The sequence below is a fragment of the Sciurus carolinensis genome, chromosome 4, assembly GCF_902686445.1.
Source record: "Sciurus carolinensis chromosome 4, mSciCar1.2, whole genome shotgun sequence".
NCBI classification, from domain to species: domain Eukaryota; kingdom Metazoa; phylum Chordata; class Mammalia; order Rodentia; family Sciuridae; genus Sciurus; species Sciurus carolinensis.
This window is the reverse complement of record NC_062216.1, coordinates 54600646-54705851: the sequence shown is the minus strand read 5'-3', so window position 1 is coordinate 54705851 and position 105206 is coordinate 54600646. Positions and strand designations below refer to the sequence as shown.

The 105206-nt window shown below is 35.3% G+C and overlaps 1 protein-coding gene across 7 annotated transcripts; it reads right to left on the bottom strand.

Moving 5' to 3' along the window:
• Positions 1–473: 473 nt before the first annotated feature.
• Positions 474–104034, bottom strand: Nsd3 (nuclear receptor binding SET domain protein 3). 7 transcript variants are annotated; one of them, XM_047550458.1, is made up of 24 exons: positions 103540–104034; positions 71637–72355; positions 63018–63089; positions 62382–62544; positions 54081–54235; positions 51498–52013; positions 49393–49519; positions 44171–44271; positions 42028–42073; positions 38975–39105; positions 38475–38603; positions 37429–37555; positions 29129–29326; positions 28248–28421; positions 24255–24401; positions 20856–21039; positions 16082–16284; positions 15294–15406; positions 14388–14657; positions 8365–8481; positions 6374–6515; positions 4397–4503; positions 3318–3522; positions 474–2902 (listed from the first exon to the last, which is right to left on the bottom strand). In XM_047550458.1, the coding sequence occupies exons 2-24, from the start codon at positions 72309–72311 to the stop codon at positions 2661–2663; spliced, it is 4344 nt and encodes a 1447-aa protein (XP_047406414.1). In that variant the 5' UTR covers positions 72312–72355; positions 103540–104034; the 3' UTR covers positions 474–2660. The 7 variants fall into 7 exon arrangements, with proteins under 7 accessions (XP_047406414.1, XP_047406417.1, XP_047406416.1 ...); XM_047550461.1 differs by having other exon boundaries at positions 8398–8481; XM_047550460.1 differs by having other exon boundaries at positions 20856–21012.
• Between the last annotated feature and the right edge of the window lie 1172 nt (positions 104035–105206).

Below are 105206 nucleotides of genomic sequence, written 5' to 3'. Positions count from 1 at the left end.
ACAAAATGTGACACAGTGAAGAAGCTGCATAAAAATACTTAAATCTAAGGTATTTGCAATATATAGGATGTACCCTGGCTTACCATATAAAAGTCATCAGGTATTAAATAGCAGTAAGTCCAAAACAAAACAAGAAGATACAATTTTATGTTGGATATTGTTTCAATAAGAGTTGCATTTGGAATATTAAAAGAAATCCTTGTTAGTAAGTTTAAAAAACCATACATTTATATCTATATAAAATAAGATTTTAGTATGTTAAAACCTAAATTTTCTTATGTTTTAAAAGGACACCTAATTGCTCAAGAGCAAAGTCTAGTGTTCTCATAAGCTACATTTCATGTTACTTGTAGCAATTAGATTTGGTAACACGTACCTCTTTTGGGATCGTATATAATCAACAGAATTATTGGATTCCCAATAAGTCACCTCAGAATGATTTGCTTCTATCAGGCAAATGGCAGTTTAGGAGCTTAAGAATTTGTAGTGTTGTTGCTGTTTTTTTTTTTTTTTTTTTTTGTACAAGATAATCTAGTTTAATTGCACATATATATACAGAGAGTGGGGGGCAGGCACAAAACAACTTTTTCTTCTTTCCAGAAAAGAGCTCTAAATTGATAAGGAAATAGAACACACTCAATACAACTGAAGTAGAGCATCTATTCTCCCTACCTTCATAAGGTTAATTAGATACTTCTTGAGGGAAAATAAATTCTACCAGGTACCAGCAACTGCAAGCAGTCAAAATTCACAGAGAAAGTTAACAATCATTCAGGCTAACCCTAGACTTCTATTTAGTACAGTGTTACAACAATGTCTGACATTAATAATTATTTTATTCAAGGAATACTGGATTTTATATATGTATATATATATGTTTGTGTGTATGAATATATATATATATATTCACTACTAAACATTAAATGCAAGTGAGTTTTGTGGGCAGACAACTTGGTATACTTTTATCAATAAGACTCAAGCATTATAGTCAAACAATTTTGCTAACACTGACTTTCTTGGGAGCTTTCTCCAAGAATTTCCTAAGATGAAGTGTGTTTGTTTGGCTTTTACATACCCTGTAAAAATAGAAGTTCTTCCTCTTACACAATGAGGGCATTCTTTTTTTGGGGGGGTGGGGTGGGGTACCAGGAATTGAACCCAGGGGTGCTCAACCACTGAGTCATATCCCCAGCCCTTTTTATTTTTTATTTTGAGACAGTGTCTCACTAGATTCTTACAAATTTGCTAAGTTGGTGAGGCTGACTTTGAACCTGTGACCCTCCTGCCTCAGCCTCCCAAGCTGCTGGAATTTTAGGTATGTGACACCATATCCATCCAAGGGCAATCTTAAGTATTGGATAATACTAATTAGAGATTGTTTACATATAACTTGGGGATGCCCTTACTGCTTACCCCCCAAATTAGGAATACAATCAGAAAGATCTATTCAAAATACAATTTAAATCCATTTGTATAGCATTACTAGGAAACATGACTGAATGGTGCTGACAAAGAAATATTTGATTAGGAGAGTGAAATAGACAGAAAATATAGGGGGCTGGGGAGATAGCTCAGTCGGTAGAGTGCTTGCTTTGTAAGCACAAGGACCTGGGTTCGATCCCCAGCACCCAAAAAAAAAAAAAAAGAAAATATAAAATGTCCATAATTTTAAGTCAAACCAGGGTATACATTAAACTGGACATTAGATGGTGCTCATATGGTCCAGCTTTTGTTCTGTGCCTTTCATTTCCCTTTAGCTGCCTTTATCAGTGTGTCAAAATAACAGAAGTGACCATTCCACCTATGCATTCATATTCACATAAATGCACTCCACCAAAATGTTGTCATTGGATAACATTTCAAAATCAGTGAGCGCACCCTCTCCTTTTCTTCCTCCAAAATAAACAAATGAATAGACAAACAAACAAAATACACATTATATACCTTTCTAGATAGAGTTACCATATCACAAAGCCTACCTGGTTTAAGACCACAGAGATAAAATTCATCAAGGCATTTGTTTTCAAGAGGCCAGATTTAATACTTCCAGACAACCCTTCTCTAAAACTATGAAAAACATTCTGAAGGGAAAGAGAAGGTAGCCTACTTACTGCTCAGTAAAGAGGTATATGAAGGTGATCATTTCTACAGGGCTTCCTCAGATTCCTACTTAACATACACACACACACACACACACACACACACACACAGTAGACTATTTGAACTACACATCTTGAAGTTCCTAAAAATGAAAATAAATAAAGAAATGATGGCTACTTTTGCTTTATACAACCAAGAAACACATCTTAGACTTTAAATTGATCTTACTAACAAAACTTTCCTTTCTCTTTGTTCTTACTTTAAAAGCAAAGACATCTCTTTTCCTAGCTGCAAAGGCATTGAAGCACAATAAAAGGCAAGAAAACACCAAGGGAATTTAACCCTCCAGAGAAGAATCCCCAAACCAAAAAACCAAAGCAAAAACTAGACACCACCAACTGCTTCTGCCTGTGTACACTGGTTTCCCATTTTTGCTTTAATAAGGCAGTTCTGATGGCAAAGGCTGTATGCGCTGCAGCAGTCTCTTCTTTTTGAATGCATTATCTACTTGCTTTTTTCTTTTCATTTCATTTAAACAGAAAGGGGGGATCACCACCCATTTATTCTTTTACTTCTTCTCCATGATCTTGTGATTCCCATTTACATTTGATCTTGCTCCAGTATTCTGGTGACACAGGAGATAAAGGGTCATGTTCAGAGCAGCAGAGACGGCCTTCCAATGCAGAGGGAACCAGAGCCCCCTTTTCATGATCTTTACAAAACGAGTGCGGACAGAACTCACAGAAGGAAACGGCTGCACTGCTGCACTCATCACACTGATGCCACGGGCACTCCCACTTTCCTAACACAGGGTGTGGGAGGAAGGAGGAGAGTACCTGGGTTAGTGCCTGTCTTGATTACCCAGAAAAACCCAAGACCCCACCTTCCACTCTTAGTGGAGACTGAATTTGATTGAATACAACTCAAATTTCAGCCAAACATACATCTAATAGTGTTATTTTGTATGGATGTGAGCTAGTGGCCCAGACCCAATGCCACAGGTCCAACAACCCACCTGTGGTAATACTCAAAAGAAACTGATCTTTGCTGCCACACAGGGTATCCCAGTTCACTAGCATAATTTTACTTGCTATTGTTGTATGGTTTATTCAACGTCACTTACTTCATGGTTCTACTAAGGAGAGTAGAATGTATTCTGATATACACACTGTTGCCAAAGACCCAAGCAAAGAAAAGGCCTTGCAGGTCCAGCTTACCATATGGTGGTTGAGTCAGGTTAAGGCATAGGAGGTGGTATGCTTTGGGACAGTCTTTTTTGTCACACATGACCAGCTCTCCACCATCTCCACATTGAAAACAGTAATCTTCATGCATCTGCTTTGGTTCTGTTTTGATTTTTCGTCTCTTCTGCTTCAACTTGGCACTTTTTGCCTTCTCTTCAATTGTTGATGCACATGCCGTCTGGCAGGAAAGAAGATCACAGATATTGTAGTGATCACAGATAGTGTAGGAAGCATTATATAGCATTATATACACAAGCCCTCATGTGAATTTAAATTCATCTGTTGTACAATTCCTAAAAACACCAGAGGACTTGTCCTATAACAATAGTACAATAAAAATAAGACTTTGTTTTCATTGATTTTTGAATAGGTTATTCTGTTTTTTTAATTGTAAGGATCATGAGAAACCCAAGCAACTTTATTAACTAATACTTAGACAACTTGTGAATTCCTTCCTTCCTTCCTTCCTTTCCTTTCCTTTTCCTCCCTCCCTCCCTCCCTCCCTCCCTTCCTTCCTTCCTTCCTTCCTTCCTCTTTCCTTCCTTTTTTGGTATGTGTACTGGGGATTGAACCCAAGGGCACTCTACCACTGAGATATAGCTCCACTCCTTTTTTTAAATTTTATTTTGAGACAGGGTCTTGTGGAGTTGTCCAGGCTGGCCTTGAACTTGTGATCCTCCTGCCTGGGCCTCCTAAGTAGCTGGGATTACAGGAGTGCACAATAGTGGCTGTGTTAATTTTCCCATTGAGTTATAGTTTACATACCACAACATTCACTATTCATCGGTTTTAGTGTATAATTAATTTAAAATTTAGGATTGCTATAATTTCAAACAATCAGAAAAACAAATACAATTCAGAACTAACAGATCATACTAAAATAGGATTCACTGGAAAGTTGAAGTGTCTAAATTATTGGTAAACATTACTGAAGACCCACAAAGTAGAGGAGGTGTCCATTTGACAGCTCTTCCCTGAAATGGTTATAAGCAAACTTCTGCAGCCCCACTTTCATTTTCTCTTGGCTAGAGGTGCTCCCCTCTACAACTGACCTTTGGCCGCACTCCTAGAAAACCACTGCAGTTATCTGCCCCACAGTGGCACTCCGTTCTGCCATTGCCCAGACAATCCAAGTTATAATTAAATGTTAACTCCATCCCTAAAACATAAGAAAAATAATTATGCATATTCAAGTCATGAGGAAGAGAAAAACTGTCAGATACTCTCTCATACTGAAAGAAGCAGCAAAATTCTGACATGAAGACTTTTCCCTTCCCACATTCCACCATATTGGAGACAATGATGGATAAAAAGAAAAAAAGGGGGGGAAGACAGGAAAACATCTCCATCCATTAACAATTATGACAACACTAAATATCCTAAAAAGAAGTTATATTCTTTTTTATAAAAGTGGTTGAAAATAATGTAATAGGGACTAGGAATCTGTAATCTGTGATCAAGAAAAGAGCATCTAGTTTAGCCATCTTTTCTAAAAGCTTCATTCCAGTTTCTAAATGAACAATCTGATCATGGAATTGTGATGTTATTTCCCATAGGCAATGCTTTACATTATAAACAGAAAGAGGTTCAAAACAGAGGTTTACTACATACACCAAACATCCAGGGATTCAAACTAGGGCCTCTAAACTTCTTTCTAATTGGGCTTGACCAATCCACACAGTTCTTGAGACAGTTTAAATCTGTCTTAGTTATAGAATTTCTCTTCTCACCATTTTTTTTTTTTTTTTTTTAATTTCACAAAGAAGAACCTTAGTTTTGCTTTTAAGATGTTGGGTGGAAAAAGAAAAATGAAAGCAACAGCTCTGGCTTCCAAGGCTTTTTATGTCTAATTTGAAACAGGATGATCTTTCAAAGTAAAAAACAATAACAAAAACAAACTAATAAGAAACCAACTGGTATTAACACAAGCTAATTACCTTTTTTTTTTTTTTTCTTTTTTTTTTTGCGGTGCTGGGGATCGAACCCAGGGCCTTATGCTTGCAAGGCAAGCACTCTACCGAATGAGCTATCTCCCTAGCCCTGCTAATTACTTTTAATGTTTTAAAAGTACAATGTATGATGTAACTACAATGTAATTAAGCACCTAGTTACTTTATACAGACAGCAATCATTTAGAGAAGTAATGCACTAGCATTATGGACACACAGAATCCTTCCACATCCTCTCTTATATAAAGTCTTTTGCTAAGTTCTCTATTCAGGATTGTTGTGGTTTGGATGTGAGATTGTCCCTCAAAAGCTCACATGTGAGACAATGCAGGAAGGTTCACAGGAGAAATGATTGGGTTGTAAGCCTTAAACACAATCGGTTAATTAATCCCTGATGGGATTAACTGAAGTGGTGGGGTGTGGCTTGAGAAGGTGGGAATTGGGGCGTGGCTATGGGGTACATATTTTGTATCTGGAGAGTGGAGTCTCTGCTTCCTGATCACCATGATGTGAGCTGCTTCCCTTTGCCATCCTCTCCTGCCATGGTGTTCTGCCTTACCTCGAGCCCCAAGGAATGGAGCTCGCCTCCTATGAACTATGGCCTTTGAAACCATAAGCCCTCAAATAAACCTTTCCTCCTCTATAATTGTGCTTGTCAGATCATTTATTCACAGCAGCAAAAAAGCTGACTTAAACAAGGATATAGATTTTTTTTGGTAGCAGGGCTTGAACCCAGGGGCACTTAAACCACTGAGGGCCATATCCCCAGCCCTGTTTTGTATTTTATTTAGAGATAGGGTCTCGCTGAGTTGCTTATGGCCTCGCTAAGTTGCTGAGCTGGTTTTGAACTCATGATCCTCCTGCCTCAGCCTCCTGAGCCACTGGGATTACAGGCGTGCACCACTGCACCCAGCCAGGATATAGACTTTTACCTTTCGTTGACAGATAACAATTTCAAATGTAACACGTGAACCTATTTGAATGACTACTTGGGCATCAAGCCTTGAAGAACAATATCTTACTCTCAAAGGTAGACTTTCCTCCTAAAGAAGGGCTCAGGGAATCAAGTTACTTTCTTACCTGCAGGAATATCACAAAGGGCAAAAAGTCCAACTCGAACATCTCCATTCACTGTCCACTTCTGTGTTTCACAGTTTGGATTACAACTGTGGTTCATAAAACGAGAATAATTTCCTTTTGGGCCAGCATCAATTATACGATCCTTCAAGAAGAAAAGAAAAGAAAGGTATCTTTGACATAAAGCTAAATATAAGCCTATTTTAGAAACATCCAACTTAGGGGTCACAAGGCAACAGCATTTTGCTATCAGATGGTGTTTGACAACTGATAACTCTCAAAATATGACACTCTTTGTGCAGTTTACTAGTTCTCTAATTTATATGATGACTTTCAAGTCATGGTAAGATACATTGGAATTTAGTTTCTTTTTAAGTTTGCTTCTAAAAACAAGCAGACCACCAAATAATGCTACTTAGATTAGCAAGTCATACAGGTAGGTATTTTCTAATTAGACAACTTCAAGTTCAGATAACTACTCTAGTATTTTGCTGTCAGCCATTCTTGCTCAAAGCAAGAAGCAAAACTAGTGTAGAATAGATGAGTTTAAGAGTAAAAATGCATTAAGGATAAATGAGAAATCTCCCCAAATGAAGATTTGGAGATTTGTTTGATAAACAGGCTACTGTGTGAGCCCATTTTTCTAGCAGTTACCTATTTTGTTTTCACTTATACGATAAAGTTCAAAATATAGTAAAAAGCTGAACATCTAGACCCCTGAAATTGAACTGAAAATCTGGATAAATTCTGAGGACTGACACTCTCACATGTTGTCAAGTTGGCTGGAGGGGCCTCTGGTGGTGAGGAAAGGATTCAACGAGCCAGACTCCAGCATCATCAAAAATGGCATTTTAGCTTCTGTTTATGAGATATTTTTATGAAAGTTATGAAACTTTCAAACAATTATATATCAGTTAAAATACTTTTTAAATGATCTCTATCTTTTCATTTATAATATATATATTTTTAGTAGTGCTAGGGATCAAACTCAGGGCCTCACACATATTCAGTATGCCTTACCACTGAGTTGTATCTCAAGCCCTAATCATATTCTGATTTTTAATTTTAGAGATACCTTGGAACACAGGAAGCATGGGTACTAATCTTGGCTCTTAAATGGTAACAAGATATTCAATAATTACTTATGTTTGGACCTCAGTTTCTTGTCCTCTATAAGTCAGAGGACTGTTGAAAAAATTAGATGACAGGTAATATGTAGGTCTTACAATTCCATGTTATTAAACTTGCAGTTTTACTACCTTTTTTTTCCTTTTTTAATTTTTAAAAAAATTTAAATTTTATTTGTTCTAATTAGTTGTACAAGACAGTAGAATGCATTTATACATTTTGATAGATCATACATAAAAAAAATCATTTTTCTGATTATACACATATTGCAGGATCATATCAGTCATGCAATCATATATGTACATGAGGTTATAATGTCTGTTTTACTCTACTATCATTCCTACCCCCAGACCCCTTAACTACCATTTTTTCTTATGACAACAATCGTTTTCCTAACTCATTAAAAATTTAAATATACAGCAGTTTACACTTTTTTGTTAAATGAGAAATTTAATGGTGATTTATAATTCAGAATCACAGGGCTGATTCTTTCCTTCAGTGATAAAGAAACTGAGAGGTCCAGGACTTTCAAAGAGCTAGGACTAATATCCAGGGACTAAAATCCAGATCCAGATATGTTAAGCCTATTTCTGGTTATCTTTTCACTTTTAGTTTGGTCTCATATGACAGTGTAAGGCTTCAATAATGATTTGTTTTATATTCCAGAATCTTATATGACATGTGCAAGGCTTCAATAATGATTCATTTTGTATTCCAGAATAATTAGCACATTATAGTTTGCTGGCTACTGTAAATCATTATAACTTGCTTGGGAAAAATCAAAAGAAACTGAGTTCAACCTAAAACCATGAAACAAGAACAGAAAAATCCCTTTTTCTTACCCAAAAAAAAAAAAGCAATTTTACCTTTGTAACAGTTAACATATAAAAATTAGTTACACTGTTCTCGTGGGCTCGCCTGATTCGCAGTCTGCATTCTTCTTCATCAATTAATTCACCAACGTATTCATTTACAAATTCGCCCTGTAGAGAAGCATGTAAATATATAAACTAAAATCAGTGTATCATATTAGAAAACATTCCTTAACACATCTATACTCTAACATAATTAACTAAAAAGAATCCTGAAAATATAACTTCAACCCTGGAAATAAATGGTTGTAATTTATTTATAAGTACTTAGTGGCACTATTTTCTTGTACAAGTATTTCAAAAAGTGCCAATCTGTTTGCCTTTTCTTGCTGAGAATACTATTTCTGTAGTCCAAGTGATACCACATGGCATGTTGCTTGGGATCTAGGGATTAACCCCAGACTTTGAAGCTATATAATTATCATAGACTAGTTTGTAATTATTGCTACTAGTTTGTACTGTGAGGGGATGGGAATAAGAACTGGGAAAGATCTGAATCTGAAACAAATAAGCTCTGCTTTTGTTTTAAAATTTTTTTAATTTTTAAGTAATTATAGATATTTATAGGAAGTTATAAAAATAGTGCAGAGATCTTTGTACCCTTCACTCAGTTTCCTCCATCTTGCAGAACCATAACACAATATAAAACCAGAAAACTGACATTAGTACACAAACCTCAGGCTAATTCCTTTGAGATCCATCCAAGTTGTGTGCATCAACAGTTTGTTTTTTAATTGCTGACTAGTGTTCCTCAGAATGCATATACTAGTCTGTCTAATCATTCACTCACTGAGGAACATCTGAATTGTTTCCAAATTTTGGCTATTACAAATAAGACTCCTATGAATATTCTGGAAAAGTTTTCATGTGGATAGAGATTATCATTTTTCCAGGGAAAATGGTCAGGAGTGTGATTTGCTGTACCACATGATGAGTGTATGTTTATTTTTATCTATTTGGTACTGGGGATTGATCCCAGGGGTGCTTTATCACTGAGCCACATCCCCAGCCCTTTTTTATTTTTTGTTTTGAGACAGGGTCTCACTAAGTCACTTAGGCTAAGCCTTGCTAAGTTGCCAAGGCTGATCTCAAACTTGTGATCCTCTTGCTTCAGCCTCCAAAGTCACCTGGCTAGGACTTTTCAGTCTTACTAATACACTTTGGAGGAAAATAATTGTCTTACATTTATTAATGAATAATATTTACTGCTTGTATTTGATTATTATTTTATCATATTTTTGCCCCATTTCTCATGAGCCATGCTCAGAGCTTTTAGAACTGTTGATAGTAAGTATTTGTAATCTAAAGGGAAGTACTATGTCATATTTTATGACTTTGACAAATCATTAAGAATATGGAGGCCAATGGTCTTAACAATATTTGCTATTCCTCTATTGCTAAAAATAGTGATTACTTTTATATGAATGGAAAAGACATTATTGGGCTACAGTGGAGGAACCAGTATAAGCTTGCCTGCCTGCATCAGTCTTTCCCTTGGCAATCTGTTGTTGGTGAGATCAGTGAGGAACCCTAGCCCACTTCAAGGAGCTGCATACTTGTATGGCCTGATCAGTGGTCCTCACAAAAGCTGCCAGTTTTTACTCTGTCCCATTTTTATTTGTTGCACAATGATGACAAAGAATTAGATTAAAATTTTTTTTACCTATAACTAAAACCATAAACAGAAGTTAATTTTCTCTACTTTTTCCTTCTAGTTCTTTCTTATAAAGAACATAGGACAGTTCTGCACATTCACATATTCTGTATGTTAGCTTCAAATAGCTTTTTCAGATAATCTAATTTGGACTCTGGTATCAGCTGATGGACAATATTTTACATATTTTGTGGTATCACTGCCCTCAAGGGTAGAAGATTGCATTGCCATTTGGGTTGCACTGCCATGTAATGTTACAATTGTATATGTAACAATTTTATGGCAATTTTTCTTTAATGGAAACCTATAGAGCAGAATTTGAACCAAATTAGCTCCACTTCATCTTTTTCACATATGGGATTCAAGGTAAGGTTTCATTTGACTGTGCAGCTTCAAAAGCTTGAAAACCACTTATTACAGTTTATATTTATTATTCTATGGACATGATTGAGTACACAAAAATGAAAGTGCTGATATCACATATGAGGAGCATAAGTCTCAAAAATCTGATACCTTTGTGAATAAAAATGGAAATATTTCAGATGTTCTGAAAATGACAAAAATATTTAGTCTCAAAAAATTGCTTCTAGACTTAAAACCATTAACTGAATTCAGTTGTGAAAAAGAAATTAAACAAATTAAGGAACTTAAAAGAATGCTGAGGTTGGGGACGTAGCTCAGTTGGTAGAGTGCTTGCCTTACAAGCACAAGTCCCTGGGTTCAATCCCCAGCACCCTCCAAAAAAAAAAAAAAAAAAAAAAAAGAATGCTACAGATTTCTTTTTAAAGACTATAGGCAAAGGGTGGGAGCAGTGGTTCATGCCTATAATCCCAGCTACTTGGGAGGCTGAGGAGGAAGATCGCAGGTTCGAGGCCAACTTGGAAATTTTGCAAGATCCTGTCTCAAAAAATAAATAAATAAATAAAAAAGAGGGGGCTGGAATGTAGTAGAGTGCCCTGGGGTTCAATCCCAGTATTGGCAAAACAAAATGAAACACTGAAGCAAAAAAGATAGGCTGTAATTCAAGATCTAATACTTTTTAAAAAAATTCTGAAAAACTGGCTGGAAATATAGCTCAGTAGTAGAGCACAGACTTATTAGCATGTACAAGACCCTGGGTTGAAGGCTGGGGTTGTAGCTTGGTAGTAGAGTGCTTGACTAGCATGTGCAACAATGCACTGGGTTCAATTCTCAGCACCACATATAAATAAGTTAAAAAAAAGGTCCATTGACAACTAAAAAATATTTTTAAAAAAAGACCCTGGGTTCAATTCTCAGCACCCCCAAAAATTTTCCCAAAAAATAAACCACTATATAACAGGATTTTGTTTGATTTTGGCACACAGTTTTAGAAGTCTGTTATATATGAAAAGGGGAAGGACTGTGTACATTCAATTTCATATTTGGTTTCTTTATTGTTAATGTAACAAAAATCATTTACATGTTGCTATAGTCTTTATGATTATGCTTTTCAATGACTGAATATTTCTAGCTATTTTTAAAAGGCTAATTGTCTTACACTAATAATCCTTCATTTTTTTTTTTTTTTTTTTTGCAGTGCTGGGGATTGAACCCAGGGCCTTGTGCTTGCAAGGCAAGCACTTTACTGACTGAGCTATCTCCCTAGCCCCACTAATAATCCTTCAAATGCTAAAGGGCAGATCAATTCAGACTATATTTTATTTTCCCTTGATTATATTACTAACTTAAATTATTTTAGAATAAATGCAACTACTATTAAAAGATGGTAATAATATTAAAACAGATGAATTTCAAGATAGACCTATAAACTTCTCAGGAATCATAGAAAAACATTTGTATGTGTGATATGCATGGCATTAAAATATAATTTTTTATTATATTACTCCCCATATATATGTATGTATGTATATATATTAGTACTGGGAATTGAATCCAAGGGCACCTTACTGAGCTATAGCCTCAGTCCTTATTTTTTATTTAATTATTTTATTTTATTTTATTTTATTTTGGTACCAGAGATTAAGCCCAGGGGTGCTTAACCACAGAGTTCACAGCCCTTTTTATTCTGTATTTGGAGACAAGTTCTCACTAAGTTGCTCAGACTTTGAACTTGCAATTCTCCTCCCTCAGCCTCCCAAACTGCTCAGATTACAGGCATGCCCCATCAGGCATAGCTCATTATATAATAACTTTAAATGTGCTTGACCTTTTTGTTTTTGGTACTGGGCACTGTAGTTTACCAATAAACTACATCCCCAATCCTTTTTATTTTGAGACAGGGCCTCATTAAGTTGCCAAGCCTGGCCTTGGCAGTCCCCAAAAGCTCCTATTAATGTAGAAATGTTAGGAAGTGAAATGATTGGATGATGAGAACTGTAACCTAATCAATCCATCCTAGTTGGAAATGATTAATTGGGTGGTAACTGTAGTCAGATGGGGCATGGCTGGAAGAGGTGGATCACTGGGGGTATATCCTATAAGAATACATCTTCCCTGTGGCCCCGTCCCTGCTCCCTTCTTCTCTGCTTCCTGACCCCACATTGAGCTGAACAGCTTTCTTCTGTTAGGCCCTTCTGCCATGATGAATTGCCTCACCTTGAGCCCAGTGTTGGCCATCTATGGACTGAGACTCTGAAATCATGAACCTCAAATAAACTTCCCTCCTCTAAGTTGTTTTTGTCAGGTATTTTGGACACAGTGACCAAAAAACAGACTAAACAAAACCCAAGTGTGGCAGACTGACTCTCAAAGTGGCCATCCTAGACTAGCCAGGTACAGTGGCACATGCCTGTAGTCCCAGCAGCTTGGGAGGCTGAGACAGAAGGACTGCAAGTTCTAGGGCAGTCTTAGCAACTTAGCAAGGCCCTAAGCAACTTAATGAGACCCTGTATCAAAATAAAAAGGGCTGGGAATGTAGGTTAGTGGTAAGTACCCCTGGGTTCAATCCCCAGTACCAAAACCAGAAGCCAAAAACAACCCCAAATCCCTGCCTTCTGGTGTTCATGTCCTTGCACAAACCTCTCCCCCTGAATGTGAGCTTGACCTGTGATTTGCTTTTAACTAATACAATGTGGTATGGTGTGTAGGTGTTTTTGTGAGTTTACTACCTAAGACCTTAGTGTCTATCTGGTTCTAGTTTCCCCTCCACTAGCTGTAAAGAAAGCAAGAGCCTATGTTGGGAATCTCAGGTGGCTAGGAACTGTGGGCAAGAGCAGCTCCTGGCCAAAAGCAAGAAACAGTCTCCTCAAACAAACAAACAAACACACACCACCCTGAAGCTCTCAGACCTACAGCTACATAAAACAGTTTTGCCAACAGTCATGTGAACAAGGTGGATCCTTCCTTAGTTGAGGCACAAGATGAGAACCCAGCCCTGGGGGACTGGTGGACACCTTGATGCAACCCTGTGAGATTCTAAATAGAGGACCAAGCTAAGCATTGCCTGGACTCCTGACCTTCATAAACTGTGAGTTGCTAACTTTGTGGTGATATTGTTATGCAGCAATAGAAACTAAAGCATCAAGTCAAATCAACCTACTCCCTACTAAAATCCAAGTTTTTCATCCTATTGCCTACAAGGCCCCAAAGATTTAAACCCTGGCTATCCCTCTCACCTCATCTCTTACCTACCACTCCATTCCCTGTCACTCTTCTCCAGGCTTACTAGCTTGCCTTTTTCCCCTAGTACTGGGAATTTAACCCAGGGATGCTTTACCACTGAGCTACATCCCCAGCCCTTTTTATTTTATATTTTGAGACAAGGTCTCACTAAATTGTTGAGGACTGCATTGAACTTGTGATCCTCCTGCCTCAGCCTCCTGTAATCCCATTCTTGGGATTACAGGCATGTGCCACTACACCTGACTTATGATAAGACCTTTGAACTTGCTTTTCCTCTGGTCTAAAATGCTCTGTTACGAATATATCTACATGGCTTTTTACTTTATGCATTCAGGTTAAATGTCACCACCTCAGGCCTTCCAATCAATTGAAAATAGCAATCCCTGTCATCAGCCATTCTTTTTTTTTTTTTTTTGGTACTGGGGATTGAACCCTGGGGTACTTAACCACTGAACCATATCCCCAACCTTTGTAAAAAAAAAATTTTATCTTCAGACAGGGTCTCACTGAGTTGCTTAGGGCCTCACTAAGTTGCTGAGGCTGGCTTTGAACTTGCAATTCTCTTACCTCAGCCTCCCAAGTCACTGGGATTTCAGGCACGTGCCACCACACCTGGCAGCAATTCCCTCTTACACCTTTATTTTTCTTTGTAGTATTTAGTGGTCCTTAACATTATATACCTGTTTATTCTATTGAATTATCCCTAAGCGACACAATTCTAGTCTGTTTCACCCTAACCACTGCCTCTATCACATGCTACCTTCTTAATGCTCCTTTTGGTTCTGAGGCCCCAGCCTCTTCGCTCTGTTTTGATGATCTCTGCATCCGGATATAGCCTCTTTGTAAAGCACTGGTTCTGACAACGATCTCCAGCTGGGCAGACCTGGGGGTGACACTCGTACTGTAACATTCTGTTCAGACACTCTGATTCCAAGCCACATGGGTTTTCATCAGCAGGTTTGCAGTTACAGCGAGGAATCTCCGACAGGTCGGCAACCTGTATCTGTACCTTTCCTATTACTTTGTTAGCCTAGGAAACAAAATCACAAAAGAGGGGGGGGCCAAAGTAAGCAATGTATTAGCAATGTGAGCAGAAACATCCCCCCCACCCACAAAAAAATTCCATGCTATATAGGCCTCTACTAATGTATTGTGATATGACTCTAAGCAAAGCTCTTTACCTTAATTTTCCTATGAATAAGCTAAGAATAATAACTGTGCTTGGTCAACAAAAATATCCAAACCTGAAAAATGAATTTTCACTTAAATTTCCACTTATTTATCTTGTATATTTCTCCTTCTACTGGTTGATTTTTTTTTTAACTGAAAATGAGAAAATATGTTTATCTGTGGGCTCTTTGAAATAAAGAGGCTAAATACCTATATTCTCACTTGGTTGCAGGATAATCTGGTAGAACAAGAATGAGATTTCACATGAACTATGTTACTCCTAGATATGAGATGGCTTATCAAAGTTCTAATCCTCACAGTGCTGCAGCTAGGGGTCCCATCTGATACCTCCAACAAAAGTTCTGAGTTGGTTTTACAGAAGACTGGCTGATAATTAGCAGAATTTTCACAAGTTAAAAAGAGCCTGTAACTATTGAGAGAGTAATGGATTTCATTTTGTCTATCAAATACCAGTGTTTTCATGGGTAAGACTCACTTTGATGTGTTTGTAAGGAGGAGGTTTTCTTGAGTTTTTCTCAATCTCTAGTGCTTCTTTACTTTCTCTTTGTGCTTTCAATTCCTGGAAACGTTTTGCAGCTTCTTCCAGTGCTGACAATAAGACCAAACAAGTTACATAATTACTGAAATACAAACACACCCAGTCAGGGTAGTAGTTTTATACTACCTTCCAATGCTCTGTATTTGGCCTGAGATTTTCTTTCTGAAATCATTTTCTGGAAATTACCATTCACTACCAGCATAAGGTTATAATGAAATAGGATATAACTCACTAAACGCTATGGCTGTGTGCTCACAGCTGCCTCAGAGGCCTTACTTCAATGATATAGTGACCCTAATAGCAAGTGACCCTAGTAGCAGGTGCTTACTTTGTACTAAATTTAAATTCATTTTACTCTTACCTAGAAAGCCAAACTTCCTGGCAACTTCTTGCAAAAGCAGTTGTAAAGCTCTTCTTTCACAGGAAGTTTTTACTACTCTCGTGGCAAAGGAGCTTCACTTCATTAAGAAGGCTATTTGCAGTATAATCTTTGTTTACAGAAAGATTGCTGAAGAAATTCTTTTCACATATACAGTAAAGTCTACTATACATATTGAAATGCATTTCAAACCTGGTTCTAATATGACTGGAAATTTGTGGATGCAGTATCATTATGCCTAGTGAAAATTCTCTAATACTAGACATGCTATGTGCAAGTGAGGATATGTGGAGAAATCTACACTGGAGTCCTGGTTCTGAATCACTGTAAACATCATCCAACTTACCTTTTTTGAAGGTCTTGTTAATACTAGTCTGTCCCTCAGCAAAGCTTTTATCTCCTTCAACATAAGGGAACACTCTGCCCTGGTGTACCCAATAGTAGTCATGAGAACCAAAGAAGAACACAGGAAAGTCCCCCAAGTCATGTTTAAGGCCCTGGATGTTCAGTGGCACAGACCTGGGATTGCAGATCTCTGCTGGCCACCATCTGAAAACAAAAGCAATTTTAGATCAAGAAAATGAAATATCACACTATTATTTACAAGGCTGACAAAAATTAAAAAAAGGGGTTTGTATTTTGAAATTTTCATTCAGATTCTAAGACCACAAAAACTATCTTTAATCCATCTCAAACTGCACACCATTTGAAAACGTATTAATAAATCAACAAAATAGTGAATGTGGACTACACAAAGTTCACCCTAAACACTTTGTCTAGTTTCTGTCTTTAAAAATCAATATTTGATGGGCTGGGGAGATAGCTCAGCTTGTAGAGTGCTTGCCTTGCAAGCACAAGGTCCTGAGTTCAATCCCCAGTACCACAAAAAAGAAAAGAAAGAAAGAAAAAATCAATATTTGACATTTATAAAATATATATCATGGAAATGTTAAAAAGTTCAAAAATAAAATCAGAATGTTCCAATACTATTCCAATCCCAATTTTGATCCACAAAGGTCATGTTTTTCCCTACACTTGACATAATACTTTTTGAGATATAAAAATTCATTTCTAGTAATCTGGGGAATCTTTTTCAGAATAAACTACTTCCATAATACAGTATGGCTACTCACATGCAAATTAATATTTTCTGAATCTTGAATCATCCAGGGTAAACAGTTCTTAATCAATATAATAGGTTTTATATCCATTGGTATTTCAGAATCTAATTCCTCTTTGATCCAATCAACATGGGATTGGGGCAAAGTGAAAATATAATTTTTACATTATGATCACTGAATACTATAGCAATTGCTAAATAAAACCATCTGTAAGTATCACTGGACAGTTTCTAGCACCTGCATAAACCAGAAACTGAAGGGTGAAGCTAAAGGTCAGAAAATGGGGTCAGTCTCAGTGATTCCCGACATGGGCTTTTGTAGTCTATAATGTTCATCAATACAAAGAGTAAGTATACATAAACTTAAGTTTTCTTAGTCTCTTATTTTACATGTTCCTAATAAAACAATTTATTTAGTAAACCATTATATTATTTAGAAGATAAACAATGACATTGTTGCATTCCCAGATTTATGCTGTTGAACTTGAATAAGCATCATCTGAAAAGTACCCTGCTGTCCATCTATGAATTAAAAATACGGGTAAGAATCCATGCTCAAATTGTTAAAACACACTATAAAATGTGATCAGAATTTGGTTAATCCTCAAAGCAAACTAGGAAATGGTCACTCTACTTATTTCCAAACCATTTTAAGATTCTTAAATATGTACATGATTGCTGCATTCACTGGGGTTAGTTAGAAAGGGGCACACTGCCAGTGGTTGTTCCAGGTCATCAAAGTTCCCCAGGCAGCAACATGTCAGAGTCACTAGTTATTAAAAGTGAACAGTTTCATGTGGCCCCACTGGGACTGAGTGGAAAGAAATACATTAAGAGTTGGTTCATGGATAAAAGTCCTTCCAAAGCATACAAGAAGAATCTGACTTAGACATAAAACCTCACTGTACGGGGTTGGGGAGATAGCTCAGCTGGTAGAGTGCTTGCCTTGTAAGCACAAGGCCCTGGGTTCGATCCCCAGCACCCAAAAAAACCTCACTGTACTGTGACTGAATTCCTTAGATTGTGATTCCATACAATGTAATAAAGTTAAATTAAGTCAGAAGATATTTTCATATTCGTAACTTTAAAAATACTCTGATTCAATTGATGAATGGATAAAGAAACTGTGGCATATATATACAATGGAATATTACTCAGCCATAAAGAATGATAAAATTATGGCATTTGCAGGCAAATGGATGAAATTGGAGAATATCATGCTAAGTGAGATAAGCCAATTTCAAAAAACCAAAGGACGAATGATCTCGCTGATAAGCAGATGAAGACATATAATGGGGGGTGGGAGGGGTTTGCGTTAGGGTTAGGGTTAGGGTTAGGGTTAGGGACGGGGGCAAGAATGGAGGAAGGAAGGACTGTATAGAGGGAAAAGAGGGGTGGGTGGGGTGGGGTGGGGGGGAAGGGAAAAAAATGGCAGAATGAATCAAACAACATTGCCCTGTGTAAATTTATGATTACATGAATGATATGCCTTTACTCCATGTACAGAGAATCAAAATGTATTCCATTTGTTTACAATGAAAAAAAAAAAACAGTGTTTAAAACTTCAATAAAACTTTTAAAAATCTTAAAAAAAAATACTCTGATACTTATTGAAAGATCTGAAGTATTGAAAGATCTTACAGTATTTTGGGCATTCCTAATCTATTTCTCAAGTGTTTCTCTTCCCCACCTCAGAAGTAATTATGAAATACGTATATGTATATGTTATACATATATAATATGTATATATATATAATTATGAAAATGTGTTTCTTTCAAAAATCAAAGCATTTTAAAATATCATGTTATAGCCCCAAAATATGTACAAGTATTATATACAATTGTTAAATTTTTTTTTTTAATTAAAATGATGCAGAAATGTGTAAGAGAAAAGTAAAGGTGTCTCTCTCCCCTTGTAGTCTTAACCCTGAACCTATTAACATTAGATGTTACTTCTTTCCAAGTATTAAAAACACAGGTATCCACATCTACACTTTTCCATAATTATATAAATAAGGCCAGGCTCAGTGGCAAGTGACTAGTCCCAGCTACTTGGTAGGCTGAGGCAGGATGACTACTTGAGCCCAGGAGTTTGGAGGACAGCCTGGGCAACATATGGAGACCCTGTCTTAAGAAAGAAAAAGAATGTATAAAAATGCATGAACAAACTGCATATACTTAAAACGCTTTTTAAACTCAACTATATGTCACAGATATCTTCCCATGTTCCTATACAGATCTGCATTATCCTTTATTGCCTTCATGTTATCCTATAATATGGATACACTTTAATTTATTTGACAAATCCCTTATTAACTAAGCATTTAGGTTATTTCAAGTATTTACAATTAGAAATAACTACAATGAACATGCCATTAAATACATGTTTTGCTTGGTCTTCATTTTTTTCTTTAAATTCCTTGAAGTGGAAATGCTCCAGTTACAGTTTTGATACATGATACCAGACTGTCCTCCAAGAAGCAATCATTTCCCCATGCCCTCAAAGGTCACAAAATTATCAATCTTTTAAATCTTTGCCAATCTTTTAATTGAAAAAAAAAAAAAAACTATTTAGTGTGTATTTTAGTAAGTTTGAGCATTTTTCCTGTGATTATTTTCTATATGCTATTCTTCTGCAAACTGGTTTGTTCTCTTCTTTGCCTCTTTTTCTAATTCATTCTATAGAATGCAGAACCCAAAATTCACCTTTTCTTATAGAATGTAGAACCAAAAATATTTTCCTTCAGTTTGACATTGCCTTTTACAACTTTATGACATCTTTTCCTATATAGTATAAAATTATTTATATATTCAAACTATCAACTATCAAAAATATTTTTTAGGTTTCACTTTTTTTTTTTTTTTTTTTTTTTTGCGGTGCTGGGGATTGAACCCAGGGCTTTGTGCTTGTGAGGCAGGCACTCTACCAAGCGAGCCATATCCCCAGCCCTTTTTTAGGTTTCAGAAGTTTCTTGTCATGTATTTTTGGGGAAAAAAAGAGGGTAGGGGCCCTTTATGACTTAATGTCCCTGATCTCAGCTAGAAATGAAAATTGAAAATTAAATAAACAAGCAGCATATTTTAAACAGAGAAAACAATATAGCTCTTGCTAAAGCAAAATTAAAATATGGCTGAAATTGTAGCTTAGGATTCTAATTGAAAAGTACAACTCCACTGTGCTAAGCTGACTAGTATCTATTTTCTTTGAAAAATAATAAATATATGCCTCAAAATGTAGAATTAAAAAATTTTTTTTTAGTTATAGATGAACACAATACCTTTATTTATGTTTATGTGGTATTGAGGATCAAACCCAATGCCTCACATGTGCTAGGCAAGTGCTCTACCACTGAGCCACAACCTCAGCCCTCAATAGTAGAATTTTTAAAAAAGTATGCATATGCGTTTAGTGAAGACTATTTAAAGCCTTAAAGGAAAAGTTTTATTAAAATAATGATAATCACTATACTTCTTACTTCATTCCCTTTAGAACTAAAGGCTCTTATTGGAATAAGCTCTTTTTAAATTATAAAAATCACTCTAGACACAGTTTAGGGCTTCTAACCAGAACAAAATGGGTCAGATTTAGGGGCAAAGAAAGCTATTTTAGTCAGAATATAAACTTTTGATCTTATTAGAGGTCAGAAATCAATAAATATCTAATTAAGACACAAAGAAAACATCATCTCTACTGTCCATATAAGACCTTTTATTCCAAAATCTAGTGGTACATAGTTTATTAATATAAAATAACTTTCAGAATTTTGCTATTAGCAAGTCAACCAACAAATCTTAAAGAAAAACCAAAAACCAAAAGAACTCTAATAACAACATAACCTTCCCAAACCCCTAAAAATTCAGACTGAAAACCTGTTTCCTTTTTGTTTTTTTGGGAGGCAGTTCTATGCTGCTCTGCCCATCTCCTAGCTGCTCTGCATCCAAATAATGAATCTGGTCTGAGCACTGATGGAAACTTCCTCTTTGTCCTTGGAAAACTTGCCTGTAATTTCCCAATTTGACCCAAACAATCTGCTTGTAATGTAGTTTCTTGCCAGCTTTACAGTCATTACAATTCCAGCAGCCTTCTGGCATTTCTATGCTCAGGCATTCCGGGTGGAAGGAAGCTGGGCACGATTCACAGCAGAGCAATCTTCCACCTTGAAACAAATAAACAGTCTTAATAACTGAGAAAAGAGGAAACAGAAAAAGAAAGGAGAAAGTTATCTTTTAAGTGCATTAAATTTGATTCAAATTGGGAAATAACAAAGGGATTGAGTTATATCAATAGCGATGGATTAAAATAGGAAACCGTGAAAATATTTACTTTTTTAAGGGCTTCAGTGGTTAGAAGCTTAGAGTTCCATTAATGTATCTTGACTCTACTAATATGTGTGCTAAGGAATTAGTTTAGCAACAGCTAAAACTCTTTTATATATGATGAGAAAAATGCATAAAGTGTTTAGACTGAATAGATTCAGAAACAGGTTTTTCATATATAAGTAGCAATTTCCTTTTTTTCTTCAGAGCTAGGAAAGAAAGCAGTAGTCATCACTGTATTTTAATCCAGTGCCACACTTAACTAAATCCCTTTACAATAAAATTAACAAGAAATAAAATACCCAGTTGGTTGATCAGCACTTTTGCTTTCCATAAAAGAATACAAAATAGCAAAGGAATATGGATTCTCAAATTGGTGATCACAGTATCTTTCCTTAAGAGTAAAGATAAAGAAAATCACATGGGCTGCATAGCAGTGGTTTGCAACTTTTCATCACCCTTCCCTTCCTCATAAACCCATGTTTTCAAATATTGTATCAACCAAAACTTCATTTCAAAATGAACACTTTGCAATTTTCATTAAGCAAAGAGATATATAACTGCTAATAAAAGATTCTGATCCCAATAACAAAGCAAGTATTATTATATTAAATTGTTAAAATCATAACAAAACATAAACTCATGCAGCCTTATTTTACATATATACGTAATTATTAGATTTTCCAAAATAAATTTTAAAAAATTGTTTATTCAAATCTTTTGACTTAAAATTATTGAGAACCACTGTTTTATAGCCCAGAACTAATTATCAGCACCATATGCAAGGACATCCCACCAATTCCTTATTAAAATCCTTTTCTTTTAGATATATAAAAATGATTTTTTAATTGATACCAAAACAGGTGTAGCAAAAAACAAAAACAAAAAACAAAAAAACAAAACAAAACAAAAAAAAAAACAAAGAAGAGATTTGAGTTGGGGGATTAGATATTTTTAATATGCATTTTAACAAGTGAGTGAAAGGTTGCTAACCACTGAAGATGAATATAATAAAGACATTTACTGGAAAATATTTTTTCCATTGCAAAATCAGGTCTATAGCCCATGAGTATACTGAGATTGAAAGTCTCATAGGCAAAAGGTTAAGAGCCCTCTATATGACTTCATTTACATGCTCCAGCCTTTTGAGGGTTTTGCTGTCAGTTTTCCAGAAAATCTTGTCTTCCTGTACAAACTTTCAAACTTCTAACTGATTAACATGAAAACAAAAAGAAAATCCATATATAACCAGTGATGAATTAAATTACTATATTTCCTCTGCTTAAAAGCTTTTACTTAACTTTATTTCGTAAGGATTTTGCCTTTGATTGCAGATCTCAATATGGATTAATTGGTTCAATTCATCAGCCTAGAGATTAGCTTCCTGAATACTCTAAGCCTAGGTATGGAATTCTACAAGTTTAAAGTAAAATGAGATTATTCATTTTGCCATTGGAAAAGAATGACTGATAAGGGAGAATTGTCTTTGCAAATAGTTTTAGAGGAAATGTGATTATTAGCCTTGAAGTGAAAAAGTCAGGCCTGTCATTTTCAACTTTATGGAATAGTCCTATATTTTAAGTCTTATTTCAGAGGAAATACAGAGCCAGAATCATCAGTGAAAATCATCATAATAAAAATGTTAAAAATACACAGGGAAATAGAAAAAATTAAAATATGAACAATCTACCTTGGTGCTATGCAAGAAAACTCTTTAGGAAGCAAGAGAAATAAGATGTGATTCAAGCTATGCAGAGGGCTCAAAATAATTTCAATTCATGTCAAGGTTAATATTGAGTGCTGAAAACAAAGCAGCAATTGAATCAATCTACTTTTATGTAGGCACCAGCAGGGAAATGAAGCATTTCCTAACATGCCTCAGATGGACTAATTTTATTGCATTTTGGAGTATGTCAGACTATGTCCATCTTTGTTTGGGAAGCAGGCAGTATCACCAGTAAGGTGATAACTGACTTCAACAAAAAACAGACAAAAAGCCAACACTTTTTCAATACTTCTAATGGGTTCTAATTAACTTGCTTAGTTATTCTTTTAATTATGAGTTGCCATTTCAGATATCTGACAAACAGCAAAGATAAATCAAAAAGGCAACACAAAGAATTGGGGGAAGCCTATTTCAAATATATTTAGTATACATATACTTGGTATGATAGATATGAATGAATTTTTTAAAATAAATACTAAATGGCCCCCAGATCATAATGGGAATGTATACAGGAAAAGGCTTTCACTTTCCAAGTTCATTGACTTTTTCCCCCCTCTGGGATAAAAACTCCCCAAATAATACATTATTGTTCAATCATGATTTCCCTTTGTTGCAAGTAGGCTATGGAAAGCTAGACACAGATGAAGTTTTCTTCCATAGATGAAATTAACTGATATATAAATGTATACATACATAATACATTCATATGTATATTTACATATACATTTAGCTCTTGGTTTTCTGTGAATAAATTATCCATCAGCAACTTAGCTGGGCTATCTTTCAACATCCAGTATTTCAGGTATTCCCCCAACCCCAGTTTCCCACCAATGTGTCTTAAGGGAAGGGCAACTAGTTTTCATAGCATCTTAGCAAAATTTAAGAAATGAAATGATAGACTGTATTCTAAAGTCAAACTTTTAAGTATCTGCATATTGTTTTCCTTCTTTTAATAACCTATGTTGTTATTTAGTTGACAGTAACAAATTATACCATGTCTGTTCTCTTCTACTGGAAATGATATTTCTCTATGTATCAGATAATACACAAAGAGTTCTTAAAATATTCTTTTATACTGAACAAAATCCTAGTCTTTCTATTTTAATAATCTAACATATATGGAATGTGTGAAAACTTATTCAAGGAGAAAAGTAAAAGTTTGCAATAATGGAATTATTTTAAGCCCTTTTTAATAATTTTGCAGCCAATGAAGACACAGTCACAACCACCAAGGCAGAATTTACCAAAAGCAACAGATGGGGTGCTTGACAAGCATACATTTCCCCCCTTCATTTAGAGAGAGAAAAATAGGAAATGCAAAAATAAAAGCAAGAGATAAACTATTTTGATTATTACCTTTCTCACATTTCTTTTTGGAAGCTGACGAAGAAGGAATCATAGGTAATTTCATCAACTCAGCACGATTTGATTCATTCAGTAGGTAGTGGGACTTATAGGCATATGAACTGAACATGGGGTCTGAATGGTCCTGAACTATCAGCCCTATACAAAACAAACAGAAAGAGATGAAGTCCAATGAAACTACCCATGATTCCATGAGGGGAAAAAAAAAACAATACCTATTATTCAGCTATGCCTTAAAGTTGGGGCTAGGGAAGAATATGAAGGAAAAAAAAAAAAAAGAAAGAAAGAAAGAAAGAAAGAAGAAAGAAAAAGAAAACAGAAAGATCTAACAGAAAGCCTTTCTGTAGTTATTAAAGGGGACTGAGCTACTCAAAACCTTATCCTTATTACAGAAACCTCTATGCTGCAGAAGAAAAGTCCAAATAATTTGAAGATACACAAGGCATTTGACATCATATTAAAAACTCCCTAAGGAAAACAAAGCTACAGTCCTCTGACAACCCAGAGCACAAAATGACATATCAATTAGCTAGAAATAATAATCATTTACATAACATAAATCTTGATCTATCTTCAGTATGTCAAGCAGAACTTAAGATACACTTCAATTCTAGCTTTCTCTGCCAGATAATGAAATTGTTCTCTATCAATATGGTAAATGATTTTAAAAACACAAGATCACTATAACCCATCTATGATTCCCTCTTCTTGTCTCCCTCCCTGTCCCTTCCCCAGTTGTGTTCATAATGTAGTTATAAGCCACCATAAACCAGGGACAATGACAGCAGGGAAAACTGCTCTATCTTGGTTACCAGTCAATTTATAATGATCTAGGATTTCACAACACAAATCACAACAGCAATTTCATTTAGAAATCATTTTGAAGGGGGAGGAAAGAGTTTTGTTTTTAAAAGGGTTACCATTTACTTTCTCCTGTGAGTGTTATCTTCATTTGATGCCCTCCACTGAGATGGACTCAAGAAATGTCTCTTAACCAGACGATAGAATGGAACTTGAAATTGCTAATAACATAAAAATCTTCTAAGAAAAGTCATGTAATGTTGAAACAAATTTCACACATTTAATAGAGGAAGGTGGTATAGTGTAAAAAAGTCATTGGCTCTGAAATATGGAAGATCAGGAGAAATGCTGGTCTCTTTACTTAACTAACACTAGTGTAGTCTTGGGCAAATGATCTCACCTGGGCTTCAGTGTTCTTATCCACATAAAATGGGGAAATAACTTCTTAGGGCAATTGTGCAAAGTCTTTCAAATAATGTCTACTAGAATTTGATTTACACATGCAAAATGAATTGCTATTGTTTCTATTAAAATAAAAAGGGAACCCTAACCTGCAGCCCCCTTTTAAATTACCATTTCAAAGAAAGGCACAGATGGTTAAGTAACTTTCATAACCACTCTCTAGATGAATAGAAAAGGTAAATATAAACTACACTGAAAAATGTCCCAGTTCAAGTATCTGTGTGGGTGAATCTAACTATTCCTGTAAATTTCAAAAGTTGGATTTACACTTCTAGACAGTTTGGTCATTAAGAACTAACTTAAGCCAGGCATGGTGGCACATGTAATCCCAGCAACTTGGGAGGCTGCAAGAGGATTGCCAAGTTTGAGGCCAGTCTCAGCAACTTGGGCTGTAAGCAACTTTGTAAGACCCTGACTTAAAATAAAACGTAAAAAGAGCTGAAGATGTAGCTCAGTGGTAAAGCAACCCTGGGTTCAATCCCCAGTACCAAAAAACCAAATCAAAACAAAACAACAACTAACAATGATTTTAGATACCCAATAACCAAGAACTAAAAACAATCCTTTATAAGGAGTGAAAAATTCTGTATGAGGAAAGAAGCAAAATAAGCTAAGATTTCTAATACTAAATATAAATGATTAAAATATCTCTTTTTATGTATGGTCTTATTAAAGTTAAGTCTCTTTTAAAAAGGTGACTTCAATAAATACTTATAAAAGAACACATATTATTTACTTCTGAAAGACTTTTAAGCATTGTCTAATCCCAACATCTAACATATTTAGAATAAAATTTTTCCAAATGCTGGAAAGGAAAATGAAGATGATTTCTTTGATTACACAAAGTTTTCAAGTTAAAATTAAATAAACCTTTCTTAAATAGGTATTTTAAAATAGTAAATCAGAATATTGCCAAACTGATAAGATATAAATACAGATTTTATTTTTAAGATATGTTTTCCTGGGGCTGGGGATATAGCTCAGTGGGTAGAGTGCTTGCCTTGCAAGTATAAGGCCCTGGGTTCAATCTCCAGCACCGTAAAAAAAAAAAAAAAGATATGTTTTCCCCATCTACATTAGTCTTAAGCTTTTAATCAAGTATCTATTAAATTTAATACAACGGCTAGAGTTTCTATTAGTAGACCATTTTTTAACCTGTCCTAAATTGACATATTTGTCTTAGAGAATTCCCAATTATTGAATGAAATAGAGCAAAAGAAAATATTGGTTAATACACTGATGATACTGGATTCAAAATGTACCCCAAAGTAAGCAAGTTTATAATAGTTATAAACTTGAGGCTTAAATTGTTGGCTAAATTATATTTCCTTATTCTAAGAGCACCTTAGAATGCTAAAATAGAAAAGGTTTGAAAATTAATAAGAGACTATGTTATCACTACCACTCATCTGAAAATCTCTAAAGCTAGGCATTCGACTGATAATTCAATAATTCATTCCTATGTTCTTTGGGGAGGGAAGATGAGAAAGGAATTAGTGATGGCTTTTAATTTCTTATTGGTTTATTTAAATCCTTTCTGTCACCTGCAACAATGTGGCATGAAACAATCTCAGCCCTCCTCCTCCTCCATGTAGCAGTCAGGTTTCAGAGCAGCATATTGTTGTAACTGGCTAGTAAAGAAAAACAATGTTTCTACTCCAATGGAAGCTAGCCAGCCATGTGTACCACTAACCCAGATGGTTACTATACAAAGGACTACCATTTATTTAATCTTTTACTGTCTACTTACTCTAAGTTATATTTTTTTAATGAAAGAAACAAAAACAAGACAACTTGAGATCTGTTATACAACCTAAATCCTACTAAAAAAATACTTTTATAGTATTGTTGCCAAATTAACTCTCCTAAAGCAAACAGTCCTGATTTACCTCAGAGTCCTTTCAAATATTTCACACAAAGGGAAGTTCAGAACACTTCACGCTTATATTAAAAATATACCAAAACCAGTATTGAGGGCTATAATGCTTACTAATAACAAAAAAAAAGTTTATCATCCAAAGCTGGATACTGCATATCACATCTAAACCGAAGAAGTTCTATTTTATGTGTACTATGAGAACTCAAGCTCACTGATCAACCTTCCAACCCCCAGGACACAACATTGTTTTCAGTTGATCAATCTTTTGGCATACTTAATTATCAACAGCTGGCAAATAAGAAAGCCTGCATTGCTGGCTCTTGACTAAACCACCACATATGCTGCCTTGGCTGTGTCCCATGGGGCCTTCTCAATGCCAGACCAAAACATTATAAAATACAACATAAACAATCAAAAAATAAATGTACTAGTTTTGCCTTCCAAGTGAAATCTCAATCATTCAAAAGTCTGGATTGAAGAAGATGACACGGGAAGGAATAGAAAAATTATCTGTGGAAGGGAACAGATTAATCTTTTGATTAATATAAACATTAATCAAATAAAAACCTGAGAATTTATCTGTACTTCTAAATTATTTTTTCAAATGCAAATTTTAGCTTATTGAAGTGTTCATATTCTATCAATTTGAATGTCTAATATTGTAAAAGGGACTAGTTGCTAGAATGTTCATCTCTCTCAGGGACATAATAAGATAGCATTTGGAACTGGGTGGGAGATTGTACTAGATGGCCTAAGTTTTTTCCCAAGACTGAGACCCATTTTAACAGAGAAATATGCCAACAGATTAAAAAATAAATAAAAAAGAAAGAACTGATACTCACCTCTGGCACAAACGAAACAAAAGCCTACATTTATAGCAGAAGAAGAATTACTGCTTCGTTTGGAATGATTACTACAGATGAGAATGTAGGAGGACAAAAATATGCTTCCAGCAGCAATGCAAGCATCTCCAGAGTGGTAGGCAACTGGACATCTCAGACATTTCATCATGCGTCCTGTTTAAAGACAGATCAACAAAGAATCTGTACAATAAAGCATTGGCTGGATACAAAATTAGACTATTGGAATTAGGCTTTTTTGGTTCTCATGTGACATTAGTGATTGGAATAGTAAAATATTTTTCCTTCACTAGGCTTGCTCTCTCATTCCTATGCTATACGGGCCTTAAGTGCAAGCCTAATCATAATAAAGAGAGTGTTCAAAGAAAAAATTGTTAGTTCCAATGCTGGAGTGATAGTGAGATCCAATCTGGCAACTGTATAAGGGATTTTCAAGGGTAGTTTTGAACATACCGAATTTTCTTCTCATGATCTGAATTGGCAACTTAATTCTCACTTAACATGTTACTGATTGTGTTGAGGTGTCTTTTTATTTTTTTTGTTATTTTCAGTACTAGCGATTAAACCCAGGGGCACTTAACCATTAGCCACATTCCCAGTCCTGAGGGCCTTGGTAAGTTGCTGAGGCTGGCTTTAAATTCACGATCTCCCCACCTTAGCCTCCCGAGTCACTAGGATTACAGGTGTGTGCCACCAAGTCTGGCTGATTGTGTTGAGTTTTTAAGCCTAGAGATACACACAGGGACAATGCCCATTGTTGTTTGTTTGTTATCATGTTATAAATGTTTGTTATAATGTGCTTAATAGATTATTTGCCACTGCACTTTAAACAAAATCATTGTCTCCTTCTTTAGCAGTGTTACCTTTACTTGCTTTGTGGAGATCTTTCTCCATAGAGCAGGCAGAGCAGCAGTGCTGGGGGCAGCGGAATCCTTTTGATTCAAAGATGGCAGTGGGGAATTTGCGGACACAGGCTTCATGATAAAATTTCCCACAAGAACCAACAGAACAACGCTTCACATCTTTACCAGACACCTTACATGAAAAGCATGGGTGTTGCCCTGAAAGATTGATGAAGAACACAGATTAAAGAAAATATGATTAAAGCATATTCCTTTCAGATAGAAGCAGCAACAGACATCAAATAAGTGGTCCTAGAAGAGGATCTACTATAATATATAAGAAATTAACATATAAAAATAAGTATTTAAAATAAATGGCTAAATTAAAAGATAATTTCATAAATTTTGCTGAGATAATAATCAATTTGGAGATACAACACTAATTTAGATCTCCAAAACTAATTTCATAAAAAAACTCAAGTAGAATTTTTAAAATATCTGACAGCAGAGAGTGGCAAATCACACAAAATGAACAAAAATCATTACCCAATAATACACCAATGCCATTAGATAATCATGGACAATTTGTGTGTGTAAAACAGATACAAAATAAAAACTCATATTCCTAATAAAAAAAAGGCAGAAAATTACAGCTAGTATATTTTACTTAACCTGTAGAAAATCAAGTACAAAAAAAAATATTAAAATTACTCACAGAAAAGACAATTACTTTCAAAGTGAGCTGACTCTGAAAGAGAATAATGGAAGCCAAAAACTAACAGAATGCTATCTTTAAAAAGTTGAAAGAAAATAATTATCAAGCCAGAATTCTATACCTAGTAAAATTATTAAGAATGCAGTGAGATCCAAGTTCATTGAGAAGGATTAATAAAACTGGTTCTTTGAGAAAATTAAAACTATATCCCTGATATAAGTAACAAAAATTAAAGAGAAAAAGCATCAATGTTAAGTGATATCAGAAATAAAAAATGGAACATTAGTACAAATCCTATGAACAATAAAAAGATTTTTAAGAGGATTTGACTACATATTTGCTAATAAGTTTAAAAATTTAGATGAACAGACCAATTCCTAGAAAAACAGAACTTACTAGCACTGGCACAAAAATAAATAGAAAATATTAGTAGTTTATAAACTATTAAAAGAAATTGAAACTGTAATTAAATACCTTCCAACAAAGAAAATTTTAGGCCCAGATGGCTCCACTGGTGAATGTGCCAAACATTTAAAGGAAGAATAATGCCAATTATGATAGAAATGGAATAGAAAAAAAGGAACACATAGGAGAAAACAGATGTGGAAAAATATGCAACCAAAAATGGCTCAGGATTATGTTTTGTTCCATAAAGAGTTCACATATGGAGGAAATATATGCAACATACATTAGGAAAGATAACTGAACAAGACTTATGAAGAATCATAAATTAAAACAGAAACAAAAGCAGCCTAAGGTAGACAGAGTACAAATAGGCAATTTACGAACAGTGAAAAGACAAAGAGCCAAAAAACATTAAAAATGCTCAACTTCACTAGTAATTAGATAAATGCTAACTGAAATCAGTTATAAAATTAAAACAAACTAAAATGGTTAGAGAATACCAATTATGGATACAGGTGTGGGGAAACAGGCAGTCTTATATTCTGATGGTAGAAATTTCAGTTGGAAGGAACTACCTTAGAAAGCAACTGGGCAGTATCCATTAAAATAAAAGAACATTCACTTCCAGTGCCCTAGAAATTCTACTTCTTGATAAGTACTTAATGAAGATTTATATATGTACAATATGTTGACCAAATCACTACAATTGCAGAACTGAAATCAACTCACATGTTCATTCATAGAGGAAGAGTTAAGTAAATTATGATGCATGCAAGCTATGGAATACTATCAGCAATCAAACAGAATGCACCTGTATTTAATATAGAAAGAGTTCCTGCAGAACAATAGTATGATAAATTTTTATTGAATATTACCCAAATGTTATGCGCACACACACAAACATAAAAACATTTTCAGGGCTACAAAGTGATAACAGTAGTTGGATCTGGCAAGTGCTAGAAGTAAGTAGGGGCCTAAAATTAAGAGTGGTGATCAAGAGCTGGGGTGTAGCTCAGTGGTAGATCCTGTGCTTAGCATGCACTAGGTCCCTGAGTTTAATCCCCAACACCAAAACAAAACAAAATGACCATGATAGCAATCAACTAGACAGTGAATTACATTTTCATACAATATGTATTACTTAAATAATTGGAAATGAACTTATACTAAGAAATATAAATTGCAAGACAAATGGACAAGAGACATGAACAGAAAATTCACAGAAGAGTGAATAAAAATATAGAAAAAATGTTTAGTTATAAACAAAGAACTGAAAATTACAGTAACAAACTTGTTAAATGTTTATTAGACATTTGGACATCATCTTTTGGGAAGCGTTCAAGTCTTTAGCCCATTTTTCTCCTAATGCCTATAAAAACTGGAAGGGAAAAATACAAGGAATAGTTTTGCCTTTTTTTTTTTTTCTCCAGAAAACTGGTTGAATTGCAACATTGTTCTTTGATTTTGGAAATGCCTTATCTTTACAATTGGTTGAATTATAAAAATTCTTTAAAATCAGTACTTACGAATATGATATTCACATTTTTACTGCCTTTGTTGTAGATTTGTACAGTGTTTTTTTTCTTCTTATTGCTGTCCTGTTGTATGTATGTATCTTCAAATTACATTTTAACAGGTATATAGTTATGAAGGTAATAGTATTTTTTAAAAGTGGCTTTTAGGGCTGAGAGTATGACTTAGTGGTAGAGCACCTGTATAGCATGTATAAAGCCCTGGATTCCATCCCCAGCACCACACATATAAACACACACACACACACACATTAGAGAAAAGAAAAAAAGTAACTTTTAGAAATCTTAAAAAAAAAAAATGTATTTTAATGGCAGGAGGTTTAACTTTACAGCTTTGCATAATGCAGAAAGTACTCTAAATAGCCAGTTGCAGTTGTCCATGTTTGTAATCTCATTGAACTGGGCTGAGACAGGAGGATCTCAAGATTGAGGCTCCTGGGTTCAATCCCCGGTACCAAAAAAAAAAAAAAAAAAAAAGGAATAAACAGTAAGTAAAATTATCTGTACAAAGCTCTTTTTGTAGTCTCTATTATACATTTTATTCAACAAGACTACCAAAATGCTTCTTTTCTAAAAATCATATGTGGCTCAAATAATAGAAAGTGGTGGTCTAAATTAATTAGGAATCAATAAAAAAACCTAAGGAGGTAAACTTTTAAAAAGAACTTATTAGGCATAATACTTTTTTACATGTATTTTTGATAAACAAAGGAAAACTGCCTTAATGATCTTAAGTAATGGTTTGAAAAATCTAAGTTCTCACTCTTAATAAAGTGGAAATATATGAAATTGGTAACCAAACTAATTTCTTGTCATAACTAAGGGCACTTGTTTTTCATAATTGTGGTAAAATATGTATATGCACATAAAATTTAATACTTTAACCATTTTACATGTAGTTCAATGGCTTTAAAGTACATTTACATTGTTGTGTAACCAATACCTCTCTCTCCAGAACTTTTTCATCACCCAGTACTCAAACTCTGTATCCATTAAATAACTCCCTTTTCTTCCTCCCTGTGACCTTATTGCACTGTTTTGTTTCTAAGACTTTGACTATCTAGATACCTCACATAAATGGAATCATATGTGTCCTTTCCTGCTTCTATTATTTTACTCAGCATAATATCTTTGAAAAAATAAAATTTATCAATATTATATTGTTATATAACAATATCTTAAAGGTTCATCCATGCCACAGAATATATCAGAATTTAATTTTTTAAAGGTTTAATAATATTTCTTGTTAGGTTGGGTTCAATGTAGCTTGGTGGTAGAACTTTTGCCTAGCATGCATAAGGTCCTAGCTTCAATCCCCAAAACCATGAAGAAATATAACAGTAATAATAATATTCCACTGTAGGTATATATCACATTTTATCCATTCATCTGTCAACAAGCATTTGAGCTGTTTCTATTTTAACTAGTGAATCTGCTGCTATGAACATGGGTTTATACCTACCTGTTAGAGTCCCTGCTTCTTATGCTTTAGGGTATATACCAAGATGAAACTGCTTGACCATATGATTCTATTTTTAGTTTTTTGAGAAACTACTATACTGTTTTTGACAGTTGCTACATCTTTATGCATTCCCATCAATAATGTACAGGATTCCAATTTCTCCATATCCTGCCCAACACTTGTTTTCTCTTTTTATGACAAAAGCCATTCTAATGAGTCTGAAGTAGCATCTCATTGTGATTTTGATTTGCATTTCCCTGATTACTAATTATGCTGAATGTGTTTTCACATGCTTATTGGCCATTTGTATCTTTGGAGAAATGTCTGCTGTTTGCTTAAATTCTTTGCCCAATTTTGAATTGTTTCATATATCAGGTATATGATTTGCAAATATTTTCTCCCATTCTAGCTTGCCTCTCCACCCTGTTGGTAATGTCAGGTGGAATACAAAAGTTTTTAATTCTGATGAAGTTCAATTTGTCTATTTTTCTTTTGGCTGCCTATGCTATTGGTGTCATATCCATGAAATCACCACTTAATCCAATGACACAAAACTTTTTCTCTGTCCCGCACCCCCGCTTTTCTTTTAAGGTGCTGGGTGTTGAAGCCAGAGCTTCACACATGCTAGGCAAGCACCCTACCAACTGAGCTAGTTTCCTAGCTCCATCCTCTATGCTTTTTCTTAAGTGTTTCAGTTCTTACATTATCATCTTCAATTCATTGAGTTAATTTATGTTTATGATGTTGGGTAAAGGTTCAACAATATTTCCAGCATCACTTGTTGAACATACTGCCTTTTCCATACAGAATGGTCTTCTTACATTTGTCTAAAATCATCTGACTACATATGCAAGTGCTTATTTCTGGACTTTCTTATTCTGTTTCATTGGTCTATATTCATTCAGTCTGTTTCTATTACTGTAAACAGTATTGTGGTAAACTGAAATCAGGAAGGATAAGTCCTCCAATTTGTTCTACTGTTTTTAAAGCAAAATTTCTCTTAGATTTCAAAGTAAGTGTGTGCCAAATTTAGACCATATTTAACATTTTGTGTATGTGTGTATCGTACTGGGGAATGAACCCAGGACTTTGCCCCATGCTAGGCTCTATCACTGAGCCACATCCCCAACCCATTTATCAATTTTATTTTGAGGCACTATCTTGCTAAATTGCTGAGATTGCCTTAGCCTTGTAATCCTCCTGCTCTAACCTGAGGAGTAGCTGGGATTAAGGTCCTGTACCACCATAGTCAGCTTACATACAACTTCTCCACTCACTACTTTTTTATTTTTATTTTTTTATTTGTTCCAATTAGTTATACATGACAGTAGAATGCATTTTGACATGTCATACATAGATGGAGTATAACTTCTCTTTCTTCTGGTTACATACAACTTTTTTTTTTTTTTTTTTTTTGCGGTACTGGGGATTGAACTCAGGGCCTTGTGCTTGCAAGGCAAGCACTCTACCAGCTGAGCTATCTCTCCAGCCCCTATATACAACTTTTGTTGGCAGAATTCTATTGGATTTTAAAATTAGGAGAGAAGTTCTATGAGTATTTTAACACTGAGTTATGTGGTCCTTCCTATTAGTAGGGGTCAGGCAGTTTACAAAAGTATTGAACAGGGCCATATGATAAAAAAAAAAAAAAATCCTTCATACAATTTCAAGAAATTGAAAATATTTCTTAAGAATAATGGAAAATTACTGAACAATGTTAAATAAGAAAATAATTACAAATTTTTGATGGATAGCTTTAGCTAAAGGCTTCATGATTTGTATGACACTACCTTTTTTCCTTTTGATGTTCATAATGCTTACTCATTCAAACTAGCTTGGGCATTATCCTCCTACAATTATAGGATGGACATCAGAATACTGATTTCATGACTTGTACTCTCCTGTCCTAACTCAGAAGTATAAGGTCTTTTTATCATAAACATGATTCAATTGGTGGCACTAAATTTATTGTTATATTGTTTTATGATTTAAAAAATCATCCTAAAAATTGAGCTTACCCTCTGTGGGGGTAAAAGAAGTGACTGGAATAACCAGGTTTTAGAAAAAGGGAATGGTGGAGAATACAGGGAACCAGAAGTACATGCCCAATAATGTTAAAAAATGAAAACACATTCTGTTGGTCAAATGAAACAATGTGCAGATAATTTGACCATGAGGTTGCCAATTGGCAAATTGTTCAGAGGTTTTACTACATCTAAACATGAAGAATTATATATTTTTATAGGGAAAAATATGAAGCTTCTACACAGCTTCTGTAGCTTAATTTATATGTGTGTCTGTTATGGTTTGGATATGAGATGTCCCCCAAAAGATTCTGCATTAATGAAGGAATGTTCAGAGGTGAAATGATTAGACTGAGAGCTGTAACCAGTGTATTAAAATAGATTAATAATTTGAATGGGCTAATGAGGTGGAAATTGTAGGTAAGGAAAAAAGGGCTAGAGGAAGTAGGTCACTGGGGGGCATGCCTTTGGTTTATAATTTGTCTCTGGCACCTTACTCTCTTTCTGCTTCCTGGCTGCCATGAGCTAAGCAGTTTTCCTCTGATGCACCCTTCTGCTATGATGTGCTGCCTCATCTCAGATCCAGAGCAATGGAGTTGGTCATCCAGGGACTAAAACCTGTGAAACCATGAGCCTTTCAAATTAAATATTTCCTCTTCTAGGTTGTTGTTGTTAGGTATCTCAGTCACCGTGACAAAAGACTGACTAACGTAATGTGTGTATGTATGTGAGTATGTGTGTTAGGATATATGATATGCAATATACTTTCTACTTAGCCAAGGCAACAGAAGGCAACAGAAAAGAGCAAGAACTCTAGAGTCAAGCTGCTTGGGTTACATTCCAGCTTCATCATATGCTACCTTTGTAACTTTGCACAAGGTAATAAACTCTCTAATCTTCATTTTCCCTTTTCTACAAAATGGAAACAATAATAATAATGGTATTCACTTCAAAATATTACAAGGATCAATTGACATAGAATAAAATGTACCTGCATTTTAGTAAAGAGTTCAATAAAAAAATGACCAACTTTTTCTGTAAAGGATTTTAGAAGCATACATTCAAATGAAAAAGGTAAATATTTGTGATTATCCAAATAAAGGGGGAAAGGAGTAGGAAAATTATTAATAATCAAAGGAAAGATCAGCATATCACATAAATATGATATATAATTGGCTCTTAGTTCTCATAGTTAAAACAAACCAAAACCAAACACACACAAGCAAAAAAGCCACATGAACTTGATTCCTAGAGGCACCATCATACTATTTCCAGTAATTTTTTCTTGCTTGCATTACTTTTCTTTTTGTGTGAGTGTGGTATTGGGGTTTAAACCCAGGGACATGTACATGCCAGGCAAGCATTGTACCACTGAGCTACAGCTACATCTCCAGCCTTGCTAAGTTTCTCAGGCCAGCCTCAGTTTGCTGAGTAGCTGGGATACAGTTGTGTGCCACTGTGCCTGGATCCAAAGAGTTTTTTCATTTGTTTTAGATTAAACATTTATTTCCTGGTTTCTGTTAGTTTAAAAATAATGGCTACATGGGCTGGGCTTGTAGTTCAGTGGTACAGCACTTGCCTAGCATATGTGAGGTACTGGGTTCAATTCTCAGCACTGCATCTAAATAAAGTAAGTAAATAAAGGTCCATCAACAACTAAAAAAAATTTTTTTAAATGGCTACATAGAAAAGAAATATAAACAAGCATATTTCTTTCATATTATTCTAATACATATATATAAGGATAATAAATAAATAGTGAATTCCAAGTTTAAAAAAATTTTTCAACAGCTCCATTTTCCCACTAAAAATATAACTACCATGGTTATAGTTTTGGTTGACACTTTTTCTGATCTATTGAGGCGAAAGGACTATAACCCAATTCATTAAGCAAACACCAAAAAATGTACAATTCATCTAAAAAATAACTCAATTCTTATATTTTGTAGAACTCATCAGATTGAACACAAATTCACTTGATATTTTGACACATGTTAATGGTAAGAGGAAGTTTGACTATTCTTTTGATCTTGGAGAGCTGAATCACTGAATGGTGTCTTAATTTGTTAAAATAACATGGGAGGAAAAGAGGAGAGCCAGATAAAAGTGACAAAAGAAAAGGATGTCATGGGAGATGTTGCCACTGCATATTCCTCCCCAACCATCTTTTCATAGAAGCTTACCAGTTTTACATTCCATGCAGATGAACTTTCCATCAGGGATTGATGTCAATCCCAGGCACTCCAGGTGAAAGTGTCTGCAGCAATCTCCTTCACAAGGAATCAGAGAGTCACCAGAGCTTTCACAGATCTGTAATAGGGCAAACAGTAGTGGTTCTCAAACTTTAGCAGACATGTGAATCACCCAGAGGGCTTGTTAAACTCAGATCACTGGGTTCCTCTCTCTTCCAGAGATTCTGATTCCGTTATCTTAGGGTGAGGCCCAAGAATTTGCATTTCAACCACTGAACTAAACAGCTACTTCTAGACTCAATATGGTATAAAGTTTAAAAGCCATAATTGATCTGTTTTGATTCTTCCTTTGGGATCTGTATACTTTAAGTTTTTGACATAGGACAAAACAATATTTTTCAGAAAAGGTAAAAATGCATTTAAAAAGTTAATATGGGGCTGGGGTTGTGGCCCAGTGGTAGAGCGCTTGCCTAGCACATGTGAGGCACTGGGTTCAATTCTCAGCACCACACAAAAAATAAAGATATAAAAAAAAATTTAAAGAAAAAAAAAGTTAATATGAAGCTGGATATGGTGGCACAAGCCTGTAATCCCAGCAACTTGGGAGGCTAAGGCAGGAGGACCACAAGTTCAAAGCCAGTCTTAGCAAGGCTCTAAGCAACTTAGCAAGACCCCATCTCAAAAAAATAAAAAGGGCTGGTGATGTGACTCAGTGGTTAAGTGCCCTGGGTTCAATCCCCATTACAAAAAAAAAAAAAAAAAAAGTTCAGATGAACGCAAATATAAGAAAATGTTTTTGAAACCAGTCATCTGCCATTTATTTCTAATTAATGTTATAATGAAGATTGGCACTTGCATATGAACAGTAAGTATTCCAAATCAGGGAATAAAAGGGCCAGAAACAGATTTCAGATCTGTAGCTTTAAAGTAATATTATAATTTGGAAAAACACTGCCCTCTTTAACAGGAGATTAAGTATATTACTGGCAGAATATGATCACAACTGTTTAGAGCCAGAGGATCAGTCACCTGCCTACCTGACACACAGTGTCCTTCTTACTCATTCCAATGCCTCTTCTAGACAAACTTGAATCCATGGACTGCACGTCAGAAACATCTGCATCTGCAGTAGCTGAAGGGCTATCTACTTGTTTTCCAAAGCCTACCTATATGGAAAACATAACACATTTTTAAGAGAAAGAAAACAAAAATTCCCTTGACGTTAGAGGCAATGAAAATCCTAAGAATTGCTGAAAGAGATCTTGACATGATCTCTTTTTTCCTTTCTAAACCCCACACATACAGTATGTCTGTTGTTTTGGAAGAAACTGCAGTTAAAATTTAAAAAACAACTGTTTCTGTTACATAAGATAGCAGCAAAATTAAGACACTTATAAATTACAAAATAACCAAAGTGATTTTTTCCCCCATGTTTTTAAAATTCCCCAATTTCCCTAAATAAGTCAGGGAAAAACATTGTTACTTTGGCTGGCAAAACAAAAAAGAACTTTTTGCTTAGACCCTTGAGCATATTTACCTGCAGATCACTCAGTCCTCTAGAATCGGAGTCAGATGTGTCTCTGTATGCGGAACTAGTCACTTCTACATCAGTTGAGGCGCGACTCCTTTTCTTTAGAGGTTTACAGGAATCTGAAATCTCGCTGGCACCTTAATACAACACACTGAAATTAATCCTAAAACAGTACTTAAAGTTTGCTTTAATTTTTTTGTGGGAGAATAATTTCTTTCCCCAAACTCATCTTAGTGTGGGAAAAAAAGCAAAAAAAAAAAAAAAAAAAAAAAAAAAAAAGAAGCACAGCTCTCTTTGTAACACTGAAGTCACAAATCAAAACTTCATAAGCTTCTGACCTTCCTGGTAGTGAGTGATTTAATTTACAACCGCTCTCTTAAAACATTTAAATCAGTTCTCCTGCTCTACCACTATTTGCAGTCAACAGAGCCCAAATTCCAACCTACAAGTCAATTCTATCAAAACTGCAGGATAGCTGTTTGATTTGGAGCAATTCCAAGAACCATTCAATTTGGAGGGGGAAGACATAAAACCCAACACATTGTGTAGCTTACAAATATGGTCGCAGAGACATCTCCATCTTGTTTTTATTAGGGATGTGACAAATCTTTGATTTGTATTCGATTCGTACACGGATAGTGCCATTTTCCCCTGAATTTTGCCATTCAGTTGATTATTGCCCCCCAAATAAATTTTGGATGTTCATTATTGTTCATCTGAGACTTCCTTGGTGAAGTGGCATTTATTGTGACCATTATTAACAAGTGCTGCAGCACATCTACATATGTCATGCCATTTATGAGGCACATTGCTGAGGGTTGTAAATGGACAATCAGTGTTCAAGTGCAGCCAAATCACGAAGAGCTGGATGAGAGAGGCCTCTATGTGGAATTTGTACGGAAAGGAATAAATATGAAAAAAAAGGCAGAGAATAGTGTGGAATTTTTTTTTAAAACTGTGTGTAATACAAATCCAGCCAAAACAATAGTGCAAAAAGTTACAAAGCAACAATCTCTTGGGCTAATGCAGTATAGGCTATACAGAAACAGCCACGATGAAATGTGCAGGTCAGGCACGGTGAATACCAAGGAACCAAGGAGACGGTTAATATTTCCACCCACAGTTTGTGTTTTGGATTTTTCCCCCAAAATTTCCATATAACAAACAGACATCTAGACCAGCCCAGCAAGCTATGGTGGAAGTGTGCAGTCCAGAAGAGACCCCGGAGAGACAAGTCTCCTGAGGCCATGAAGATCCGCAACAGGCTGAGTGGGAGCAGCACTTGGTGTATAGCCATGTTCTGTGGTGGAGGATGTGGGCCTCGGGAGACTGCTCAGATTACTGGAACCTCGTTATCACATCCCATTCTACAAGTTTTTCACTGAATGCTTCCTGACAGCTATAAATTAGGGTGCCTGCCCATGTTAACGCTGATTAAAAAACACAAGTACACAAATCTATCTCCTTCATTGCTGGTGTATGGACCCAGAACACCACCACAAAATATTTCCTTGGCCTAAAAGATCACTGGATTAACAAGGAGTTTAACAGAGGAACAGGAGTGCTGTACTGAGAGGCTTTCGAAGGGAAACACAGGTACCGCCATTTCCGATGAGTTTCTGAAAATGCTAGAAAAATGACAGACTGGCAAAGACAGCTGTCATGCTGTTCTCCATGATAACGGCACTAATGTTAAAAAAAATAAGAGCTTTTAATGATTGCAATGTATACAGGTTGGGTTGTTTGGCAAAACCCTGCAGATATGCATTAATGATGCTTTATTAAAAAACAAAAAACAGTCCATGTTGGAATTGATCAGTGTAAGTTAAACGGTGGTTTCTAGGCTGGACCCATGATTTAAGTTGTACCCATCCAGCTCAGACCAAAAAAAACAAAAACAAAAACAAAAACAAAAAAAAATCATTTGAATGTTAAAGCAATTGTTCAAAGTCTTGAAGAAGAAACCAGGCAGGAGAATGCCAATAATGATGATTGGCAAAATTGAAATCGAAAACATAGAAACTGTTTATCGAGCCGCCGACAAAGAAATCTTGCATGGAGACTACAAGTCTGGAGTTTCTGGGATGAAATTGTACAGGAATCTCAGTCCACAGTTTCCTCAATCGCTGCGGAGACGGAGCTGTCACTGAATCTGACAGAGCCCTGCACTCCCCGGTCCGCCGACCCTGTGGAATGGTGGAAACACAACGCAATCAGGCCTCCTAATCTCGCAGCGATCGCGATGTCTTTTCTTGGAGCTCCGCCAAGCAGTGTTCCCTCCGAGAGGCTGTTCAGTTCTGCTGAGGATCTCCACGGAGACCATCGCTGCAGACTTCTCCCCGAGAATGCAGAGAGGCTGGTGTTTTATTTTATTTATTTATTTTAAATAATGCAATTTGCCCAGAGTAAACTACAGGTATTAAATACAGTTTGAGCTCACCAAAAACGCATGAATCATGCTATGGAGTTTGTACTGTAGTCAAATTGCACACAGAAAATACAGATATAAGTTTAAGGTTTCTTAAACTTTGTGCATATCTCAAATAGATTCACATAAGGTCATCTAATAGTGGCCATAAATATGCTATGGGTCAGTTTAATTTACAAAAACGTTTTACAGCACTGTAAAAATAAATGTGGCAAGATTTTTTTCAATCAGGTTGTCTTGTCTGATTTGTCATAGTCCATGTTTGACAAACATTAATAGCTACTATTCGGTATTCAGTCGAATACCAAAAAAATTGGATTCGTCACATCCCTAGTTTTTAAGCCAGTGAAACCCCAGAATCTTATGGAGAAAAGTTGGAAACAGTATCAATTCTATGTGGTGTTCTCCAATTTACCAAAACAAGTAAGACTTCACATGGAGGTACAGAGTAAGATCAACTCTAAAAGTCACACACACGCACACACAAACATCAGGGAATACTGCAATTTCACACTGAAGAGCAACAACAATGATTTACAGAGACAGACAAAAATACATGAAGTACAAATAAGTAATTCTTAAAAATTGGTTTAATCAGGAAATGCAAAGCAACATTATAATATTAACTCACCTTTCTGTAATCCAGTCTTCACTGTTGCCTGAGGAACTGTTTCAACCTGTTTGGACAGAAAAACACAATATTAACAAGGAATTTTTTCATTTCTAATTTGTAGAGGGAAAAAAAAAATAACATTGTCATCAATCTAAGTAGCAAAGAGTGATCAATGTTATCTGAAATCTGAACTCAGTCCCATCTTGTGGGTCAAGTTCCCTGTCTCAAGGTCAGAGAGGATTTAAATCCTAGCTGCCTGTGCTGAATACTAAGTGACAACACACAGCCACATGCTCTCTAGCAAAGACTTCTCCCACCATTCCCTTGGTATATGAAGAGAACAAGATACTTCTTTCCTCAGTGTTTGGGAGGCAGGAGAGGGTTGTTTCTGCAACCAGCCCGATGTTGCTATAAACCCCTCCCGCCCCAAAGACGTTAGGATAAATTTTTACTTACTATGATACTCAGGTTAATGTAACTCACGCCACTTTAAGACCCTTCCGCGCCTGCACTCACAGCTAAGTTGCTGGGAATCAGGACCCTCTCTGTAGAGAGTGCTACAGGGCTCCATACAGCTGGAAGCTCAATACTTTTGCTGCTAGTACAAACTTAAGAAAATAAGTTTGTGATATTGCAAAAGCACTTTCTTGAGTGTCTTATGAACAGTGTCTTGATCCTACATTAGGAGAGCGAGATCAGAAGTTATTCTGCCAATGTATATGTAAAACACGTGGTAATTTGAGGAACCATTGGAATTAGAGAAAGGATGCTATTTGGAAGAGTTCCTGTTTAAGCTATGAATTGAATTTCATGTTTCTTAAAGGATGTGGTGAAATATGCATGTTGAAACACATTTTGTAAATATTTAAGGATTGTTCTAAGCTTTTTAAAAAAATTTTATTTTTTTTTACAACAGGTAAAAAAAAACATACAACAGAACGCTTTTTATAAGATACAATTAGTCATACAAATATAAAATCTTCTAAACAATCACTGATATTCTACTACTAACAGTGGCATTAACAATTTGTCCCATTTTTTGTACTAATTCTGCTTATCCATTTTAAACTAACTGGTCACAGACTGGCTTTGGGAACCAGGTGGCAAAATCACAACTTCATTTTGGTAATGAATACGATAAATTTGCAAGAGCTTAGAATGATTTTTTGGAATATAATTTCCTAAGAATGAAGGTTAATATGATAAATGAATGATAAATTAGTATATTATGCTTAAATTAAGTTAAATAGTCTGGAAATTTTTGTTTTACATATTTATGACATCATAAAGCAGTCACAAAGTTAGCTTTTAATTCTGGAAATTTGAAATTATGAAGGCAATCTTTTAAATAGTCTTCCATATTAAATGGTTTTAAAACTATAAAACTTATTGGAACTAGTTTTATTCAGAATTTGTTTTGTTTCATACCAGGTGTCTGGGCTGTAAAAATGGACATTCTTTCTCTTCAAAAAAATTAAGAAAATTCTGATTGTGCATTTAAAGAACAACCATTTCTAAAAATCTCTTTGAAAAGGAAATTTAACATGTATGTTACTACACTGATTACACAAATTAAACACATTCAGTCAAAATGTACTTCCTTCTTTTTTACCTGTATATTGTTTATCTGACAATATGTTACCAGGTAAGTGCCATTCCATTGGGAAAATAACATTCCAAAAAATCTATGATAGCAACAGAAAAACCAGATCATCTATGATTATCTTTTTCTTAAATAAGAATATAAGTTAATTTGATTCGCTTAAAAAAACAAAAACAATACATACCAGCAGCTTAAACCAAAAATCAAAATTTAAAAAAAAAGGGGGGGGACTGAATCATGGTTCCAAATAAAAATCATGAAAACATGAAATCATTTTGCTCATAACAGAAATATCAAAATAAATGTGAGGGATTTTTATAAAGGTCTTGCACCACTGGCTTCCCATCTCCTGAAGCCTGTTTTCCGTGAAAATGCTTGAAGCAGAATCACAGGGATGGTTATGTTAGATATGGGCACGGGAACCCACCAGGATAGAAGTGTAAGACAGTCCAGAAAGGAAACCAAAGGTGGGGAAGTTTCTCTTTCTTTTAAGATATTGAGAAAAGCCACAACATTTACAAATATAATGTTTTAACTCTCTACATGTAGGAAGCCAACCTGCTCCTTTTTGATCTTCTTCTTTGGCACAACCTCAGCGGATTTCTCTGATTCAGAACGAGTTCTAATTGATCTTCTCTGTTGCTTCTTTTCTACTGAGCCTAAGAAATAATTAAACACATAAACAAACAAACACTCATTTAAGGATGGCTTGATATTCATGTAGTTAAAAGTTGATGAGATTCCTTGCTTTTCTTGCCCATTACTTTTGGGTAATTACACACCATGAAAAAGCTATTAAATACTTGAGTACAAACATAATTTAAAATATATAATTGTAATAGTGGGTAAACTGAGACTGGGATTCACAGAGGATCCTAGTTATACAAATAAAGGGATTTTTTAAAAATCATGAAGTCAAACCAAAACAGCAGAAACACAATTTAGTTTTGAAGGCAGGTAAAAATGCTTAAGTATAATAAGTATAAGTGTAAATAAATATAATTGAGGAGATGAAGGGACTGAAGATATGGATAAAAATGACTTTATTATCCTGTTTACATCAGGAATTAGTGTTTTAAAATTCAATCAGGCCCAGTACAGTGGCATGCCTATAATCCCAGCAACTCAAAGGTTGCGGTAAGAGGATTCCAAATTCGAGGATAGCCTCAGCAACTTACTTTGGCCCTAAGCAACTTAGTGAGACCCTATCTCAAAAAGGGCTGGGAATGTAGTGCAGTGGTAAAACACCCCTGGGTTCAATCCCTGGTAATCCCCCACCCCCAATTCAATCAGTATTACACATTTTGTATCTTAACAAGTGGGCTGAATCAATTCTATATATAAAATGATTAATGGTGTTTGGCGCACTTATCTAAGTTTTGCTATTGTTATTAATAATCAAAGTGAGAAAGCAGAGAAGGCACAAAAACGTGACCAAAACCTATTCACTGATTTTACTACCAAGGGAATTTAATTATACTTTAGAAATAATTAATAATGAAAAGCAAGTTGAAATCAATTATTAAGCTTTTTCATGCTAAATGATAAAACAAAAACTAAGATTTTCAAATAATACAATATTTTAAAAACTCACCTGCACTTTATTTTTGGAAAGAATAAAACTTATACTGAAGACCACAACTGAAAGAATACTAAGTCAGGGATGATTTTGTTCTGTGGCCCCAAGGAGGTAGAATAGACTCAGTATAATAGCTATTCTTCATGTTGTCACTACTTGTACCACCTGACTGGTCCTTCCTAAGCAAGAATTACCTTCTCCTTGTCTCAGGAGGAAGAAAATATTAAGACCACCTATAAAATCAGATGGAAGCTACTCTGACAGAGCCTTCCAGGTAACCTTTACGTTTTCTGATTTAACTGCTCTGGGGCATGTAAATTGGCTTCCTATACCTTAGCTCAAAACCAAAACAAAGACAGACCCCACCAATTTGTTTTTGGTGAGGAGTGGGTAGTTTGATAATAATATGTTTTGGAGTTATGATTACTTTTTAGCTCCTTCCTTTACTCTTACTATTCTTACACTGATGAAAATGTTTACCAAGACAACAGATATTCTCATAGATCCACTAGATCCACCCAAGTATCCTAGAAATCCATTCTTCAGTATAATCACCAATATTCAAGTACTACCAAGCAGACAAAAATGAAAATGAAACTACTTAAAAGCAAACAAAAACCTGTACTTGTTCTGAGGATGACAATATAATTGCAAAATGAAGTGCATATGAGATTTGATCTATTGCCTTACAGAGGGTGGGCCACATGACTTCTTTGCAGTATTCTGGAAACTACCCAGAGAAAACAAGTACTATGTTCATTTTCCAAGAAAGAGAAGGTAAACATCTCTGGATCTGGAAAACCACTCAGAGACTTAGTGTAAATGAATATATAATTCTTTAAACCACAGACACACATTTTATATGGCCCTTAAGTTTACTAAGAAAAGGCTCAGAGATGCTCCTTCAACTGTTAACTTCAGCTGAGATAAGGCAACTGATTTTGGAAGGGAAAACGTGTTTTCTGACTTTTCCACTACTAACAGTTATTTTCACAAAAATGCAAAGTGGCCATTTAAAAAGACAAAATATGCTCAATCACAGCTGGTAATCAAACTGAAACCCAGATCAAAGTTTAAAGCACCCATCCCTAAAGTAAGGTTGCAATCTTAATTTACAACCTAAATTATATGCACCTGCCTAATGAAGGTACTAGGATCCCTTTTTTCCGTTGTAAAGAATTATACCTTCTTCTTAAATGAAAAAAGGAAAAGGAAAATTCATAGAGCTTAAATCTTAGAATGAAAAGACTACATGAAAATAAAATGTTCAGTAGCAGAAGGAAAGGGAAAAAAAAATCAACTCCAGTAAAATAAGACTATAACTTACTTTTTCCCTAGTTAGAAGACTTAAAATATAAAGGTCCTCCTAGTTTAAGTATCACACTTAAACTCAGAAAACAACAGTTTAAAGAGAGGGAACAAAACTGATATGCCTAACTATGAAAAGCTGATGCTAAGAAGTATATTTAATATTAAAAGAAGAGGGTGCAGAACATAGCTTAGTGATAAAGTGCTTACCTACTAGCATGTGCAAAGCCCTAGGTTAGTCCCCAGCACTGCACACACACATACACATACATAAATTAAATATTATATAAGTCCATTTACTCATTCCTTCAACATTGTAATTTCATTTTATTGAATGGTATTTTTTTGTTTTGTATATTTTTAAATTACACAAGTTGCAATCCATTTTCTGAACTTTGTTACTCCCTCCTTTTTAAAATTGTTTCCTTTCCCAACTAGATACTGCATAAAGACATACTGTTTACTATGCTTCATCCAATATATGTCCCATGTCCTCTACCACTACCTCTCCCTATCTTGTGGCCCCCATCACTTGTTTTTAGCTTGAGTACTTTTCAGAACAGTGACTGTTTTCATTTAGCTTTTATAAATCAGAATTTTACTTAAAGTCACCTTGCAAAATTATCTGTAACTTCATGCCTCTCCATCATGGATTTGTCTGAGTTACTACTGATTTAAGATTATTAATTCAAGTCTTAAGACACTGACCCTTCCAGAACATTAAAATGTATATTATGATATAATAAAATATATGTACTTGGTCTCTATCCCCTGGTTCCTGGCCCAGAGCTCCTTAAATTCCTTGCAATTCCCTAAATAACAGGGGTTCTAGGTGCATCCTTTGTTTTAATATTTGAGATCCGTTTTCTGACACAGAGCTCCAAATCTCTTGGGATTTTTCTAGGTGGTCAAGTGTCTTCTGTTCTAATAAGGCAACTCTTGGTGGACCCTACGAAGAGGTTCATCACCAGAAAGACAAAGCCATGATGAGAGGTTTTCCATATCCTCCAAGAAGGGGAGGCAGGCTGAAGGTGGAGTAAATAATTGATTGTGTCTGTGTAATGAACCTCCCATAAAAACCCTGAACCCTAGGGTCTGGAGAACTCTGGGCTGGGGAACACATGGAGGTGCCTGGGGGAGTGGTAAGTCCAGAAACAGCAATGGAAGTTCCATAATCCTTTTCACATACTTTGCCCTATGGGTCTCTTCTATCCAGCTGTTCATCTGTATTTTTTGTAATACCCTTTATAAAAACATAAGTAAAGTAACTTCCTGAGTTCTGAGAGTCACTCTGGCAAATGGCTGGACCCAAGAAGGGTATTATGGGAACCTCAATGTATAGCTGGTCAGTTAGAAGTTCTGGAGAAATCTGATGGAGCGGCAGTCTGGTGGGACTGAGTCCTTAACCTGTGAGGTCTGACACTAACTTCAGGTGGAAAGTGTGAGAACTGAACTGAATCATAGGACACCCAGGTGATATTGGAGAATTAGTCAGTGTGGGGGGGGAAAAAATCCCTACCTATGTAGTTCAATAAAGTGTGTTGTCAAAATACAGTAGGACAGAGTTTGTCTTTTTTTCTTTCTATTATATAGTCCCTTTGTAGGTTTAAAAAAAAATTAAAAGAACAAAAAAGTAAAATAAAGTCTCTTTCAGTTTTCAAACAGCAAGACAATTAATACTTAACTCTTTTCTTTTGGTACCCGAGATTGAACTCGGGGGCACTTAACCACTGATCCACATCCCCAGCCCTATTTTGTATTTTATTTAGAGACAGGGTTTCACTGAGTTGCTTAGTGCCTCACTTTTGCTGAGGCTGACTTTGACTCTCAATCCTCCTGTCTCAGCTTCTGGAGCTGCTGGGATTACAGGTGAAGCCTGGCTTTTAACCTTTTTCTTGATGGCTATGTGAAGCAGTATTACAGAAATACTACTGATAAAAAACTGTTGAAACAAACCATACCACCAGTCAGTTAAAACTCTTCAGATCCTTAGTAAGTCAGTCTCTTTAAAAAATTGCTTATGGTGGTGCACACCTGTAATCCCAGCAACTTGGAGGCTGAGGCAGGAGATCATAAGTTTGAGTCCAGCCTGGGCAACTTAGCAAGGCCCTGTCTCAAAATAAAAAATAAAAAGGACTGGGTTTGTGACTCAGTGATAGAGAACCCCTAGGTTCAAGCCCCAGTACTTAAAAAAAAAAAAAAAAAAAAAAAAATCCAAGGACACAACATTACTGACTATAGGTATTTTTCCTTTAAGAAAGGATAAGAGACTGATCTTCAATTCATGTATCTGTTAATCAGAGAATAGGTTACATCAGGACACCCAGGTACCTCCAGCACACCTAGGAATAATGAAAAGTGCTCTGGTATCGGCATATTGTTTCCAATAGAGGATCAAGGAAGAAATGGTAAGAATGTGCTAAAAGTAATGGAAATATAAAGCTTTTATTCTCACGGAAAGAGAATCAAATGGTACATTTACTCACTCATACATGTTGACTTTACAGCTATACTCTTATAGAATCAACCCATTATTTAAACTCCTGTAGGAAAAAAATAACTGTTACTATGAATAAAGCTCTCTAGCTTCTAAGTCATTCTTTTCTACTGATAATTGCTTTATTAAAATTCAGTTTTTAAAAATATGATTTACCCTTTTTTTTTGAGAATGGGGTCTTGTTATGTTGCCCAGGATGGCCTTGAACTCCAGGACTCCAGTGATCCTACTGCCTCATCCTCCCAAGTAGCTGGTACTACAGGTACACACCACCATAGCCAGCTCTATAATTTACTTTTGATAACAAAAGTTTCTTAGGATCAGAGCTACTACATTATAGCAGAAAAGAGCAATGACTTCTCAAAGTGAATCCATATACTACTCATTCATACCCACCTGTTGGACCAGATGTTGTTTCAGGAGGTGATATATTCTGTGTTGGCTTTTCATTTCTCTGGTTTGGTGAAGAAATTATAAGCCTGTCTTGCCCCCTGACACTTATTTCTGTTTTGTTACCAATTCCCTTTAAAATAAGGCAAAATAAAAATAGGTGATTATCTGGCAAATGACATCGCAGGCTTGTAAAGATGGCTTACCTTGATCATAATGTGCTTGAATTTATAAGGTCTTTAATTACATTTACTATATCCTAACTAGTATTGGAACAACTTTATTAAGTCATCACAGGATATATTCTAAAATGTAACAATGAAATGATGTGGAAGGAAAAAAATTGATCTAAGTCTAGGTGATAAATATTCCTTAAAAATGAGCCTACGTTACCCCATTTTCTGTCATAAACAAAATATTTCTGGTTTGAATTATTTATTCCTTTACATATATAACAGTAAGAGAATTCCAGTCATTTTCTTCTGGCAAAATATTAAAGATAGAAATGTTGACATGGCTTAAGAGACAAGAATATCTTTAAATTCAGAAATGTGACCAAAATGTGACCAACTAAATAATTCGGAGAAAACAAATGGTAGGTACAATTTATTGAGGCCTCAATTTAGATATTTTTAATGTAATGGAAAGAAGTAAATAAGTAACTTATTAATGTGTATTTTTGAAATAGAGTTTTTAAAATTCAGTTTTATCTCAAATCTTAAACAGCATTCTTGGGGGAGGAGGAGTGACAAAATTCAATTTGTGCATACAGAAACACATAAAACTAGCTCCAAGAATAAAGCAAATCTGCATTTTAAAAAGGTGCAAAATATTCATTTATGATGAAAAAAATCAAGTAGACACTGCAATTTAAGCTTCAGTAAGTAGTTTAACCTTACAGAAATCTGCTGAATTTATGGGCAGAAAAAGATTAATTAAGATAACATATTACTGCTGGGCATAGTGACACAGGCTTGTAATTCCAGCAGCTCAAGAGGCTGAGGCAGGAGGATGGCAAGTTCAAAATAAGCCTCAGCAACTTAGCAAGGCCCTAAGCAACTCAGCGAGACTCTGTCTCTAAATAAAATACAAAAAAGGACTGGGGATGTGGCTCAGTGGTTAAGTCCTCTGGGTTTGATACCTAGTTAAAAATACATACATATATATATATATATACACTAATGGGGCATCCCTATATTTAATTAATTATTTTAATGTTCATATGACTATGTTTGGAAAAAAAACAGCACAGAATTCTTTAAAGTGCACAAATGTGAGCTACAACTAAATCAAAATCACAAACCCCAAATTATGGGGTGTTGGTGAGAAGGTATATAGGTATTACTAAAGTCAAAAAGAGTTTTAATGTCTTAAAGCTAAAGTGTAAGTGCCTTAAATAAAAGCCCAGGGCAGCCTGATGGAGGCAATCGGTTTGTAGAGGCTGTTTCTACCCATTACCCAAGTAATCACCACAATTATTTAAAGGTGGGACAAACATAGTACTGGAATATTTCTAAAATGCAGTTAGACAACCTAAGCCAACAGGAGTCTAATAAAACTGCTGGTTCAACCAAACAGGTCAGCAAGCAAAATTATTATAGTAGTTTTTATAACAATGGTTAATTCAGATAACTGAAAAAAAAATTTTTAATAGAAGCACACTTTGCAACAAAAAAACCTAACTATAGGGGTTGGGGATATAGCTCAGTTGGAAGAATGTTTGCCTTGCAAGCACAAGGCCCTGGGTTCAATCCCCAGCACAACAAAAAAAAACCAAAAAACCCAAAAAAAACAACAACCAAAAAACCTAACTATACAAACTAGAAACAGGCAAACTGCCGAGTTTTTTTCCATGACTTTTGGGAGCTAAGCTCAATTTTGGCTACATAGCTCAAGATTAATCAACTGCAGATGGGATTATTACAAAAGAGGAGAGAAAAACAGTCTTTTTGCCTATGTATTTTTTGCTGACAGAGTAAACGTGACTATATATTTTAAATGTGGTAGATACAAAGAGCATTTAAATCTGTCCTTATGTTGTTATTTTAAATGCCAAAGTTGACTATATTTAAAATACCATTCCCCAAAAGTCCATAAAAAAAAGAGGTTACCTTTGTTGAGTAAACAAATTGATCGATGAATTTCCCATCTCCTGTCGCATTCTGAAGAGCAAATACTTGTTCAATTTTCACAACTGGAGACATGTTACACTTCTGTAAATCCAGGCTCCCTTTGTGCATTGTAATGGAAGCTGGTAAGGATTTCCGAGCAGCTGCAGTTTTCCAAGCTATTTTAACAGGAGGTGGTTCTTCTTCTTCCACGCTTGTGTGCCGCCTCTGGCTCTGTCTCCGAATCTCAGTCCTTGACTGTGAGGAGGCCACCTCCCCAGTATCAGTCTGTTCAGGCTGAGTATTCAGCACAGATCTGGGTCTCCGGGTTTTTTTAACTTCGGTCTTGGAGGCAACATTCTTTTTTGCTTGAGATAAAACCTCTTCAGGCTGTTTATCGATATAGATGAAAGTATACTGTTCTATTCTTTCTTCTCGAGTCATTTTCAATGCTTTCTCTGCGTGGGCAATGCCAATATCCCATTGGGCACGTTCTCTTTGTGGTCGGGGTTTCCGAATCTTTAAAAGAGGTACAACCATTATGTAACATGCTTTAATCTAAGAGGTAATTAAAACCAGTATGTATCTTGTTATCTTTCCAGTATATATATTTTGAGTTCAAATAAGTGAATGTTCTAACTCCATAACTTTGACAAGTTAGTATTACTCTAATAGAAGGCATAAAGGTCTATTTTCTTATATCCTTCCTTTGACCACTCTGCTGCACAAGTCCCCTAAAAGGGAGTCATCTTTCTCATTCATATTCATAAAAAGCTATCAATAACAAGGGAAGAGAGAAGAAAGATTACAGAAGATTACTTTTCATGGTCAATTAACATTAGCATTAAAAATGACACCCAAAATGTGTCATTTTCTCTCAATTTTTAGGGAATGGGGGTAGGTAAGTCAGGGAGCTGTGGAGATCACAACAAAGATACCTGCAGAGAGCCAACATCTGAATATGTGCTGCTAGTCTGTACCATAATGCAGACAGGGACAGAATGAAGCAAAAGGCATGAGCAGAAGGAACATTGACAAGATGAAGAAGAACAGGTATGTATGAGAGAAAAATAAGCCTGGATCACAACTTCAACAGGTCTTTTAAGTCTAGGACTGATCAGAAGAATAGACTGTCAAAAGGCAAAAAAGCTCAAGGTGTATGAGATGACCAAAATAGGTACAGAAGTATAGGAGGTGACTGAAAAAATTAGGAGTTATTCAGGTAGCTAAATTGACAGAGACAGAAATTAAATAATAAAACTATGAGATGGTATAGTCTATGTCGAATATTGATGTTTAAATCTATAAAATGTAAGTCTGTTAAAATTAATCAAAAGTTTGACAAAACTTAGCTTTTAAAGTATAAAAATGACAAATTTCTGAAATATAAGAGACCCATATTGTAATTACTTAAAATCTCTGGGCTGGGCTGGGCTGGGCATGTAGCTCAGTGGGAGGACACTTGCCTAACATGGATGAGGCCCTGGGTGCCATCCCCAGCACTGCCAAAAACCAAACCAAACCAAACCAAAACAAAACAAAAAATCCCAAAAGCCTGACCAGACAGATTATCAAGAATTTACATCAAATTTCTATTCACTACCATAGCAAACATATTTCCTGGTTCCATCACTTGTACAGTCTTTATTTTCATAAAACAACTTTGTTAATTAAGAACAAAGAGGAATTTAAAATCTCTAGGCTGGGGATATAGCTCAGAGATTTGCCTAGTATGCAAGAGGCCCTGGGTTTGAGCCCAGCACCACACACTCACACTCACACACACACACACACACACACACACGTAATTAAATAAAAAAATTTAAAAAGAGGAATTACTTAACAATACCATAGTAGGAAAATGATTAAAAATCCCTGGCAAAATCCATATTTCACTAATGTACACTAAACTTAAAATTTACAGAATTGTATTAAGGTATAACAGTAATACATTGTTTCCTTTGTTTGTTATTTCCACAATCCCAGAGTGCTGGGGACTCAAACCCGGGCCCCCAGCATGAGAGGCAGGGACTGTACTAGATGGGCTATATGGCCTGCACTAGTAATACATTGTTTATATAACAATGTTTTTATGTAAACCTTATTAACACACAAACTTACTGATTACTTACAATTATTAAAACTAAGCTTAAAAGAGTTAAAAATAAATCATTCTAACAGTTGTCTGAATTCAAGTATAAAAAATTCTTCCAAATTATTAAATCCTTTAAAAATATATTATAGACCACCACAGTCATGATGGCACATGCCTGTAATCCCAGCAACTGAGGAGGTTGAGGCAGGAAAATCTCAAGTTTGAGGCCAGCCTCAGTAACTTAACAAGATCTTCAGCAACTTAGTAAGACCCTATCTCAAAAGAAAAAAATAAATTTAAAAGAGGACTACAGAACTAACTCAGTGGTAAAGTGCCTCTGGATTCAATTCCCAGTACCAAACAAATTATAGGACTGGGTATGTAGCTCTACGGTGAAGTGTCTCATCAAACCCAAGGCCCTGTTTTTGATCTTAAGCACCCAACAACAACAAAATCAGACTAATAAAAATGTTAATAAGCTATTTAGTTACCTTTTGCTTTTCAGAGTGATTGCTGGCTTGTTTGGTTGCCTCAGCCAGTAATTCTTCATACTGTTTATGACCTTTATATTCCCGTACCCGCTTTTCATGAACCCAAGCCCTCTCTGGTTGGTTGCTAAAAAATTGGACATGATATTCCCGGGCACCTGTAAGTAAAAATTTTTATTAATCATTTCAGAATGTAAGCATCCAAACACACTGCCAAAAGGACCTCTACCCCAGGTTACTCAGTATTACTCCCATTAAAACCCAGACATTTTGAATTTTCCAAAGATATATCCCAATACCTACCAATTATACAACTAATCGCTACTATAAAAATCACTCCAAATGATTAAAATCAGTGCAGCAAGTTATAAGAGAAACAAAAGCAGAAATTCTGCTAATTATCAGATTTATTTTTACTTATCTCCTATCTTTCTATAAACACATTGGGGTATAAATTAATAATGTTTCTTTCAAAAAATCTACAATATGTTTCCTTGGACTTTTAGAAGCCAAATACTGATCAACTCGCTCTTCTAAGCTAAATAAATGTGAGGTTATTTCAGGGATTCTGTGAGGTCAAAACCATTTTCATAATAATTATTTGTTTTTCTCATTATGTTGACTTTTACGCTTTTGCTAGTGCAAAAGCAATAGCAGAAAAGACTACTGGCATCCTAGCACAAACAGAGACAAACAGAAGGCCCCAAATTTCACCAGTGTCACTGTGTTTTTCATAGCCATAAACTGGTACTTTAAAAAAAAAAAAAAAAGTCAATTTTACTTTATATCACTGTTGAAGCAGTAAAAATTATTAATTTTACTAAATTTTGGGTCTTGAATACATGTCCCCTCAATATTCTGTGTGATGAAATGGGAAGAATGAATAAAACACTTCTGCACACAGGAGTATGATTGTTGTCTTGAGAAAAAGCATTAGTGTGATTGAGAGGCAGGGTGACTTGGCCACGTTTCCATGGAATACCATTTTTACTAGAAAGTGTGACTGAAAAAAGAACTACAGTAATTCAAACTTGAGTATTTGGCAGGTATCTCCTTGAAAATGAGCTTTCTTATTTTAAGGAAAACAACACTGTTTTGTGCCAATAATAAAATCTGATCTTTCAAGCAAAATTAGAACTCTGGAAAATTTGTCTTTGCTCCTATGAGTCTCCTAGGTTCCTAATAATCAATTTTCTGATGAAATAGAAGGGGTATTAATTAATGTGATTTAAAAGAATATCTATAAGGGAATGGGTCAAATTTGAAACAGTCACGATTCAGGAACCAAGAATTCTTAAATGGGCAATACTTGCAAAGTTTTACAAAATCATGAAAGATAAAAGATTCATACAAAGTACAAGTAAAACCAGTGGATTTTGATGTAACAAGGTACAAAAAGTTCACTCAAATTATTTCAGATTTCACAAGGCAATTAACCCACCATTTGTTGAACTTTGGTTAAATATCAAAGAAAAACATCCACGATTATCCGAAAAGGTTATTAAAATACTGTTCCCTTTCCTTACTGCAAATGTGTTTATGAGGTAGTATATTTACTTCAACTAAAACAATAAATTATGACAGAATGTAGAAGCATCAGAATCCAGCATCTTTGTTTAAACCAGAGATTAAAGAGATCTGCAAAAATGTAAACAATACCATTCTTCTCATTAATTTTTTTTTGGGGGGGAAAGTTTTCATGAAAATTTAATTAATATAGCATAAGGAATTATTTTAAAATAAATTAGTAAAATTTTAAAAATTTCTCAGTTTTAACTTCTTAATAAATAGTAAAAGATACAACCTACAAAAGCTATAAACAAAAAACTTTTGATAAAGTAAGAAGAGTCCAAGGACTGTGACAAATGTCTATAATCCCAGCTACTTGGGAAGCTGAGGCAGGAGGATTGGAAGTTTAAGGAGGATCACCAGCCTTGGACACTTAGCAAGACCCTGCCTCAAAATAAAAAAGGCTGAGGATGTGATGCAGTGGTTAAGTGCCCCTGGGTTCAATACATGTTACCAAAAATAAATAAATGTAAAAAAACTTTTTAAAAAGGAGGGGGATGTAGCTCAGTGGTTAAGCATCTTTGGGTTCAATCCCTAGTACCGCAGTCTTGGAAGCGCAGTGGTACTTGGAAAGCGTGATCCAAAGAACAAGCCAGACTGCACCAAACTTAGTAACAGAGATGAGAGTAAGCATTTAGAAACTATGATAGCAATTTCATATTGTCATGACACCTAGACATGATTAGGGGTCCTGTATTCTGTATTGGGGTGGGGTAGGGGCTTTTGTTTTTTAAAAATAAGTTTTATTTATTTTATAGAAGTATTGGTCCATGGTGGACTAAAAACTTTAAAAAGAACAAAAATTGGTCTTTTACCTGAGATAATCTGAAAAATACTATTCTAGAGAAAAAGTATCAGATGCACAGGAAAATGAAGGAAATGGTCTTCTCAGGGAGTCCATGATAATTCAGGTAGGGAGAGGAAGACAAAAAGTGGATGTGACTAGAAAAACAAAGAACTTACAAATACAAAGAACCCAATCAATAAATGGGCCAAGGAACTGGACAGACACTTTACAGAAGAAGACACACAGGCAATTAATAAATATATGAAAAAGTGTTCAACATCTCTAGTAATTAGAAAAATGCAAATTAAAACAACTCTAAGATTCCATCTTACTCCAATTAGAAAGGTTATTATCAAGAACACAAACAATAATAGATGTTGGCATGGATGTGGGAAAAAAGGCACACTTTTACATTGCTGGTGGAGTTGCAAATTGGTGCAGCCACTCTGGAAAGCAGTGTGGAGAATCCTCAGAAAACTTGGAATGGACCCACCTTTTGACCCAGTTATCCCATTCCCCAGTTTATACCCAAAGGACTTAAAATCAGCAAACTACAGTAACACAGCCACATCAATGTTTATAGCAGCTCAGTTCACAATAGCTAGATTGTGGAACCAACTTAGATGCCCTTCAACAAATGAATGGATAAAGGAACTCTGGTATATATACACAATGGAATACTATTCAGCCACAAAAAAGAATAATATTATGGCATTTGCAAATAAATGGATGGAATTAGAGAATATCATGCTAAGTGAAATAAGCCAAGCCCAAAAAAACCAAAGGCTGAATGTTTTCCCTGATAAGTGGAGAATGATATCTAATGGGGGTTAGGGGGTAGGGAGTAAGAGAAGAATGAGGGAACTTTAGATTATGTAGAAGGAAATGAGAGGCAAAGGGTATGAAAAATGGTGGAATCAGACAGACATCATTACCCTATGTACATGTATGATTACACAAATGATATGAATCTACATTGTGTACAACCATAGAAACGAAATGATGTACCCCATTTGTGTACAATGAATCAAAATGCAGTCTGTAAAAAATTAAAAGATAAATTTAAAAAAATTTTTCAGATTAAAAAAAAATGAGTGCAGGCTGAAAGAGAACTGATGTCATTATCTGAAATCTATTATAGTTTAGGTTTTACACATTTTATAATACATTAATGGAAAATTATCTAAGGAATTATTTTGGAACCAGATTAAAATTTCATATGCAAAATAGTCTATGAGGAGATAAACACACACAACCTGGATTTCCACATCTGATCTGAGAAGGAAGAACTAAGCATAAATCTAATTATAAAAAAATCAAAGAGTATACTCCCACTGAGCTATATCCCCAGCCCTTTTAAAATTTATTGTTTTGAGACAGGGTCTTGCTAAGGTTGCTGAGACTGGCCTTAAATTTGTAATCCTTCTGCCTCAGTTTCCCAAGTCACTGGGATTACAGGAGTATGCTATAGCACCCACAGAGGAAATGTTTTCATATAAGAAAAATAAAGGAAAGATAAAGCCATTTAGTTTTAAACTTAAAAAACATTGCTGGGGTTAAAAGTAAAAATAGGTATCATGTAATACTAATTGAAGTTCTCAGTAAAAATCTTTATTTATCTATCTACTAATTATGCATACAGAAAAGGAATTACCCCAAACTTTTCATTATAGTTACATATTTTGATATTTTGAAGATGAGAATATGGGCACCTTTCACCTTCCACCACACACACACACACACACACACACACACACACGTTGGCTCAAAAAAAAACTTTATTAAATTATAACGTGTATAGAAAAGTACACAAATCTTAAGTGTACATATACTGAATATTCACAAACTGAGCATGCCCATATAGTCAGTACCTATATCAAGAAGTGGAGAGGAATAGGAAAGAGAGTAGAATTAATTGGACCTAACTTTCCTAGCCTTGTATTTGTATACACAATCATGGTAACTCCACACCATGTATGAACACAAGAGTAGGAACCTAAAGAATAACATACACTTTATGTATGTATATTCTTCCAGAATACATTCTATTATCATGTAAAACTAAAAATAAAAAATAAAATTTAAAAAAAGAGGCAGAAAATGCCCAGCGATCCCCAGAAAGTTCCTTTTATGGCCCCCTTCCAGTCACTATCCAACCCCTCTTCTGTGCTTTGTCTTTTCTGCTTTACATGACTATTTACTATAATTAAGTAAATCTATAGAGAGACAGTAGTTACTCGAAGTGTAGGACTGGGGGTGGAGTATGACTACAAATGCCTACAGAATTTCTTTTGGGGGGGTGATAAAAATGTTTTTAAAATTAGGTTGTGGTGATGACTGTACAACTTTGTGGTGTACTAAAAAATCACTGAATTGCACCCTCCAAAAGGATAAATTTTGTGGTATATGAATTACACGTATTTTAGTTATTTATCTTATTTACAATCTGTCTCTTCAACCAGAACTTTTGATCCATTTTGTTGAGTGCTATCCCTCCAGTTCCTTGAACTGTGCCTAGCATGTATTCATTGCTCTGTAAATACTTGTGGGATAAATTAATGAAAATCTGAAAAAAGAAATACTAAAAAAAAAGACAAAAAACCCCCCTGTCAACAGATAAGTGAATAAAGAAAATATGCTATATCCATACAGTGGAATATTTTCATCTACCCCCATGTATACTTTTAAATATTTTTTTAAAAATTTATTTATTTTGATTCATTGTACCCAAATGGTGTACAACTGTTGTTTCTCTGGTTGTACACGAAGTAGAGTCACACCATTTGTGTAATCATACATGTACCATATATAGTTTTGTTAGGTTTACTGAACACAATATTTTCAAAAGCAGAAAAAGCATTTAATTTTTAGATTTTAAACTTAAAATGAGACCTAAACAATGAAAGACAACTTAAAATAGAAATGTGATCCAAATATCTTTCAATATGGTCTTGCTAAGAATTTTTATTATTATTAATGGTGTGAAAAACCATTAAATACATTTCTAAGGCTAAGAATCTAGTAACAATAATTACTAATAAATATATGGAAACCAATGATTACTAAATGATGAAGACAAATTTAACAAAGTAGCTTAGATAATAAGCAATACAAAATGCTTCACAGGCATCATGTATGGAACATAATCAACAAAATTTTTATGTTGTGTTCTTTGGTTTTCAGAAAAACTGTCAGAAAACCATTTCCTTTAAAACCCTACAAAACCATCTAAGAGCATATTATTTGATGATAAAAAGGGATAAAGTACTGATACATGCTAAAATATGGATGTACCTCAAAATCATGCTAAGGAAAGAAATAATATAAATAAGTAAATCTATAGAGAGACAGTAGTTACCCGCAGTGTAGGACTGGGGGTGACTACAAATGCCTACAGAATTTCTTTTGGGGGGGTGATAAAAAATATTTTTAAATTAGGTTGTGGTGATGACTGTACAATTTTGTGATGTACTAAAAATCACTGAATTGCACCCTCCAAAAGGATAAATTTTGTGGTTTATGAATTATATGTCAACAAAACTATTAATTTAAAAAAACTAAAGACTAAAAAATTTTATATTTTTATCAAAATATGAATTATTTTTTAACCTAAATTCTCAGACAGGTGGGAGTAATATCAACAAAGTCAGGTTTTCTGGCATTAAAGTTAGGAGATTGCCTAGGGGATACCAGACTGGATTAGTTTTCGATAATCTAAGTTTAAGTATTTCCTTTAAAATAAAGATGAACCATAGATTATTAGAGGTAAAAGGTGCTTCAGAGACACTGGTCCAATACCCTTCTTATATAAACATGGGAACTACAACTGCTTCCCCCAACCTCTGTCAACTATGACCAGGTAAATTCAATAGCTTTCCCTCTGACATCTGAGTAATATTCAATAGTAGGGGTTATAGAATGAGATTTCTTTGAGATTCTACTTATCTGAAACAGGACAATACACTACCTACTACATAGTGTGGATGCTATAAAAATTGCATAAGAAAACACATGAGAAAACTATTAAATACAGTACATTGCACAAAAGTAGACATTCAACAATGCTGTTTTTTCACTTCTGCCACACTAACACTTCTGTTCTCCCAACCTTTAATCAGCACATAATACTGACAAGATGAAAGATGGTTAAGACACATTGCTTGCTCTAGGTAGGCAGATTCCTAGCTGTGTAGCAAAGTTTCATGGATATGACCAATGGTGTTACAAACCTGACACACCAGACTTAAGTAGACATTTTTTTTTCTTCTTCTTTTTTTTTGTTTTTTTTTTAATTTTTTTAATTTTTATTATTTTATTGTAAACAAATGGGATACATGTTGTTTCTCTGTTTGTACATGGCGTAAAGGCATACCATTTGTGTAATCATAAATTTACATAGAGTAATGCTGTTTGATTCATTTAGTTATTTTTTCCCTTCCCCCCACCCTTCCCACCCCTCTTTTCCCTCTATACAGTCCTTCCTTCCTCCATTCTTGCACCCCTCCCTAACCCTAACTCTAACCCTAACTCTAACCCCTCCCACCCTCCATTATGTGTCATCATCCACTTATTAGCGATACCATTCGTCCTTTGGTTTTTTGAGATTGGCTTATCTCACTTAGCATGATATTCTCCAATTTCATCCATTTGCCTGCAAATGCCATAATTTTATCATTCTTTATGACTGAGTAATATTCCATTGTATATATATACCACAGTTTCTTTATCCATTCATCAATTGAAGGACATCTAGGTTGGTTCCACAATCTGGCTATTGTGAACTGAGCAGCTATGAACATTGATGTGGCTGTATCTCTGTAATATGCTGATTTTTTCTTCTTCTTAATAGTAAACAAGAACCAAGAGAATGTTTAAGTGAAAGAAAAAGATTAGGTGCAAAGTTGTCACAGACAATGAAGAATTCAACACACAACTAGAGTAAGTTCACAAAGTAAACATCCAGAAATAAGTTCTGAGCTCAAACATTCCTTGGGTTACAAAGCTAGTCCCTTCCTAATGCTACAATTTCAGAAATCTAGTCTATATCATGTTTTGGTCAAATAAAATAAAAGAAAAGAAGAAGAAGGAGTTTAGCGTGAATGCATCTTTTCTTAAATTTTAACGTTCTTAAAATTCTGTTATAAAAGACAGATTTAAGCTATACTTCTATGTAATATCAAATATATTGGGAAGCCACAGTAAATTTACAGGTTCAAAAATGGAGCAGAGTAGGGAAAAAGCATCCTGCAAAATTTATCAGGATGAAAAGTACTTGTCTGGGTAAAAAATAGTACTATCTATAGGAGAAAATGATGAAATAAAAATGTTCAAAGAAAGATTGGCCTATACCTCTCAGCTATTCAAGAGGTTGGGATAGGTGGATTCCAAGTTAGAAGCTAGACAGGGCAACTAAGCCCAAAATCTGCCTCAAAAATAGAAAGGGTTAGGTATGTAGCTCAGTAGTAGGATGCATGCCTAGCTTGTATGAAGCCCTGGGTTCACTCTCTACTACCTGAAAATAAATTAAGTAAATTTAAAAAAAAATATTTAAAAAAGGTATGCGGGATATTATAAACAAATGAAGCTGTTATAAGGGAAAACAAAAGAACTACATCAGTTGTAGAGGATCTCTGCAAGTTAAGATGACTATAATTATTCCACTGGTTATTAAAAACATGTGCATAAATATATATTTTTTTAAAAAATTGTTAGTTGTTGATGAATATTTATTTATTTATTTATTTATATGTGGTGCTGAGAATCGAACCCAGTGCCTCACACATTCTAGGTGAGTGCGGTACCACTGAGTCACAACCCCAGCCCCATAAATGTATTCCTAAGTCAGATTATACTTGTGTAATTTATATTCACATATATTTAAAGTTCATATATTTAAAGTTTATTTACTGTCAACTTCTAATTCAATATCTGTTTATGCAATTTCTTACCTCTTGTGTTAATTTTGGTATGAACCTCAAGCTGGGGATCACTTGAAACCATACAAGGCCACCAAGGATAGGTTCCCACCTTGGACCAAACAAGATCTCCAACTTGGAACTTAACACCAGTGGACACTTCTGTTGTTGGAACAGAAGATAGTACTGGCTGAACCTACAGGAAAAGGTCATGAAACTTCATCAGAAGAGAAATTTTATTTTTTAAAAGAAACCTTGTACTATGTACAAAGTACATTAAAAATGCTAATAATGTAAAATTCATCTTCAATTATACTTTTCTCTGATACCTGCTATCTATAACTACCAAGGAGAAGAAGAAAGGAGGAAAAAATTGATAAGCATCATCCCAAATACTGAAAATAAGATGAATGACTTCTGTTGCTAAATTATTGATAAGGCATCTTAAGAATTTATATGAATAAAACAAATTGATCACAAATTTTAAAAGGAAAATAATTCACTGTAAATATCTACCTCCTAAACCAGCTCTGAGATTTATTTCAGTACAATTTCTGAAAGAAAGAAGAATGGAACTACAATACTATGTTGTATTGCAATTTATCTGTGTTGCTTTCACCACCTTCTTACACAACAGCTGGTCAGACAGTACTGAATAAAGAAACTCACCGGGGTGGCTTCTTTGAGTACTGGCTCTTCTCTTGTTTTTTCGGGTACAATGTCCACCCTCTCATTTGGTCTCTAGGTGAAAAGCCATAGGGAAATGGAATAAAGTGACAGTAAACCAAAGAAGAGTGACTTAAAGAAAAGAATCAACTAAATTGTTTTTTTTAATCCTGTCAGATTGCAGGAAAACAAAGGGCACTCTGAAATTGTTCATAAAATGTAATCTGGAACTTTTCTGGACAGCAATTTGGCAATATGTGTGAAAATCCTTAAACTTTCAGACTCTCAACCAGCAAATCTAAAATGTATATTGAAAAAACACTGAAAGATGTAAAAAATATGTGTATATAAATACATACATACCAGTGCTACTTGTAAAAGCAACATAACAGAAATAATGTAGATGTTTGAAAATGTAGACTTAAATAAATTACAGTATAGATTAAAATAATAGCAATGTTTTAAATATCATTAACTATGTTATTTGAAAACAGTAAAAAGCAAAGTAGTTTGAATATAATAATTCCAATATTGAAAAAATAATCTTTTTTATCTACACAGAAAAAGACTCAAAGGATATAAATGGTTACTACCAGGTGATAAAATATTTGGAGGTTGCTTTCTGTATTTGTTAAACTGCCTCTAATAAACATTACATTACTTTTCTAATCATAAGCCTCACAAATACATTATTTAAAAATGAATTTCTATAAGGCAATTTGGAAATGCATATCAAAATCAAAATACATACACTCTTCCAGTTAGCAATTACATTTCAGAAACAACCTACAGAAATACACAAAATAAGAAAATCTTACCAAAGTAAGAAAACTTTACCAGAGGAATGCTAACTACAGTATTATTTCATGTCAGATCTACACATCTAGTAACATCTTATATCCTTCTATTTTAAAATTGGTTTGAAAATATTTGGTACAATGTAAATCAAATTGCTAACAGTAATTATCTTTTGAGAATGAGATTAGGGAAATAATGAAAAAAGCTCTTCCATACATTTGTATCATCTGCATTTTCTGTAAAAAGCAAATTATTTCTACAGTTTAAAATAGTTTTGGTTTCTCACTTGTCAGAGAACAGAATTCAGATGGTTTAAGAAAAGATGGCATGTTGGGCTGGAGTTGTAGCTCAGTGGCAGAGTGCTTGCCTAGTATGTGTGAGGCACTGGGTTCAATCCTCAGCACCACATAAAAATAAATAAAATAAAGGTATTGTGTCCATCTACAACAAAAAATATTAAAAAAAAAGAGGGCATATGGTAAATCAATGGAACTAGAGACTATCACGCTAAGTGAAATAAGCCAATCCCCAAAAAACCAAAAACTGAATGTTCTCTCTGATACGTGGATGCTAACGCACAGTAAGCGGATGGGCAGGGAAGAATAGAAGTATTATGGATTAGACAAAGGGGAATGAAAGGAAGGGAGAGGGATGGAAATAGGAAAGATAGTAGAATGAATCAGACGTAACTTTCCTATGTTGATATATGAATATACCACCAGTGAAACTTCACATCATGTACAACCACAAGAATGGGAAGTTATACTCCATGTATATATAATATGTCAAAATACATTCTACTGCCATGTATAACTAAAAAGAATGAAAAAAAAAACACAAATAAATAAATTGGCAATCTCAGTGACATGTAACAAGTTGAAAAAAAAGGGCATATACATTAAATAAGGTCTTAATTTCACTAAACATAGTTATTCTAAAAGCTACTTAAAATTCTCAATTATTTCAAGACATTTAAGGCACTGTTGTAAAAGCAAAGTTTTATTAAGTAAAAGAAGTACAAAAAGGTTTTTAACTGTTAGGACAATGGTATTTTATGAATGCTAGGCTAAAATCCCAAACCCCAAGAATCAACATTCACTTAAAAGTGCAGATGATGCTCTAGGCACAGTACTAGAATCCAGGCCTCTGAACAGTGAAACAAACAGATGTGGTGTTGAAAGAAACTTACAGATACACAGGAAGGACAGACATTAAACAAACAGAAACAGACATTCACTTAGGAAGTAAGAGTTATTTAGAGAGAGAACAGTGTGTGTGTATATGTGTGTAGACAAGGAAAGGCCTTTCTACCAAAGTTATAATCTGAGAATCAAAGGAAGAGTTAGTTTAGTTAAAAACTGGGGGGAAGAACACTGCAGGGTAAAGGAGTAACGTGTGAGGTACCTGAAATTAAGATGGTCACAACTAACAACCTGATTGCGAGAGGAAGAGAGAGCTTAGAAAGTAAGAGTGGAGAGGCAGATTAGATTATGAGGGCTTTGTAAACCATAGTAAAATATCTGGATTCTATCTTAAGTGCAATGAAAAGCCATTCAAGAGGTTTAGGTAGATGAGTAACAAGCATCAATTTCTGTTTTAAAAAGATTGTGCCAGGCATGGAGGTGCACACCTATAATCTCACCTATTTTGGAGGGTGGGACAAGAGGGTTACAAGTTTGAGGCCAGCCTGGACACCTTAATAACACCTTGTCTCAAAAAATAAAAAGGATTGGGGCTCAGTGGCAGAGCACTCCTGGGTTCAACTTCTAGTACTGTCAAAAATAAAAATAAACAGAAGGTCCTGTTGGCTGTTAGGTAGAGAGTATTTTGGAAGAGGGAAAGCAGAATGTTTAAGAGGTCCTTGCAGTCTTCCAGGTTAAAGAAGATAGTGGCAGTTCGCTGACAGGCATAACATTAGCTATGTTAGATACTTTCATAGTGGTACCATAAATATCTAGTGATAGTTACTCAATGAGTAAAGAAAGAAAAATCTATGTTCAAATGGAAAAAAATTTTTTTTGATCACTAGTATATAATGAAGCGGTTTAGAACTACTGCCTATGTTTGCCTAGGTTCATTCAGTAGTTTAATTTTAATCTACAGACCGTTTAACCCTTCACCTTAGTTCCTCATTCTAATCAAGTTACAGCAGGAAGACAGGGCAACTTGAAGAGCAGGTAACAGTGAAAACAAGCCTCCCTCCACCACACATTAAATCTTCATGGTGTCTAAAGGGAAGGGTTTCAAGGCCTCTTTTTGAGGGCAAATAAATAAGGAGTGACTAATCTTTATCATACAACAAAAGACTACCATTTTAAGAACTGATCTGAAACTGATTAACATTTTTTCCCTTTCTGGATTAAAGATAGGATTTCCTTCCAAAGCTTCTTATTCAAATGCCTTATCTTTTTTGTTTTATGAATTTGTTCCAGGTTGTTGGTGCTTCCTTCAGACTGATTTGATATGCTGCTAAAATCACTTTCAAAGAACTGAAACTCTCATAGTGATTTTGAAAAGAAAGGTGACAAGGGAAGGAAAGTCCAATAAAATTTATTCTAAGTTTTCTTATATAAATAAGAGAGGGAAAAAGAAGTCAAATAAGGATGGTGCAAGGATAGAGAGCAAACATGCATAAAATGTGCTAATGTATTAGCAAAACAAATGTCTAGTAGAATCTGGGGATCTTTGGGGCTCAAAAGAAGATTAAGATAAACCAAGTATAGCAGAGAATCACAAACACAAGAGAAGCTTTTATGAAGAAATGGACAATGGAAGTCAAATGCTGACAGTAAAAAAAAATAATAATAATAATAATAACAACGACTTAGAAAATGCCAAAAAATAAAATAGTTCTGAGTCTATTATTCATTTTCTTGCAGCTGTTCAAAGGACAGAGAGAGGTTTAAATACTGTGAATGTTAGGAAGAGAAAGCATCACAGAAAAAGATGACTGTGAGTTAGTTCTTCTTTATGTTCAATTCATATTAATTTTTAAATTTACAAGTTTATGGGTATATACCACTTTTAAAATATGTTTATTTGATTCCTCATGGAAAGACCTATTGTCCAGGAAAGAATTACAGTAAAGTTTCTCTCTCTCCTTTTTTTTTTAGTGGGGCCAGGGATTGAACTCAGGGCCTCACACATACTAAACAGGTGTCCTCCTACTAAGCTAGATTCCTATTCCTTTTTACTTTATTTTTATTTTTTTGGTAATGGGAATTGAACCCAGGGATGTTGAGCCACATCCCCAGCACTCTTTGTTTTGAGACAGGTCTCACTAAGTTGCTGAGGTTGGCCTCCAATTTGTGATCCTCCTGCCTCAGTCTCTCAAATCGCTGAGATTACAGGCATGTGCCACTGTGCCTGGCTCCTTTGTTTTTATTTTAACACAGGGTCTTGCTAAGTTGCTGAGGCTGGCCTTGAACTTGCAATTTTCCTGCTCCAGTCACCGAAATTGCTGGGATTACATATGTGTGTGCCACTGAGCCTGGCTAAAGATTGTTAAAAAGGAAAAAATTTGTTAAGAGCGTAGCTATAATGATAAATTACATTATCCTAAACATTCCTTTTAAAAATTTCAGGTTTGGTAACTGTATTAAAACCTAAGACCCAGAAATTTGGGAGGCTAAGGCAAGAAAAAGCACAAGATTCAAGGCTAGACCAGGTGATTTAGCAATACCCTGTTTCAAAGAGTGCTCCTTGGTTCCATCCCCAGTACCACCAAAACAAAACGAAACATTCATTAAAATTAATAAAATGTGATGGGTGCAGTGGCATATGCCTGTAATTCCAGCAGCTCGGGAGGCTGAGACAGGAGGATCTCAAGTTTGAGACCAGCCTCAGCAAAAGTGAGGTGCTAACCAACTCAGTGAGACCCTGTCTCTAAATGAAATCCAAAACAGGGCTGGGGATGTGGCTCAGTGGTTGAGTGTCCCTGAGTTCAATCCCCAGTACTCCCCCAAAATTAATAAAATGCATCAAATATGGCAGAATTTAAAGCTATTAATAACATTACTTAATTTTCAAAAATATTAAGCAAAATCATATTCTCTAAAAAGAACAGAAACCAGTGTCAACATTCAAGTTGGAAAAAAATTTAAGCCAATACATTGTGCATTTTTAAAAAAACTTTCTGAATAACAGAATTCATAATGTTAAAAAGCAAAGAACGTGGGATTGGGTGTGGTAGTGCACCCCAATAATCCCAGTGACTGGAGGCTGAGACAGGAGGATCCCAAGTTCCAGGCCAGCCTAGGCAACTTAATAAGACACTGTCTAAAACAAACAAAAAAACAAAGGTGGAGTAAGAAGAAGAAAAAGGATTAGGGATATGGCTTAGAGGTAGAGAGTCCCTGAGTGTAATCCCCAGTACCACGAAAATAAATTCAAGGGGCTGGGGAGATAGCTCAGTTGGTAGAGTGCTTGTCTCATAAGTGCAAGGCCCTGGGTTCAATCCAAAAATAAAAAAAACTTAAAGTAAAGAATGTGTACAAAAGAACATTTTGCATGTGAATATTTTCTACAAACACTGAAGCCTAATACACTGAAAATGGAGAAATGAACCTCTAACTTAGTGTTAATAGGACTGATCCAACCACTGGTTTGGGAATGGCAAGCTAGGAGTTAATGAGACTGGCCTTGGTGGATAAGGCCACTTTCGTGTTGATGGAGACCAGTGAATGTTTGAATAGGGCCTATACTCAAATGCCTGAGGCATTACACCTGCCAAGGAGGAAGACATGCAGAAACATCTCCACATGTTTCTAATTTGGTGGGAGGGAAAACAGCTAAAGGAGATTTTTAAAATATACAATTTCAGTTGTGATCTCAGGTCTCCCGCTGCCTAGATGTTTGGACACATTTTCCTTGTTGAGAAGACATACTTAAGGTTGTTCCAAATAACAGCTGCCCAAGCAGCTCAGAACTGGGAGGAAATATATGCACATCAAGTACTGAGAAAAAAGCTGTGGATTAAATCTTAAAGTGTATCATTTTGATTGTTCAAAATAGAACCTATTATTGACTTTTAAGGAACAACATCAACCAGAAAGAAAAGATTATGTTGCATGCATGTATGAATATGTAACAACCAATCCCACTAACATGTATAATTGTAATCCATCAATAAAAATAATTTTAAAAATAAAGAAAGAAAAACAAGAAAAAGCAAATCCAGTTCCAGGACAATTATTTCAGACTTTTTCTCCAGACCTACAGTTCTAAGTAGGTTTTGCTTCCCTGAAGCATCTAGGAGAGAGGAGCTGTCCAATGGAGTCAGCAAATGCTTCTCTGAGCTTCCCTTACTTCTAAGCCCCCTACAATGCTAAATACAAGTGCTAGGTCCTCCAGGGACAAACTAGGAAGCACAAGGAATCAAAAATTAAAACAACTGTCCTGAGGAAGGAGTACAGATGTGCATGTTAAGGATGCCAAATTTTAAAACACACAAAGTTACAAAACAGATTAATCTTTGCTCAGCTCTAGTCACCTACTTAGCTTAGCAAAAGCAGAATACAGGATAAGCAAGAATCATGGGAGCTCTGGCTTTAAAGTTCTGCGGTCAAGAGGACAACTTTTATGGTACCTACTTCTTAAGCTTACATGTGTGATAAAATTTTAATTAATCAAAATTCAGCTAACCAGAAATTGAGTCTTTCCTTTTTTTTTTTTTAAAGGAAGAAGGAGAAAGGAAAAACAGGGAAGGAAGGGGAAAAAGATAGCACAAGGAAAGGGGGTAAAAGAGAATACAAGAAAAAACCTGAATTTCCCTCAAAATTCTATGTTCAGGCAATAGTCTTAGTAATATTGAGTGCAATCAATACCACTATCTACCTCTATACCTTTGGTCAAACTGATGTACCTTTACTTCAAGATATTTTAAGATCCTAAATAATCAAATATTAAATTGTGCTCAGCATGATATACTAAAACTCTTAAATTATATCTAAACATTCTAATCCTTGAATATAACACTTAAATGAAGTGTTTAAGTGATATAAAGAGCTAGGCATAGCAGATATTCAACAAGGCAGAATTTATTTTAGAATCTGACTGTAAAGTGACTAACAGAACCATCACTGCACTGAATTTTTCCTAGATTCTAATAAGGCAGAAAATAGAAATGAAAAGAACAGATCATTTTATTTTGTTTTTATATAGCTTCCAGCCCTTGTTCTATTTTGAGATATATTTTTAACTAACTTTATCAATAAAGGCAAAAAGTCTAGCCTAATAAGTAAATTTGGATAGTCCCCTATTTGCCAGATTCTCTAGAGCAAAACCAAGACAGGGTAGCAGGACAGTCCCCAGGCACTAAGAAGCTAAAGTCAAATCCAAGATTCATGCATTTTTGTGATTCCCTGAAGCTACAGTGCATCACAAGTCTCTTCACTGCAGATCTAGTAAGAAATGCGACTGTGAACATGTCTGGAGGACCTAAAGTTAACTTTTCTCCTTCCACTTTCAATACACAGTCAACAAAAGACGTGAGTTAGGTTCAGTGGTAGGCATTTGCTAAATAACAAAACCCAAAAGGCATATAAGAAATTGTGTTTTTTTTTGTTGTTGTTGTTGTTTGTTTGTTTGTTTTGGTGGTGCTGGGAATTGAACCCACAGGGCCTTGTACATGCTAGGCAAGCATTCTACCAACTGAGCTATATTCCCAGCCCCAGAAATTATGTTTCAAAGTCCTTCATCTTAGAGATGCAGAATTCTTTATCTCATTATCTAGTTTTATTTTCTTCACAGTGTTTGACACTTTCTGAACTTAAGGAGCTATGTATGTGCATTTATGTATTTTCTGGTTCCTCCCACTGTAATATAAGCATCCTGAGAACAGGTATCTCTGTTTTTCACTCACTGCTATATCTTCAGTTCTCAGAACAGTGCCTGTAGACATAGGTAGTCAATCAATGTGTTCAATGAATAAGTAAGAAAATAAGAAAACATTTTGAAATGTTACACTTGGGCTTGTGATAGCCTAGAACCATTGTGACCTGCACTCCAGAAAAAGATCACTTTTCAGTTGTACAAAATAATGGAACCCAGCTACCAAAGAAAAGATCAGTTTGTAAGAAGTAAACATATCTTTGAACAGAAGAAAACAAATTATTCAGGTATGCCAAATATAAAAGGCAGATAACTGTCACAAAAAATAAACATATTAGTTTCTTTGCAAATCAATGTCTAGGGAACACGTACAAGTCATATCATGAACTCTTCATTCAAGTTAGAAGTAATTTGCTATATACTTTCTAATATTATGTCATTGCTATGACACTTCATGATATTAAAAAGTTCAACAGCATGTATCTTAAGTTACCTATGAAGATGACTTTTATAATATTCAACCTAAAGTTTTAACCAATATACAGCAATACAAACTGATTTCAATAAAAAGAATTCTAAAATATCAACTTATTCTGTAGCATTCACATTAGCAATGAGTGTTAAATACAAGTTGTACTAGTAAAAGTTGGTCCAAAGTAAATGAAAAACCCATTTCTCTTAGCCTTTTCTCTTCATCTTCAAAAACCAGGAGTTTATTATAAGTAAGTAAAAATAATTGAGACTTCTAAGATAAAGAAACATAAACAAGATTCTTGTTGTCATATGCTTTAAAATATTTCTTTAATGATATCCATTCATTTTTTCAACAAATATTTACTCAGCATCTATTGTAACATTCCAAGCACCTTGCTAGGGATTACAAGGGAAGTTACCAGAGATGTTCAATTTGAAGAGTCAAACTAAAAAAGATCCCTTTGATTTCCGGAAAATGCGAAAGATTACAAAATTTTTCAAAAAGATGTTTCAACTTACATTTTGCTCCTCTGGTTCTAATTTGGGGATTTTGTGTGACTTGCGCTCTTCAGATCTAGATGAGTCATGCTTGTTGCTCTTTTTCCTCTTTTCTTTTCTGCTTTCATGCTTTGACTTTGTGTGCTCGCTCGCCTGTACTTCATTTAAAAGGTCTCCACAAAGGGAAGACTCAAATAATTCCCTGCCATTCTGGATAGTTTTGGTTATTTTTAGTTTAATTTCAGGTGAGCCAGTCTTCTTTGGAATCACAGTTTGTGGTACCGAAGGAGGAGGTGGTAGCTGTGGAGGGGAAGGTTTTTCCAGAATTTCATGTGGTCTTGTGTTTGGAATTTCTGAATGATAATAGTCAGTGGGGCTAAAGTTTCTAACTGCACCAAAGCCATTGGCTGACCCATTGGGATATTGATTATATGATTGGTATTTGGTTTGAGGTTCATACATGCTGATTGATGGTGGGTAGCCATTTGTGAGTGGAGGAAGGTCTTCTGTTGTAGGTGGGTACTGAAAGCCTTGCTGCAAGGTAGCTTCATACGGTGTCTGGCCACCATCTTCAACAATGTCACTGTTGTTATCAAAGGCATCCTCCTGGCGGATGTTGGCGGAGTCAATGAGTTGAGGTGGTTGCTGAATTGTGTTTCCCATGATCCCTTGCATGAAAGAGAAAGAGAAATCCATTGTTCTGCTCCAGCATCCTTAACTTTCCCTTTCTCTCATCGGGCCTAAAGTTAGAAAAGAAGAGATTAAAAGGTGTTAGTACCCTCATAGGCAGGAGGTTAATCAACTGAAAAAGGTTTAAACCAAAATGCTTCCAACCTAATTTTCATATCTAGATAAAAATAGAGAGATGGCTGATATAATTCTCATACAGGGAAAATCTTATCTTAAATGTTCATCTATTTAAAACTCCTGGGCTGGGATTTTAGCTCAGTGGTAGGGCGCTTGTCTTGCACATGTGAGGCACTGGGTTCAATCCTCAGCACCATATAAAAATAACTAAAATAAAGTATTGTGTCCATCCACAACTAAAGAATATATATATAAAAAACAAAAAAAAAAAACTCCTGATTGCCTTCACAATAACTTTGACAACAAATTTTTATCCTTTTTGCAAACAAGCATTTTTATTTGAGATTTGTTATCCTGATATTCCTTTCTTTTCCCAAGTTATAGATTAGTAAGTCTCAGGTTAAAATTGGTATTTGCAAAACAACCAGTGTCCTGACACATATTTTAGTTGACATTCAAGCTTTCTTTAAAATCATTCATGTTTTGTTAAATTTTTGTTATTATAAAACTAAAATCTTATTCCAAATATTTTAAATGTAAAAGTAAAAAGACTAATTCCACATCATTCCCACTTTTTATGCCATAAACAATCACTGTAAACAGTGGCATAGTGGTGGGCATTCATTCACATCTTTCTCTATAATATTTACATATAATTTAAAAATGGGCTTATTTGGTGACTTGCTTATTTAACTTAATGACATATCCTGGATATACTTTTACATTAGCAAGTATAATTTTCATACATACTTCATTCTTTAAATGGCTGCATAGTAAATAAGTATGATATCACTATCATGTATTCAACCATTTGTGTACTGAAAATCAATTAGTTGCTCATCACTTTTTGATATTATAAACAGGCCTATGAAAAACATTCTTGAAACTACATTTTGTGCATATATGTATTCCTATAGATCAGATCTGAAATTCTGATAAGATATTGAAAAACTGTTCTGTTGGCTATATTATTTCAATTTACACTCATACCAGTAGTATATGAGGATGCCTAATTCTCTATACTCTTGCCAAGTGTCTAGATGTTTTTAACAAGTAGTATATATAGCAGAATCATCTGGGGGTACTTTTACAAAATGCACATTAGGGTCCATCTTCTTAAGATTTTGATTTGACAAATCTTGATGGGGAGGCAAAGCACAAGTATTTTAAGCCCATATCCCAAGTTAGGTGTGGTGGAACACACCTGTAATCCCAGTGACTCAGGAGGCTGAGGCAGGAAGACTGTGAGTCTGAGACCAGCCTCTGCAATTAAGGAGACCCTACCCAACTTAGGGAGACCCTGTCTCAACATAAAAAATAAAAAGGGCTGAGGATGTGGCACAGTGGTTAAGCAAGCACCCCTAAGTTCAATCCCCCAGTACCAAAAAAATAAAATAAAATAAAAAGACCATATCCCGGCTGATTCTGATGCATATCTTTTGTTGGATACTAGTATTATAATCTTTGTATTTAACAACTTATATTCTCAAAACTATTGCATCCTTCTTGAAGGTATCTAAGGATGCCCACATTATGTAACAATGTTTTAATACAGACAAGCATCTGTAAGACCACCCTAATTGTCATGAAGTATGACAAATCCATATCTCAAGACAGAGGATTAATGAACTGTCCATATAGTATTCTATTATTTTCATCTAGAGAACTCTAAAGTAGGGAGAACAGACAGGTTTTTACTACTGTATCAATTCTGATGAACTGATTACAGCTGCCTGTAATACAGTGAAGGATTCTGAGATTACATACCAGTTCAATTCTGTAAATGATTAATAATGTCTACCATATTGGTTCTAGCAAGATTTATTTTTGTAATGATATAGTAATCCAAAAGAGCAAAGGGAAGAGGGACACAAACCAACAACACACTTTTTGAGGTATATCCATTCAATTACATAGCTGCTATTTATTCTTAGTGAACAAACAAATGATTTTACAGGTTCCAAAAATGCAATGAATAAGAAGGCATACAAGGGGAAAAAAAAATCAAACTCCAGGAACTGTTCTACACTGAGGAAGAAGCAAAGATGGATAATAGACAGAGAGCACTCATTTTTTTTTAAGCATCTACTGTGGTCCTGGTAATTTAAGACTTAACTAACCCCCATAATTACCCATAAGAGAAATATTGTGATTCCTGATTCACAGGTTAAAGAAAGTGACCATCAGAGGGGTTAGGTGGCTGCTTAAACCTCAAAGCATGTCTGACTCTAAAGTCCATGATCTTTTATCACTATACCATTTCCACTTATCCAGCTATCCATCTGGAGAATTCATTTCTTTTGTTCATGTGCTTTATTCCTTGAAAACCAACAAAATAACTATTCTAATAACCACCATTAACATTTAAATAGTACTTTGCAGGTGCTGTGCACCATTTTAAGTGTTTTACATACAGTGCTATATGTAATCCTTCTAACAACCTTCAGGTAGATATTATCTCTCATTACAGATGAGGAAGTAGAGGCAGAGATAAGTTAAACAAGCACACATGTCAGTAACTGACAGAGATAGGCTTTAATTCAGCAGTCTCATTCCAGAGACTGTGCACCTAACCAGCATACCACAATTACTGACAGTGATAATAAATGTTAGAAATCATGTCTTTATAAAAATAGCTTGAGACTGAAAACATTACCCTAATTTGATCCTTGGCAAAGACCTAAGAAGAAAATGGTCAGCAACAGACCTAAGAAGAAAATGTTTCCGGATCTGTTAACACACCTGGAACAACACTACAGGTGAAATTCAAAATTTCTTATTCATACTTCCAACTTGAAGGTAACTTAAATACTGACATCTAACAAGAGGAAACCTGTGTTTTTGGTTCTCATGAATGTCATATACAAGATTGGCTTCCAGATTAGTCTCCCAAATTATAGTCTCAGGGATTTTCAGACATATATGTCAGAGATTAAAGTTTCTGATGATTTTGATTTAGTTCCAAATAAGCCTTTAAGAAGTCTGTTATTTTCCCTTTTTTTTTTTTTTTGTTCTCTAGCCCTAATTCCAAGTATTTCATTTTAGTTTGAGCTAAGAAAAGAAATAACATTACTATCTTTCAATTACATGGAAGTTTGCAATCACAGAATGTTTTCACATGCATTTTTGGGGCCTGCTGGGGATTGAAACTAGGGTCCTGCGCATGCTAAGCATGAGCTCTATCATTGAGCTATACCTCAAGCCTCAGACATATTCTTTGATCATCAAAACAACTCTGGAAGGTTGACAGAGCACGTGTGTATTAGCTTCACTTGTTAGTGAACAAATGAACACCTAAGCTTTATCACTGAATTATACACTGAGACCCACATACATTCTTCTTTGAGCCTCAAAACAACTCTAGAAGGCTGACAAGGGCAGGTGTGTGTTAGCTTGATTTGTTAGATAGCTACAATGAACACCAGACTTTCCCTGGGGCCACAAGCTAATTAGTGATTAGGCTAGAAGAAGAATCAATCTCCTGCTGGGCATGGTGGCAAATGCCTGTAATCCAAGTGTGACTTGGGAGGCTGAGGCAGGAGGATTGCAAGTTCAAAGTCAGCCTCAGCAACTCAGTAAGGCCCTGTCTTTAAATAAAACACAAGAAGGGCTGGGGGTGTGGCTCAGTAATAAGTGCCCCTGGGTGCAAACCCCAGTACTAAAAAAAAAAAAAAAAAAAAATCTCCTGAATTCTAATCCTGTACTCTTTTTCACAATATCTCACTGCCAGAAAGTAACTGACAACCAAAGCACAACTATACTATAAATTTAAAACTCACACATTCAAAACTGAATGTACTATCCTTTTCCTAACTCAACTTCCCTTTCAGAATGCCCCAGATTTGTTATTCCTTTGGTCATTTTTATAGCTTCCCAGGCTAGAAATCTCAGACTCCTAGGTAACTGACTCTTCTCTCTCTGTTAAGTTATAAAAGTAGTCTGAGCAAATCCTGCTGTTTCTTCCTTTGAAATCTCTGATTTCTTCTTTGATCTCTACAACTATGTTGAGACCCAGACCAGGCCCTCAGAACCTTATCCTGAACTCTGACAAATGATTTTCTAGATATTTCTTGCTTCTAACTTTTTCCTGCACAGCAATGAGAGGATACTTCTTGAAACCAACTTCCATAAATCTGTTCTCATACTAAAAAACTATAGTTTCACAATATGCCAAATCCCCTCTAAACCTTTCAAGGTTTTCCATAACCTAACTTCTTCCTATCACCCCAACTGCATGTTCATGAACCAACCTTTCTGAGCATCCACTGGGTCAAATATCTATAAACTCTACTCATATGCTATACTTGTTTAATCCTATGAAGCAAGATATTATTCCCATTTTGTGGATTAGAAAGAACAGAGCTCAAAAAGATCAGGTGATTTGTCCTTAGTCAACAGCCAACAGAAATTGAATGAAATGGTAAAACGCAGATCTTTTAACTGTAATACAGTGTTCTTTATATGACAGCTGCCTTAAAAATGTTCCTACTTGAAAACTTCTCATTTTTTTCCCAATATGCATCATACTTATAGTCCAAATGCCTGTTTGATGGCTCCTCTCATATCTTAAAATACCCAGTAATGAACTCAGTTTTTTAAAAAAAAATATTTTTTTTAGTTGTAGATGAACACAATACCTTTATTTTATTTATTTCTTTTTATGTGGCATGAAGGATTGAACTCAGTGTCTCATACATGTCAGGCAAGTGCTCTGCCACTGAGCTACAACCCCAGGCCCATGAACTCAGCTTTTATTCTACCTAAACGTGTTCTTCTCTCAGTCTTTTCCTTAAGAAATAAACACAAGATCCATCTATCAGTTGTCCAGGCCAGAAACCTAGGAACCATGACACATCACTTTCCCTTGCTCTCACTTTTATCCAATCTATCACCAAGTTGCCTGAGTTTTACCAAGGTATCTCACATTTACCTATTTCATTGTCTCTTTTTCTCTTCATGATAATCTAAACCATGATGAAATCTTACCTTATTTATTCCAGTTACCTTCGAAGTCTCTATGCTGCTTCTGCCTTACCAACCTAACATCCAGTCACTTCTAAATCCTTCAGCAATAGAACAAGGAAAACTAACTACTGCTACACTCAGCAACAAAGATGGCCCTCATACATGTCATTTTCAGTGAAAAAAGTCAGACATAATAATTCCATTTATATAGGATAAAGCAGAATTTTATTTATATAAGATCAAAAACAGGAAAAAGTTACAGTATTTGCCCATGGCGAGGGCGAGTGTAAAACCTGGGGTGCTGATTATATTTAATCTATTGCTCTAGATGATTGTTGCCCCTTGTTTTACAAAAACATGTGATTGTCACTGTAAAAGAAAAAAGTTAAAACATTGACACCTGTGGTTATATGGCCAACTGCTCTTGCACCAAAGTGCCAATGTAGTTCAGTGGGATAGGATAGGAATGTCACCAAATAGGAATGGAACAAGTCACTGGAGGTCTGTATGCAAAAAGATAACTACGATTAGTTCATAAACCTAAACACCAAAGTCAAAAATAGAGATAGAACTACTAGAGTAAAACACAGAAGAAAATGTAACATTGCATTAGGCAAAGGATACAAATGGGACACAAATATGAACAATGAAATAAAAAGATTGGTAGGAAAACCAGGCAGAGTGGCACACACCTGTAATTCCAGAAGCTTGGGAGGCTGAGTTAGGAGGATCGAAAATTCAAAGTCAGCCTCAGCAAAAGCGAGGCTCTAAGCAACTCAGTGAGACCCTGTCTCTAAAATAAAAATAAAATAGGGTTGGGAATGTGGCTCAGAGGTTGAATGTCCCTAAGTTCCTGGTACCCCATCAAAAAAATTTTAAAAAAAAGATTGGTAGGTAATATATATTGGTAGGTAATATATATATATATATATATATATATATATATATATTTGCAAAACACCCATCTAACAAAGAGTTAATCTCAGGAATATCTTTATATATGCTTACATTTAGGACATAGGAACCCACTAAGGGTTTTTGAGTTTAATGACAGTTTAATTATTTGCTGCCCCATAGATTACTTACTAACTATAAGCAGAAATATGTACCACATAGATATATGGCAGCCACCATGTTTAACAAGTGACTAAACATGGCATTAATGATAGTGAAACACACACCTACCACTATGGGGCTCAGGATGTGGCTCACATCCTCAACTCTAAAATATTCTTTCCAGTGCTTAAATTGAAATTAAAATGAAGAAACAATGAGACAAATCCAAAATGTGGATTTCTCATACAACTGGTCTAGGCCTTTCTAAAAAAAAGAAAAAGCTAGTATCATAAAAATTGACCAAAAGGAAAAGACTATTCTAGATTGAAAAAAGCAACCCAACGCAATGCGTGATCTTTGAATTCCAGATTTAAATACACACGTGTAGATTTTTAAAATATTTTTGAGACAACTAAAGCATTTAAAATATGAACCTATTCTTCAATAAGTTATTAATTTTCAACAGCAAGATAATGTATTCTGTTTATATGAGAGAATGTCCTTATTCTTAGGAAAGTCATGCTAAAATAATTCAGAGGTTAAGGTGTGATGGTACCTACAACTTTTGAATGGTTCAGCATAAGAAGTACCTAAGCATAGAGTAAAGCAAATAAGAAACAATATTAACATTTGGCTAATCTAGGTATTAACTATAATTTTCTTTGACTTTTCTAAAGGTTTAGAGTTTTTTAGAAGAAAATTAAATTTTATTTTCACTGTATTTAGCAAAAGTCATGAAGAATCTTATATAGAGAATAACCCACTATTTTTATTTTTTATTTCTATTTTTGAAAACTAAGATCTTCTACGGAATACTTACCTAAATTGTAGTTGAATTTTTATAATCAAGGGTTTACATTTCATTTTTTAAAGTAAAAAGTTAAGATAAATGGAAATAAATAATTTGGCCACGGTTTGGATCAAATAATGAAAATAAAAAGCTATGGCTTCCTAAGGTAGTAGGAGCCTCCATTAAATATTAGGACCAATTAAACTAAAGCTCCACATTATTATCTTTTCTAGAAAGACTAAGTATGAACAGGGCCATGCTTTTCTATATTATGTCTCCAATATAAAAATGCAGGTTTTCGATAATTCTCTTTTACAAAAGTATCTTTTAGGGCTACACATTTCTGTAAACAGTGACTTTTATGAGAGTCTGGCAGCCAACCTTCAAATAGCAAATTGATTGATACAATGGTTAAGACCTCCCAAATTAGAAGTCTCTCTACTAGGCACTGCAGTTGAAAGAACACGCTCCATATCAAACTACTAGCTTCAAAGTCCAACTTCAAGGTCTGTTGCCCATTTGACTTTGGGCAACTTAGTATCCCTAAACTTTTGTTTCCTTAACCAGAAACTGAATACTTGTAACTGTCTACCCTGTGCAGGGTTGTTGTAGGAATCAAGAGTAATTCCAGGGCTGGTGGGTAGCTCACAGGGACAGCACTTCCTAGCCTAGGCAGGGCTCTTGGTTCTATCCCCAGTACTACATATGTGAGTGTATGTTCACACACACACATAGGAAGAAGAAAAGACTTAATAAAGGAACAGAACTTACAACAGTTCCTAGAGTATAGAGCTCAACACCTATTGGTTTATTATTATTATTTGGTGCAATGCCAGGACAAAGAACTGTTAAAAAAAACATGATTTGACCTAAAGGTACTTACTATCTTCCTTAGCAAGACAAGATGTTATGAGAAAAATTTATCAAATAGTAGTAAGCAGGGTGAAACACAAAGTGAAGAAGTAAGTTGTGGTAGCACTATAGTTACAACAGACATTTAAAGAGGAAAAACAATGTTAGCGAGGCATTAAGGCTGTGAAAGGCTACCTGGAGAAGTCAGGGTTTTTTCAACTACTGCATTAAAACCACTAGGTACACACTACCCAACGTTCTCACCTTTATTTTTAAATAATTCCCTGATAAAGATAGTATGCTTGATTTTTTATTACTAAACATAATATTAATGTAATAATATCAATAGTAAGAATATCAATGGCTAACATTTGAGGACTTACTTAAAGTTTTACATTGTTATTTTACCCCTCAGAACACCATTTTGTGGAAACACTATTAATATTCCCATTCGTTTTTTAAGTTTTTAGTTGTAGATGGACACAACACCTTTATTTTATTTACTTATGTGGTGCTGAGGATTATTATCTTATTATTATTATTAACCCAATGCCTCACAAATGGAAGGCAAGTACTCTTACCACTGAGCTACAACCACAGGTCCAATATCCTCATTCTAATAGTGAAAAATCAAGGCCATGGTCCCATATCCATAAATGGAGGATTCAAATACACACTCTGTTTCACAGCAACAGCTCTTAACAAGCAAGCTTATTTCCCCATAGTCCCTAATTATTACACAAAAACAAAACTAAAACCTCGCCTCACACTTCATCAGTCCCCTTCTCAGAACTGATAATTTGGAGGGAGATTAAATAATTATATAGGTCTTCCATCCATTCTAATTCGTACTTTCAAGTAAATAAAATCACTACATAAATGAAATCACTACATAAACAATTTCTGATAAATTCTTTTGTCTGATCAATGTTTCAAGGTCAATAAGAAAAAGATAACTTCAATGAATATTTTTTTTCTTAAATTGGTTGAAGCTGTCTGTAGGGTTTTAAAGCAAAAACAAAAAAGATGATCATTTAATCTCTTATTTATTTATCAACTTATTCATGGGAGCAGTGACAACAGGAAAGTTGAGAATCCTTAAGTCAAATCACAGATACAGAAAAAAAATTTTTTAAATTACGTTTGAGGGGAACAGCTTGAGGCTATAAATATCAATTAAGTATTAACAGTGTGTTAAATGTATAATTTAAGTCACTGAAACAAATTCAAAAAATTAACCATTCTCTTTGGTAGAATGTATATTTGCTGAATTCTACTTTATAGAATTACATGCTATACCATATTTGTATGTGTAAGCTTGTTTTTTACTGGCTGAAATTCTAGTCTCAGTAAAGAAAAAACTTTATAGTTTATTACACTTTGAAATTCCGCATAGTAATATCATTACTTAGGACTTCTGGAATCAGAAGTAGTTATAAGATGTCATATAAATAGGTTTTTGTTTGCAGACCCACCAACCCCTTAAATATGCTCCTAGGTTAATTTGTAAATCTAACCACATAGCCCTCCTGATCAAACTCCAATGGTTTCCCACTGCCCAGAAAAAGGCCAAATGCCTTGACTGACACCACATAAGACCCTCCAAGCAAGGTCTCTATTTAGCTGTCCACTCTTCAAGTCACTTTGCACTCTAGTAATGTTAAATTACTAGGAATTAGTATACACATATGATTTCACACCTCTGGTGCCTTTACTTATGTTATCTCCTAGGTGTGATATGCCCCTTTACACTTTTTTGGGGGGTGTGTGTGGTTATTTGGGGTTGATCTCAGGAGCACTCAACCACTAAGTCACATTCCCAGCCCTATTTTTGTATTTTATTTAGAGACAGGGTCTCACTGAGTTGTTTAGTGCCTTGCTTTTGCTGAGGCTGGCTTTGAACTCACCATCCTCCTGTCTCAGTCTCCTGAGCTGCTGGGATTACAGATGTGAGCCACTGCAGCTGGCCCCTTTACACTTTTTTATTCCTTGTCTCTTAACCATCTTTTGAACTCAGAAAGTCATTTTCAAAGTAGTCACTGAAGCTTTGAGTTAGTCTGAGTAACTTTTTTTCTGTGTCCCGAATATAGCCTATGCATGCCTCCTGTCCTAAAAACATCCACTTACATGAGTTTTCTTAAGAGCAGGAGGTAATTTTGCTCTCATATTGTACATGCTCTTAGAATACCAATGGAAGGCTCAGAGGAGAGGTTTCAATCAATTTTTTTAAAACAGAACTGTGTAAACTTAAGTGAGTCATCATATATAAATGAAACTCCTTAACAAGTTGTTGAGGGTCTTTCCAGAGAGACTGTAAGAGAATATAAAAGCAGTTACAATCTCCTCAGCTTTGACAGTATTTTAACTGACAAATGTTTACCCTACTACCACTGAGACTCTCCTTAGTTCTGGACCAAACTTCTGGAGAAGGTTTAAATTCCCCAGAGAATAGCATGAAGTTACATGAACTTCCAGGGAGCATGTTAACTCAATGGAAGGCCAAAATGTATATTTAAAACTATTATACAAACACATCTATTTAAAACCCTATTGTTATTAATACTGTAGGCCTGAAATTCAAAACACTGAAACTCTAAAAATACAGTTTCCATAATCATAGTTAACTGAATCAGCATGAACATTAATTTTTGTTTTCTAAAGCTGTTCTGGTAAATATACTTAATCCTACTTTTGGGTATATTTGATATATCCATGTTAGATTTTTACAGTCAGAAAAAAAATAGTGAACTATATCATGCTTTCTACAACACAGAGAAAGGGGGTGGTCTTCCTCTACCAGGACAAACAAGGGATCCAGATGTTTCTTTATGTGATCTGTTGCCACAAAGCATTTCTCAAGGTTTATGATAAATTCAGTCTAAATATGTTTCCACAGTAACAGAAACAGAGCACATGCAGACAGTTTATGATAATGAACCAGCTATGCTGGTCCTCAAAAACCTGGCATTTTTTATTGCTTGGCCATTTTTGTAGGAAAAATAATATTCAAAAAAATTTTAAGACACATAATGTTGAAAAATTAGATGGTTATTTTGTTTTAAAAGCAAAAAATTGACATGTAGTACCTAAAGGCAAGCTATGCATTCTTTGATGTATAAAGAGAAAGTTATTGAATATATTCAAATGCTGATTTCTAACCTAATGATAATGTTGAAAATCAGATCCTGTATTTGAAATCAATTTAATACATACACATATACTGCCTCCAAAAACTTCTTCAGGCACTCACAATTAATAGAATATGAAGCTCTCTAGAAGGAAAATTTTTACTATTTTTCCTCAAATCTATACCAAGAAGAAAATGGGGGAGAGCTAATTTTTAAAAATATGGTACACTATTTTCACAGTACATGGTTTTGTTAGTGAAATCATAATCTCTACAGAAACTTGAGAAAACATGCTTAACTTATAGAAAGAATATTAAAATCCCCTAGTGCCAGGGTTTGAAAAGATACTTCATTCTTTTTGGTTCTGTGTTCTATTCATATTTCATTCTAAATATATGGTTCTTGGACTCTTTAAATTCTGTATTCCCCATTTTGGCTTTCATATTTTAAAATTTTATTTTTAGCAATGTAATATAATAAACGTCCATTGTTTAAAAATAATAGATATAAGTTATTTTGCTTTATTATATCTATTTTAAAACTGTAACACACTCATCTTTTTTTAGAAGTAGGAGATAAGTTTGTTTCCTTATTATGCAAAATTGGGGATTGGACTCAAGGTGCTTTACTATCACTGAGCTACATCCAAACCCTTTTTATTTGTTTATTTATTTATTTATTTTTTGGAGATGAGGTCCGGCTAAGTTATTGAAGCTAACCTTGAAGCTGCAATCTTTCTGTCTCAGCCTTCTGAGTGGCTGGGATTATAGACGTTGCCACCATGCCCGGATGAAATACACACATTTAAAACTCAACAAAATCCAATAGCTACTAAATATGAACAGAAGTAAAAGTCAATTTCTATCCTCTCACCAATAACCTTTCTTTACAAGTCATGGGTTCTTTAAAATCACATTTTAACCCTCCACCCTGCCCCAAAAGAGATGAGTGTTGGGGATTATGGAACAAAAAAAGAAAGAAAGGAAGAAAGGAAGAAAGGGAGGAAGAGAGGGAAGGAAAGAAGGAAGGAAGAAAGGGAGGAAAGAAGGAAGGAAATCAACCACCTGCTTCTAAGAACCTGACCACACCTCTACAGCTCCAAAAAGGAAAAAAGAGTAACAATGTTTACCTTTCATTCACTAAAAATAACTAGAATTGATAGTATCTAATCTAGTTCCTCATTATAGACAAACGGCAATAACCAAATTTGGTATAGTGACTATACAATGCAATGTCGATCTCTGAAACAAAACAAATCCTGTTTGAAAACTTGTCAGAGAAACACAAATGAAATGACAAATTGAAGTGATTGTTCCATTTATCTTTAGATTTCCCTATCCTTTGACAGAGGGAATAAACACCACATTGGATTACAATATTTAAGATTTTGCCCACAAAATAAAAATGCTTTTAAGGGCTTCCAAGTGTTATACATTGGCAATTACAGCTATCTAAAAAAGTTTTAGCCACCATAGTATAGAAACATTATTTCTGACTGCAATTTGAACATTTTCTCTCTATTTGCTAAATTTCAAGGTAATGTAAATACCTGAACTTTTCAGACTTTAAGGCTATTTATATAATGACATTACCTCTATGGATGCTTAACAAAGTTTTAGTTTTCCTATGGCTTTGTTACTGAAAATTTGAGGATGTCAAAATAATGAGGTTTGATAAGACCACGGTCAAACATGGAATCCTATAAAGAGGTTTATTATCATTCTGGTCAAGGCTGCCTCTGAAAGTTTAAGGTTGTTATTTAAGGGAAAACATTTTCCTGCATGATTTTTCAGCAATCATCCTAATAAAACATCCTTCCACAAATGGCTTATAGCATATTACTATGTAAATAAATGTTTTATAATAGTAAACCTTATCTGGGTATTTTGACTTAAAGGTATTTTCCAAGGTAGCCTTTTAAAAAGAACTAAATTGCTACTTTTGGGGTTCAACTGGAGAATCTGCTTGCTTAAAAAGCAAATTCAAGAGAATATATTCCCTTAAATCATGGGCTTCAGCATCCTCCTGCCTCAGCTCCTGAGTAGCTGGGACTACAGGCACATGCTACCTTGCCAGACCCATGTCACTTTTACATTGTTAGTGACAATGTGCATCAGAAACAGAGTAGTTTTGCTCCATTTATATGTTATGAACTCGAGATGTATCAACAGACCTTACCCTTCTAAAACAGGATTTGCTACATGACATTGACTCAACTAAGTAAAATATAAGATTGTTATCAATTCCAGTTACTTTTAGTGAATGATAGGCATAGTGGTGCATTCTTGTAATCCCAGTTATTTGAGAGGTTAGGGCAGGAGGATTCAAGTTTGAGGTGACTGAGGGGCACACTTCTTAAAGCCCACTCCATGGATGTGCTTGTGAATGCTGATGGTGCATTCGCACGTCACCACCTGTTGATGGCAGAGCTACCTTTCTTCTGGCCACCCTTCTTTGTAGAAGCCATTCTGCTGGGCCCATGATGGAAAAGTTTTTCCTATTTTCTTAAAGACACCATAATATTCCTGCAGAATGTTCTTCCTACTAATTTATCAATTTCACTCACTTTAAATAGGAATTAAAAGGCCACATACTGAATTATTCCATTTATGTGAAATGTCCACAACAGGAAAATTCATACAAGCAGAAAGATGACTACTGGTTGCCAGGAGCTGGGAAGAAGGAATAAATGAAAGGTGACTGCTAATGGGCAGGGGTATCTTGCTGGGGTGATGAAAATGTTCTGGAATTAGACAGTGGTGAGGACTGTGCAACCTTGTGAGTATACAAAAAGTCACTAAATTGTATACTTTAAAAGGGTAAATTCTATGGAATTTGCATTATATCTCTATGAAAAAAGAATGTTCTAAAAAAAAATCAAGAAAGACTTATGTATGTTTCTCAACACAAAGAATTACTGACTTGGCCAAGTGTGGTGGCACACGCCTATAACCCCAGTGACTTGGGAGGCTGAGGGAAGAGGATTGCAAGTTAAGGCCACCTCAGCAACTCAGTGAGACCCTATTTGAAAGTGAAAAATGAAAAGGGCTGGAGATGTAGCTCAGTGGTGGAGCACCCTGGAATTCAATCCCTAGTACTACCCCTCCCCTAAAAAAATTTACTGATTTGTATATACATTTTAAATGTGCTTAAAATAAAAGTTTTATGCTTATTATTAAGCTACAGTAATTAAAAGGTGAGACACTGGAAAGGGATAGAAAACGAAAGGGAATAAGATCCTACACAGAGATCCAAGCTTATATAGCAGTGGCCCATAACAGAAGCAGTACTACAGAGAATGAGGAAAATATTCAAAGAATGGTATCTAACTGCTTATCCACACAGAAAAAAAAAAAAAAAAATTAGATACTCACCATATTAATATACCAACCCCAGGTGGATTAAAGACCTAATGTAAAAGTAAAACTTAAAGACTTTTAAGAAAAAACAAAAACATAACACAGGAGGTCTTTATCCCTTTGGGGAGTTAAAAGAACCTATTAAATAATACATAAAGAGAACAAAAACATAAAGGAGGTGATTGATGAAATCAACAATATTCATTTAAAAAGCTGTAGGACACAGACAATACATAGTGAAAAGACAAGCCCACAGACTGGGAGATGACGACTGCAAAGCTGGTTTCCACCCTCCAGCTTTCTTCCAAATCTGCCCACTTCCTCCTATGTTCACTAGCTCTGCCTTCTCATTTCTCATCTTGACTACAACAACAGTTTCCTAACTGATCTTCCTGCTTCCAATGTTGTCTACCTCCAATCTACCTTTCACTGCATCGACAGTATGTAAAAACAAAATACCCCATGGCTCTCCATGCCTCAAAATAAATCCCCAAAGTGGAAGCCCTTCATGATTTGACCCCTCCCTGTATGTCCAAGTGCTTCAGCACCCCCATCTTGCCCTCCACCATTCTAACACTTTTTCTCTCATCCACTTGGTCTTTAAGATTCTATTCAGAGGTGTTAACATACACCCAGAAGCTTTTCTAGACCACCCCTCACGCTCACACACCTGTTAAAGCTAGGTCAAGTATTCCCTTCTAATGGCATAGCATCTTACCTATACTCCCATCACAGCACTAAATATTCTTTTAAAAAAATTTTTTTTAGTTGTAGATGAATACAATATCTTTATTTATTTTTATGTGGTGCTGAGGATCCAACCCAGTGCCTCACACGGGCTAGGCAAGCGCTCTACCACTGAACTTACAACCCCATTCCCACTAAATATTCTTTAGAGCCATCTTGTCATAAAAAAAAAAAAAAAATAGGTGTGTGTGTGTGTGTGTGTGTGTAAGTGAACATGATCTCAAAATATTTGTATAATAAATAACAGTAAAATACCTACATCAATTCTGGATACCAGCTTCTGTTTGTTATCTGCCTTCTGTAGGCAAAGGCAAGGTAGGGTTAGGGTTCATGCCAGTTCTTCCTTCCTTTCTATTCTGTTGCAACTATAATGTGGAGACCATAAGTTATAGCCAGGATGTCCTCACCCCCAACCTATTCAGGCTTTTCTAATAAAATAAATATTTATTGAACAGAAACTGAGCTAAACACTAAAGTTATAGGCCCGAAAATTCAGACAAGGTCTCTGCAATCATACAGCTCACGATATTACTAAAGAGAGAAAGGCAAAAAAGGAAAAGTGCTGGAGATGAGGTTCAGGAATCACTTGGTAAGGATTCATGTTTTCATTTCATACTGAGCGCCTGTATTATGTTAAGTCATGAGCACTAGAGATAAAAGATAACAAGATAGAGTCCCTGCTGACAGAAAGGGACAAATGCCCTGGATAACAAAAGCAAACATCCAAGGTTGAGAAGCTGGGGGATGTGGGGTAGGGAGAGGATGCAAAGGACCTCACATTTCCAGGCTTATGAAGCAAATCTCAACCTGAGGTAAAAGGGAAAGGAGCTCCCTTCCAAAGACTGAAGATAAACCAGCACCTAAGGGTTTCAGTTAAGAACTTTCTTGGCTTCATATTATCACAAGTTCCAAGTGATCTGGATTTTTGAAGGATGTTTCTTGATGTTGTGAAACCAAATTACAAGCACTTAATGAAAGAACACTATGTAACTTTGGGAAATAAAAACAATTTAGATATTAGAGAATATGGAGAGAACTATAGTGCCTGGCACATTATCAATAAACAAATCAATCCTAAACAGAAGGGACTATTACAGTAAGGGGGCCACAGGATTGGATTAACAATTTAAATACTTTAAGATGAGCTAATGCCACTAAGTAACTAGTATTACTTAAGTGCCACAGATGATTAACAAACGAACTTAGAACGGCTTCTACAGATTTTTCTTTCTGCAGTATGATTATTCATACGTCCAACACAAAACCAAACTGGCAGCAGGTAAATAGGTCACTAAAAACAAAGCAAAACAAAAAGATTTACCCCAATTATTTTTATTTTTAATTTTTTTTGTTAGTGGAGATTGAACCCAGGGGTGCTTTACCACTCATTTCCAGACATTATTATTATTATTATTTTTTGAGACAGTTCTCACTAAGTTGTTGAGGGTATCACTAAGTTGCCCAAGGTGGTCTTGAACTTGAGTCCTCCTGCCTCAACCTCCTGAGTCACTGGGATTATAGACATGTACCTGTACCACCATACCTGGCTGCCCCAATTATTTTTAAACTTTATTAAAGCTTCAGTATGTAGGGTTTTAAAAATTATTTTAGTAAGTAATATCTTCTACTCTAATTTTATTTTTAAATGTTGGAAATACAGAATATAAACATATTACCCAAAAGAGTCATAAACTGACAAGAAACCTTTTTCCAAGAAATTTGAAACATTTAAATAGCCATACTTAATATATTTTCTACTATAAATCTAATAATTCTACAAACATATATAAACTATTGACAACATATTACAGTTTATATTTTCTCAAATACTGGGTATTTATGACATGAAGCTTTCTCTTGTATCAGTGTACAGAAGTTACAGTCACTATTAATATGACTAGGAAAAACTGACACAATATTATTACTGTTGAACACAACATAAGAAGAATCTGGAACTCTAATAAAATGATTTCCCTTTCTGTATTACTTATAACTAATACAAAACCTAGCTTAAGCACAAAATCTATTTATATTAGAATGTCATACTATATTTGAGGTGTCTTTGAATAGCATTACAGTTCACAAAATTGCCAAATGTTCAATTAACTGAAATTTATAAAGTGTAGCAGTTCCTTTTTTAGTCATGGAAAAAAACAAAACTACTTCAATTCTAACAAGGAACTGTTAGAATTCTTAGTATATCCCTACTATAATAAGTAAAGGAAGAAAGCTGGTAAATGGATACTGGGAAGGTAGAAAACACACTCCTGCAATGAAAATATCCTATATTATTCGTGTGGGATCCTTAAAATGAAAAGGGAAGGAAAGAGAGAGAGATTTGAAGATACAATGCTGTTGGCTTTGAAAGCAGAGGAAGTGGACCATAAGCCAATAAATGTGATTGACCTCTAAAAGGAGGAGAAGCAAGGAAAGAAATTCTTCCCCAGAGCCTTCAGAAGGAACACAGCTCTACTGATACCTTGCTTTTAGCCCAGCGAGTACCATGTTCTGATATCTAGAATGGAAGATAATATATCTGCATTGTTTTAAGTCACTAAATTTGTTGTAACTTGTTACAGTAGCAATAGGGGTTTTTCTGAAAACATTTCCACCCACTTTGTTTTTTCTGTTAGTTTCACAAACATCCCTGTAAAGCATGTAATAGGAAGGAAGAGACCTAAAACAGAGATATCATTTTAGAAAGAAGTCTTACCCCATCACAACATTGAATAGCCCTACCTATAGATACAAATATGCTCATGTTACCGGCAATTTGTCCCTGGATGTCTAAGGAGAGCCATTAGATTTTAATAACTGGTAGGATGCTGCTGTCACTTTTCACTCATGTGAAAGAAAAAAAGAATGATTTCCCCCCTCCCCCATTTCACTGGCACCATCACTGCTGCTTTCCACGCTCAGGGGTTTACTTTCATTCTAGTTATGGACCTGACACAAATAACACAATGGCAGTAAAGTCACAACTATGCATGAGATGATATTGCAGTGGGCCCTTACTAGTAAAATAATTATTGCACTTAATGATTTTCAATTTCTGCCAACCAAAATTTCTGAGTCATGTTGGATTTTGTGGCTGATTTTCACAAAAATATGGAGGTAGAAAGGAGATCTGTAGTAGTTAAACTATAGTAAGAATTGTTTTTAAAAAGTCTGTTGGTTTAAACTTACAATATTTACAATTAAAAATAAAGCCTCTCATAGCCATCCCCATGATCTCTATTAAGCCAATACTTTTTTCTAATGGGTCATCTCTAAGTGGAAATTTATTTTCTAAAAGTAAGTGATAATACACAAGTTCCCTAAATAAAAAGGCTTTTATTCACATGATAAACCATTATTTATTCAAAAATATTAACAGAAATAGATGGGTTAAAAACAAAATTCTTTCCAAATGTGAAGAGTGAGTCTACAGATTAGGAGAAAATCTTTACCACATGCACCTCAGATAAAGCATTAATCTCTAGGATATATAAAGAACTCAAAAAACTTAACACCAAAAAACCAAATAACCCAATCAATAAAGGGGTAAGGACTCAAACAGACACTTCACAGAAGAAGATATACATCAATCAACAAATATATGAAAAAAATGTTCAATATCTCTAGCAATGAAGAGAAATGCAAATAAAACCTACTCTAAGATTTCATCTCCAATCAGAATGGAAATTATCAAGAATACAAGCAACAGTAAATGTTGGCGAGGATGTGAGAAAAAAGTACACTCCATACATCGCTGGTGGGAATGCAAAAGGGTGCAACCATTATCGAAAGCGGTATGGAGATTCCTCAGAAAACTTGGAATGGAACCACCATTTGACCTAGATATTCCACTCCAAAGGACTTAAAAGCAACATACTACAGTGATGCAGTAACATCAATGTTTATAGCAGCTCAATTCACCGTGGTTAAAATATGGAACCAACCTAAATGCCCTTCGACAAATGAATGGATGAAGAAAATGTGGTATATGTATACAATGGACTATTACTCAGCTCTAAAGAAAAATGAAATTATGGCATTTGTTGGTGAATGGATGGAATTAGAGAATATCATGCTAAGTGAAATAAGCCAAACCCAAAAAACTAAGGCAGTATGTTTTCTCTGATATGCAGATGCTAATTCTCAATAAGAGGTGGGAGGATAGGAAAGAATAGAGTTACTTAATATTAGGTAGAGGGGAGTGAAGGGAGGGGAGGGGGTTTAGGGGTAGGAATGATAGTAGAGTGAAACAGAAACTATTACCTCATATACATATATGACTACATGACTGATGTGATCCTACAATATATATAATCAGAAAATGAGAGATTGTGCTCCATTTATGTATGATCTATCAAAATGTATAAATGCATTTTACTGTCATGTACAACAAATTAGAACAAATGAAATTTTAAAAATTCCCTTCCATATTTATCATGTGGCAAAAAAACAAAGAGGAGTTCCCAAATAAACTTTTTTTGTTTTTTGTTTTGGATTGAACCCAGAGGTGCTTTACCACTGAACTACACCCCCAGTTCTTTTTAATTTTCTTTTTTTGAGACAGGTTCTCACTCAATTGCTGAGGTTGGCTTCGAATTTATAATCCTCCTACCTTAACCTCTGGAATCGCTGGGATTACAGGCATGCGCCACCATGCCCAGTTCCCCAGGGAAACTTTTCTATACAAAATTATTCTAATCTAATCAGCATGAACTACCCATGCCAACACCACCATGATAATTAAAAACTAAGTCTCACCTTCCTATATCCAGACTTGAGTGCCACGTTATATATCTTATTCTTCACAGACTCCTATTTTTGTTTTTTTGTGAATGGTCCATAACTGGACATCAGCCATGTACCAGACCCTCTTCTAAGTCCTGGGAAATCAAAAGAAGTAAGATTCTGGTCTCATGGAGCTAAAATAAACAAGAAAAATTCATATAGTGATAATATTATGTTACACTGACTGGGACTTAAAAGGACTAATGGAATCAAAACCATTCATATAGAAGGTTGGAAAAAGAAGCAAAGACGTGATCATCAGGCAACAATTTTATTTCCTTTTGAGTTTGCTCTGTCATAAGTTTCTGAGGTATAGAGTTCAGTCAAGTAATTCATGGGATACAGAGTTTAAGCCTTAAATATTATTTAACCATAACTAGACCAAAATATACTGAAATGAAGGCAATGCATTCTGTATTTAAATCATTGTTGGTCAGCAATCTATAGTCTGCTAACAGCTACGCTGATTTAAAATAATTTCAAAAAATACTCTAGCTTTCAAATAGCTATTACTGATAACTTGTTTCCTATGAATTGAAGTATTCCCTGAGATAGTGAGCATTTTGGAAAAATAAGATTTTAAAATTCAATCTCTCTCTCACACACACAAACATAGTAATCATAAAAGCAAAGAATGTAATATGTCCACTTCTGTTAATTATTTTATTTTAACAAGGGACTGAACCCAGGAGTACTTTATCACGGAACTACATCCCTTTTTAAAACTCTTATTTATTTATTTAGACCAGGTCTTGCTAAATTGCTATGATTGTCTTTAAACTTAAAATCCTCCTGCTTCAGCCTCCCAAGCTGCTGGGATTACAAGCGTGCACCACCAGGCCAGGTTTGTTAATTCTTTTCTTTTACTAGGAACATCTAAATCTGTGATAGCCACATGTGGTTATTTAAATTTAAAGAAGTTAAAGTTAAATTAATTATTATCCTCAGTTATGCTAGCCATATTTCAGGTATTAAATATCAACATGTGTTTAGTGTTACCATATGGGTCAGCACACATACAGAATATTTTCAGTGTTAGAGCACTTTTTCTAGCATGTGCAAGGCCCTGGGTTCAATCCTCAGCACCAAATATAAATAAATAAATAAAATAAAAGGTCTGCTGACAACTAAAAAAAAAAATTTTTTTAAAAGCTTATGAAAATAAAGTTAGGTGAAACTTTTTGAAGAAATTTGTTAGTATTGTGATGCAAGAAAGAAATCACATGAGAGAAAGTTTAGCAATCACATCTACATATTAGAATAAGAAAAAAACGGAAAAGCAGAATGTCCACAGTAACACATATACTCAAACACTGGTCTTATAATCATGTGATTTGAATTTTAATTCCCACTCTGCTTCTAACTTAGCTGTATAAATTTTAAGGAGCTAAAACATATTTGGGCTCTCATTTATAGTCAATAAGGGAAGTTTAAAGCACATGACCCAGATATCTGAAATGACCCCAAACAATGAAAAGATGGGTTACAATTCCTTCTAAATAGCCATACTAAATTTTCATTTTGACAAGAATGTATGTGGTTTAAAAATGTACTTTGCTACCTACTATCTTAACATTATTTACGAATGACCTTAATTTGCAGTATAAAACAATTAAATTCACAACTAATGCTTATGTACATAAATAAGAATTTAGAGAATAAAAGCAGCATATTCACCAGAACTATCTTTATGACACTAAGTAATTAAGATGTTACAGAAGTTGCACATTTTCTTCTAATTTTTAATTTTTTCTGAGTTTAAACTACTAAGAGTGCAAAAATATTTTTAAAGTATAATTGTACTACTCCACAATTTGTTCAACTTTAGTGTTATCATCCCAAATATTTTCTGAAACTTCCACTTAAAATTTTCCACTACAAACGTGTTAAAAAAGATGATGGTCAAAGACATTAAAATACCTGTATTAGGAAGTGGCCTGCTTGAAGTGGAACATCATTAGTTAAGATACAAAACAAAACCTTACTAAATTTAACCATAAACCCTTTTGCTAAATTCAATCACAATCACAGTCTTCATTTATGATTCCATTAAGTTACAAAATATCTCAAGTTGCTTTGTAGTTGTTATTTTTTCCTGACTAAACCACATTACTACTGAACTACTTGATACAAATACAAAACTTACTAGTAAAACACCCTGTTTCCCTTATCTATCTGGTTTAACCTCAACTGTCTTCACTTTGTTCCTGACCACACCCAGCAACAACAGACAAGGTATTACCACTTACAGAAAATGTATATTGTTATTTTCCATTCTCTTACAGCAAGGGTACTGGTTCACTTTGAAAATTACTACAAACTAACTTTTATCAGTCATCTTGTACCATTCATTAAGAAATCTAGTAAACTAACAAGTTCATCCACATATTTTCCTACCCTTTTCCCAAACAAACTCTTACATTAAAATAGTTTCTAAAACTAATTTTTTTAAAAAGTTTTTTGTTTATTTTATACTGGGGATTGAACCCAGGGGAGCTTTACCACCAAGCTACATTTCCTAGTCTTTTTTTGTTTTGTTTTTGTTTTTAGAGACAACATCTCCCTAAGTTGCTGAGGGCCTCACTAATTTGCTGAGACTAGCCTCAAACTGGTGATCCTCCTGCCTCAGCCTCCTGAGTTGCAGAAATTACACACAGGTGCCACCATGCTCAACTTGGTTCTTAAAAGTTTAAAGATGTTCAAATTTACTTTCTTTTATTTTGGAGGCTTGGTTCTCCACAAGGCAAAAATAGACTGTACAATAAAATGATGTATATTTTAAGGTACTAAGCAATTTATCATATCCAAAATTGTGATTTACTAAGCTTTTATTTCCTGTAACAACTAGTTTAGGTGTTTGTTTTTGTTGTTGCTCCATTTTGTTTTGATTCATCAGCTTTATCGCTTTAGTATTTTAAGTTCAATTATATTCAAGTTAGTTTTCAAAATAAACAATAAATGGACATTAGCACTTCATGTCATATATTCAAATTTTACATCACCTATTTGTTTTATCAGAACCCTAAGCTTTGGTGTAGCTAGAGCCACCATGAAGTTGTAAGAAAAACAGTGAAGTAAATTTGGACTGGAAAGTTAACTTCATGTTCATACTTGTACCAGCATGAATTCTCTTTCTGACTGAGAAACACCCATATAAGCCATGAAAAGAGGTTGTTCAAGCATTAGTTAACGTTCAACTTTTAATTTCTATGAAAGTAAGTAAATAAGTTTAGACAACTTCATTCATTAAACTTAAATAACTAAAGACAAGTTCATTTTGTGGATGTATGTTTACATACACATATAAAGAAAGAGAGAGTATGTATGTTTACATACACATATAAAGAGAAAGAGGGTTTTGTTTTTTTTTTCCCCCCGGTGGTGGTATTAGGGATCATACCCAGGGCCTTGAGCATGCTAGGAAAGCACTCTACCACTGAACTATAATCCCTGGTCCCTTTATACATTTCCATTTCTGGAAACAAAACACTTATTATTATCAACTACATGCCAGGTAGAATTTTAGGGACATTTTAACACTTCATTCAAATTTCTATAAATTTCACTTCTATTTAAAGATAAGAATATTGCTCCTCAATGGTAAGGTGAAGTAGAACTCAGACCAACTCAACTTGTGCCCGGCATTCCACTGCCCAGTTTAAAAAAAAAAAAGAAAAGAAAAGAAAAAAGAAGAAAAGAAAAGGAAAAGGTTCTGCTAACCAGTTAAAGCAAATAGGACAACTTTCAGGGATGAATGTCAGAGCAAAGCAAACTTCTCTTGATTAAAAAGAAAGTCATACTTTCATAAGATGCCAAGTCCACTACAGTGAAACACAAGTAGAAGACACTCTCCATAGACATTTTTAAAAGTAAGTCATTTCTAAATCAAACTTGAATTTAAAAAAAAAAAACATATTGTAAGCCACATACAAGCTCTTTCAGTAAAGATATCTTGACTGAACAAGAAAATTATTTTGTAATTCAAAAAAGTTACTGCATACATTGCTTCATAAGCTAAAACTTTATATGCATATCAGGTTTTCTAAATACTGGACATATGGGCATCTTTTCTGAAGAATTTTCTAACATCTCACTCATAAATGTATATAAAGTATGTGTCACACATGTTCTTGTATATTGTATTACATTTTGACGTGTAACATTTTTTCTGAGATGGGAGTCTTACTATATTGCCTCAGGCTGGCCTCCAACTTCTGGGTTCAAGCAATTCTCTGCCCCAGTCTCCCAGGAAGCTGGAATTACAGGTGTGTGCCACTGTGCCTGGTTTGTACTATACTTCAAAACTCATGAATAGCCCAGAGTGTGACACATACCTGTTACACCATCCACTTGGGAGACTAAGGCAGGAAAATCACAAGTTAGAGGCCAGCCTCAGCAGCTTAGGGAGACCCTGTCTTCAAAAAAAAAAAAAAAAGTGGAAAATTCCACACCTGAACTCATGTGACAGGTCGTGTTTAAAACACAGGTACACTAAAACACATTGTATAAAATTACCCCAGGGCATGGAACACAGTTAGAACTCAAGAGATGAGATCCTGTCTCGAAATAAAAATTAAAAAGCACTGGGGACATGGCTCAGTGGTTAATAACCCTTGGGTTCAAATCCCAGTACCAAAAAAAAAAAAAGAGAGAGGCACCGACGATAAAGGGTCAAACAAAGATTCTCATTGATGATTACTTCTCAGGTTAATACCTTTGAATGGTTGCATTACCTTGGAAACAAGACAGCAAGAGAGTCAAACTAGTTTTTGTGAAATGATAATTAAGCTAGGAAATTAACAATATAGACAAACTGACATTTTCTGGGCAAAAGTCATGTCTAGAGTTCACATATTAATCTAAAACTAAGAGTCACTGAATACTACCAAAATATACAACAAAATGAATAAACAACATTTTTAATAAAATGGAACTTTCTTATAGCCAGGTGCAGTGGCGTACACCTGTAATTCCAGCAGCTCAAGAGGCTGAGGCAGGAAGATCTCAAATTCAAAACCAGTCTCAACAACTTAGTGAAGCCTTAAGCCACTAAGTGAGATCCTGTCTCTAAATAAAAGATGTAAAAACAAAAGGGTTGGGGATGTGGCTCAGTGTTCAAACATGCCTGAGTTCAATCCCCAGTACCAAAAAAAAAAAAAAAAAAAAAAAGAACTTTCTTCTGGGACTCAGTATTGTGTTTTATTCCACATTCATAATTAAGGCATTAAGATTTCAAATTACTAAATACCTACAATATTAGGAAGCAGCTTTTAAAAAATTATCCAGATATCCATTTGACAGTAAAAATTATAAACTGGTTATACCATTTATTGGTTTGGGGGTATAGTTCAGTGATAGAGCATGTACTTAGCACATTAGAGGCCCTGGGTTCAATCTTTAGCACCACAAATAACAATAATAAAGATAAAACTGGTTATTCTATTTTTATATTTGCTGACCCCTGTAGTTATGAATTTTTCAGATCCTTACGATAAAAAACAGAACATTAGCATACTTTTATCCCTAAAGTCCTACTGCCACCAAGGAAGGACAAGCTGAACCAACAAGGTGCCTCTGCAGGTTTGCTTAAAGGACTTATTACCTGGGTGATAGTCACACAATGTTCACTTTCTCATTATTTGTTTATACCGAACATTTGGGTCTTTATTTCTTTATTGTGTTATGCTAAACAACTTCGAAAAGGTTGTAAAATGCCTATTTTTATTTTATTTGTGTTTGTTTTTTACACACGGCTTTCATGAGATTCTACACTTAAGAGAGCTTAGGTAATGCAAGACTTACAAGACACAATATCATCTTGGCAATGGCCAAAATGCCACTAGGAAGTCTCCATATGCTCTTCCTAACATCTGATCAATTCGATAAATGTTGTTTCACCCACGAGATCCCAGTAGGCTATCCATTTCATATATTTAAAATATCTACCTATATATTTTAGAAAGTATGCATATGACTTATATCACATAAGAAAAAACAACCCCTATGGTAGAAAAATAGTTATTACTTAATGTTTAATTATCTATTAAATAAGCTATGAAGAAAAAGTCTGGACACATAGTCTTTAAAAAAAATTTAGGTTATCAGAATGAAATGTAAAAATTTATAGATGACAGTCTCTTTGGCTTGATGAGTCCCTGAAATCTGTTTCATCCATTATTGAGATAAACAACTATGCTTTCCAACTTCCTTAAAAAAAAACTAAAACGCTTGAGCTATTATGTGAGAATTTTATCAACATCTCAGAAGATGCCATGTAAATGCAAGGTATTATTAAGTAATGTTTTCAGTGTTACATATGGTTAAAACAGAAACTATATGTATATAAATTATTTTTCGTTTTCCTATTCATTTTCTCAAAATACTCTTTTTTAAAAACTTTTTTTAGTTGTAAATGTAAACAATATCTTTATTTACTTATTTATTTTTATATGGTGCTGAGGATTGAACCCAGTGCCTCACACATGCCAGGCAAGCGCTCTACCACTGAGCTACAACCCCAGCCCCTCTACATACTCTATGATGATTAAGATCCACATCTGGAATTTTAAAATAAGTCAAAAATCCTTTTTCAAAGAGCTTTTTGAACTTCAGAATCCTGTTAATAGGCAAATGTCTTTAGGACCAACAAAACACATCACGTAAAAATTGAACATTCTCTAAATTCACAATATTTAAAATATGACTTATAACTTCTTTTCATGCCATATTAGCAAGTACAATATACTACAGAAGTGTTCAGAGTATTTATTTATTAAGTACTTATTAAAAGCAACAGTAAAAAGGAAAACAGTGTATGCTTTAAAAAAATATTAGGTAAGACTGGGGTTGTAGCTCAGTGGTAGAACGCTTGCCTAGCATATGTGAGGCACTGGGTTTGATCCTCAACATATCATGTGAATAAATTTTAAAAAGGTCCATTGACAACTAAAAAAAGTGTGTGTATGTATATACGGTAGACTTAGTATAATCTATTCTTTAAGTTTACCCTTATTAATATTGATAAAAAGATTAGCCAGCAGAAGGAAAGCTTGCCATTTATTTCAAAACTCAGATGCTGGGTATGTTGTTTATTAATGAAAAAATAAGTCATCTTAGTTGCTTCTTCAAAAAAAACAATAGACTGCTTTTTTTTTCCTAAAGGAAAACTAAAAACAACATTGCATTTAGAAACAGACTTTACGGATAGATGCCAAATTCTAAATTTTTAAAAAACTTTAATAATTTTAATTCTTCAGTGTCTACGATACAGAAGACTATCTTTTTATTTTAAAAAAACCCAATGAGTAAGCATCCATGCTAACCAATTTTCTTCCTGATAGGCAAAAATAATTTAAAACTAAACAAAGTAATCAATAGTATCTGCCAAGATTTTTTTTTAATTTTTAAAATTTTATTTTTAGTTGTAGGACACAATATCTTTATTTTATTTTTTAATGTGGTGCTGAGAATTGAACCCAGTGCCTTTACAAGTGCCAAACGGGTGGTCTATCACTGAGCCACAATCCCAGCCCTAAACTTGTGTTCAATTAGGAATTTTTAGCTCATTTAAAAAACTTATCAGTCACAATTTTCTTCTAGGACCAAGATTCCCTTTGTCTTTTAAATTCAGTTCACTGCTATATTATGTCATTGACAATTGTCTTGAAACAGGAAAAATTTATTATACAGAACACAAACTCCAAGATAACTTGGACACAATTCATTTATGTATGTAAAAATATTTTGTGTATGTTATATATGCATGATGAATGAAGTATGAAAAAAATAAAGCAAGATCCCTTGCTTCACTGCAATTTACTTTCCTCAAACTCCTTATATTAAATGTGCCTAACTTTGAACCATTCCCCCTCATCTTCAGCTTTCATAGACAACTCAAATACTTTCACAGTAAGAAAACAACGTGATGTGGTATAAAGACCCAAGTAACACGTTACCAAAGCCTTGGACTTCACTTCTATAAGATTCAGTTCTCTCTTGTAAAATAAGATATGGACTATCTCTCTTCCATCTGAACAGTCAGGAATGTAATTCAGGATCAGTTACATTACTTAAAATAGCAAAACATATAATAGCAAAAACATGTTAACAACCTAAATGTTAATATTCCAAACAATGGAATACTATATGACCCTTTTAAAAAAGCAGTAGGTTCATGTGTGCACCAATTTTAAAAGATGTCCCAGATACCCTATTAAAACAAAAAAGCAAAATACAGATAGTACGTACTTTAAGAGAAATATACAAATAAGTGCACAGAAAGTCTCTAGAAGGAGAAACAAGAATCTTCAAAATAGTTAAGGTGGTAATTGGGGCTGCTATTTTTTTTTAATTTCTTGAAAAAATTTAAAATAACATATTTTTATGATTTTTACAAAGAAACTTCTTAGGTACAGAACTTGTTCAAATACTGGGTTCAAATACTTGCTTTGCTGAAATTAAAAAAAAACAAAAAAACAAAAAAAACAAAAAAACCCACCACGCTGAATGGCCTTTTAGGATGACTTGTCTTCAAAGAATTTTAAAATGTTTATGATGTTATTAAATTATTTAACCTCAGTTTCTCCACCTGTAAAAAGGAGTTAAAAGTATCTACCTCATACAACCACTGGGAGAATAAATGGAAATTACTGTAAGAGGACACATGTTAGCAGTTATGATTATTATCAAGTTATTGTTTTTAGAATCAGATCTGACAGTCGATTCAATGAGCATCAATGTGTTTCCTCTATCCAAAACTCATTCAATCAATTTACAGTTTAAAAAATAATAATAAAAAGTCATCCCAGGTGGGCTGATGGGAAAACAAATGAGAACAAAATTTGGGTTTCAGGTGTTATCTGACTTGAGTGGCCTTCTCCATTAAATGGATACCTGTCCAAGAAACTAGAATATTCATGATGGCTCATTTAAGCTTCCAATGTATTTTTTAATTTTACTTTAATATACAATGATTGTTTATTTTTCTAAAAAAGTATGGCATTGATAGTTCATGCACATAATTTTCCAAACTAATTATAATGTCTATCACATGAGAAATAAATAAGAAATTTCTATAAAAATACATTCCAAAAAAATACATGCTGAATGGCCTTTTAGAATGGAACCTGTCTTCAAAGAATTTCAAAAAATTCAGGCTGAATATTATCAACTCAAAATATTCCAAGTTATAAATCTGGTCTACCAGTACAATACTCTCAGAAAGCACCACTTTAACAACATTCAATTTAATTTTTCCAACAAACCAAGAACACATCCTAAATTTCTCCATAACAACTGAGAGGACATTACTTTTAAAGTAGATTAAATCAATATGTAGTAGAATTGGACTGAGTTCATCATATTACAATTTTAACACAACTTCCTGGTACTAGAGAACAATCTGACCATCAATATGATGGGTTAAAGTTTGGATTACCCCAATTACAATTATAAATCAAAAAGAAAAGGTCATACACACTTTTTAATCCTTTTCAATATGAAAATGAAAATAAAACAGGCTCTACCTAATGCTAATTCATCTACTATAAATTTGTCAGGATTCAATCCTTTAGAGAAGCAACAACTTCCAGTCACATAAATAGTTACATTTGAATACATTAAAGAGTTACTGTAGCTTTCTTGAGAGTGACCTGAACTTCCCATCCAAAAAAGAAAAAAGAAACCGGCAACTCAATGAGGCTCTAAGAACTGTATGCCTACTTCATAGATCACTACACTGTCCTGAACTGGCATTTGGTGACTGTATTGAGATAGGAGCATGAAGGGAAAGGGAAGAGATGGGGGAAAGAGTTTTTTGTCTTTGTTTTTGTTTTTAGCACTATTCTTAACACACCCATTATTCTGAAAGCAAGATCCATCAGAAATACCCTTTAAAAATACACACATTTCTAATTTTTTCAACATTCAAAATATAGCAAGCAAATAATCTATCACAGGCAGATCTTTCTATCCCTTCTTACCCCTAAACAGTGTTTTGCCAAGAGCACAGCCTCAAGTTGGAAAAAAAAAAAAAAAAAAAAAAAAAAAAAAGCGATTTCCTTGTTTACTTAAAGAATTGCAGAAAACATGTTGGCTGCTTCTAAGGCTTCTAAACCAATCAATATTCAAACGACTTTTCACGATCATGTCTGAAATATGACAGTAGTAATGATTCCTTCAACTAGTAAAAACCTAGTTTTAAATTTATAAAAAGGGTTAAAATTTTACACCGCAGTTCATCAGCATGTCTTGTTTGCAACCAGAAGGAAGAGGGAAGGGGGAGGCAGCAAAACACACAAGATGGAAAACATCACTACCTCGTTTGCTGGTTATGAATAATTGTAAATGATCCAAGAGGTAAGGGGAAAGAGTTCATGAATAGAAAGAAGGGGGGTTAACAATGTGAGCTGGCCCCTTCCAGATTCACATTGATGTCGGAGAGGAAAAGGAATTTATTTACACTGCAGTGCCTGGCAGCAAACATGGCTGCCCCTGCCCCCTTTAAATCTGAATAGTCCTCACTCCCTCACCAAAATCATCATATTATGGCCATGTCTCTCCCTCTCTCCTTACCATAACACAAACACATCTCCTCTTCTCTCAAAACAGTAACACCCACACCTCCCCCATTTCACAACAATCACAACCCCATAACCACTAGCTTCTCTATTCTCTAGCCTTGAAATAGGCACAGAATACACACAAATATAGGAACAATAGGCTTTCCTTTCTAACACTTTAACAACCCCCTTCCCTTTCCTCCCACTCTGTGACGCTTGGTGGATCGTTCTCATCCCTTCCAACATTCAGTTAATTTCCTTCTCTAATCCAATCCTATGTCTTCCAGTTTCCTGCGTCTATTTCCTATTCTCCTATTGCATTCTGTCTCAATCATTCCTCATCCCTTTTTCTAATCCATCTTTTCTTCCACTTCCTTTCCTTATTTTCCCCTTGATTCTCATAAGATGCCCCATTTCTCCCATCAAATTCCACCCCTTTCCTCCAGACTCTTGTAGTTCCCACACTCCACCCCCCGACCTCCCTATTTCGTAGTCCACTCGGGTCTCTAATCTTCTCCAAATTTAACTCTCCTCTTCTTTCTCTGCCCCTCCCCGGTTCCCGTCTTTATCCCCGCCCCCATCCCACCTTTACTCCCAATTCCCAGTTCAGCGCCACTACATCTCTAATCCCAATCCTACCTCCCCTGCCCCACCCCCCAATTCTCTCCACACCCCCCAACCTGCCATCTGCTCTTCCTTCTAGACTACCCTCGAACCCTTTCAGGCCACCCGCTTCTCCTCCCATTCCTGGGTCTCTATCCCTACTGGTGCCTCATCCCTAGGTAGCCCCCTCCCCATCTTTTCCTCCTCAGCACTTCCGTGCAACACACACACACACACACACACACACACACACACTCGCGCGCGCGCGCACTTTACCTTCAGTTTGTTCCATTCTAACCCCCCGGCCGTGTCAGTACGATCACAGGAGAGACACGGAGGCCCGGAATGGGGCTGGGGTGCGGACAGCTGCCGGGGCCGCGGGGGGAGGAGACGGAACCAAGCTAGGCCTCATGAAATCCCCGGGCTAGATTTCCCCCGCGCCGGACGCCTCTGCCATGGCGGCCGGCACCGAGGAGGGCCACGGCCGGACCGGGCCGGGCGCGCTGCGGGGAGGAGGAAGACTGCGGGAGGTGGGTGGGAAAGGGAAGTGGCGGGACGGGGGTCGCGCAGCAGCCACTGGTGCCAGAGAGCAGCCTGTGGCGGGCGGTCCAACCGGGGCAGGCAGCAAGGTCCTCGGGTTCCACTCGGAATTCGCACGCCTCTCCGCAGCGACCTGTGTACAGCCCCCTCGGCCTCCGCCTCCGTGCTGGCCGCTCCCGCCGCCCGCTCCCGCCGCCCGCTCCCGCCGCCGTCGCTGCCGCCGCGCACAAAGCCCCCCCACCCCGACTCTCGGGGCGCCGCCGCCGCCAAATCCTCAGCCCCTCATTGGCCGCGCGCCGCGGCGCCTGCCGGGAAATGCAGTCCCAGGTTTGGGGTGCAGGGGGCGAAAGGAGGAAGAGGCTCGTCAGCCTCGGGAGAGGAGAGGCGGGAGCCAGAACCAGCAGTGCGAACGGCGCGAGAATGTCTAGACTAGACAGGAGACCGCGGGCGATAAGGCAAAGGGTCAGGAAGGAATGATGCGAAGGGGCTGGAATGCAAATGAAACGAAGACAGACAGGACGGGTTAGGGTTGGGCCTGAGGCAAAACTGTACTCGTGCGTGTTCTTTGATACTTATTAAATAACAGCACATATTAAACACCATGTCGTACTCCTCGTACTAGCACAAACGAGTATCTGCTTAAGAAGACCTGGAAAAAGCGGCATGACTCAAGAGCTTCCTTAACTGTCTCTGTCCGACAGCTGTCAGAGAAGAGCGTCCTAGTCCACGAGGGTCTGGACCCGGAAGCATTGGTAGCCGTTTAGGACTTAAATAGGGGGATGGGGCCGTCGCCTTTTCGGCCGTGGGTGCGAGTGTCGCATGGTCCCCAGTCTACAAGCATCGGAAAGCCTGGGCGGCGTCCCTGTTTCTCTCAGGAAGCGCCCCGAACTCCCTAGTAGGCACCGGGCCCACACGCCTTCTTCCTGCTTGCAATGGGGCCCAGAGGCTTGTGGGTAGAGAGCAGGACGTCAGCGCCGACTGCATCCTAGACTGCTGGGGCAGGAGAGCGCCTGGTGCCAGTCACGTGCCGGGCCTTTGCCGCTCCAGCCAGACCTTCGCACTGAGTGACGCTAGAGCGTTTGTCCTAGACCGCTCACACAAGAATAAGAAGAGAGACAGGGAGGTAATGCTCTGTAAACCTCTTGCCCTCCACATTCTAGGAAATTTATGTAAAACAATGTAAGGTCTTAGGTATGTGACATAGTAAAGAGTCTTACAGGAGCGTGCAGATATAGTGCTATTTCCTGGAGCCTGGGTAATGACTTAGAACGTTGCAGCACAGAAACGTGAGCATACAAAGGAAACATAGGCAGCAATCAGATGAGGAAACTAACATGTAGTCTGCTGTCTGTTCTGAGAATTATAGAGTCATATCATTACTAGGCGTCATACTTTTGATAGAC

Bases quoted from the DNA above. Each gene is read 5' to 3' on its own strand.
- Nsd3 (XM_047550458.1), bottom strand. From the start codon at position 72,311: ATGGATTTCTCTTTCTCTTTCATGCAAGGGATCATGGGAAACACAATT. The intron at 49,520-51,497 runs GTAACCTCTTTT...CTTATTTTAAAG, and splicing joins AATTTGTTTACTCAACAAAG to GGAATTGGTAACAAAACAGA. The intron at 29,327-37,428 runs GTAAGCTTCTAT...TCAATCTTTCAG, and splicing joins CTGCATGGAATGTAAAACTG to GGCAACACCCATGCTTTTCA.